Below are 110,948 nucleotides of genomic sequence, written 5' to 3'. Positions count from 1 at the left end.
CCCACCCGGGATCTAGTCTACAAGGCCAAGCTCTTGGGGGTTGAGCAAGACTGAGCATGGATGCACTTTCCTCTTTCCTGTGGTGTCAAGAGACTGAGCTCTTTGGTTTTGTCTTGTTTTTAATTCTCAAGTGTACCAAAGGCTTGATTTGGAACCACTGGACTCGGCCTCAGCTGCTCAGTGGAATCACTTGTGGAGCGGATCCGGCCTGAGGTCTTTAAGAGGGCTTGTGCAGCACGGCCATGTTGAGCAGGCCGCCCTGGGCTTCCCTGAGCCTGGTGTGGCTGTGGAGGAAATGGGAGGCCAAATGCCCCTTCCCTTCCCATCCCCAGGAGGGCAGACTCTGCTGTTCACACCTCAGTGAAGACATCCCATGACAAAGATACTCTCAGCCTCAGTTTTTCCAGCCTGTCCCCCCAAAAATTAGCCCCACTTCTTGCTGGAGCATGGGTAGCTTCCAGCCCCCAGCCAGGCCCCATAAGGAAACCCAGGCTGCCCACAGGCCTCAGATGTATTTGCTTAGCAAATTCCAGACGACTGAGTGGAAAACAGCTTTGAACTTGGTTGGAACCCCTGGAGGAAGCATGCAAATGTTAGCCATGGAGGGTGGAGGGCTGTGGCAAGGGGGCCTGGTGGAGCCTAGTCTAATGGGGCCATGTCCTGGAGCAGGAGTCCACACAGGCAGCCTTAAGAAAGTTCTTCCAGGAAGAACCTAACTGATGTGGGAAACAAAGGAAAAAGAAAAAATTAAATGTCCTTGCTGCCTACAGCCCATTGACAAGGCCTTGAAACAGGCAGAGTGACTTTCCTCTGGGAGCTCAGCTGCCTCCGTGTTGACACTCTCCTAAGGGCAATGTTACTCCGACCCCCCAGGATTTCCTTTAAACCTACTTTTACATATAATACTCCCTTTGGAAACTTCCTCTATCTCTAACCCCCCCTCATGATACATGTTAGCAACCATCCTCCAGGCACATGGTCCACTGATCTACATCTGAAGGGGCTCTTGATGGAGTTTTTACTAAACGATAATAAATGACCTTTTCCTAACAATAGCCAGTGCCCTCTTGCTCCCTCAGGATCCTGAAAAGCTTGTTTTCAAAATCGCTTGGAGGCTTGCACCGTCCCTAACCCCCTCCCCACTTGAAAGTATATAGACAGTCACAGCTCCCCAGGGCTGTTCTTTCTGCCCACAGGTCCTGTCCCCCTGCTTTTAATCAAACCACCCTTTTGCACCAAAAATGCCTTAAGAATTCTTTCGTGGCTGTCAGCTTCGAACCCCAACATTTCCTACATCACTAACTGTACCTTTGAGAGGCTCGAAAGGGTCAAATCTCAGGTGTTCTTGCACCTTCTGCCTACCTGATACTGATACCCTGATGCTGTGGCTCAGACGGGTCAAGGGGAGCACCCGGGGACTGTGTAGCGGGGAGGAGAGAGGCCCCTGCAGTGGCCCACCTGGCTGTGTCTCCTGCTCTTGTGGTTTGCAGGTGGCTGCGTGCAGGGGGGCCGGGAGACACGTGAACCGGGGGAGGGAGGGTTTCATTCCCACGCAACTCTATTCCCTGGCGTGCAAGGGGGACTTGAACATAACAATAAATTGTTCCAACCGAAAGCCTGTATTTAGAGCCCAAATGCCCTGATGTTAGCGTTATGTTACTGTCAGAGGTTATCGATAAAACCCCCTGGATACTTTCCTTCATTTTGCTTATTTCCCTTTTCCCCTTTACAAGGTAATTAGGAGAATTGTTCTTGCATTAGCCCCAGGCTTGCCAGATAAAATACAGGGCAACTTGTTCGATTTGAATTTCAGAGGAATCATTACTCAGTAAGAGTATGGCCCCAGCATGGCTATTATTTGTTGTCTATCTGACATTCACAGTTAACTAGGCCACCCATATTTTTATTTGCTAAATTTAGCAACTCTAATTATCTCCTTTCTCCTTATAATGCTTTTTTTTTAAAGCCAATACTAGTAGATCGTTTTTTGATGTGCCAGTCACTGTACTCTGAAATTGGATGTCTCAGGCTGCGGAGGCCAAGGGCAGACCGCTCTGGTCTTCCAAACAAGCATATCTGAATGACCTCTCCAGCCCAACCCTCCCTGATAACTCAGCTAACACCCCGGAACTCAACCAGGTCTTGGCTGACCCCATTATCTCTGACTCACTCACTTAGCCTCCTGACTTCTCAGGGTCAGAAATGAGGTTAATTTTGTCCTGAGGTTACTTACCCACCTTTTCTTTTTTTTTTTTTTTTTTTTTAAATTTTTATTTATTTATGATAGTCACAGAGAGAGAGAGAGAGGCAGAGACACAGGCAGAAGGAGAAGCAGGCTCCATGCACCGGGAGCCCGATGTGGGATTCGATCCTGGGTCTCCAGGATCGCACCTGGGCCAAAGGCAGGCGCCAAACCGCTGCGCCACCCAGGGATCCCACTTACCCACCTTTTCAAAGCCTTTCAGAGCAGCAGGGTCTCCCATGCATCTCAGCGCTCTTGAAAGCCTCAGTGGGGTGAGTTAAGGGAACCCCGCCCTCACACAGTAGTGTCCCTGCCACCCTATATTCTTACTGGCACTGAAGTCCCGTAATGAGTAAGGTCTGTGAACAACCTGAGGGCAGAGGTTGTGCCTTTTGCATTTGTGTATTCCACAGAGCTGGGTCAGATCTGGCACGTAGTAAATGCTCAATAAATATTGGTTGAGTAAATGAACTACTGAATGAGACAGTACCCGGAGGCACTAAAACAGGGGTTCTGGGAGCTGGATCCTGTCCTGGTTCTGTCTGTAGGGGGCCGCGGGACCTTGAACAAGGCGTCTGCCCATTCTGAGCCCCTGCTTCCTCGTCTATGAAGTGATGTGCTGCCCTCTTCTGCCCTCCTCAGATCATTACAGGGAGCCTTCAAGGTTGGGGAGTGGAAAGGTGGTTGGGAAAGAATCTGTACACCAGAGGGCCGCCTTCCCCAGGAAGCCACTGGAAGAATTCATGCATTCCTTGAGCAAGGGGAGAGGAGGTCTTCGATGCCTTTCAGCAGAGACCATATTCTCTGGACCAAAACCCAGACACTGTATCCTGTCCATTTTTACCCTGGTTCTGAGTGAGAGTTTGGGCACCAAAATTAGGGACTTACTAAAACAGATGATGTAGAATCAAGACTGGCCCAGATATTCTTGGACTGTCATCTTGGCAGGCACAGAGTTGTAGAATGTCAGGTCCAGAGGCAAGTCTCATGTCCCTGAGGTCCTCAGCCTGCGGGGAGTTAGACTAAAACCCAGGTCTCTTGATGCTCAGGGCACTCCACGACTGTCTTACCAAGTTGGAGCCCAAGGATGGGACCCCTGGGTAGCAGCTGGAGAGGGACCCCCAGCTGGGGACAGGGAGGCTGACCCTCACAGCCTTGCAGGCACCAGACTGGCCTAGATGTGGCAGGTGCCCTCACACCCTGCCACCATTGTGAATAATCCAGATTAGACCTTTGTGCAAGGCAATGTCTTTATTTGCTTAAATAACACAGTACAAAAATGAGACTCAGATGCCAGCATCAGGAACTCATACCAAATACTCCTACAACTGAAAGGACATCATCCCAAATAAGAAATTATGTACAGAAGGTTCCTGACCTTCATTACAGAACTGATTCTGCCCCTTTACATTTAGGGGTTGTGTTCTTGACACTAAAATAAATCCATAAATAGCTCATCTCTCCCCAACTTCTTAGGATCGGCAATAAAACAAGATGACTTCAGAATATGCTTTGTTGAACTTCCTAAAACTTTGCCTCCGGTTTGAGGCCAGTCCTGTCTAAGTGCCCAAGGCCTCACCGCCCTTGGTTTTACTCCCTCTCCAGTCCTACCCTACAGTGATCACCATGGGTTCAACACGACAATGCAGTGTCCACTATAAGGGTAATAAGAATGAGTCTATATTTTAACACTATCTCCCCCATGGTCATGTGTTCCGGGCAATGTCCAATGGCTATGTTTATAGCCCTGTTGGGCATGCAGGGACGTGTGCAAATTGCCCATCTGAGCCAAGCTGTTCAAACTATTCAGCTTTGTAGAAGGCAGAGCCTCTAACAGCCTACACCTCACCTTTGTGCAAAAACAAAAGGGAGTCCCTTTCTCAAGACTTTTCTGCCATGAGGCAGAAAACTATTATCATAAATCTATAAATCTACAATGTCTAGGAAGTGAATAGCATTTCCTGGGGTATGGTACTCTTGAGCAGTGCACACCCATGCAACCATCCCTGGCAATCCATCTTAAAGCCCTTCCCTATTTCCTGAAAACTACCCAGTTGTATCTGTAATAAGAATAACAACAGGGATCCCTGGGTGGCGCAGCGGTTTGGCGCCTGCCTTTGGCCCAGGGCGCGATCCTGGAGACCCGGGATCGAGTCCCACATCGGGCTCCTGGTGCATGGAGCCTGCTTCTCCCTCTGCCTGTGTCTCTGCCTCTCTCTCTCTCACTGTGTGCCTATCATAAATAAATAAAAAAAATTAAAAAAAAAAAAGAATAACAACATACATGAACATAGCACCATGTAATTTTCAGAACTCTCCATATTCATTTTCTCACTGACTCTTGACAAACCCTCATGAGATGGGAGAAGTGCAAGACATCTGCTTCACTTCTCTGGACATAGAATTATAGTATTGCAGCACTGGAAGGATTCTGAGAGACCGAGGATCCCCAATTCACAGGTGTTCTCTATCTGAGGCCTGTAGACTTCCTGAGAGGTGTCTGCACATCCATGTGGATCTTGGTAATCACTGTTGGTCAACTGAATAAATTGCTTGTTGCACATGGATGCACATCTAGCTAAATGCATGTGGGTATTCTGGTGGGAGATTAAACAAAAATTTATATAGAAAACTAAGGCTCACTTGAAATTGACATCTAGAAAATGCCAGCCAGCTTTTCACATGATAGTAGGTATTGTTTTAGCCCCTAAGGGTCAAGAAAATACATGATAGTAAAAAATAAGGGTACCTAAGTCCATACTAGGGTTGGCCCCAGAATGTGAAGGCCTTGACCCCAGCCCCCAATTTGGAGATAGAACTACCGGTTGCACAATCCCAGTTGAGGACCACGGCCTTCCAAGGAATGCCTGGTAGAAGCATCTGGATCTCAGGAGCTCTCATACTCATTTGTCTGATCATTCATTCATTCAGTGAAGACTTAAGGACTGCCTCCAACTCAGTGGGGTGTATTTAGCCACTGAGTGAAAGCCTGACTCCCCCACCCCCACCCCATTTAGGGAGACTTCAGCATGATAGAGTCCAAAGAGGTCTGATGGGTCACATAGTTTTTGCCCAGAATCCAAGGTGTGGAGAAGGTGACAAGTCCAGGATCTTGCAGCAAGTTTGGGGCAGGTCAGGAGGTGGAGCTCTGGTCTCCTAACTCCCAGCACAATGCTTTTCTTTCCCCGACATGGCCTCTGCCTCCTGCTAAGTGGAAGAGGGCTTTGTGTATCTCAGTCTCAGTAAGCCCACAAGGGCACATGGACACAGATGGCCATCCATACTTGTCTTCGTTCATGCCTGTGAAGCACTGGATTGGGATATTATGAAGCATCTTCAGAGGGACCGGCTAAAGCTTACAGTTGCTCAGGTAGTTCAAGGAAACTTGAGTTAAAAGTATAGCTTTTAATCTGGACTTTCGGTTTCAGGACTTGTGATATTCTGAGAGGAGAAAAAAGAACATAGGTTTTAGCCATAGCTCAGTTACTCATGTGTCCCACTCTAATAGCAACAGACAATAGACTTCTAATTAACATATTAACACACCACACTAGCTGTCACCTCTGGGTCTTTACTCAGACAGCAGCTCTTGCCTTATAGTGCCCTCCTGGCCTTTTCTCCCCATCAACAGCCTCCCCACCCTCAAAGGCCAAAACCTATGCTTGCCACCTCCTGGAAGGCCTCCCAGATCAATGGTTTCACTGGCCTCAGTTACCACTAATTTGGCATTTTACTGAAACTTAATTTTGTCATCAGGAAACATTCTGTCTTTCCATATAACAGAACCATACAGAGGCCCTCCAGCATCTCACACAGCTGGGCCCAGTGGAGGCTCTCAATACTTATTGGTTGAATGAATGAAAGAGTGAGTGAATGAATGGTTAGTAAAACCAAAAGCTGGAGCTAGGGCTACTGAGGAAGTCAGAGCTGTTGTTTCTATAATATCTTTCACAAAGAACTCAGATGACTCCATAAGTTTTTATCTAACCCATCCTAGAGGGCAAATTATCCATAATATCCCCCATATCTGGGCAAAGATAATGAGGCTGAGGAAAGAGACATCGAAGGTCATAAGGAGTTCCCACCAGGAAAACAAGTCAACATAAAGCAGACCATTTGAATGACAAGAAACGAGTATTATGAGATCAGAGCTTTCTTGAGAAACTTATCATATGACTTTGAAAGGTAATTCCAGGAAAGACTGGGTGTTTCCATAATGGTGACATCATTGTACTAAAGATCTAAGGACCGTTTGGATGTAGAAGTCCTGTTTGGCCAATGCCAACAGCCAGAATCCTTCCTCCCTTTATTTCTTTTTAAGATTTATTTATTTATTTGTTCATGAGAGACACACACACACACAGAGAGGCAGAGACAGAGGCAGAGGGAGAAGCAGGCTCCATGCAGGGAGCCCGGCGTCAGACTGGATCCCGGGTCTCCAGGATCAGGCCCTGGGCTGCAGGGGGCGCTAAACCGCTGCGCTACCAGGGCTGCCCTCTTTTTTTTTTTTTTTTTTTAAGATTTTATTTATTTATTTATTTATTTATTTATTTATTTATTTATGAGAGAGAGAGAGAGCATGAGCAGGAGGAGGGATAAGCAGACTCCCTGTTGAGCGGGGAGCCTGACAGGGGGCTCAATCCCAGGACCCTAGGATTTTGGCCTGAGCCAAAGGCAGACGCTTAACCAACTGAGCCACCGAGGCACCCTGGGGAACACTTCCTTCCTGTAATGTCACCCCTTCATTCAGTAGATTTTGCACTAAAGATCTAGGTCAAAAGGCCTATAGGCAGGTTATCTTAAGTGATTTTGAAAAAAGTGGGGAACACTGTTTATCAGAGTCCACCAGACAACATGAAAACTCAGACTTTAAAAAAATCAGTGAGGAGTATTATTTCTAAAGGAACCGCCTCAGAGCCTTAGGGGCAGGGGCGAGGTTATTAGGAAAAACACGAAACCAATCAGAAGAGTGAGCTCGATGATAGGGAGAAGCTACTTTTAATCAATCAACCAAGACAAGGTCAGTGAAGGATCACTGCCCCCTAGAAGCCTTCCAAATCCAACAGCCATGGATCCTCCTCATCTACCTCAACCACTTACTTCACTTGATATGGAATCTTACTCTGCTTTGTCATTCGAATTTTATGACAGTCTTGAATTTGGGAAGCCAAACAGCACAACCCATAAAATAATAAGAAGGGCAAGCTAAGGTAGCACCGGGTCCAATATTGCACATCCAAATCAAAAAGTATGGAAATGCACATACAATTAGGGGCTGGAGCCAAATAAAGAAGATTCTAATGATCAAATAAAGTAAAGCCAGTGAGGGTTTGGGGGAAAAATATAGATCACGTGGGTTAGAATCATCTCACAAGGCCTTAGCAAGAAGGTGGCATTTGAGCTAGACCCCAAAAGTCAAGAACTCAGCAGAGGAGGGGAGAGGACAGTATACCAATCCTGTTGGGATCTTGAGCTGGGTGTCGCTTGTTCTTACCTGCTGGGCCTCTCGACAGGGGAAATGGGAGTAGCTGTGTTGGCTGTAGCGCAGGCCCATGAGGCTGAGGACGGCGTGGCTGTTGTTGCCAGCAAATTTGTTAGGCAAGCCAAAGGCAAAGTGGTAGGGTCCCTTAATTAGCTTCCTGTCCGACTCCGTAGAGTGGGCCTGCTGACTGTGTAGGGTGGCTGCCAGCTTCCTGAGGGAGGAGTCTGAGAGCCTGTATAAAAACCTCTTAAAGCTGGGGTGTCGCTTGATCTGGAAGCAGAGATGAAGACAGGCCATCAGTGCCGCTGGCGAGTAGCCCCCTCCCACCAGCTGCCCCTGGCCCCAACTGCGTGCACCCAGGCTGGACACCTTCCTGCCCCTTGGATGAGCTCCCGTGTTAAATGCTTCCACCACCCCCAGCCTCTCAGAATCTGTTCCGCAAGATTCAACTCCAAGCAGCAGAACAACATGGGGGGGGGGGGGGGGGACGTGCAGGTCTTTGTATAACAGATGCTTAAGTAGCATTTACTAGCTGTGTGACTTCTCTGAGCCTCAGTTCAGTTGTGGGTAAAATGGCAGTAATAATACCCCCACCCACACTCAGCGTTGTTCGGGGAAGGGAATTAAGTGAGATGGTTTATGTAAAATGTTTCATGCAGAGTAGATGTTGGATGGATTTAAGTTCCCACTCTAAGTCGCTTCCTCTTAATACCTAAATGTCCTAGGTTGGGTTCCCCCAGAGACAAGGGCTTAAGTGCAGTTGGTTTATGTGGTCAGTGATGCTGCAAAACACCAACAGAGGATGAGGATCCAGGACAAAGATGGGAAGGAGGTCCACAGAGGTTAGCTACTGAGCCTGGTCCTCGCTGGCCACTCCAGGAGTCAACATAGAGCACATTCCTCAGAGTTATCCCCTCAAGGGGCAAGGGAGCTAAAGTATGTATACACCAGCTCCCAGAAGCCATGGGCTGCTCCTCAGAAGGTGGGGGGTGATCATTCTGGCTTACTGTGTGGATGGTAAAATGATTCTAGGGGCCAGTCCTCAGGCAAAAGGATGCAGGTGCTGGCAGTGGGGAGCTGGGCCAGTGAGCACTGTGATGGTAAGGTGAGGCACTCACAGTGTCCCTATGCTCATGACTCATCTGTGACCTGGGCTCATATCTATTGTTTCATATGTGATCTGTGTTTGTTTCTCCAAGTAGACTGTGAGATTTTCAACAAGAGAACTTTCTGTTATTGGCTCTTTGGCAGGAGAGGCAAAATCTAAAAGCTTGAGACAACTGCTGATCATAAAGATGCTGAAATGTGTGCCAACAGAGAGTGAAAAGAAAGCTAGTAGAGGACAAGATCAATGGGACTGGCAGGCCCAAGGAAAGAGGCTTCAAGGGAGGTGTGAACATGAGTTGAACTTCAAGGGGGATTTGGATCGGGGAGGTCCCGGAGGGCGGGGTGAGCTGCATAGACATTATATTAAGCTAACATTTATCTCATCTGCTATGTGACTGGCATTTTCTATATATGCACTAAACTTTGTCAAGTAGGTATATACCCCCCATTTTGCAAAAGAGAAAACCAAGACTCAGAGAGTTTAAGGGACATGCCCAAGGTCACCTGGATGTAGAGATGGGGATTGAATTCAGGCCTGAGTTGTGGGTTGATGAGGCCTCCGGGGCCAGCCTTGGGGGTACTGAGTAGTCCTTACCTGCTCCCCTAACTGGCCATCCACTTCCTGGAGAAGGTCCGCCAGCCTCTGAATGATCATCTCCTCTACAGAAAATAAAGAACGATTCAGAGGCCATTGACAAGTTCTGCAACAACACACCCTCCCACTACAGACGGTATTTTGTCTCTAAAACACAGTACACAGATGAGTTTTGAAGGGCAAAGAAAAATCTTCTCCAAAACTAGGGCTGGAGCATGAGAGCTTTATTTGAGTTTGTTTATAGGAATTGAAAAGACTTTGGCCAGTCGAGCCTCACCTCAGCTCCATTTTTACAAATGTGGAAACTGAGATCACCCAATGTCTCCTATCCAGGCTATAGAGTAGCATGGTCACGAATGGGAGTTGAGACCAGGAGCAGCTAATTAGAAAGCAGGGAGGGGGAGACGCCACAGCCATGGATGTAACAAGATCGCGTCCACCAGGCGGGGCTGTAAATGGCCACATGCGTTTGTCTGATCCTACCAAGACCCAATGGCAAATATTCTGAATATTTGCAGACCTTTCATCATCAACAGTTGGCAGCTTGAAATCAGCCATGGTGGAGACACTTACACCACGGAAATCTGCAAAAGCTACATATCGGGGCTCCCCCACCACACCCACCCTCATTCTGTTTGCCAGAACACCACTGGTTATGAGACCCAGAGCAAGCCGGGAATTTTATATGAAACATTCGAGCAAACCAGTGGAGCAGGGTGGGTGAATTTACATCCCACAGAAAGACAGGTGTTCTCACCTGCAACTCGGCCCCAGGAGCCCCAGTTGAAAGGCCAAGGCTGCCTCCTCCCCAGCCTGCTAGAGTCTCCTGGGGTGTTTGTCAATAGCCCTCCCAGACCCTACTCGAAGTCACCCTCTGAGGCCCATGCAAACAGAAACCCCACAGCAGCCGCCCCGGGAGAGAGTAGGGTGGTACTAACTAGATTCGAACACTTCATCTGGCTGTGGTCCCTCCTCTGGCTTATGGCCTCTGGTCTGGGAGGGTGCATCTGAGGGCTTAACAGGTGCCCCTTCGGTGGGCAAGGACTCCCGGAACTCGACGCCGTCCAGATCTGAGGGCAGAAAGGAGATGGTGTGAGCATGTTTTGCACCTGTCTCAAATCCACAAGCATATCCAGGTCCAGGTTCTGACAAGAAGCTGTCCAAAGGCACTGGCCCCAGAGGGGTCCTGCTTCCCTGGGCTCCTCAGGGAGCCCCCAGACCTCCAGCGCCCACCTCAAAGGCATTCACAGAGCCTTCTCTACCCCCTCCAGAAATATTCTTATTTTCTGCCACCAGCCCCCTCTGCCTCCCTCCTCACAATGCAGGAGGAAACAGAGCAGGCCTGTCCACAGATCCCACCAGATGAGCCCACATCCCCTTTGCTCTGTGAGGCTTTGCCAAGTCACTTCCCCTGTGTGAACCTCACTTTCTCCATCTGTCAAATGGAAATACCAAGACTGACTTCACCGGTTATAAGTGGCTTAAGTGAGATAACATGTGGGACAGTAGCATGTAGTGGGCCCTCCATACATGTCAAGGGAATCACTGTACACCTCATGCTTCGGAGGAGTAAAAAAGCAGAGGCCCTGGCCATATCCTACTTCATCACACCCAGGTCTCTGTGGTTTTCTATTAGCTTTCGGGTGAGTCAGATGCACCCAGCTGATGAACCCATGCACTGCTCTCCGACTGCATTTGATTTTAAGTATTTGTGTGTTTGTGGGTGGGGGAAGGGAAGGCTGGCATCGTGGGTGGTGGGTCCAGCTGGCAATCAGCACCCCCTCTCTCGACAGCCCTCCCACACGTCCCCACCTCATTGGAGCAGAGAGCCAGAGAGTGGAATCAAGCTTGAAGCAGAGGTCACACAGCTGGCCTAGCCTGCTCTGAAGGAAGCCCGGGGCCAGAGGCAGCCTCTGTTGCCATGGTGATGCTGGGGCTGCTCACCAAGGCTGCTGGAGGTGGAGGGCTGATGGCCTCCCACACACAGGGGCAGAAAGCTGGGCCTCCTGTGCGGCCGGGACTCTGGGCTGGTGGCACCTGCAGCCCCAGCTCTCTTCTGGTCCTTGGAGCCATGTTTCTTATGTGAAAAGGCTTTTCTGAAGCTGCTCTTTTTCTCATGGGATTTCCTTCTGTAGGGTAGGGACAGGTTTTCTACAGCCACCTCTGGTTCCTGGACTTGAAGCTGCTGTGGGGGAGATGAGGGAAACTGAGTCAGGGCCCCCGACCTTGAGGAGAGACCAGCCCCCCCTGAAACACATGGAGACCCCGTGTAGACCAGAGGGTGCGGGTGCAGCCTGGCCAGCGCGAGTGTGGCCTGAAGCCATGGGGGTCGGGGAAGCTGGCTTCGGGAAGGCGGAAGGCTTGGAGGTGGGCTCTGGAAAGATGGAGAATTGGGGGAGGGGCAGCGAAGTTATTATGGCAGGCAGGGGTGGGGGTGTCCCCAGCAAGGGTTGGGAACGTCGGCCTCACCTTCACTCCCCACTGCTCCTCTGCATCCGGGAGTAGGGCAATGATCTCCTGGATGAATTCTTCTAAAAAAGAACAAAACGGTGGCTTGCACTCGAGGGTAGAGAAAAGCTTATCTATGGTCTGTCCTCACTTCCTAAGGCCCAAGTGGCTCCCTGGGTGAATCTGACCGGTGTCCAGGCTGCTCATGAGCTTGCCCTTGTCCGGTGTCCCAGGCCGGGCCCTGAGGACACCGGTAGATTCCTCAGAAGTGGCCTGAGCAGAGCTGGTGCCCTGGGAATATGTTCATTTCTTCGTTGGTCAGTGAGCGCCTATAGGTGCCACGTTACATGGTGAGCCCCTGCCTCCAGGAGAAGGTGCCTCGAGGCCATTTGGAAAGGCCTGGTCCCCTCGCCCAGCACCGCCCTCCTCTTCTACTTAGAACAGGGGCCTTCTCAATTCCCCTTCAAGGCACATTTTCTGTGAAGAGCAAACAAGCAGGAGGGGTGTGTGGGGGAAGGGGATCTTTAAACGGTCTCCAGACGCACAGAACTGACAGTGATCGTACGACCCCATCCTTGGCCCTGCCGATGGCAAGGAAACAGTAAGCATGCTGGCAGCCGGCCACCTGTTGAACTTCTCCCCCAGAGCCCCTGCCTCTGTCCTTCCCTCTGGACCTCTGCTGAGGCCCTGTCCTCAAGCTGGGCTCCATGGCCACACCAATAACAACAACAAAGGGCAGCTAACATTAATTAGCTCTCGGCAGCTTATTAACTATGCTGAGTGCCCCGGACGCCACACTGCCCCTGCCTGCTGTGCTCGGAGGAAGTCAAGGCCCCGTCACTGTCTCTCTCTGGGTCCGTTTCTCTTCTACATGTAGAAGGGTCGGATCAGATAATTTCCAACAGGCCTCTAAGAAGAGGAGAGGGTACTAACTGAATTCCAAGGCTGTGTTGGTCTGCACGTCCTCTTCTGGTTCCTGACCTCCTGCTTGGGAGGAAAGCTGGAAGGGACTTGGACCCCCACTGTCTGTGGATGCGGCCTCTTGTATGTTATGTTCCTCCAAGCCTGAGAAGCAAGAAGAAAGGGTGGGTGTGTTTCATCAATGTGAAGGTGTTGACTCACATGCAGAAGTTAGCAGAGGTTCCAAAGTTCACTCTGTGGCTAGAATGTGCAAAGGTCTTGATGCAGCAGAGGTGAGCGGTGGGTCAGGGTCAAGGCTCCCGTGCACGGGCCCAGACCTGCCTCCCTTATCCCGCTGTACTTCCTAACAACCAGTTTTCCTGGGCTCTGCCCTCCTCTCCTCCCTCCCCTGATAACCTCATCCCTCCTCCAGCATCTTGGCTTGGAGAAGAAAGGCCTGATTCCGTGGTGTGAATTATCCCAGCAGGGCCAGAAACCCCCTGCATGAGGCCACCTGCCCCTGTGACCTGAAATTCTGCCAGTGGGGCTCATATTTGGTGTGAAGCATTGCCCCTCCTTTTTAAAATCTAAATTCCCCCAGCCAGGCCAAGCGGCTGGGCTAGGCTCTTCTTCCCCGCCACCCAGGATGATCCTTTCTCTCTGGCTCAGTTTCCAACACTGGTGGGCCATGTGACCCTGAAACACATTGTTTTACCTCCTCAGGCCTCAGTTCCCTCATCTATAAAATGGGGATAACAATATGGCTATGAACACTGATCGAGTATAGACACGCAGTACGGAAGTATCTTATTTTATAGGTGAGGAGCCTGAGGCAGGCACAGGGATGGCGAATGATGTAGAAAGCGTAGCTCAGAGTTCAGGTGCCCTGCTTCCCAGGCCGTGGTTCCTTCCTGCACATGCTACCCCCTGCCAGGGTAGAGAAGCTGGATGATGGAGAGATGTGAATGGCTAAGGGATCCCTCAACAGTGTCTGCTGTGGGCTTAGCTCGATTGCCTGGGCAGTGAGGTCTCGCGTGTGGAGGTGATCTTTCTCCTCCCACTGCCCTCCCCACACTGCTTGGAGCAGAACAAAAGTCAGAACTGGGATGGCAGCCCTTCAAACGGCCAATTCCAGCCCTGGAGAAGGTTCCAGAACTGGAAGCAGCTGCAGTGTTGCTATGGTGACTCTGAGTCTGCTCACCAGGGCTGCTAGAGGTGGAGGGCTGATGGCCCCCCACACACAGGGGCAGAAAGCTGGGCCTCTTGAGTGGCCGGGACTCTGGGCTGGAAACCTCTCCAGGCCCCGCTCTCTTAGGCTCCTCCGAGCTATGTTTCTTGTGAGAAAAGGCTCTCTTGAAGTTAGACTTTTTCTCTTGGGATTTCTTCCTGACAGCTGGCGCTGGGTTCTGCGACACCAACACCAGCTGAGGAGCTTGAAGCTGCTGTGGGAGAGATGAGGGAAACTGAGTCAGGCCCTGACCTTGAGGAGAGGGAAAGCTCCTCGAGAAGCAACCAAAGAGCAGCCAGGTGCTTCGGGGTGGCCCCAGGTAAGGGAGGTGAGAGAGCCCAGAGCCGGGGAGCACTGAAGCCTGGAAGGGCAGACAGGGTTTGAGCATGGAGGAGGAGGAGGAGAGGGGAGTAGGGACAGGAGGAGGGGGGGAGGGGGAGTAGGGACAGGAGGAGGAGGGTTGAGGTCAAGCCGATGGGGGTTTACACAGGCCCTTTGCTCCTTACCTCTTCCTCCCACTGGTCTCCCACTCTTTGGAGAAATTCCACTATCATCTTGATGATTGTATCCTCTGGAAGAAAGTGAATGCACCCAGTTAGTCTTTCCATGTGCATAGAGACCCCTTTCTAATGACTGTCTTGGACTTCTGGGATCAACTTAGTCCTGTATTAAGAGACAGAGCTTTAAAAAAAACGAGAGAGAGAGACAGAGCTCTTAAAACAGGTCCATGGCCCACGGACATGGGGAAAAGCACCGTGTCCCAGGAGCTAATCCTTCTAGAGAGACTCTGGAGAGCCACAGGAAAGGGCAGTAGGCCAAAGCATGCAATTTTAGGCAGGCAATCTCAGGTCAAGCTTCAACCTATACCCCCTATTTCCTTTGGCCTTTACAGATTTGTAAGTACCTGCTTTGGGTTTGGCAAGCTGTATGACCTTGAGTAAATCTCTTAACCTCTCTGGGCCTTCATCTCTCTGTGAAGTGTGAATCGTAATCCCGGTCCCAATTCCCTCAGTTGGCTATCAGGCCATTAAGGAACTGTGCTTGGAAATAATTTAGGAGCCTAATACCAATCTTCCCACCTGCAAAGTTCCAGTGGGGAAAATTGTGGAGGCTCAGCCTAATTAAAGTAGAGAACGGAGAGACTCCAGCAGATGTAACACAGACAGCCTGACAGGTGGACACCTCTAGCACACCAAGTCTTTACGGAGAAACCACAAACAACATAAATGGTTTTCATTGATACCCTCATCAACCGACCCAAAGACAGTATGCTCAGAGTAGCTTCTGCTAGCTGTCACCTGACCGGTTTACATGAAAGAAGGTGTAAACAAGACTCCCCCAGCCCCGGGCTGTCTGCACATTTTGACTCAGTCAACCAGCCAATTTCTTCTCATGTGAAAAAGCCAATTCGAGGGGCACCTGGGTAGCTCAGTGGTTGAGCGTCTGCCTTTGGCTCAGGTCCTGGGATCGAGTGCCACATCAGGCTCCCCATGGGGAGCCTGCTTCTCCCTCTGCCTATGTCTCTGCCTCTCTCTGTGTCTCTCATGAATAGATAAATAAAATCTTAAAAAAACAAAAACAAAACAATTTACGTGTAAAATAAACAGCCTGCAGAATAGCCAACTAGATGCCTTTTAGTTATTGTTTGACAGATGCAGAGATGTTTTATATCTTTTAAAATGTGCCCATTCATTATAGGGAATTAGATTCATAGAGCATTCACTATTGATTTTATTAAGGGCAATAACAGTATTGTGGTTGTGCATGAGACTGTACTCATTTCTTGGAGAGACGTGCTTAAGTATTTAAGGATGAAGGATCATTTTACTGAAAATGGCTCAGCAACAAAATTAAACACACACACACATTTATGAAGCAAATGGTGGCCTACATCAACAATTGTGAATATATGAGTATCTGTAGAACTCTTCCACTCTTCCATATATTTAACAATGTATATACAATCTATACTCTTCTATTCCACACTCCTTCTCTAAATTGAAAAAGACTTTAAAAAGTCTCATGCTCATTAACACATAAGGCAGGAACATTTGCCAGTGGCCGTTCTAATTCCTGAGACTCCCTTCTGTGAAACTCTAAAATAAGTAAATGTGACCAGAAGCCCCAGAAGGAACAAGATCTGTACATGATCTTGAGAGGACCATCCAAGGTCCAAGCAGTCATCCAGAACAATGCATTATAATCATTTGGTATCGGCCACCCCCACTGCAGAGAAAGAGGACACTGTAGATTCTGACTCACTGTCAGTGTTTTTGAGGTCTTCTCCCCACCGGTGACCTGTGGCTTGAGGAGAAATTTCTGCTGCTCCAGGAACCCCATCCTCAATGCACAAGGACTGGGGAAGATCAGAACCTTCCCCACCTGGAAGAAAGATGGAAATAAGTGTATGGGTTGAGGGGAGATCAGGGGGTGTCAGGGACGTTCTTCTGACTTTGCTCACGAACACAATAAAATGACAGAATTTGCAGAGAGACAGACACTGATGTAGCCAGCTCCAGGCTTAACCAAAAACAAAAAATGAGAAACCTGCCAAGGTTTCCATTTCAACCCAGGCATTCCTTCTCCTTATGAAAAACATGGTGAGTTTGGGGTCATCTGGGTAGCTCAGTCAGTTGAGTGTCTGACTCTTGGTTTGGGCTCACGTCATGATTGGAATCAGGTCATGATCTCAGGGTCCTGGGATCATGGGATCGAGCCCTGTGTCAGGCTGCACGCTCAGTGGGAAGTCTGCTTGAGATTCTCTCTCTCTCTCTCTCTTCTTCTGCCCCTCCCTTCACTCATGTATGCTCTCTAAATAAACAAATAAATAAATAAAATCTCAAAAAAAACCCCAAAAACCCCATGGTGAGTTTTGAGTGCTCTACCTCCAGGTGCCTATAGTGTATTCAACTCCAGACATAAGAGTCAGAAAAGAAAGGCACCTTGGGGACCAGCTTCCTTGTTTTAGAAATGAGGAATCAAAGGTCCCAGAGAAGGGCCGTAACTTGCCCAAGGTCACAGAGCAAGTTTATTCCTGACACAGCCAAGTGTGGGACTGGCACTAGGCAGCTGGCTCTTTCCACGTCTCTGGCCGCACCCATGGTCCACACAGATGGATCGATGTCTGGGGCAGGGCTCCCCTCCTCACCTCTCTCCCTGCCTTCCCGTTTCTCCCTAGTCTTTGCTCCTTCAACTAGAGTACTTAACAACAACAGCCACCATGTGCGGACCATGGGCCAGCTCCAGGCCACAGCTATCCCAGCGGAGAGCAACTATTACCCCCATTTTATGGATGAAAAGAAAACAGTGGTGGAAATGGGCCTTGACCGCAGGCTTTCTGCCATGGTGCTGTTCTGCCTTGAAGACATTTCACAGTGGAGCTGTGCCTGATGGTCGCCCCACCTTCCACGTCCCTTCTGTTGAGAGGTTTGAAGAGCCCGCTTAGAGGACCATAGCCCTTGAGGGTGGGGCAGGGGGTTACCAGGCACGGTCTGCTCACCCTTGGGTGCTGGGCCCCGGTCAGCCTCCTTGGAGCATGGGGTAGCAGCCAGGTTGGGCAGCCCTGTCTCTTGGCCTTCGGCCTCATGATCTTGGGCCCCCTTGGTTTCTTCAGCAGCATGTTTCTTGTGACTGTGTTTCTTGCGGCTGGCCTTCTTGTCGTGGGCTTTCTTCCTGGGAGCTGTGTCCCCTGGTGCTTCCGGGGTTTCTGCAGACTTGGGGAGGCCTTCTTTCCCCTTTGCCTTCCGGCTGGCCTTGTCTTTGGGCTCCTCAGGGCCTGTCCTCAGAAAGAAGTTTATGATGGTCTTCAGCCACCCCTGCTGGCCCCGCTTCTGGGTCTTGTCCTTCTTGGTGTCCTGCGGAGGCCTCTGGTCACTGGAGAGAAACTTCTTGGTCTCCTCCAGGCTCAGGGCACCATGGCCATGAGCTGGGCTCTGGGGACATCTGGTCCCATCACTGGCCGTCTGGTGAAGCACCCTCTTGGAGGGGGGAGTGGACATGGGCAGGGAATGGCCCTTGCAGTTCCATGACTCTGAGTCCTTCTTGGGGCTGTGTGACCTCTCCAGAGACCTGGCTCTCCTCCCCGACGGAGGCTTCTTGGGTCCCCGTGGATGATCCATTGCACTACAAACAAAACAAACAGCTCCCTTACAGGATACCTCCCAGAGATGTACAGGTGGGCTAACATGCCGACCCATGCTCCGACCCACCCTGCCCATTCGTGTGAGTGACCATCAACCCCCAATGCTATTGTCTCATTTAAATTCCTCAACCATCTGGGAGGAAGGGCTATCTTTGTCCTCATGTTCCAGAGGAGGGAACTAAACCATAGGAGGTCATGCCCCAGATGTCACAGCCGGTCTGCAACTACCCCAGGGCCTCCAGAAGGACACGGCCTTGCCAGCAACTTGCTTTTAGCCCTTGAGACTGCTTGTGGACTTCTCACTGCCAGAACTGGAGGATGATTAATTCACATTTCCCCCAAACCTCCGAGTTTGTGGTATTTTGTTATAGCAGCAATAGGAATCTAATATAACGAGCCAGGGGCCACGTCCTGCCCCTTGGGACTTTGGGCAGCTCATGTACCACTGTCCTCATCTGAAATATGCCTGAGACCTGCCTGTCTGTCTCACAAGACAGCTCGGTAAATGGCAACTCTGCTCCTCCAATTGCTTGGGCCAAAAGTTTGAAGTCATCCTGACTCCTGGCTTCCTCTTGCTCCCCACATCTAATCTGATGTGGTTTAATCCCACATCAGCAAAGACTGTTGGTTCCATAAAGCACATCTGGACCCCCACCCGTCTCCTCTCCTCCTCCACCACCCCATGGGTAAGCTAGGCCCAGCTCTGCTCACTGGGGCTATTGCAATCGCCTCCCAACTGGTCTCCCTGCTTCTTCCCTCAGCAGCCACGTGTTTCATTGTTATTGTCTGAATCTCTCTTCCTTCCCTCTGTTTTGCCAGGTCCTGTATCCTGACTGCCTAGCATTCGGTAAGCACTCATTCAACAAATGAATAAATGTACAACACAAACATTTAGGAGACTGTGCAATACATAGGTATCTTTGGCTGCGTAGTTAACATACAGGATACATATTTGGACCAGTCCCATCTTAGAGCAGCTGGAGCCCTTCCTTTCTCCATCCAGAAGGAAGTAGCTGCCCACAGAAAAGATGATAGAAAGAATCATCTCCTCCTGGGCACCATTTTAATCAGGCCAGACTATGAACAGTGCACCTAATTTGTGTGTCTTTAATCCGAAAATCCTGTAGCTTCCCAATTCTTCCAAAGCTGTTCAGAAACCCTTTGCCCTTTGGGGGAAGCTAAAATAAAATATGGTCTTGAATCCCAAATCTGAGCCCCTGGAGATTCCTATGTAGTTTAGATACACAGACTGCCTATGCTACTTTGTAATTACAGCTTTATCATGCATTTACTAAGTATTATTTAGCATATTCCTTATTCAAGAATTACCTGTTTACATCATGTCTCCTGCATTTACCAACTAATTCATTAAAGTGTGCCCCATCACATGTCCAGCTTAGAGGCACAAATAACAACCTATAATTGCAATTTCAGATGTGTGGGGATCCATGTGAATATGAGGAAAATACATAAAGAGAGAGAAGACAGGCATGGGGAAATACAGAGAGATTTGGAGGTGACCGTAGCATTCAGGATATCTTCCCTGCTTCATGCACAGGTCTGGGGAGGAGGGACTTCTAAGGGTGGCCAGAGGCCAGCGGGAACCAGCAGCATTGCTGGGGATCCACATGGACAACCTTGCAGGAAATGATAAAACGGGCTGGGGAGGAAGCTGGCAATTTGGAAGTCTTTATTTGGTGTTTAATGTTCCTTAAACGGAACTTCTGAGTTATATGAAAACTTTAGCTCTCCGTGCCTGTACCTTATGTGGAAATTAAGTAATGTTCTCAAAAGCCTCAGAGGTCGCCTTCTGGTCATGCTTTTGAAATGTGGTATGGGGTAGGATGAGCAGAGGAAATCATAGAAGAAAATATTTTCTTTCTTTTCATTTATGCCTTTCAATTAAGCATCCACTAAATACCAGGAATTATGCTTGGTGCTAGGGATATATTGTACAAGATGCAGGTGGTACCCTCGGAGGGAATGCTCTGGTCTTCTTCAAATGGGCACCACATAAGTGGTGGTGACAGTAATGCTCTATTCCCCTGAGAGCCGCTCTCTCTTTAGTAGCACATGGTCTTAGGAGAAGATAAATTTAGGTTGAAGGTTTATTTAACTTAAGATCCAAGCAAGCTGAGCCAGAGATATTTACTGAATGGTGTCAGGGTTCTCTCTGCTTCTTCCATATATTCCTGTGGTCAGGGCACATTGGATGGGGCTGGCCGAGAAGCAGTTCGCTAATAAAACCACCGAACCACCGAACCAGCGAACCACCGTAACACAACAGAACACCCTTGTTCAGGAGCGGCGAGGGGGCTTAACACAGAGAGAGGGTGGGAGCATCCTTCCCAGCTAATGGGGAAAGAGGCGCAGTAATCCGTTTAAAAGCTGTCATTGCCATGGGAACGGTTTCCACCATCGGGGATGGTCGGATGGTCGCAGTGTCCTCCTCCTGCATTCAGGGGACACGCCGAGATTCCTAATCACAGCATCGGTACAATTCCACTGGGCGATGGTTTCCTTCTTGATGTTTTCTCAAGAAAACTGCCTCGATTTGGCCACCCTCTCTCCAAAGCAGCAATGCCCTGGGCCCAGAGGGAGGCGATGGAGCAGCTTAGAGCAGCACCTGAGGCTGGGAGAGGCCTTTCTGAGTGTTTACCCAGAGAAGAGTGACTCCAGTATCTCCTGAGGCCTCCCAATTCCAAATCCAGGGACCTCATCCTTCCCTAAGGTGCTACAGCATTTGATACGCTCTTCCCTCTCTAGGCGGCCGTGACCCAGCTCAGTCCACCCTCCTCCTACCTCTCAGACCTCTCCTCCTCTTTCACACTCTAAAGATCGGCCAATGCCAGCCCCAGGAGTTGAGACGGTGTGGCTGGTCAAGGAGGCCAAGTCCACCCATCCCCCAGGGAGACACCCCAGAAGAGCCCCCCTTTGGCCAAAGTGTCCTCAGACTTTTAAAATCTCTCAGCCCTAAGAGGACTGTGTTTTCACACACACTCCACATTCTACATGTGCTGGAATTAAATCTTTCCAGACATTCTGATTGTAAAATTCTGCCTATCTAGAATTCATCAAAGCAAGATGTTCTCTTTCCTTCCTCTTTTTTCCACGTTTCATGCCCCTGCTCTGCCTGGGGGTCCACCCACGTTCAGCCTCCGGGGGAATTCCACTCTGTCCCGGAGGTGTGTCCAGACCAGTAACCCCAACACTGCAGCCAACCCCTACTGTACAGAAACCCAGCTATTCTTGTAAACCGGTTTATGACCTTGGCAGAAAAGGGACTTCGGAACAAAGTCCGAGCCTACTCAGAAACTCCCAAGCGATGTGCAAATCACAGGACTTCTGATAAGACGTGATACAGGCCAGTGACGTGTTACAAACAACCGCCACCCACCAGAGAAAGCCCACAGAGCTGACCTTGACTTACCAGGGAGCAGGAAGTTTGCCAAGTTCTGAGCGTGCTGCTCTTCTTGTTGCGCTGTCTAAATGCTGCGCTGACCTCATCTCTATACCATTCTCTAATGTAGTCCTCTGGCTCCATTTCTCTGTAACCGCTCTGGCCCAGTTCACAGAGATACTCTGGGGCTGCCTTTATCCACCCCTGTGCTTTGCACAATAGATATTCTTTTTTTTAAGATTTTATTTCTTTATTCATGAGAGACAACAGAGAGAGAGAAAGAGAGAGGCAGAGACACAGGCAGAGGGAGAAGCAGGCTCCATGCAGAGAGCCCGATGTGGGACTCGATCCCGGGACTCCAGGATCACGCCCTGGGCCGCAGGGGCGCCAAACCGCCGAGCCACCTGGGCTGCCCTGCACAATAGATATTCAACAAACAGCTGGCTACTCCGAGGGAGTGTGTACGGCACCCACATCGGGGCCCAGCGTCAACACCCACAGACGCTCATTGCCATGGTCTGAATGTTAGTGTCCCTCTGCTGCAAGTTCATATATTAAATCCTCACACCCAATGAGATGGCATTAGGAGGTGATTAGGTCATGACAGCAAAGCCCTCCTGAAAGAAACAGGCTTCCTGGCCCCTCCTACCATGTAAGGGAACCACGAAGCCCCCACAAGACACCAAATCTGGGGCACCTTGTTCTTGGACCTCCAGCATATCAGAACCGTAAGAAGTAAAGGTTTGTGGTTGAAGCCACCAAGTCCATGGGCCAGAATGGGCTAACACGTTCATGTGTCACAGAAACACACTCTAATGCACATAAATCTATGTGGATTTATGACACCGTGTTATTTTTCTTAAAGCAAAGGCAAGGGAATAATGAATTAAGTGTATTCGCCGCCACACTACCACCACCACCACCCCCAAGTTAGGAGAGAGGACCTGAACCTGCCTGGTTCCCAACTGTATCCACACTGCCTGGGCGGGGCTCTCAGGTTTGCAGAACAAATAAGCAATACACAGATATGCACAAATTCAACCAGTCACCTGTACGCAGCCACAGAGTGTCCAGAATGCCCTTTGAAACTGGCCCAGCTTCAAAGCCACAGCCTTATGAATCCTACAGGCTGGTGGTGGGAAATTGAGTCTCTGAACAGTTGAGAGACTCACCTGGGCTCCCACAGCCAGGAAGCATAGAGTTGGGGCTTGAGTCCACCTCCTCGAATTCTAAATCCTTTGTTCTCTCTCTGACACCAGGTGGCCTTCCATAAACATAAACACACACCAGGACTTAGTGGTGAGCAAAGCTGCTATTCCACACTCATGCACATAACCACATCTATACACATGCACACTGTGACCTGTACACATGGAGTCACAGATGCACAGGTGCTTGGTATAGATGCCCATGCCCCAGAGGCAAGACTGTCAACACCAGGCAGGGCTCACAGACCCACAGACTAGAAACCACTCAATAGGCTGGAGGGTCAAGGGCCTCACTTTGAGGTCACACTTGCTTCTCACTGGCAGAGGCAGCCCCTTGGACACTCCAAACTCCTGGAGTGAGAGCCATGCCTGTCCCCAGGTTCAAAGCCTTCTACCTGGGCTCCCACAATGATGTGGGTCCCATTTGAAGCTCACATGCCACCCCCCACAACTTGCAGTATAGTGAGGAGTTTCTTTGGGGAAGGCCCTCCACCTCCACTGACCAGACTCAAGGGGATGGCGAAGCTGTCATTTTCTCTTTCAACACTAGACCCATCCTCTTCCCACGCACACCTCTCAGGTGTTAGATGGTAAAAATCCAAGGTATTACTTCTCCTTTCTGGAATTCCTAATAGGTTCTAGGAGCCAGAAGTCACCTGAAAAGGATCTAGCCCTACCTCTTGGATAGGACTCCTTTATGCCACATTCCTGGCAGGTAGGCTTGCTAACCATGTTGAAACACGTCCTGCAGTGGGAACTCACCACCCTTCCACTGTCAGCCAGTCCGTAGTTTAAGAAAGTCCTCCTTAGACTGAGCTGAAGTCACCAGCAACAGCCCAGCCCAGTCCATCACTCTCTGTCCAGTCCATCACTCCAATCATTCCAGCCTCAAATCGCATGGTTTCTAGACCTGTCACCCTCCTGGGCATCCTTCCCTCGGTATTCACCTACTGGTCCTTGTCCACTTCAAAATGGACAGAAGCTCCAGCCAGGGCCCAAGCCCAACCACAGCAGAGCCTGATCAGATCTTTGCGTGAAGCCTCAGGTCACAGGGGCATTTGAGCAGCCACATGGCACCATTCGGGGTGCCAGCTCAGTGTAAAGGGGTGGAGGAGTGGACTTTGACCATCTGCCTATTCTTTATTGCCACCACCAAACACACTTATACCTGGTGCCTATTTTCCAAAAGGCTGTGTGCTTGCATCTCTTGAGGATCCTTTAAAACTCAAAGGAAAGAGCTACCTAATGGCGGAACTTCAGGCACTAGGATAGAGCAGTGGGGCAGACTTGGGGCAGGGGAAGTGCAATCATCATTCCCAAAGCTGAAAAACTCCTAAGATAACCACCACTCCCCTCCATCCAACACTAGACTGTGCTCTGCTGATGCCCCATTCCATCCTCACCCCATCATGTCCTCTATCAAAGACCACAGGCAATGCAATGTTATAATCTGCCATCAAATCCCTGTCAGAGCAGCAGGCCACCAGAACTCTACATCTCTTCCTAGCCTTGGACTAACTTCCAAGAACTTTAAAAGGATAGACATTGAATCAAGCCATATCATAATAACAATACCTCCTGTATGTGAGGTCTCTTTACTATATACCTTCACATAAAGTCCATGACTTGACCTCTACTATGTTCAATGGGGAAATGAGCAGGAGAGGTAGGTAATGCTGCTCCCATTCTATAGATGAGGAAACAGAGGCCCAAAATAAGGAACTTGCTCCCCCAGGCTTGCTGGGCTAGTAAGAGGCAAGACTAGGACTTGAATTCAGAGCTTGTAAGCCCGAGTTAATTCAGAGCTCTTTGAGCGGCACTGCCCAAGATTACTTCACTGACATCTGCCCTTTCTAGAGGTGAGGAAACTGAGGCCTAGGGAGAGCCCAACAATCCAGAAGCAGAATTGGGGTTCAACTCAGAGTCTGAGTCCTGGGTCTGCACCTACTTTCAGGACCCCAAGATACCCAACTGCTACTCCAGCCCCCAAGAAGAGAGTATCGTTCAACTAACCTCAGACCACAGAAGTTACTGCTGCCACAAGACACCCTTGGCCAGGACCTCCAGACCACAGACCAGGAGCTCTGTGTCGGGTACCCCTGCAGTATCTGGGTACAACTCGCTGTCGGCTGGAAGTTGCACCGAGGGGTAGTCCCCCTAGCTCGCCCAGGGAGAAGATGCTACTATTGTTGCTGCCAATTTCCAGTGTCTCAGAAGATGCTTTGGTCATGGTCATTTATATCCTAACTCCCAGGAGCTGAGCTCATGGGCAGCCAATCCAGAGAGCCAAGTGTCAACCTTTGCGGGTTATGGCCTCACCCTGTCCTATCACAGCACTGCTTCCTGCTCCTCCAGCGATAGGAGGCTTACCTCAGCTACCTGGGGGAAAAAAACAAACCAGTTTCATTCAACAACTTCCCTATTACATCCAAACATCAGCAAGAAACCAACGCCAGAAAACAACCTGAGACCTGGCTGGAGGAAAGCTGGTCCGTGAAAGAGAAAACCAGCCAAGAGGGAAAGATCTAAAAAGAAAGGTCACTGAATGCAACATATATACTGGTTGAGTTGGGGGGCAAACTCAGAAGGAGGAGTGATAAGGCGCCTGTTTTCCAAATCCCGCTACCCCTGGATTAGGGTCTCCGTGAATTTCGACAACATTCTAAAAGGTCTTAAAAATTCACATTTTCACTTTCTGTAATGCCTGGATGTTTTTAGAGAGTTTATACATGTTTATAATCCAAAAGAGAAGAACTATTTTTATTTAAACACAAGCAAAAATTGTCAGAAATCCAGTGTTGGTTAACTTGACATGGGAGGTATTGCAAAGTAAATATTGAAAGCATCACGCTTTGGAGGCACCCAGACCTGGAACCATATGCCAGCAGGGGACACAATGTGTCTGAGTTTGTTTTTCATTCAAAAACTAAGTAGTCTCCAAAGAGGATGAGCATAGGGCCAGGTGTGATAATGTTCCTAACGAAAAGAGGAAAATCTACTGAGTGCCAAGCCCTTTTCTCAGTACTTTGTTTTCTTTTTTATTTTATTTTATTTTATTTTATTTTATTTTATTTTATTTTATTTTATTTTAATTAATTAATTTATTTGAATGAGTGGAGGGAGAAGGCTACAGACAGTGCACATGAGCTGGGTGCGAGGGGGTGAGAGAGGGGCAGAAAGAGAGGGAGAAGCAGACTCCCCGCTGAGCAGGGAGCCCACAACGCAGGATTCGATCCCAGGACCCCAGGATCATGAGCTGAGCTGAAGGCAGTTGCTTACGTGACTGAGCCACCTAGATGCCCCTCCATCCTTCCTGTGTATTGAGAGTGCTTCGCACCTAGTAAGTGTTCAATAAAGGGCCAGTGTTTTGCTGTGTTTTCTTAGCCATGTAATCTGGGCCCCCTGTGCATCTATGTGCTCTTTCTTATTCGGAGGTAAATAAGCCCCACCCAGCCCTCACGGCTTCACAGTGTAGCTGGAAGAGAGGAGAATCATACAAACAGGTGGTAGGGTATGGGGAGTATTGTTTTACGGGTACAGGGTATCAGCTTGGAGACATGAAAGAGATCTAGAGATGGATGGTAGGCTGGTTGTCCAGCAAAGTGGATGTACTTAGTGCCACTGGACTGTAGATTTTTAAAATGGTTAAAACGGTAAATTTTGTGTTACATACATTTTACCACAATTGAAAAAGAAAAAGCAGATGGAAGAGCAGGGGCAGAGCCAAGGGGGAGTGGTGTCCAAGCCCACCCTGTGACGCAGTAAGTCCACTCGCAGGTACATCCAATCCCAGGTTCTCATAGGAGGGAGAGCCATCCTGGGGCCATTATGGCATTTGACAACTTCTGTAGTCAGCCAGAGGGGACCCTCGCCCTGGCTCTGGTGCCCGGGGCCAGCTGCAGGATGTGTGAGGCTTAGGCCAAATGAGAACCAAGGGCCCCTTGTTCAAAAAGTGCTAAGTAGGGGCACCTGGGTGGCTCAGTCGATTAAAGGCTGACTCTTGGTTTTGGCTCAGGTCATGATCTCAGTCAGGGTCATGGGATCGAGCTCCACCCACATCAAGCCCCGCATTCCACTTGCTGGTTGGTGGGGAGTCTGCTTGTCCTTCTCCCTCTTCCCCTCCCCTCTACTTGTGCTCACCCTGTCTCTCTCCAAAGTAAATAAATAGAATCTTAAAAAAAAAAAAAAAAAAAAAGGATGGTAATTATTTCAAGACAGAGACAGCAGAGCATGAAACCGTCTCAGGCCTTTCTGAGTGTAAGCCCTGTGCAACTGTACAGGTCACAGGGCCATAGGGGACTCTGATGTCAGGATGGTTCCCAATCAGTGCTGTGATGAAAGTTGACAGAGGAAGGGAGAGGGGGAAAGTAAGAGAGACTGCTTTTTGAAACTTTCGTTTAAGTATCACGTATAGAAAGGAGCACCAATCATAACCATACAGAATTTTTGCCAAGAGAATAAACTTCTAGAACCAGCACCCAGATCAAGAAACAGAATCCCAGCATCCCGGAAGCCTTTCTCATGCTTCTCTCACAGGTACCCCAATCGAGACTTCTAACAGCTTAGATTATTTTTGCCTGTTTGGGGGGGCTTTATGTAAATGGGAACCAGAGTGCATGTTTTCTTTCGCAGCTGGTTTTTTTCTATTCCATGTCTCAGCCATACAGCAGCCTGTAGTGGGGTTGTAAATTCTCTGACTGATGTATCAAGTGTCTGAGAGGATGTGGGGGGGACCAGAACTCTCCTAAGCTGCCAGGTGCAGCCACTTAAGAAAACTGAGTGTCGATGTCTACTAAAGTTGAACAGACACCAACCCTCTGACCCAGGACTGCATTCCCAGATAGAAACACAACAGAAACGCATGCACATCCCCCCAAAAGCAACATTTATAAGAGGGCTTCTATTCTGGCAGCCACTGGAGGGACAGGAAAAGTCACCGAGGCAAGGGAGCATAGAGGGGGATTGAGATTCGCTGAGCACTGAAGGCATGAAATGTAACTCCAGTCATTTTTTTGGGCAAAAACCAAAAGAAATTCTGAGACTGCCTTCTGGCCAGGAGTAATAGCCCCAAACTCAAAAACTTATAATAGCCCCTTGCACAGGGGCACCTAGGTGGCTCAGTCAGTTATGCATCTGCCTTCAACTCAGGTCATGATCCTGGGGTCCTGGGATCGAGGCCCCAAGTTGGGAGCCTACTTCTTCTTCCTCTCCCTCTCCCCCTACCTCTTACACCAGCTTGTGCTCTCTCTCTTTCAAATAAATAGATAAAATATTTTTTAAAAAGTGGTAATTCAAAATGGAGATTTTTATTCCCCTGAGAGTCTGTGTATTTGTTTGTTTAGAAAGACCATTTACCCTCTTCTGTGGCCTATGTAGGCAATAATATGGACACTCCAGACCAGAAGATAAACTTGGTCTCGAGGGAAAATGAAGGTATCGAATGAGGAGGGGTGGGTAGGAGAGAATGCTCCAGTTTCAGGAGCCAGAGGAGGGGCAGTTCTACGTGATATGTTTAACAGAAGAATTTTCCCAACAGAGATTCAAATCTGTCTGAGTTTGAAACCCCAATTCCCAGAAATCTACCTGCCATCCCAGCGAGAGAATTGACGTTATGGAAACGATGGGTCCCAAGAGCAAAGAGCAAGCGCCTGGACATGCCCTCCTTTCCAGGGCCACACCCTCTGCCTGGAATCCACCAATCCAAAGTCCAGCCCCAACCTTTTTTGGGCTTTCCACTTACCCAGCTTCCTGGAGACATGTCATCTTCACTCTCCTCAGTGAGAGGTGCCCGAACCCTGTGACCTCACACTTTGCCAAGTCAGGTTAGAACCAAGGACCAAAATCCCCTAGCCAGAAGGCAGTCTCAGAATTTCTTTTGGTTTCTGCCCACAAAAATGACTGGATTTAGATCTCATGCCTTCAGTGCTCAGTGAATCTCAATCCCCGTCCATGCTCCCCTGCCTCAGTGACTTTTCCTGTCCCTCCAGCAGCTGCCAGAATGTCCCCTCCCTCAGTCATTTCTGGGTCCCTGCTGCAAGTGGATGACTCAGGTGACCATCATGATGGCATGGCTTTGGCTTTGGACAGAGCTGCACTGTAATCCAGGTCCTCGCTTGCAGTGGGCACACTGGAATAGTAATGCCAGCAACAGCCAAGAGCTTTTATGTGTGGTATTTATTTTCATCCCCATACTAATGGCTATAAAGTCAATATTGTTCTTTTACAAATCTGGAAACTGACACTCGAAAAAATAAAATGCTGGGTGCCTGGGTGGCTCCGTCAGTTAAGTGTCTGCCTTCCACTCAGGTCATGATCCCGGGGTCCTGGGATGGAGCCTGCGTCAGGCTCCCTGCTCAGCGGGGAGTCTGCTTCCCCCTCTCTCTCTGCCTGCCACTCCCTGATTGTGCTCTCTCTCTCTGTCAAAAAAATAAAAATCTTTATTTTAAAAAAAAGATTAGGGCAGCCCCGGTGGCACAGCGGTTTAGTGCCACCTTCAGCCCAGGGCGTGACCCTGGAGACCCTGGATGGAGTCCCATGTCGGGTTCCCTGCATGGAGCCTGCTTCTCCTCTCTCTCTCTCTCTCTCTCTGCCACGAATAAATAAATAAAATCTTTTTTAAAAAAAGATTAAATGCTTAAGTGACACTGCTAAATGACAGAAGAAAACCTGTCAGTAAGTCTCCAAACATGTCATTAACGATGGCCCGCCACTGCTCTTCTGAACCTCAGTTTGCACGGCTGTGCAATGGGAATAGATGATGCTAACCTGGCTTAATTGTCAGGAAAGTTCAAGGAAGCGATTCCCATGAGCATTACCTGGGGCACATAGTAAGGGGCTTGGGCAGTGGCAGTGCTGGATGTAGAGGATATCTCAGCCAAGGGCCTGGGGACCACAGCTCTCTCACGGAACTTGCGACAAGCCTAACAGAGCTGTGGGAGTGAAGCCAGCTGGAATAATTACCTACATGTCTCTTTCCCATGTCCCATGTCCTAGACATTGGTCCGTTCACCCTCCTGTGGCTCTGGCCAGCCTTTCATATTCTCTGTCTCAGTAATGAACATACTTGGTCAATAATGGCTTATACCAGTCTCTCACCCTGGCTCTATTGACATTTTGGACCAGATAATTATTATGTGGCCTCTCCTGTGTATTGTAGAATATTTAGCAACAATCTTGGCCTCTACCCACTAGATGCCAGGAGTACCCCCTTCCAGTAGCAAAAACCAAAAATTCCAAATATCTCCCAGAGGGCAAAACCACCCCAGGTAAGAACCGCTGGCTTAAGCAACAATGACATGTAATGAACTCATCCGACAGGGAGTCCCTGAAAGTTGGCAGTTCCAGGTTTGGTGCAGCAACTTGATGATGCTAACAAGGACCATCACCTCATGATCACAAGATGGCTGCCACAAATCCCATTGTACCACCATCACATTCAAATTCAAAAGTAGGCAAGAGGCACAAAGGGATAGTGTCATGTGTGGCTTCACCCTCAATCTTAAGTTTTCCCAGACACTCCTCAATAGATCTTTTCTATGTCTCGTTGACCAAAACTGGTTGTATGTCCATCTCTAGCTGCAAGGGAGGCTGGGGAAGAGACTAGGTGGCCAGGGAGGATGAGGTAGGAAATGGTGTGGATCTCCCCTGACATGGCAGTATGGGCACTCCCCTTACCTGTGGAAATTATTTTTCTATCTGCTTTCCTTACCAGACAAGAGCACCTTGACAACAGGGGACCTCCTGGGGTTTTCCTCTGTGTCCTCAGAATTTAGCCAGGTGCTCAGCACTGAGAAGGTGCTCGACAATGCTCATGAATGAATAAGTGAGTGAACCAATCAATCGATGATTTCTCTTCCTTCTTCTTTGCTCTTATCACTACAAGCCCTACATAGGCAGTTGTATATTCATATGCAAACTAAACATGGTTTAAATACAAATAAGCCCATAATGCAAATGATGATGCAAACATCTCCCAGTTCCTTATACAAAGCATGATCCCTCTGGTCATCAGACATGCTGTTCTCTTTGCCCAGAACATTCTTCCTGCCACCTCCAACCGCCTCTCACCCATCTTCACACGGCCAGCTCCTTCTCACTCTCTAGGCCTCTGCTTACATGTGACCCCCTCAGAGAAGCTTTCCCTCATCTCCCCAGGGTGGCTTAGCACCTCTGCTCTATTCCCCTCAAGCCCTCCATGTTGTCTCATTCTAGCTGTTGTCACCCTGTGACTTCCATCAACTGTTCTGGAGACTAGAATAGCACCTTCTTCACTAGTGGGTTCTCCATAAACTTTTGTTGATTAAATAACTTATATTAGTGTTTGGCAAAGTTTTTATGTAAAGAGACAGATGGTGAATATTTTCAGCTTTGTGGGCCACATGACCTCTGTTGCAACTATTCAACTCTCAACAGAATGAGTGAGAAAGCAGCCATAGATAACATGTAAACAAATGAGCGGGGCTCTGTTCCAATAAAACTTTATTTATGGCCGCTGAATTTGAATTTCATATAAGTTTTACATGCCATGAAATATTATTCTTCTAAAAAATCTCTTTTCAACCATCCTAGACTGTAAAAATCATTCTCAAAGGCTCTTTGGCCATACAAAAACAGGTGACAAGCCCTAGTTTATTAACTCTGATTGATACTAAGAGTCACATGCTTTGGGATTTCCAGGTCACTCTCAGGAATACACCAGAACCACTTAAAGCAGTAATATAGCAATATTTCTTTTTTCCCTCTTTTTTAAAAATTTATTTATTTTTTTTAAATTTAAATTCAATTTGCCAACATATAGTATAATACCCAGTGCTCATCCCATCAAGTGCCCTCCTTAGTGCCCATCACTCAGTCACCTCTTCCCCCTACCCTCCTCCCTTCCCTCAACTCTTTTTTTGTATAACAGTATTTCTTAATTCCAAGCAACAAATTAAACTTGAAAGTACATTAAATGACTTTCCCATAACATTCAGTAGGCTGTATTTTAAGAAATCAAAGATGATTTGAGATTAAGAAACAGTTACTGTCAGGAAGCCATGTCAACAGGTTTTAATAAAATTGTTTGACAATTTCTTCTTTTTTTTTTTTAATATTTTACTTATTTGAGAGAGAGCACAGAGGGAGAGTAAGAGGGAAAAGCAGACTACCCACTGAGCAAAGAACCCAATATGGGGGCTCAATCCCAGGACCCCAAGATCATGACCTGAGCCAAAGGCAGACACTTAACCGACTGAGCCACCCAGCACCCCTGTTCGACAATTTCTACACGCAGAACTTGAATTTTTTTGAACTAGACCTAGGAAGGTATTTCTTTCTCTTGATAAAAATTATTTATCTTAAATAATATCCAAAATATGACTTATCAATGGAAGTAACCAGTGAAAAAAAACAGGGGCTTTTTAAAACTGAGTTTCATGTATTAGAGGACTATGAAGTGCTGAATGGTAGTGAAGCTGTGGGGGACACAGGAGCTTCCACACTCTGCTGGGGGGAGGGGGGCATATGCGCTGGTGTCTGTATTTCCAGTATGTAACAATTCCACCCCTAGGAATTTTCCCTCGACTTCTTAAGGGGACGTGAACAAGGCATTCACCACAGCACTATTCATGATAATGGAGATCCTGGGAGATGGACAAATAAAATATAGAGGAGGTACAGCCTGAAGAGTTATTTACACATTAGAGGCATCTGGTTGGATGAACACGTGGCAATGTGGAAGTATCCTAAAAATACAGTGTTTGGTGAAAAAAAAGTGGGAAACAGAATGAGATATACCAAATAGCATTATGAAAATTAACAAGATAAACAGGCAGGGGCGCCTGAGTTGCTTAGTCAGTTAAGCATCAGACTCTTGATACCAGCTCAGGTCATGATCTCAGGGTCATGAGATCAAGCCCCTGTTGGGCTCTGTGCTGGGCATGGAGGCTGGTTAAGATTCTCTTTCTTACTCTCCCTCTGCTCACCTCCCCCACTCCTGCACATGTATGCATTCACTCTCTCTCTCAAAAAAAAAAAAAAAAAAGATAAACAGGCAAAGTGACAAATCTGGATTTATAAGAATATATAGAAAAAGATACACATCCAACATATTGGCAGGGTCAGTTTGGGAGACAAAGGCACACCTGGGATAAATACATACATAACACGTGCTAGAGGAGACCTTCTACCAGCAAATGATGTACCATGAGCTGTACCTGAGGTCTAGTAAAAAACAAAATAAACGAAAAAAAAATAAATAAATAAACGAAGAAAACAAAAATAAACAAGAAGAATATAAATCTCTCTTTTTTTTTAAGAAGAATATAAATCTCTTAAATCTGCACACATCATTACACAATAGTGAAATATCAGGTCTTCCAGTTTATCCTCTACAGGAATAAAAGGTAAAGTAGTTAATTATCTCATAATTGGTGAACATTGTTCCAGGTATTTCAGACCAACCCATTAAAACTCAAGTTCGAAATAAAGGTTGTACATTAAAGGTGAATAGGTAGGGAGATGGATAGACAGATATACAGATACAGATATACACATACACACAGATATAGATTTTTTTTTTTTTTTTTTTTTAGGAGAGAGCAGCAGAGACATGGGCAGAGGGAGAAGCAGGCTCCCTGTGGGAAGCCCGATGCAGGACTCGATCCCAGGACTACAGGATCATGACCTGAGCCGAAGGCAGACACTCAACCACTGAGCCTCCCAGTTGCCCCCATAGATGCACAGCTTCCACTTTAGCCAACTTCTGACCACAGAGCTTCCTAAAAAAAAAAATCCTTTCAAGTATCTTGTCAGGTTTCAGCTGGGACAAACAGTAAATATCCCTAGCAGTATTAAACAATGCCATGGAGGGATCCCTCGGTGGCTCAGTGGTTTGGCACCTGCCTTTGGCCCAGGGCACAATCCTGGAGTCCCAGGATCAAGTCCCATGTCGAGCTCCCGGCATGGAGCCTGCTTCTCCCTCCTCCTGTGTCTCTGCCTCTCTCTCTCTCTATGTCTATCACAAATAAATAAATCTTTTTTAAAAAATAAATAAACAATGCCATGGATCTGAGAGGCATCCCCCTAAAGACTGCAAAAGATGATACCTGCCAAAGATCCAAAGCCACTCCCAAAGATACCTAAATGAGAGAAAGACTTAGACAAGTTCCCCAGGAGCTCTGCCTGCAAATGGGCTGCAACCCACATTTGTGTTCAGCCTGAGGCCTGAGGCCTCTAACCTAATGGTTGCCACACCAAGTTCTTAGGGCACAACACAAGACAAACAAGATAGTAACAGCTACCCAGGGGTAGGAAAGGATCCATAACCAATGGATTTGGATTTGGATTTGAAAAGGAAGAGACAATGTGAGATTTTACCTTCCTCTCTCACTTGAGCCCTACAGACAGAGATTCAGGGGAGCTGGCCCTGGTGAGAATTCTTGTCCTTTGCTGGCGGCTGCTAGCTTTCCTAGGATCCCATCTGCAGGATCCAAAGCAAGTAGAGTTTAAAGTACTGAGTGTAGCTCTGGTATCTACAAGAAATTGGCAAGATTTTCCATGCATTTTCAATTTCCCTTGACTGTTTAAGGTCACAGTTTATCAGAAAACCCCTCAGATCCAGTCAACCCTGGAAGGGACCCATGGGGGTGGGGATGGTCTCCTTCAAGGATAGACATGGGGCCACCTGTAAGACCACCAATAGCTGACTTTTGTTTACAGTCAGGTAGTCTCTTTAGAGTAGAAAGATCCATCAGATAAAGGACTAGCAGAATGAGTACCTAAGCAAAGGAGGGTAGGTAGACGGGGCCATAGGAGTGACATCAGTCTCATGGTCTTTTGTTTTACGTACATTTATGCCTTTAAATTATCATTAGCCTTTGCAGTGAATATTTAAATGAAACTATTTTGGAAATTTGAAGCCTTTGGGAGGCTTCTGCATTGCCAATTGAAAGGTGCCCTGCCCCCCAAAAAAAAGATGTCCCATTTTGTTTGATTTGAGAACCCTTGCTTTCAAGTGCATCTTTTTTTTTTTAATATTTTATTTATTTATTCATGAAAGACATGAGAGAGAGAGGCAGAGACACAGGCCAAGGGAGAAGCAGGCTCCATGCAGGGTGCCCAACATGGGACTGGATCCCAGGTCTCCAGGATCACGCCCTGGGCTGAAGGTGGCACTAAACCGCTGAGCCACCTGAGCTGCCCAAGTGCATCTTTTAAATGAATGAGCTTGTCTGATTGGAACGTTCCTCATAACGGTCATTGTTTTAGGCTGTCTTCAGTAAGATTTGTCCATGCACATGAAGAAAGATCATAATTTTTTTAAAGATTTTATTTATTTATTTGAGAGAGAGAGAGTACAAGCTGAGGAGAGGATCAGAGGGAGAGAGAGAAGCAAATACCCTGCTGAACAGGGAGCCCCATGTGGGGTTCGATCCCAAGACCCCAGGTTCATGACCCAAGCTGAAGGTAGACCAACTGGGCCACCCAAGCATCCTGAGACCATAACTTTTTTTTAAACATAAAACCAGTCATTATTGCTAAGGAGGGGGCCATTCTTAAAGCATTTAGATGACTAGGATCCCATTTTTGGAGTTTTCCTGAGAACAAAGAAAAAAAAAATCTTAGGTAGCCTAGAGGCATGCTTGGGGTTGAGATGTCAGTTTTGTTTGACAGTATACCTCTCACAGGATACTTCTTTCTCCTGGCAGACAACTTCTGCCCTATTTATCTGACCTGTGACCAGGTGTCCCTCATTACACCAAATTTTCTTGCTGGTAGCAAGTACCCTAACATGAAACTTCCTCATCTGTGATCACCTTATCCTTACACAGTAGTCTTGCGCTTCAGAGATGGTTGTCTCTCATAGAAAGGTGGCAAGTGCCGTGTCCATTGGTTTTGGTTTTAGTCTTGCTCTCAGGAAAATTCACAAGTTTAAATCTAAACCAAACACATTCTAATTCATAAACCAAGTACATTCTAAATTCAGAAACCAAGTGCATTCTAAATTCAGAAACCAAGAGAGTACTAACCAGAAGGACAATCTGTCCTTATCCAAATCCCAAAAAAAGTCAGAGCTCAACCAAAAGGAGGAAGCTTGAAATCCGAGAGGAGACTCCCAAAACCAGAAGCAGAAGGCCACTTGTGAAAGCAGTCAAGGAGCGCATAGAGGGGAAGTCCAGCCAGAGTCCTGTGTGCAATATAAATACCACAAAAAGATCAAGTTTTTCTATTTACTGTTATTTTCAATATTTTCTATTTACTATTTTTTTTATATAGCCAGGAAGGTGTGATGGCAGGAATTATGGCAGACACAATAGCAATTTGAGAATACTCTGTTCCAAAGAAGAAATGTAAGATCTATAAGCTGTATAAAAGATTTGAGAAAATACAGAAACATCCACATTCTTGAAAGGAAAGCATATGCAAAAAAATTACAGTTCTCTGCTGGTAATTCATAGTTCATTATAGTTAAGATTAAAATTCAAAAGAATTTGACAGAATCTGAATTTACAAACTGGCAAATTTTCCCTGGCTATATGTCCCTGGAAAATTAACAGGTAAGGCCACTATAAAATTTTTGGAAGATAAAAATAATTGAGATAAAAAAGGGATGTTGTCTCTGCCGGATAATATAATATAATATAATATAATATAATATAACAAATGTACTATAAAGCTAAAGAGGTAAAGCAAGGCTGTATCAGCAAGAATCAATGAACAAATCTCCCAGAAAAAAATAGCTCTGAAACCATTGCCAATAATATATGAATTTTCTGTATGAAAAAGAAAGCTCACAAACCAACAAGAAGAGGTGGGTTGTACAGCAAATGATATTGGAGAAGGAGGTGGGGAGTACCTGTTTAGATCCACATTTTATACTGTAATATAAAATAATTTGCAGATGCATCAAAATATTACATGTAAAAATAACACCGCTTTAAAAACTTAAAAAAAATAGCTACATAACTAAGTTTGGGTGAAGGACTTTGTAATAATAGAAACCATAATGAGGGGCACCTAGCTGGCTCAGACAGTAGAGTACCCAACCCTTGATCTCAAGGGTCATGAGTTCAAAATCCACGTTGGCCCTAGGGCTTACTTTAAAAAAAAAGGAAAAAAGAAAAACAAAACACAACATAATGAGAATGTCACATAAGAAAAAAATTACAGATCTGACAGTCAAAATCATAAACTTCTACAAATCAAAAACACTACCAAAGGTTAAAAGGCAAACAACCAAAGTAGAAAGAATTATTTGCAACAAATAATACAGGCAAAGGGTTACTCTCTTTATTTTATAAAGGATGCAAAAATAAATACAAATTTAAAAGTAATTGATAGGGGCACCTGGGGGGCTCAGTCGGTTAAGTGTCTGCCTTTGGCTCAGGTTATGATCCCAGGATCCTTGGATCAAGCCCTACATCGGGCTCCCTGCTCAGCAGGAAGTCTGCCTCTCTGCCTCTGTGCACTCTCTCAATCTCTCTCTCTCTCTCTAATAAATAAATAAATAAATAAAATCTTAAAAAAAAAAAAAAAAGACATGGCTACTCCCTTTGGTAAAGAAGGTGTGTGTGGGGGATTCCTGGAGTATCTTGCTCAGTGACAGCATCCAAGTTGCTGTGCCCCACGGAAGCTCCTTCTTGTCCACATGGAGTCTCAGATACGTCACCCTGGGTCTCTCCGTTTCACCAAAAGACTCAAGCTACAGGCCAAACTTTCTCTATCATGATCCTGCTCCCAAGGAAGATGCCATGCAGTGGCTCCAGCTCTCCATACACTGAATAAATTCAAATCAAGCCTTCCTATCTGGGAGGGTTGTTGCGGGGAGGTCCCCACCAACACAAGGCCAGGGAGTGACAACAAGCAGAGGGGAAGAGGAGTTTCCAGAAGGCCCTGGCTCCTCAGGAGCTGATCACCTGCCCTAAAGTGCTCATGTATTTCCTCTTCTATTGAGCACCCAGGGTCTTCTGCAAAAGGGCCCCATTATGCCCATCTTCCAGCCAGGTCTGAACTGGCTGAAAGGCTGTAATTTAGGCTCCAGGAGCTGGAAGCTGCTTTGCAAATATGAGATCATGCAAATTATTAGGCAGAGAGAGATTTGCATCTGCCATGACCAACTGCAGTATCCCAAAGGGCAGTGAAAGCAGCAGTGTCTTCACTCTCATTGGGCCCTTCTCTGTAGTGGGTTGAATAATGACCCCCAAGAGGCTATGACCAAGTCCTAACCCTTTGAAACAGGGGAATGTGACCTTATTTGGAAAGACTTTTTTTGCAGTTGTAATTAAGTTAAAGACCTCAAGATGAAGGGTGCTTGGGTGGTTCAGTGGGTTAAGTGTCTGCCTTTGGCTCAGGGTCCTGGGATGGAGCCCCACATCCAGCTCCCTGCTCAGCAGAGAGTCTACTCCTCCCTCTCCCTCTGCCTCTCCCCAAGCTTATGCGCGCGCTCTCTCTCTCTCTCCCATTCTCTCTCTGTCAAATAAATAAATAAAATCTTAAAAAAAAAAAAGAAAAGACCTCAAAATGAGATCCTCCTGGATTTAGAGCAGGCCCTAAATCCAATGGCAGATGTCCTTAGAAAGACGGAGATTTGAGACTCACAGAGGCACACACAGGAAGAGATGGGAGTGACGCATCTCTTGACTGATGAATGCCAACGGTTGCTAGTGACCACCAGAATCTAGGAGAAAAGCATGGAACTGATTGTCCCTCAGAGCCCTCAGAGGGAACCAAACCTGCTGAAACCTTGATTCTCAATCTCTGGTCTTTTAGAAAAGAATAAATTTCTGCTGAGTCAAGCCCCCAAGTTTGTAGTCATTTGTTACAGCAGCTACAGGAGACTAATACACTCTCTTTCACACCCAGCTGTTCAGCAGTCTGGGTCTCCAGGTTCTGGCACCCCCACCCAGCTAACTCTCACCCAGACTCATGGTTCAGCTGCCCACCAATCTCCTCCAAGTCAGGAACCTGCTGCAATACTCCCTTTCCTGCTAGAACAAGAAGCATTCAGAAGCACCCCAAGTCATCCAGCAGAAGGGTGCATACCAGGCAGATGACAGTGTCATCCTGCCACTTCCAAAGTGTCCCTTCACAGCCCTAAAAATAAAGCAAAGAAAATGAATTATAAGAGAAAATAATGAATGTTGAAATCTTAAAAACTGTGAAACCGGTATCATAGATACTGAAGCCAAGGCAAAGCATTGCTCACAGGTCTTTCTGTCCTGAGGGACAGAAGGTTCTTAGTCATCTCTGACTTTCCCATTAAATTCAAGGTAACACTAGGTTTTCACTTGCAGATATCATCCAAAGGTGACACCTGAGGGTCAGGCCTTTCTGATCACTCTGGAATTCCCTGGGGAATGTGATCAGCTATCAGAATCCTGGGTACTAGGCTCCAGCTGGAAAGAGCCATGTTTCAGGGAAGAGGCAGGCCTTTGAACTAGCAGGTGACTGACTGTCTTGTAGTTGATAAGTAAGATCTCTCCACTCCCACCAGGGCACCAGAAAACAAGCAGTCCAGGATAGACTTTGAAGGTCTTATCTTATCAAAACAAGAGCCTACTGACAGGCAGGCAAGCCTGTGGGCCAACTTGGGTGGGAACAGAGCAGCTTCCTTCAAGAATAATACATGTCTGTGGAATCCCTGGGTGGCGCAGCGGTTTGGCGCCTGCCTTTGGCCCAGGGTGCGATCCTGGAGACCCGGGATCGAGTCCCACATCGGGCTCCCAGCATGGAGCCTGCTTCTCCCTCTGCCTGTCTCTCTTTCTCTCCCTCTCTCTGTGACTATCATTAATAAATAAAAAATTTAAAAAAAAAAAGAATAATACATGTCTGTGTGTGACTTAAAACACCAGAGGCCACCCAACGCCCCCACACTTGGAGATAGCCATTGCTTTGAATAAGCCTTTCTGGGATTTTTTTTCTTTTAATAGAAAATAGCATAGCATTACATATTATTATTATGTTCCCATTTGGGGAACTTTTAGTATATACTGTTGCATAACACACCCTTTCTTGTTTAGGGTCCTCTGGTCGTGGGATTCCACAATTAACAGTGTGTTTTAAGGAAGTTTGGCACCAAAGAGTGGAGGAAATTCCCTTCTTCCTTCCAAGCCCCAAATAATTTTTTTTCTCTTTTTTTTAACTGAGTGAGTGAAAGGGTTTGCAACTCCAAGAGACAGTCAATATTCAGGAAGTGAATTCAACAACATCCCCCATACTTCCCATGGATTTTAGACTTTTTAGAAGAATCTTGCATTTTTCCCACACTGGCTTCTCAGCCTTCTGCTGATGACTTTTTCTCCTTGGAACATACAAAAGCTTCGGGTGCCTGGGTGGCTCAGTCATTGGTTAAGCATCTGCCTTTGGCTCAGGTCTTGATCTCAGGGTCCTGGGATTGAGTCCCATGTGGGGCTCCCTGCTCAGTGGGGGAGTTTGCTTCTCCCTCTCTGTCTGCCTCTGCCTTCGGCTCAGATCATGATTGATCAGGTCAGGTTCTGGAATCGAGTCCCACATAAGGCTCCCCACAGGGAGCCTGCTTCTCCCTCTGCCTGTGTCTCTTATGAATAAATAAATAAAATCTTTTTAAAAATTAAATTAAATTAAATTTATAAAAAGACAGGAAAAAATTTTGGAAAGCTGGAGTAGAAGTCACTTGCCCCCTTCCCACCCAACCCAGATAGGCAGGGATGTGGAAAGGTGACAAGGAAACGGACCAAAATCAGCCTTGGGCAGCTAGGTCACTGGGCTTTTGGGCTTTTCCCAAATTCCTGTAACTACAGCCCCATGTTTCAACGACTGTTTCTATAAATATATTTTTGTTTGTTATGTGAGGACATTTCTGAAAGCCATTTTCTCAGAAACAGAATGGCTGGATCATAAGGGAGATACTCAATTTTTTGGTAGGCCCTGTTGAATTTCATTTCCAATCTTTGCATCTCTTTACCCCACCAGCTAGGGTCACTGAGAGTGGCTGCATCTCCGCACCCACACTCATAGTGGACATGGGTCTAGGGAGCTTCAACCATCAACATCTTTGCCATAGACCTCTCTACTGCAACTGTTTTCACTGATTAACTAATTGACTGAAGGCAATTTTGCCATAAGAGCTGAAATAATGCAATATAAGAGAGACATTAAAAAAAAAAAAAAAAAACACGGGGCACCTGGGTGGCTCAGTCAGTTGAGCATCTGCCTTTGGCTCGGGTCATACTCCTGGGGTACTGGGGTCAAGCCGTGCATCAGGCTCTCTGCTCTCCTTCTCCCTCTCCTTCTGCCTGCCAATCTGCCTAGTTGTGCTCTCTCTCTCTGTCAAATCAATCAATCAATCAAGCCTTTAAAAAAAATAATGAAGGGCAGCCCCGCTGGCCCAGCGATTTAGCACCACTTTCGGCCTGGGGTGTGATCCTGGAAACCCCGGATCAAGTCCCACATCGGGCTCCCTGCATGGAGCCTGCTTCTCCCTCTGCCTGTGTCTCTGCCTCTCTCTCTCTCTCTCTGTGTCTTTCATGAATAAATAAATAAAATCTTTAAAAATAAATAAATAAATAAAAATGTAGAAATAATGAAATATGGAAAAATTATTAGAATCACCATAAGGCAATTTGTCATAAAAAATAAAATCACAAAAAAATAAAAGAGGAACATTCATTAAAAAGCACATAATGAAATATGAAAATTGAACAACGGAATTAAAAATATTGGGAAATGCAAAATATTTGAACACATTCAAGATGCATAGTGTAGATTCATTGGAAAATATTTGAATACATTCAAGATGTGTAGTGTAGATTCATACAATGTGTAGTATAACAACACTGCACAAATAATTGATTTTATTTTGTGGATTGTCCCTAAGCATGTGTCTTCAAAGTCTTTCATTCATAGCAATACAGTGATCTCCCCTTACCCATAAAGGGTATGTTCTAAGACCCCCAGCGGATGCCTGAAACCACACCGACCCCTATATATGCTGTGTTTTTTCCCATATGCACATGACTGTGACAAAATTTGATTTATAAATTAGATGCAGAAAGAGATTCATAGCGACAGCTAATAATAAAACATAATATATTGTAATAAAAGTTATGTAAACACAATTCCTTTCTTTCAAAATATCTTATTGTGCTATTATCACCTTTCCTTTTGTCATGACCATGATGATGTAAGAGGAGGATCATCTGCTTTTGCCAGTGTTGATGGACTAGGGTAAATGAAACTGGTGGGGGCAGCACCAAAACTCCAGATAAGGGGGAACTACTGTATGCTTTTTAAAAAATTTTTTGCTTGTTGAATCATCTCCTCCTTCTGTATTACACTTTTTTTTTTTTTTGCATGAAAATTTATTTTCAGGGACACCTGGGTGGCTCAGTAAGTTAAGCATCTGACTCTTTGTTGGCTTCAGTCATGATCTCAGGGTGGGGCTGCAATGCTCAGTGCAGAGTCCGCCTGTCCCTCTCCCTTCCCTTCTGCTCCTCCCCTTGCTGGCTCTCCTTCTCTCAAATAAATAAATAAATAAAATTAAAATTAATTCAAAAATAACAAAATAAAATTTCTTCTCACTAAAAGAGGTATCAGTTTCCAAAGAGTGGGATGTATATTTGTAACTGAGATTTGTGTTGCCTTGTGAAAGCCTTCCATTCCACATTGTTGTTTGTTCTTGGCATATTGGCACCTGTGGAAGAAATGCCAGTGTGATTACTGTACCTGATAAGATATCATCTTCTGGCACAGTGTGGCGTGCGGTCTGCACTACACACTATGTCACGCTGCTGATAAACTTGGCCACCGAACTTTCTATCAAGTAAGATAAACATAGCTGTTATCATCCACTGTTTTAAGACCACCACCCCTACTCAACACTGTCTAGACCATTATGAGGGCTAGCGAAGATTTATACAACATAGAAACAGGAACTTTGTCAGAGGAGAAATGAAACCCAACATCAACCAGTTATTTTAGCTTGTATGGCAAAATCGCCTTATGGCCAATTAGTCATGTGACAAAAACGTTTGCAGCAAAGGTGTGTACAGCAAAGATGCTTAGAGCAAAAATATCAGAGGCGAATAGACACTCCTGAGCCTGTTCATTGCTGTTGATGTGACAAGCCACTCTCATTTTTTTATTTGCTTTTAATTATTCATGAAGCGAAGCATCTTCTCAAATGCTTCTTACCTCTGAGTTTGTTCTTAAGTAGTTGGTTCTTTATTGGAAAAAAATTCAATTTATTACATTATATTGTTTCCTCCAGGAAGGGCTCATTATTCTCAAGAGAATACGTGGAAGCTCTTACTTCCTATAACACACAGGAGTTTCGCACTTCCTGTAGGAAAAGTGGCTATTCATTTCAGCAGCAGCCAAATACAGAGCACTTGAAGTCAGATACAAGGAGTCATCGCAGGAAACCACTTCTCCTGGTTTCAAGGGCTTCGGAGGTAAATTTATAGACTCCTCACACAGGAAGAAGTCATTTCACACTGCAAATATAAATTTTCCACAGCCAAAAGGATACAGAGAGAGAGAGAGAGAGAGAGAGAAATCATTAGTTGTTTAACCAAGTAAGTTTGAGTCAAAAGAAATGTCAAAATCTTGATATAAGGAGGCTGGTCTTGATGGATGGACGCCATTCATGTCCATCCCAGCCTCCTGCCAGAGTCCTTTCCTTTACTGCATAGGCTGAAAAACAGAAAAGTATACTTCCCACCCTCCTTTGCCACTAGAGTTTTAGAAGTGAATTGGGATCTGACAATTAGATGCTGTGGCCCAAGATTGGAGAGGAGCAGGTGAGACAGGGTGTCTTCCTGTGAGGACAAGCAAGGCCAAAAGAAACTGTACTTTCCAGGAGCATTCCAGCCTCGTGGGCACCTCTTCATGTAAAAAGAGTCCTCGATGTCCGGATCAGAGGTAACATGGTGGTGTTGCAGATCATTCCTGGAGGCCGCACCTCAGAACCCTCACTTCCAACCCTTCCAACCACTCTGTAAACCCCTGATTACATTCCTTCTACAATCAGTGGGCATAGTTTCTCATTCCCCCAGCTGAACCCTGACTGATACAGTTCAAAAATACTAATCCTGTTGGAGCCAGGCAAGATACAAGAAGGAAAAGCATGGACAAAAGCAGTGCTGTCATGAGTCAGGCTTATTATGGGTTTCCTAACATTTTAGTCAGAAAACCTCATCCCTGTAGAAAATTTGAGAAGTACGGAAAAGGCCAAAGAACAAAATAAAAATTATCTGTTATTGCACAAGAATCAACTATTGATGAGAAGAAAAGATTTAACTCCACGAAGATATAGTCCTAATGGGCCAGCTGTTGCTGTTCATTTGTACGCAGAATCACTGGCTCAGCCAAGGGGAGCCTGGGCTGATTTTGGTGCTCATGTTTAATACCTACAGTGAGACTGCAGAGCAGCTCCCAGCCCCTTCCCAAGAGTAAGGGAGAAAAGTTGAAGCACTAGAATGTGCCAAAATACCCAATCTGCCTCCTAGTTCTAACCTACTTGGCCATAGTACTGGGAGGCTGAGTATCTGTACTCTTTCCCTCTCCAATCACCCCCCTGGAGAGGGTTCTCCATATCCCTCTAGCCCTGGCTGCAACCTAAAATCTATTTGTCTAATTATTTCATCTGGGCCTCTTCTTCCCACCTTTTATCCAAGACCAGTTTCCTTCCAGAGACCCCTTCCCTCTCTGTCCAAGAAAATAATAATAGTAATAATAATAATAATAATAATAATAATAATAAGCAGCTATCATTTATTGACCACTCTAAGCTACCAAGCAGGTAATCCTCCTAAGAACCCTACAAAGTAAGAATTATTTTCATGTTACAGATGAGAGGCTCAGAAAAACCATTTCCCAACACTCTACAACTCATGAGAGGTGGAAGCAGTGTTCAAGTACACAACCATCAGGACTCAAAACCTGAGTTTTGATCCTTACTCTCTCTCCCGCTCTTAGAGCCCTGGGAAAGTGCCTCTGACCTGCTGTTGTCTTTGGGGAAGCTGCCACTCCACATGGAGGCCTGTTTGCACATAAACACTTTTTTTCTTCAATCACGTCTTTATTGCGATCTAATTCACATGCCATAAAATTCACATGCCATAGTTTGTAGAAAACCGGAGTTATGCATCAGTCACCACTATCAGATTCCAGAACATTTTCAACATTGTGAGAAGAAATCCCATTCCCATTAGCAGTCATTCCCACTCCCCCATCCTTCTAGTCCCCAGAAATCACTCATCTGTTTATCTCTATTGTTTTGCCTATCCAGACATTGCATGTAAATGGGATCATACAATCTGAACTTTATTCCTTTTTATGAATAATATTACACTGTATATCTACACAGATATACTACTATTATTTATACATTCATGTCAGTTGATGGACATTTGGGTTGTTTCTACTTTTTGGCTATTATGAATCATGCTACAATGAACATTTATGTATGAATTTTTGTGTGGATCTATATTTTCAATTCTCTTGGGTATGTACCTAGGAATTGAATCGCTGGATCATACAGTAAATCTATTTTATCTTTTTGAGAAACTGCTAAACTGTTCTCCATACCAGTCACACCATATCACATTCCCACCAGAAATGTATGAGGGTTCCAATTTTTCCCCATGCTTGTTACTGTCCATCTTTTCCAAGATGGCCATTCTAATAGGCATGAGATAGTATTTCACTGTGGTTTGGTCTGTATTCCCCTAATGATTGATGATGTTGAGCATCTTCTCATGTGCTTATTGGTTGTTCACATACCTTTTTTGTTCATTGTCTCTTCAAGTCTTTTCCCTATTTTCAGTTTGGTTACTTGTCTTTTTATTATTGGTTTTAAGAGTTCATCATATTTCCTGGGTATAAGCCCCTTGTCAGATACATGATTTGAAAATATCTTCTCCCACTTTATTTTTTTAATCTTTTTAAAAAAGATTTTATTTATTTATTCATGAGAGACAGAGAGAGAGAGTCAGAGACAAAGGCCAAGGGAGAAGCAGGCTCCATGCAGGGAGCCCAACGTGGGACTCGATCCCAGATCTCCAGGATCACGCCCTGGGCTGAAGGTGGCGCTAAACCACTGAGCCACCCGGGCTGCCCTCTTCTCCCATTTTCTGTGCTGTCTTTTCAACTTCTTATTTTGATGAACTCTAGTTTATTTATTTTTTTCTTTTGTTGTTGTGTTTTTGGGGTCTCATTTAAGAAACTGTTGCCTAATCCAAGTCATGAAGATTTAATTCTGTTTTCTTCTAAAGGTTTTTTAGTTTTAGCTCTTATATGTATGTTTTTGATTCATTTTGAGTTAATTTTTGTATTAAGCTGAATTTTCTATTGAGCTAAATTTTGTATATTGGTGTGAGGTTAGGGTACAGTCTCACTTTTTTGAATGTGGATACCCAGTTGTCTCAACACCATTTGTTGAGGATATTATTATTTACCCATTGAATAGTCTTGGTACCTTTATCAAAAATCAATTGCCATTGATGTGTGGATTTATTTTGGGATTCTCAATCTTATTTCACTGATCTACATGTCTATCCTATGCACGTACCACACTATTCTGGTTACTGTAGCTTTGCAGTGTGTTTTGAAATTGGGAAACATGGGTCTTCCAACATTGTTTTCCTTTTCACGATTACTTTGGCTATTGTTTTTGGCTATTCATGGTCACTTACAGTTCCATATAAGTATTAGTATTAGCTTACCTATTTCTGTAAAAAAAAAAAAAAAAGTTGGAATTTTGATAGGGATTGCACGGGATCTGTAGGTCAATTTGTGGAGTACCACCATCTTAACAATAGTAAGTCTTCCGACCCATGAACATGGGATGTCTGCTTATGTATTTAGGTCCTCTTTAATTTCTTTCAATAATGATTTGTAGTTTTGAGAATATATTTCTTATTCTTTATTTTTTATTCCTAAGTATTTTATTCTTTCTGATACTATTGTAAATGGGATTGTTTTTACATTTCATTTTCAGACTGTTCATTGTTAGTGTATAGAAATACAACTGACTTTTATAGATTGATCTTGTATCCTGCAACTTTGTTCTAATAGATTTTTTCCTTTGGCATTTTTATATACAATATCATATTATATATGAACAGACATAGTTTTACTTCTCCGTTTCCAATATGAATGCCTTTTTTTTTTCTTGCTTAATTTCTTTGGCTATAATCTCCTGACATTAGGGGGAAAGCATCTCATCTTTTACCACTAAGTGTGATGTAGCTGTAAGGTTTTCATAGACGACCTTTACCAGGTTGGGAGAGGTTCAATTCTGTTCCCAGATATGAGTATGTTTATCATGAATGAATGTTGGATTTTGTCAAATGATTCTTCTGTGTCTGTTGGGATGATGACATAGGTTTCATCTTTCATTTTATTAATAAAGTGTATTATATTGATGTTCATAAACTCTCCAAGTATGGGTTCAAGAGAAAAGTAGAGCTGTGTTCAAATAGTAGGCCTACCTAATCTCTGGCAGGAAGAGTCTGTACACAATGGAATCGGTGACAATTACTGAGAATATTTGATGCCACACAGTTAAATATCCTGAGCTCCAAAGCAGCAATTCTCTCTGATTCATCCCAAAGGACACCCCCTCTCTGCTCAAAAACCTCTGGTGATAAGGAACTCACCTTCTAGGATGGAGAGAAGTGGCAGGCCTGGAAACAAACTTGAAGAGTGCCAAACAATTTATGGCAAGAACTGTATCTCCTCTAAATAGAGTCCAAGCATTCTTAATTATATAAGACAGAAACCCCAGCTCAAACCAACTTAAGTGAAAGGAGATTTATTAGAAAGCTAGCAGGGTTGTCAAAGAATTGAAGGAAGATCTTCAGGGATCAGAACAGCTCAGAGCTCCCAAGGATTGGCACTGGACAGCCGACCCTGTCAGGACTTCCCTCACCTTCCTGCTTCTCTGTCACACTGTCATGGCTGAGGGTTCACCACCACCAGCTTGGGGGTAACCTCCCTGCCAGCTCCAGTTAGAAAAATGCCTGGGAAGGATTTTCATTGGCCTGCCTGGGTCACATGCCTTCTCTGGGACAATCACTGTGGTCAGGGGAATGAGCGTCTCTCAATGGCCCCGCTTGAGTTGTACGGACTTTTCCCAATTGCCAAAGGGCAGGAGACTGTGATGGAGCAGGAGAGAAGCTGCTCCCAGAGGCAAAATCAATTATTACCGGGAGGATGACAAGAGGGGTGCTGGGATGACACCAGCATTATCTCATTGCCAATCTCTTTGGGGCATAGTCTTAAGAAGATTCATGCTTCAACTAGAGACATGTTATTGAGGGGAATTTGAAGGACTCTCTTACCTCCACTGAAACATCGTCACAGGTTATCAGAGTACTGAGCAGTAACCCAGAGAAGCCTTCAAGGGCTAAACTCAAGATGGGACATGTATCAGTTTTCTAGAGCTGCCATCACCAAGTACCACAGAGTGGATGGCTTAAACAACACAGATTTACTTTCTTAAACTTCCGGAGGCTGGAAGTCTAAGATGAAAGTGGCAGCGGGGCTTGGTTTCTTCTGGGCCTCTTTCCATGGCTTGCAGATGGCTGCCTTCTCACTGTGTCCTCAGAGGGTCTCCTCCCTTGTGCACACATATTCCGGGTGTCTCTGTATGTGTCCTAATCTCCTCTTCTTGTAAAGACACCAGTCAGATTGAATTAGAGCCCACCATAATAGCCTCGTTTTATTTTAATTACCTCTCTAAAAGCTCTATCTCCCCAATGTAGTCACATTCTGAGGTACTGGGGTTAGGCCTTCAAGAGATGAATTTGGCACAATTTAATCTATAAGAGGAAGTTAAGAGAAGATATGTACCAGGTGATATATTATGAGAGTACTTTTATTTTGGAACCAGAGAGAAAACCTGCATTGAGTTCACAGGTAAGGCACCACGTAGCTCGGGACAACCAAGATACAATTTGCATTTGGAGGGACTAACCAAATGTCAGTTGAATAGATCCCCTGCTCAGTCCATTCATTTTACAGGTGAAGAAGCTGGGGTGCAGGAAAGAGGCATTACCCTCTACTAGCCTACACAGAAAAGCCAAAAAGCATAGAGGTCAGAGCGGATGGGGCAAAGACAGCTGTCCATCAAAGAGTCCCTTCCAGATGGTGAAATGAGGCACTCAGGTTGGGCCACCATTCCCCAGACCCTCTGCATCTATGCGTGTCCACATGAAGCAGTTGGGATCACAGCAGGAAAGGCACACTCTACCAGACAATTGTGGAAAGTTTAATAACAAGACCATGTACAAGGTTGAGCGCAGGGTGTAGGGAAAGCAGCAAATGATGGTGCGGTTTCCTGGGGCTGCCAACAGTGGGCAGTGGTTACCACCCTTCAGTCTAAAACGGCAAGTGAAAAGAACAGGAACAGAACTTGGAAGGAGTGACTGTATGGAGAGGGCAGAGACAGAAACATGGCCTTTAGTAGAAGAACACAGCCAAACTATGCACCTGGCTGGCACCGGGTGGAAAGTCTCCCAGTCAAGGAGGGAACTAGGAGAAATGCATACCTTGGCCACATTCTCCAGTTTTCCTGCCAGTGGCTTCCTTGACCAAACTCCAAGCAGAGGACTAAGGAACCCCTTGGCGCAATCCATACAGGTCAGCCTCCTGGCCATGAAGCAGGAGAAAGAAGGCTGGAGAGTGGAAGAAAGAAGGGTGGAAAGTCATTCAGAAGGAGCAAGAAACATATATATCTGTATGCCATCGGCCTGAGTTCTGGCAATGGAATGTGGGCAGAAATGATGGGTGCCTCCCTCACCCCAATCGAACCCATAAAAACCACCCTCACAGTCCTCTGGGCCTCTCCCTTCCCCACCAGCTGCCTGGAGGTCAAGCCCCCACGGAAACCATATGAAGAAGATAACAGTAGCGCCTCCAGCAGCCTGAGTCCCCAAATGACTTCGTGGAGAGAGCCCCACAATCAAACTTTACATGACTGAGAAACAAATGTCTACCATACTAAGCCACTGAGACTCTAGTTCATATGATACAGCTAACATGACCTTAACTAATACAGTAGGAGCAGATTAAACAGGACTGGCTTCCTTAGAACAAGAACTGGATTTTGATCTGGGCACGTCCAACTCACCATAGTCAAATGAGTGAACTTGCATTATCAGAAAGGCACTTCATCTGGGTGAAAATACAGATGAGGTTGACCCACTAAGTTTGTTTCTGCTATTTCTCTGGGGACCTTCTGCTGTTGGCTCCAGTTCAGATCTTCTGCTTGTCAAAGGTCTTTTTTTCTTTTTGTGGCTGATTGAGACCCAAGTTGTTAAATTATTCACCCTTCAGCCAGGAAAACATAACATTCTTTATTGCAAATCACATTAGAGTTTGTAAGAGGCTGGAGTTGGGATGATCTGTTCCAAAGCTTGGGAAGGAGCCTGGATGAAAGCCAGGATCCCAGACCCTTGGGCTCCCCTTGACATCTCTGATCTTCCATTGTCCCATCCCTAAAACGGGACCAGATCGTGATCCTCATACAAGATGGTAAGAAGAAAAGTGCTTTGTCAGATGCTTCAGAATCTCTCTGGGGGGCACCCTGGGTGGCTCAGCGGTTTGGTGCTGCCATCAGCCTGGGGCGTGATTCTGGAGACCCGGGATTGAGTCCCACATCAGGCTCCCTGCATGGAGCCTGCTTCTCCCTCTGCCTGTGTCTCTGCCTTTCTCTCTGTGTTTCTCTGTGTCTCTCATGAATAAATAAATAAAATCTTAAAAAAAAAATCTCTCTGGAGATTTACTCACCAGGTCTAGCCACCCCCAGGCATCTGCTCCCTGATAATCTGATATGCACCCTCCATCCCAGATCACAGGTTGAAAACCTGAGCATGTCACTAGCTGGAGTGCATGACTGAAGGGAAATCCCTTCCTGATAAGAATTTCTGGGATTTCAAGGGTCATATTTAGAAGTCTGGGCTTTCTAGTCAGAGTGCTTCCAACAATGCACAGCGCTTTCTTGAGTTGTGGAAATGGGCCTGGCCTGGAGAGTTCAAGCCTGTTCAGAAGAATTTATTATCTCATTGGCCTTAGTTTGTGGTTCCCCCACGGGGAAAAGAGGGGACTGGAGAGGATTAGCTCTGTGTCAGTTTGGTCTTCTCCTCCCAGCCTTTCCATCTGCATTGTTCATATCCATGAGGATTGCGTCTGATTGCACATAACAGGAACTAACGACAGTGTCTATCTCAAAAACGCTCAGAAACAGTACCCGTCTCACTTTCACGGCGTGAATCACAGGCCAAAGAGAAGGGGGATGGACACACTATGGGGAATCATTCCTGCTTTCACATGCTTGTCACCTCTCTGATAGCTCAATTTAGATCTCCCTCCTCACTTGACCCCATTGCATCTTCCTTCCTGGCACTTACCACACCACTCAATATCAGATGCACTCTTTCTTGTTTACTTATGTCTTCTCTAGTTTCTAGAATTGTGCCTACCTTATAGTAGGTGCTCAAGAAATACTCGTTAAGGGACACCTGGGTGGCTCAGTGGTTGAGCGTCTGCCTTCTGCTCAGGTTGTGATCCTGGGGTCCTGGGATCAAGTCCTGCATTGGGCTCCCTGCAGGGAGCCTGCTTCTCTCTGCCTGTGTCTCTGCCTCTCTCTCTCTCTCTCTCTGTCTCTCATGAATAAATAAATAAAATTTAAAAAAAGAAATACTCATTAAATAATTAAATGCATCATTGCATTGGCAATTTCTTAACAACTGAATGCGGCAAGCAGGGTAAAGGATGCTGTTAATCCCTTTACAGATAGGGAAACTGAGGCCCAGAAGGTTGACTTCAGTAAAGCCACCAGGGAACTCAGGTAGCCTCAGTCCTTTGATTCCTAATCAAGGCCCAGGGGGTAGGAGGTTAGGAGATAGAGAGGCTTTCCGACATGCCCCTGGCCTATGTCCCAGATCTGTGAAAGATCTCTTTGGGGCTGCTGTTCAGAAACTTGACAAATTACTCAGGGATAAGGTAATTTAAAAGAAAAGGAGATAATAAATTATTTCCAACAAAGAACCTGGTACTAGGGATTTTAGAAACCAGTTGCCTGGGACGCCTGGGTACCTTAGCGGTTGAGCGTCTGCCTTTGGCTCAGGTGGTGATCCTGGGATGGAGTCCCACATTGGGCTCCCTGCATGGAGCCTGCTTCTCCCTCTGCCTGTGTCTCTGCCTCTCTCTGTGTGTCTCTCATGAATAAATAAATAAAATCTTAAAAAAGGAAAGAAGAAGAAAGAAAGAAAGAAAGAAAGAAAGAAAGAAAGAAAGAAAGAAAGAAAGAAAGAAAGAAAGAAGAAAAAGAAAGAAAGAAAGAAAGAAAAAGAAGAAAGAAAGAAAGAAAGAAGAAAGAAAGAAAGAAAGAAGAAAGAAAGAAAGAAAGAAAGAAAGAAAGAAAGAAAGAAAGAAAGAAAGAAAGAAAGAAAGAAACCAGTGGCCTGAGTGTTGGACAAGGAAGGGTGACATTATCACCCAACAGGTGGCTTTTGGATGGCCTCAATTTCACCCCTACCCCTACCTCCACTACTTACCCTGCCCCCATAGGTGGTGAGCTCCCCGTCCCCGGAGGTGTTTAAGCAGAGGCTGGATGTCTGCTTACGGGGTATGCCAGAATTGGGGTTTTGTATTCCCGTCCTGGTAGGAGAGGGCAGGCCGTCCCAGACACAGAACAGGTGGTGTAGGCAGTGGGTCCAGCACCCGCAAGGAAAGGAGGCTTTGCGCCACCTGGTGGACCTATCTTTGAACTGCAGGCCTTTCCAGGGGGAGAAGCCCAGCTCCTGAGTGTCCCCAGAGTCCTGGGCAGTGAAGACAGATTAGGCCTCTGACGGCCTCAAAGGGACCCGAGTTAGTGTGTGAGAGCTCGGCGGAGCCTCAGCGTAGATCCAGGCACCAGTAGGCTCCCGAGGGGCCACTGTTACAGGGAGGATTTATTAACAGAACTCAAGGCTTGCTAAGGCATGTGCCTGGGATTGGAGGGGACACAGCCCCCCTAAACTCAATCCAGATTCCTGGGAGGACAAACCGAGAAGTCACCTGGCAGGAGGAGGCTCATTTCTTCATTCTGCTTGCCTCTGTATCTGGGAGTGACCCTGGACTCTCTTTGCCCAGAAGTAAAACTTCCCAGTTCAGCTCCACATGAGCCTCCGTAAAACCACCCATAAAAAAGCAACACCTCGGGATGCCCGGGTGGCTCAGTGGTTCAGGGCCTGCCTTTGGCTCAGGGTGTAATCCCGGGGTCCCAGGATCGGGTCGGCATCAGGCTCCCTGCCTGGAGCCTGCTTCTCCCTCTGCCTGTGTCTCTGCCTCTCTCTGTGTGTCTCTCATGAATGAATAAATAAAATCTTTTTTTTTTTTTTTTTTAAATTTTTTTTTTTTAATTTTTATTTATTTATGATAGTCACAGAGAGAGAGAGAGAGAGAGAGAGGCAGAGACACAGGCAGAGGGAGAAGCAGGCTCCATGCACCGGGAGCCCGACGTGGGACTCGATCCCGGGTCTCCAGGATCGCGCCCTGGGCCAAAGGCAGGCGCCAAACCGCTGCGCCACCCAGGGATCCCGAATAAATAAAATCTTAAAAAAAAAAAAAACCTCTAAAAGTGTTTTGCCTGGTGGATGTCACGTCCAAAGAGTGTGTACCAAAGTGCATATTTTCATTATGTTTGTTATTGGATTGCATCATTCATTATCATCAAAGGCCCTTTACAACTGCTAGTAGAAGCCACGACAGGCCTTGCCCATCACCAGGACCACATGGCATGCCTTTAATTGAGCAAAAGCGTAGACGTTTGAAAGATCAGTGAGTCCATGCAGCCCCCTGTGAGGTAAGTGTTGGATTATGCTCAGCCCCCCTAAAACACTGAAATGGGCTCCAGCTCCCAGCCCAGCCTTCCTTCTGCTCTGGGCAGTGAAGCTCAGGGCTCAGTTACTCCCTAAGAGACATGTACTCCCTGCCCAGCGCTGGGCCCTGGCCAGCTGCCCTTCTCACCACTTCTCCTTTCATTTTCACTTCAGTTCTGAGAAGAGGGCATAGTTTTAACCAACAGTTCATCCCAAGCCTGGTCCTGGGTGACAGAGGCCCATCAGGATCCTGCAAAGTGGGGCAGGGAACCCCGGTCCAGGACCTGGGGTTTTCTCCTGAGTGAACACTTGAAGGCCCCCTGTGTGAACTGGCTCTAAATCATGTCTTTCCCCAGCATCAGCTGGCCCATTAAGTGGGGTATGTGCAGTTGGTGCTGTTGGGGTTGACACAGGACAGCCCCTGCCTGTTCCCAAAGGCTCTCTCCTCCCCCTTGTGATGATCTCAGCCCCAGTCCTGGTCTATTTTCCCGCCTTGTGAACAAGGCTGACCCAAGGATGTAACTCGGGGACCCCTTTGCCCTGGCCCAGGAACGGGCCTCTGTGGTCAGCCCCTGACCTACCCTCACTCACAGTGATCAAGAAGCCCACAGCCCCACCACACCTCCAGGCTCTCCAAAAAAAGGGAAAAACAGAGCAGAAGCCTATAGGATCCTCCTAAGGGGCACTCTCTCTGGCACCTCCCAAGCAGAATTCACCAGTGTTTTGTCCTCACTGTCTCCAGTGGGCATGGACTGTGACAAGGTCTAATGTGTGAACTTCCCCAAAGGCAGGGCCACATCATCCTTCCTATGCCACCCCTATATCAGCAATGAACTTACAAGGATTTGGGAATTTTAAAAAATTAAGTTCATGATTAAAATATTTTTAAAATATGCACATTCTGATTTTCAGAACAGCATACTCAAAACTCCCTGCCCAAATCTTGGAGCCATCCCAGGGCAGCTTAGTTCAATAGTCCCTCTGGGTAGCCAAGTCAGCACACAGGAAGGGACCTGGCATTCCACAGACTCCTTCTGAGCCAGGATCACCTTCGTATTTACCGCCAGAAGCTGGATAGTTTGGAGGTATTAAGACCTCGCTCTATAAATGGATGTGTCTTCTGAGCATCTCTATAAAACTTCGGAAAAGAACGCTTGAGTAGAAAATGTGGATTTACACCATAATGAGGGACCAGAGGAAGAAGCCAAGGAGAGTTGTCACTACTAGGCTTCTCCAGGAGAGAGACAATAGGTCACCAGCATCAGCCCAGGCTTCCCATAGGAGCTCGAGAGGTGGCAGGGCCACCAGGATTGAAGGAAGTGCTAGATGTTGTCACCTCAAGTTTACACCATGTTATACGTCAATCATATCTTGGGGAAAGCCAGGGAGAAGTGGAACTTCCTTGCAAGAGAAAAAGACTGTTGGCAAGAATCCATGTAGCAGAGATAGAGAATCACGGAGCCCATGCTTTGGGTTCATGCTGTAAGTGGCTTGACAAGATGGTGACAGTGACTTGTGTCATTTATTTCATTAATGAACTTCTTTACACACTCAGTTTTTAAATAAATTATTTATTTACTGTTGACTTTAATATTATCTGTGAAAAAAAAAAAAAGAAAAACCGACATGGCTGGCTCTTCTTTCAAACTATGAGAATGTATCTCTTGCTTTTGAAAATTATGTGAGGAAATCCGTTTTGACATGTTTTCAGTGACCCATCACTTTTCGGGAATCTGTGCCAAAAATGGTTGTAAACCCAGAGCTTCACCTAGTTCCAGGTACACAGCAAGTGCTCAGTTAATGTTGGTGGAGGGAAGGGCTGAATGGATCTTTTTATTCCTGGCACCCAAGTATACATCCCAGACCCAGGCCTAACATGCATGGGGAGGTGGGGAAAAGGTGGACTTTCCCCTGGGGCTGAGTGGGGAGGCTAAGGATCTGGGCTCTGGGGTGGAAGAGTCTGTCCTAGCCCAGGCCCCTGTGGCCCCAGCACTGGGTGAGATTCATCGCCTTGGGTAGAGACATATTCCCTGGGACACACAGCTGTTGACAACCATTAACGAACGCCAGGCAAATGCCAACATCGTACCTGGAAGAAGTGACTTATGGGGCAACGTTAGGAGTCAGTCAGGCTGAGCTGTTTGTCCTTGAGCAAGTTACCCACCCTGCCACCACCATCTCTGGCCTCAGTTGCCTTATCAATAAAAGGAGGGGCTGGACAAGGGAGGTTTCAACAGTCTTTCCCCATCCAATTGTGGAGTTCTGGGTTAGAGATGCTGAGAAACGCTATGGAGCACAGGTTCATCCTGGTCCAAAGCGGAGGAGATGGAACCGTCTCAAGGAAGAGGAAAGAGGCCAAGGATTTTCATACTGAGCCTTTATGCCAAGGCCACCTTGCTGTGGCCCGGCCACTTCTGGTGTGGAACAGTCGAGGCCCGGGACGGGACTAACCCAGGACAGAAGCCCTGCTCCTGAGTGATCAAGCTCTGAGTGCCAAAGTCCAGGAATCCTTCTCAGCTTCTGTGTGGTGACTCAAAGCCAGCTCAGGCTGGGGATTTCCTGACCTGCCCAGGGGGTGAGAGGCAGAGGTTTCCTCCTACCAAGAAAGAAGATGTGAATCCAAGAAGTTCTGTTTTCGGTGAAGTGAAAACATCCCTTCCCTTTCTCCCCCAAATCTTACTGGAGGAGGTCACAGGGCAGAGGTTCTGACCCCCTCCCAAGCCTCCAGCCACTCCTAGGGGCGTTGGGGAGAAGAGAAGAAAAGCTGAACCCATAGCGCAGAGGCATTTTCAAGCTTCAGAGTGGTTTGGGATTTGTGGAGTCACCAATGTTGTCACCAATGTTGTCGTATGGAGATTTCTGGCAATCCTGTGAGGTCAGCTCAGAATAGCACCTGCATTTTATGGGTGAGAAGCCTGAGGTTCCAGGGAGGGGAAACCACCTGCCCAAGGTCACATGGCAGGTGCAGGTCCAGGAGCAGGAGCACAGGAAACCACAGATACTAGGGGGCAGTGGCAATCTCCACTGGGCCATAGTCATAGTGTCACCAGAGGACTGAAACCTCAGGAAAGAAGGTTGGGCCAAGTGAGATGAACCACTCAACAGAGACCCTGAGGGCAGAGAGGCAGGGCCATGGCTTCTGCTTAAGTAAAGTGCCCCATACACGCAGAGTCACTAAAACAAATGCACAAGCCAAGTAACAGTACTGCCTTCTGGAGAGACTTCCCAGCTCTGTAAGCCTCTGCCTCTGTTTCCCCATTTTTAAGCCTTGGAGGTTTGGAGGGTGAATTGAATGAGATAAAATGTGGGTAGGAACCATAGCACAAGGCCTGGCATGTAGTGAGCGCTTACATGTCAGTTAGCATTATTATGTTGCTATTACTAAGACTGATGAAGCCGTGTCCCTTTCTCCCAGGCCAGCATCAGCCCCCTGAGGGCAGGTCTTCAAGAGCATGTCCCTTTTACAAACTAAGGCTCAGTGAGGGGCCTCTGCTTCCTTCTTCTGTAAGTTGATGGAGCTGGGCCGGATGCCCTCTCAGTGCCCCGCTACCTCTCCCAAGCTGGGCAGGTAACAAGGGGTAGGGCAGAGAGGGTTCACACCCGGTGCCCCACTGAGCTCCAGGGCTGCCTACCCAAGGACGATGCCCACCATGATGCCCTGAATGTAAGGCTCCCCCTCCCCCCCCAGTTCTCAGCCTCCCGGGTGGGCAGGCAGCTTTGAGGTCTGGGACAATAGCTGGGATCTCATGAGTGCAAAACCCCGTCAGGGATCCCTGCTGCTCCGGGAGGAAGGCGGAGACCACCATACAGCTAGCTGCCTTCAAGGGAGACTCAGTTTCTGGCCTGTCACTGCTTGGTGCCCAGAATCCACCTGCCCCTCACGGAGAGACTTCCAGCATCTCCTCCTTGAAATCCATCCTGTCCTGCTCCTGGCTCTCCGGCTGTTCCAGGTGGCTGCCCTTGTCCTGGCTGACCTTCCTGGGTGTCTTCAGAAATCTGGAATATTCAGGCTCCAGCTGCAAGTCAGCCCCTGCCCCATCCACTGGGGGTTTCCAGCCCACCCAACCACTGCTTCCCCTTTCCTCCTCAGCCCCTAGGCTACTCACCTGAATAGCAGTTTTTGCCCAGGTTCTTTCTTAATGATGTTCAGCTTATAGTAGTGGCGCAAGGCACGTGACATCTTCTCATAGGTCATGTTCACCCGGTTCTAGAAGGCAAAGCAGTCCCACATCATCCTCCGCTCCCCACCCCATTCCCTCCGGGCCTCAGTTTCCACACCTGGAATGGAGCAGGTTGGGGGCACCTGGGTGGCTCAGTAGGTTAAGCATCCGACTTTTGATTTTGGCTCAGGTCATGCTTTCAGGGCAGTGAGATTGGCCTCAGGCTCCATGCTCAGCGGAAAGTCTGCTTGAGATTCTTCCTCCCTCCCTGTATCCCTCCCCCTGCTCACATTCTCTCTCTCAAAAAAAAAAAAAATGTCTGTCTCTGTCTCCTTGCCTCCATCCTCCACCTCCCACTCTACCCCATTTCCTTTTTTTTTTTTTTAAAAAAAGGAAGAAAGAAAGAAACAGGTTGAACCAGATGGTTTCTTAACCCTCCGGAACCAGAGTTTTGTGAGGGCTTATGAGAGCTCTCTTGAGTTTGGAAGGAGACAGGCAGGGGAAGGTTGGAGGAGAAATAATGAGTACCACCTACAGGGCTCAGGACCACAGGGCAAGAATGAATCACATGTTGCTTTTATTTATTTATGTTTTAAGATTTTATTTATTTATTTATTTATTTATTTATTTATTTGAGAGAGAAAGAGAGCACAAGCAGCAGACAGGGAGAGGGAGAAGCAGGCTCACCACTGGGCAGGGAACCCAATGCAGGGCTCAATCTCAGGACCCTAAGATCATGACCTGAGCCGAAGGCAAACATTTAACCGACTGAGCTGTCCAGGCGCCCTTCATATGTTGCTTCCAAATAGCAAATGTCACAAGTAGTATATATATATATCTCCTTGCTACCTGCCCCCCAAGTGAAGGGTGTTGGCTCTCTCTCTCTCTCTCTCTCTCTCTATATATATATATATATATATATATATATATATATATTTTTTTTTTTTTTTAGTTGGAAATGCAGTCAGAGAGACAGAATGGAAAGGGAAGCACAATGGTAGGGGTAGCTCGCCATGAGCTGCATGACTTTAGCCAAGTCATTTTATTTTTCTCTGAGGTGTGGGCACTGCAGAGTAAGGCAACGAGGCTGGGCTTTAGTGTCAACGTAAGCCCCAGCTCCACCATGTGGCAGGTTCGTGGCCTTGGATAAATCTCTTCACCTCTCTGCATCTGTTTCCCCAGCTATAAAATGAAGATGAGAGCACCCGTCTCACAGGTTTATTGTGAGGATTAAATTAGCTAATCCATGGGAGCACTTAGCACAGCACTTGGCATGGGGTATATATGCTCATTAAATGGAATCGCTGCTCCCTGGGCCGCAGTTCCCCTCCCTATACTAGAAGGGGATTGGACGAGGTGAACACACCCAGGCTTGAGTCATCTGCATCCGTTCCAACCACCAGCACCACAGAGAGGCAACAGAAGCAGATCATTTTGAGTGCCTGGGTGGCGCGGTTGGTTGAGTGCCTGACTCGTGGTTTCTGCTCAGGTCGTGATCTCAGAGTTCTGAGACTGAGGCCCACATGGGGCTCCTTGCTCAGCAGAGAGTTTGTTTCTCTTCTCCCTCTCCCTCTGCCCCTCCCCTCACCATAAATAAATATATAAATCTTTAAAATAGAGTGGAGGCAGAGGCACACACTCTGTGTTCAAGTCCATGCTCCGCCACCTACTGGCTGCAAACTCTTGGACAAACTACTTTGTGTGCTTCTGTTTCCCCTCTGGTGTCTACTTCACGAGGTGTCCTGAGGATTAAACGAGTTAATGCAGGGAAAGCCCTCAGAGCAGTGCCTGGTGATCAAATGCTATACCATTTTAGGAAACGCTATCTATTATAGATTACCATGATTGATTGCTAATAGTTTTTTTAAGACTCTTTTTATAGCTAACTGAATTTATTTATAGACAAGGACACTTGCTTTACATCATCACTGTAAAGCAAGAGATTGACGTCATAGTTAAAAACTTTTAATCCCAATTCTTACTAAAATAAATAATTAGTAGAATTTGGGGTAAACCACCTAAAATCTTCTGGCAGATGCCCTTTTAGGTTATGGGCATTCCTCACATTGGGAATGCAGACCTCAGTGCTTAACAGGCTTTCCCAGCCCTGATACCCAATGCTCCCACACAGCCTGAGACCTGAATCTCTACCCCAGCTCCCCCACCCCACCCCGGGAAACCGGTTTCCTCACCTGGCCTAATTACCCCACAGCATATGCAGTGTAATTCATGTAAAAACGCTTTGAGAGTCTCAAGAACTAAGCAAAGGTGGGTTTAAGTGAGTAGAAGGGCAAGATTCCTGAGTTTCGGGGACAGTCCCCATCCTCAAGAAGTAACTTCTTGTCCCTTAGGATCTCCCAGAATAAAATGATCCCAATACTTCTGGAGCTGTTGGTGAAGCCCCTCACCCCCACCTCTGTCAGTTGAGAACCGTCCCCTAGTGCTGAGGGGTCCACTCTGAACTCCTGCTCTGTCTCCTTCTGGAAATGTGGAGGCCAGCCCACATGCTAGCTGAGGTTTACCTTATGGTTTCCCCAGAGTCTGGCAAGCCCATTTGGATCCACAACTCTGAAGATCTTGGCGTTCTTATCTTCCCATCTGATGTAGGGCTCATACCTGGTGTCACAGAGCAGCTGGTACACATAATCCCACAGCAGCCGGCAGTCTACGATGGAGCACAGCCATTTGCGGGGGCTCATTGTCTCATTTATTCACCCTAACTCTAGGAAGTGCCCCCCCTTAAATAAATATATAAATCTTTATCCACAGCGAGATATGACGAAACAAGCCCAGAGAGGTATGGACATATCCCAGTCACCAATCTCCTGAGTGACACACAGACTGAAAAGACTAACTCAGCTCTGCAAACATGAGAGCCAACACCCTTCACTTGGGGGGCAGGTAGCAAGGGCAGGCAGTGGGGATGCTGGATGGCGGCCAGTGACCTGCACCTGCTTCCAGATCCCTCTCTGCCCTTTGCCCTATTCTCTGTTAAATCAGGATTGTTAAATCCATCCTGTCAAGTCCTTTAGTGAGAAGCTTGAGAAAATCAAATCATCATGGAGGGCAAGTGGCCAAGGGAGCCTGGGAGCAAGAGCTTAAGGCCTCCTACCTGGGCCACCTGGCTGGGTCATTTCAGGCAGATTACCTAACCTCTTCTGAGCCACAGTATCTTTGTAAGGGATGATATGAGGATTGAGTAACATAATAAACCCAAAAGCCCTTAGCACTGTGCCTGGTACAGAGTAAGTGCTCAGAGAATATTAAGCATTATTATTAAAAAGATCAAATGCTTGTGCTTCAGTGATTCCCAGGCATTTCCAACCCAGAAGCCAGGCTTAGTGGTGTCTTAGGACAAATGTTATTGCCCTAGCGTGGCTCAAAATTATGCTTTGGAAAGGCAGGCAGGGGGTACCTGGGTGGCTCAGCGGTTGAGCTTCTGCCTTTGGCTCAGATCATGATCCCGGGGTCCGGGGATCAAGTCCTACATCAGGCTCCCTGCATGGAGCCTGCTTCTCCCTCTGCCTGTGTCTCTGCCTCTCTCTCTCTCTCTGTCTCTCAAGAATAAATAAATAAAATCTTGTAAAAAAAAGAAAGAGAGAGAGAGGAAAAAAAGGCAGTTTATCTGTCAGTTTTTCTGGTGGCCTGTTAGTCAACACTTTAACAATGAATGTAGAGTGGAAGTGTGTTGCCTGCTTAGAGCTCAGGCTCTGGAGCCAGACTGCCTGGGTTCATGCCCCAGCTCTGGCACTTACTGCTGTGTGATTGATCCTGGGGGAGTCACTTAAGTTCTCTGTGCCTCATTTTCCTTCCTATAAAATGGAGCTAATACTAACCTCAAAAAGTTGGTGTGGGATTAAGTAAAGTTCTCAGAACCATGCCTGATACACAGTAAGCACCCAATTGTTGAAAAATAAATAAATAAAAATTTAAAGAGAGGAATACTCCATGCCAATCTCACTATCTGACTGTGACTAGTTTAACTGTCCCTGCCCTATTGTGGCCAGATTATGGCAAGCACATGGGACAGTCACCCTAAACTCTTCTAAAAGCTCAGCACAGACTCCATTCCTCAGCTCAAAACAAACCTCTGCCCTGCCACCACCCACCCTCTAGACTTGGCCTCAGCCTACCTCCCAGGGGCACACAGCCTCCTACTCACCAGAGATCCTGCCATCGATGGGGGCCTGTGGCATCGTGGGGGAGGAGCAGTCTCCCTCAGTCTTGCAGCCCAGCTCCTCACAGTGAAATACATCGAGGGACTCCTCCCTGCCAAGGGGCCACTTAGACAGGGGGCTCAAGAAGCTGGCAGGCCCCAGATGTGATGGCTGCTGCAGGAGATCCCTTTGGGGGGCCAACTGAGGGGGCCCGTTCCCCTCTGCAAGCAGATAAGCACCAATTGATTCTGTGGGGAGAATCCTGAGCCTCCCCCAGCTCAGACCCCTCAATGCCATGCCTGGGAGCCCCGTGAGGCAGCACTCCCAATGCTCTTCTTCCATCTGGTCCCCAGGTGGAAGGTCAAGGAGACATAGGGTCCCCGAGCTCTGGCACAGGTGAGGGCCAGACAGCACAGGGGCCAACCTCAGCTCTGAGACAAGTAACTTAATCTCTCAAACCCACCCCTTGCAAAGCCAAGAGGTGACAGAACCAGGTCCAGAATCCAGATGCTTGTATCTTAGTCCTGTATCCTCTCCATCCACCCAACAAATATTTATTAAGAACTTTCTGTGAGCCAGGCATTGTTCTAAAGCATGTGGGGGACATATCACTGAACCCAAAAAAGGCCCCTTCCCTCATGGAGCTTATATTATAGTGGGAGGGTAAGGGGGTTGCAAACGGAGAGAATGTGTAAAATAAAAAAGGAAATAGTATACAATATGAGGGGGGTGAGAATAAAGCACTGTAAGGCAGATAGGGAATCCTGGGAAAGACAGGTACATGATGGTAAGGGAAGGTCTCACTGAAGTGTTAACATCTAGTAGACATCTAAAGGAAAGAGAGGAGTGAGCTATGTGAGAATCTAGAAGAGGGAATGCCAGGCAGAGGGAGCAGCAAGAGCAAAGGCCCTGAGGCAGGAGTGTGTCTGGCTTATTCAATGACCATGGAGGCTGTTGTAGCTAGAGCAGCATGAGCAAGGGGGAGAGGGTTGGGAGAGGACAGCAGAAGGCAGGAGTCATTTATAAGGACTATGGCTGGGCAGCCCGGGTGGCTCAGCGGTTTAGCGCCACCTTCAGCCCAGGGTGTGATCCTGGAGACCTGGGTTCGAGTCCCATGTCAGGCTCCCTGCATGGAGCCTGCTTCTCCCTCTGCCTGTGTCTCTGCCTCTCTCTCTCTCTGTGTGTCTCTCATGAATAAAGAAATAAGATCTTTAAAAAAAATAAGGACTGTGGCTTTGACTCTGAGTTTGATGGGAGCCATTGGAAGATTTTGAGCAGAGAAGTGACATGATCTGATTTATGAATCTCTCTGGCTACTCTATTGTGAATAGATCATAGGAGATCAAGAGTGAAAACAAGGACATCAGTGAGGAGATTCTCTAGAAGTGATGAGGGCTGGGCCATGGGCAGCAATAGAGGTGTGTGAAGTGATTGAGTTCTGGATAGATTATGAGGGTAGAGTCCACTGGTCGTGTTGATGGTTGGGATTTAAGTGGGAAAAAAAAGAAAACAAGCAGAGGTGACATCCAACATTTTGGCCAGAGCAGTCAGGAAGATGATGTTGGAGTCTGCTGAGATGAGGAATCCCAGAAGAGGAGTAGAGTTGTGAGGAGAGAGGTGGGACAGGTGTTTGCTTTAGGAGCTCTTAAGGTTGAAATGCCCATTAGACATCCCAGGGGAGGTATAGGGTAGGCAATGTGGGGTGTGAAAGTCTAGAATTTGCAGGGGTCTGTAGGGGTATATGTAGGGGTCATCGGTACTAGATGGTATTTAACACTCTAGGTCTGAGTGCAGATAGAGAAGAGGCCCCTTGAGCCATGGGGTACTCCAACATTTAGAAGAAGGAGAGAAAAAGAAAAGCCAGGAAACTGAGGAGTGACCATGGGGTGTTCTGGAAGTCAAGGGAAGAGTTTGAGGGGAGGGGGTATGACCATTGAAGGCCATGAGAGGTGACAGTGAATAAGTATTGACAGTGGACAGAGACATCCCCACATTCAGGTTTCTAGAAAAGAGTTTCCACAAAGAGATCAGGAGGAGAGGGAATAGGGACACCAGACAACAATGCTTTGCTAGAGAGGAGTGCAGAGAAATGGGGAGATGGGTGGTCTCAGGAGACCCACAGGGGCCAGGGGTGATGGCTTAGGAGGCAGGGCAGAGGGGAGCTGGGAGCCCAGCCCACACAGCTGCCTCTTCCTTTGCCTGGAGGAATCCCTGTTCTTCCAATGAAGCCAACTTGGGGTAGGGTCCCAGAGCTCTGAGAGGAGCCTCCTCACCTTTCAGGAGGCAAGGGTAGCGCTGAGTGGGCATCTTCTGCCTGAAGGCCCCTCCAAAAAAGGGCCCACACACCAGGGCTTGCCTCTGGGTCTTGATGTACTGGAGCAGCTCATACAGGACGTCCCCTAGGGGTGAAGGCAAGAAGCAGGTCGGTCACCTGCCTCTTGGGTGAGGTCTGGGATCAGTTACAAGCTTCATGCTGATGAGATGAGAGGCAGCAGAGTGGAAAGGGTTAGGGGAGACAAGAGCTGTGGGGAAGGCGAGGGGAAGTGACAGTAGGACAGAGCTCTGGGGCTCTGCAAACAACACCCAGATTCCTTTGCTGCAGCCTGCTTTTGTGAGGAACCACTAGGCAAACATTTATGGAAAAGGGGATGTCTGCCATGCTGGAAGCTGAGAATGCTCCTCCAACCAACACGTCCATCTCCCTCCAGCTTCCTCCCTGGGCCTACCTGGTTTTCATCGGAATGTTTTAGAGGGAATTCAGTGAGTTTCTCTGACCTGAACCAGGTGCACGAAGCCGGAAGTCATCCTTGGTGAGGATGCAGAGGGCTCGGCCATTCATCTCAAATCCATGCTCCCCAGTGCGCTCCAGAGAGTACTCCTGCTCTGCCCAACGCAGCCAGTGCAGTACGTCCTCCCTGCTCCAGAGTGCCGGCTGGATGCCTGCAACCAGAGGGACAGGGACTGAGAGAGAGCACAGGGTGGGGACAGGAGCTCTCCCCTCAACAATCACTCATCCTTCCATTTCAGGCCCTCTCTGGAATATCACCTCCTCCAAGAAGCCCACTCAGAACGCTACATCTGAGCAGATGCTCTGCTGTTCTGTCTCCTCCTTTGTCACCAGGTCCTGTTCTTTTACTTCCTGGTACCTTACTTTTCCTCGTCATTGCACTTGATATGGTCATATGTTTAAGTTAATCATTATCTATGCATTTTGTATATGTTCACTTATTTTACTTTGGGTACCCCCTCCCCCTGGCCTGTTTTCCAACTATTAAGTCAACAAATATTTACTGAGGAACTATTATATGCCAGGCACCAGGCTGGATGTGCTAGGGCACCTTGTTCTATGTATTCAGCACCCAGGACAGCGACCGGACCACAGGAGGCGCTCCACAGACATGTGTTGAGTGATGGCATGTATGATTAGACGTGAAGAAAGGGTGTTACTGTGACTGTTTCCCCAATAAGGAAGCTGAGGCTCCCAGAGGCTAAATGACTAGCCCCCGGTTACACAGGTAACACGAGGTACAGCCAGGCCCAGAATCCAGGTCTGTCTGGCTGCCCCACTCTTCCGCTCTCTTGTACCAGCTCAGGTCTGGGTTTGCTCAGAGAGCAGCCCAAGGGACCAGGAAGTCTCCTGCACCCATTTTAAGTTTGTGTGTTCTTGCCTCTGGCAATACCCAGACAATGAGTTGCTTTCTTTTATTCCTTCTCTCTACATGTCTACACTGCCTGGACCTATTATGCTTCTAATGCCAATTATTTGCCTCACTCATCTGGGTTGCATTTAAGAGGGCCACGTGACAACTTTCACGGTCCTTGGTACTCTTGCTCATAGGCCCTTTCCTTCCCTAAAAAATATTTTTAATTTTATTTTATGACTACACTGGTATAAAGACGAGTATATTGTTATGTATTAAAACATTTTCTTCTGCCTAAAAGTTTTTTTTCTCCTAATTTTAAAATAAATCAGAACATTTCTGTTGGCCCCTAAAAATATTGGGGCCCCCAGAACTGTGCCCACTGTGTTGACAACCTGGGGCTTTGCTTTGTGTGGTGCTTCTCCTCTCAAGAGCATTTCAACCCTGCCAGGATCCTGGCCACGTAACAGTGGAAGGAGCTCAGGGTTCATCAGGGCTGGTATGACAGGTAGAAAGCTGAGGCAGGGGAGATACCTGTCCATGGCCATATCTTGGCAGTGACAAAGATGGAGCCAACCTGTGACTACTTTGGTCCCAAATCAGCACAAGAGATAAAACTCATTTTCAAGTTTACGAAAGAAAGAAAGAGAAAAAAGAAAAAGTGCAGTATCCACTTATTCATCAATTCAGCCAATATCCCAGGCAAAGTGAGGCTGGCAGGAGGGAGGTAACCAATGACTACCCAATGAAATCCTGCTCAGCCATGCAGAGGGAAAGAGCCCTGAGCTACAAACACAGAAAGCAGGGCAACACAGCCCAGCATGGGAGGAAGGAGGGGCTCCTTACTTTATTTTGGGACTGAAGAATGAATAATAAAGAAGAAATTTCTGAAACTGACTGAAAAATTATTTAAGGGGGAAAAAAAAGAACAGACGTGGCAACTGGCCTTCATGGTACTACATACCACAAAGCCACGTAATCAAGATCTGACGCTATTACCTGAGACTCACAAGTATCATTGGAAAAGAAGGAGCCCGAAAGTGTGAGGTGGGGTTTTAATTCAGTGGGAAAGGATAGTGAATTTAAGCTATGGTAAAAACCACATTGGTTGTCCACCTGGAAAAAAATATATCTGGACCTTTACCTGTCACCATTTACAAAAATCAGTTCCAAATGGGATTAAGCCTTAATATATAGAATAATAGAAACTCAATAGAAAAAAAATTAATTAATTTAAAAAAAAAGAAACTCAATAGAAGTGGGGGCACCTGGGTGACTCAATCAGTTAAGCATCTGCCTTCAGCTCAGGTCATAATCTCAGCGTCCTGGGATCGAGCCCCAAGTCGGGCTCCCTGCTCAGTGAGGAGACTGCTTCTCCCTCCCCCTCTGCCTGCCACTCTCCTCTGCTTATACTAGTCCACCCTCTCTCTGTCAAACAAATAAATGAAATCTTAAAAAAAGAAAAAAAGTGGAAATAGGGGGAGTACTTGACGTCTTACTTGGAGGAGCATGCAACTTTTTATTTCAGGGTTGTGAGTTCGAGCCCCATGCTGAGCATAGAGATTACTTAAAAATAAAATATTTAAAAAGCAGGAATAGGAAACCCACATGCATTCAATAAGGATGGGGGAACCTCAAACCTCAACCATGACAGTAAACTCAGAGGCTATAACATTATGTGGAGGATGCACTTGACTACATTAGGTTTTGTATGTGTGTGTATACCATAAATGAAACTAAAAGAGAGCAGAATAAAGGAAAATAATTTGCAATGTAGATGACAAATAAAGGATGAATGTCTATCATAAGTGAAGAGCACCTTTAAATTGATTTTTTTTTTTTAAAGACCAAACATCTTACCAGCAATTCAGGTGGAGCAATCAGCCTCGGCACTTCTGACACTTTGCACCTGATAATTCCTTGCTGTGGGGGCTATCCCGAGCTTTGTGGAATGTTCAGCAGGATCCCTGGCCCCTGCCCACTAGATGTCAGCAGCAAACACACACACACACACACACACACACACACACACACACACACACACTGAGATGTGACAACCAAAAATGTCTGCAGACACTGGGCAGCCCTGGTGGCTCAACGGTTTAGCACCACCTTCGGCATGGGGTGTGATCCTGGAGACTCGGGATTGAGTCCCACATCAGGCTCCCTGCATGGAGCCTGCTTCTCTCTCTGCCTGTCTCTGCCTCTCTCTCTCTCTCTGTCATGAATAAATAAATAAAATCTTTAAAAAAAAAAAGTCTGAAAAAAAATGTCTGCAGACATTGCCTCGTGTCCCCAAGGGAGAGGAGAAAAATTGCTTCCACTTGAGAACCTCTACAGTAGAACAATCCACTAATAAAGATGCGCCAAGACATGACACTTCACAGTCAGGGACAGGCATAATCAGAGAAGAATGAGATATCATTTTAATGATAACACCTACACCTGACAGGAATGCAGGGGAAAGGATGCCTTGCTGGTGGAAATAGGAATTTAGAGCCTCCATGAGAGATCAGTCCAGTAATCACAGAAGTGACTGAGACACAAAAGCTGAGTGGTATGAAAGCTGGAAGCCACCTGACAGTAAGATTCAGGAGTATCAGGGGCAGGCCCATCAGCTAGCCAGGGCTTCTGGGGCTCTGGGAGCCCACTGGCCATTGCGTTTTTGCGGGATTGCCTATTTCATGATATTTGAGGCTGTCATCCTGAAAATTCAAAACTATGTTCCAGAGTCAGAGGAAAACATGGTCCTGTGTTTGGCCAGAGTGAGGGGATGGAATCTACCCCCTCCAGCTGTCCTGCTTCCAGAGAAACACTAAAACTACAGAAAGAGGAGGAAACCATGAACTTGGCAGATAGTATCAACCACAGATGTGGTCCTGCTACCAGGTCTGGAGACAGGGGCATAGGACTTCCCAAGCCATCTGTGACTGACTCTAAGGTCACACAATAGTACCTGAAAGTGAAGCCAGTCGTCACTCCGGAGTGAAATTTGGTTTTTCTTTCATTACCTCTTCTTCTCTCCTACCCTCACTTTTCATCCCTCTGCTGTCAAAACCTCCAGTCCAATAAATACAGAAAAAGGACCTTCCGGTTCCTTGTGTCCTCAAAGAATACTAGGGTCACAAAAGGCTTTCCAATAGGATTTGAGCCCCCAGGGAAGGACCAAGTTCCAAGCAGTGGCTCAGCCATCTAGTTCTGGGCCAAACCTCCAACCCCAGGGTCTGGGTCCCAGCTCAACCCCTTACTAGCCAAATCACCTACAAGGTGTTCTTAGCCTCAATCCCCCCACCCCTGTAAAATGGGATAAAATTTCACTGCCTGAGTGGGCTGCTGGGCTGTATGAGGGGCAGGATGGTGGAGGGGTTAGGGACCCAGGCTACATACTATATCATTCAGCATCTCACCCCTACGTAAAGACCCAAGAGACATGGTGGGAATGCATCCACCAGAAGACATATATGCGAATGTCCGCAGTGTCAGTTCATAATAGACAAGTATGGAAACATTCCAAATATCCATCAGCCAGAGGAGGGACAATCAAATTGTGATGTGTCCACGCAATGGAATGCTGCCTGGCCATTAAACAGAGAGTATAAGGCACTGCTAATCCATGACACATGGATTAAAGTTTACTGATATATTGAAGGAAAGAAGCCAGACATAAACATGTAATCAAGAACAGATGCTAATCTAGGGGGAGAAATCAGAGCAGTGGTTGCCCTTTGTAGGGGAAGGGACCGGGGAGAGGAGCAGGGGAACTTCCTGGGACACTGGAAAAGGTCTAGTTCCCGATCTCACTATGGCTCACAGGTGTATCCAAACATAAACATAGGGATCCCTGGGTGGCGCAGCGGTTTGGCGCCTGCCTTTGGCCCAGGGCGCGATCCTGGAGACCCGGGATCGAATCCCACGTCGGGCTCCCTGCATGGAGCCTGCTTCTCCCTCTGCCTGTGTCTCTGCCTCGCTCTCTCTCTGTGTGACTATCATAAATAAATAAAATCTTTAAAAAATAACAAAAAAAAAACAAACATAAACATTTGTAGACTCAAGATCTGTACACATAATCTTATGTAAATTATACCTAAAAGAAAAGGAGAATCATACAACAAAAAGGATCAATGATGTTGCCAGACCAGCTGAAAACTGGCAAAACAACTATGCTTCAGTGTCCTCACCAGCACATCGAGGGTGGTGACGAATACAGTACTAGCAACATGGGACTGTCATGAGGGTTCTACAAGATCACCAATTTAAAGACCAGGGTCTGGCACGTGGTATGTGCTTTCCAAGACAAGTGGAGCTCCTGACACTAGCTGAGGTGACACAAGTAAAATGGTTGGCACAGGACTCAGCACAGCCTAAGAGCTTAGCAATTGCTGACGAGCATTATCTAAGGTGTCCACTACCCACCCACCCTCACACACACAATGTCTTCCTGACCTCATTACTGGGATGACCCTAAGAGTCTCCCCTTACCAGTCTAACCACCTTTCAAGGGCTTTACCTGCAAACCAACCCATGCTTTTCCCTCTCTTGGATGTGATCCACTGTATTTTCAGTTCCTCACATTAACCATCTTTGTGTCTCAAGACTCCAGCTGATACCACCTTACTCTCCCTGCCCCAACTACATGCTTACTGGGGATTTCCAGCTTGGCTGGTTCCTGACTCCTGGGACAGATCTGGACAGAGCCCCCAGCTGGGAAAGATGGAGGGTTCATGTATCTTCCTGAAGAGTCAGCACTGCCTCCCACCCACTCCCAGAGCAGGGCAGGACTCAAGGGCTACCCTCCCCATCCTGGGCCACATTATCCTCTGCTGTGCTTATTACTGGGCATCCTGCTTCCTTATGCAGTCACGGCATCCCTCGCTAGAATGTCAGCTCCATGACCACAGACCTTGCCAGTCTCGGTCACTGCTGTCTCTCCAGCACCTACAGCAATGCCCAGCACACAGGAGATGCTCAATAAATATAAATTGCTTAAATGAGTGAGCTGAAGGACTTCTAGGCATCCTGACCAACTCCCAGTCCTACCCCAACCAGGTCTCTTTTCTCATAGCATCCCTTTCACTCTCTTGCTCAAGAAACTGACATGGCTCCCAACAATCAACCCCAGCAAGTCAAAAACCCTCTGTCTTGATTTCCAGACTCCCTCCAGGCCAAATCATGTGACCCTCTCCATGTGACCAAAGCTATTTCCCAGCTATTCCTTACCATACTCCTGCAGTTTGCTGGATAGAGTGACCTCCAGAACAACAGAGCTGGACCAATCATTAGCAACCAAATCAGAACTAACATCTGGTTTCTACCTTCCTGGCAGGGTTCTCAGGAGGAATGCAGGAAACTATGAAGTACTTGGCTAGTCCTTTAAAAATGAAAGCTGTCATCATCCCACAGTGGAGGCTGATGCTCAGAGTAAATGACAGCTTCAGAGTCTGACGTACCTGAGTTTGAATCCCAGCCCCCCATCTTTTTACTGATGGGTGACTATGGACAAGATAATTCTTTTTTTTAAGATCGTATTTGTTTATTCATAAGAGATACAGAGAGAGAGGCAGAAACATAGGCGGAGCGAGAAGCAGGCTCCCCGCAGGGAGCCTGGGATTACGCCCTGAGCTGAAGGCAGATGCTCAATCGCTGAGCCACCCAGGTGCCCCAAGGACAAGATAATTCTCCCCACTCTAAGACCAATGTTCACATCTATAAGATGGGGATAATAAAAGAATCTATTTTCCAGGCCTGTTCAAGTGTATTTAATCAGACAGTATATACAACACACCCAGCACAATGCCTGGTCAAGAGTAACAATTCAACAAATGGTATTTATTATGATTATCAGCATCCTCATTGGTGGAGCTTGCCTGAAAATAGAGGGACTAGCTTGTTTCTCTGCTCTGATGACCATAGTTTAGCAATTACCATTGTCCTTGGTTTACTGAGAGTCACTGTCCAGCAGCCTCAAATCCATCACCCCATTGTTTGCCCTGTTAACTTAGCTAATATTGCTTTTCTTGGCAATCATACTCAGCTTTATATTCACCAGACAGTGGGGCAGGGCCAGCACACACAGTTGTGTTGTGTCTTGCACAAAGCCACCATTAAAAGGAAGGAATGGGAGGGTAGAGATAAAACCAAGGGCTTTGGCTTAGCTTCTTCCAAAAGTGAGGTTCTTTTCAATCGGCACAAAGATGCACACAGTCTAGTCCAGGCCCTGACTTGAGGGAGGAGGAAGCTCTTGGTTTCCAAATTGTTGGGTTTGGGAATCTCCCATCTGTTTGTTGTTTGCCATATTCCCTTTCATTGGCAGGTGACAAACATCATTGTCAATATTCAAAGCTTCCAGGACATGCGCTTCTAGTCTCCAGACTCCCCATTCCACCCCATTCTACCTTTGTCTTGGCACCTGCGTCCATCTAACTTACTGCTTGTCATATGCCACCATCTAGGGCAAAGTTTCTCAGACCATTCTGACCTCAACTGGAAGTAAAAAAAAAAAAAATGCATTTTATATCATGACCCATACTTATAAAGAGCCCAAAGTATTTGTAAAATGTTCTATTTCATTTTTTAAAGATACTTATTTTGATCCATTAAATTGATTCCACTCCTTAGTGAATCCTGACCAAACACTTTGAAAAGCACCATTAGGACATAGCTATATAAAATGAGGTCCTCAAATGTATTTCTAGCAGCAGCAGTGTCACCCAGGAGTCTACTAGAGATATAGCTCTCTAGAAGCTATGTCCCACCCTAAAGCTACTGAATCAAAATCTGTGTATCTAGCAAGGCTCACAGGAGTCTCATTTGCATGTGAAAAATTGAGCCACCCTGGTCCAGGAGAGGAGGAAGCTACACTCTGTTAGAATTGTATATATGAAAATGAGTGCCCAGAGATTCTGTATAGGTGAAAGATATGAACTTGAACAGCAACACGAACACCTGTTAGAGTTCCCCCAAGGGCCTCTTCCCTTGTTTTATACTACCAGGGAGTTGCAGGGATGTGTCATCCCTCTGCCTTTGACATTTGAAAATTGGACAGGGTGTGCTTTGTGGTCTCTTCCCATGGCTTACTCACAACTAGGAGCTTTGAAAGTCAATTTCAAAATGCAGAAATCACAGTTCTTCTCCATCCAGCAGTGGGAAGTTGACAGAGTTTTTTCCCCAGGGAATAAGCTCCAGCAAAATGCAAAGACATGGGACCAAGGACTAAGAGTCCAAGGTGTGAGGCCCTATCTGGCCATTAGCTGCACAGATGACTTTCTCACATGGCGTCTCAGTGTCTCTGTCATCAAATGTGGCTGTGCCAGTGACCATCTCTAAACTGCCTCTTCTCAAAATCCCCTGAGCAGTCCCCTTGAGGTTGCATCATTTCCTCTCAGACTTACTCCCCAGGGACCTCTGCCCAGCCCCTGCCAGTGGTCCCTGGGCCTGTACTGTCTTCACAGCTCCTGACTCACCCTGGCCTTGAGAAAATCCTTGTGGATGCAGACTGGGGGATGGGGAAATGAATTCTCTTTCACTCTCCACTTCCAAAGAGGGAGGAATCATTGTGAATCTCCTTTTGTGAGTGCAGGACACAGTGCTGGAGCCTCGTGGATCCAGCCCCTCAGTCCCAGCCTACTTCCCGTCACTAGACAGGACAGTCATCTTTGGAGTGAACTCTGCACTGCTCTAATGAACATCTTTGTTTGTCAGGCAAATAGGCACGGAAATGTAAGCTCTACAGGGAAGTTGTGTGTGCTCCACTTATCACCAACTCACAAAGCTAAGCAAGATTTGTTTTGTTTATTCACCTTCCTGAGGAGGCAAATCACCCTGATGATTAGAATAGAAGCCAGAGATGGAGGAGGGAATGGGGTGGGCAATTGGGGATAAATGTCAGAGAGATGCCAGGCAATGGAAACCCAATTTCAGGAAACAGGGATGACATCACTCCAGCCATTTGAAAGGTCAATCTCTCATTAGGTGTCAGGAGTTTGCTTCTTTGGGATGTTGTTGGCAGGAAAATGAGTCATTTAGTGTGCCCTATCTTTTAAGATTGTTAGATATTTACTAAAGGCCAGAACCGTGTTGCCTGAATATTTTCAGAAGTAAATATGAGTCATGAAATCTAAGATGAGAAGTATAGAAGATGCTGCTGGGGTCCTGCTCAAGGCCCTTAGCTCTCACCTCTACTCCCTGAAGGCCACTGAATGCTGAATGTCAGCACCTGACTCTGCATCTGACTTAGCCAATGCAGAGGACAACTTGGAAAGCTGAAGAGGAATGAGAAAGTAGGGATGAAGCCAAGCCAATCCCTGGCTGGGTTTGGCTCCACTTCTCCGCAAAGGAGGGGTCTTTTCAATTTGCTGTAGAATCAAGGAAGCAGCCTCACCCCATCATGGATGGGAAGTGGGATGATGAAGAACCTGCCTCTTTATCCCTGGGCTAGCATGACTCAGGGGGTGCTCTCACTGTACCCCAGAAGTCCCCTCTGGGAGTGAGCTCCAACTGCCCACAGTGCTACAATTTAAATTTCTTTTTTTTTTCTTTTTAAGATTTTATTTATTTACTTATTTATTTAGAGAGAGCACAAGTGGTGGGGGAGGAACAGAGGGAGAGGGGGAAAGAATCCCAAGCAGACTCTGGGCTGAACATGGAGCCCAACATGGGTGGGATCCCACAACCCTTAGATCACGATCTGAGCCAAAACAAAGAGTCAGACACAACCAACTGAGCCACCCAGCCACTCCTACAATTTAAATTTAAATGGAATTTCCTTCTCTCTCTCCTCCATGGGGAAGTTTTTCCAGGTCTGTTTCTGGAGAAATCTAACCAAAGGCTATAGCACTAGTACCTCAGGAGCTCTAAATAGATCAAATGACCTGCACCCTGAGTTGAGTAACAGGGAATAAGGCTGGCTGAAGAGGGGAGGACGTTCTTGTCACTAGAAATGTGCAGAAAGACCTGGGGACCATCTCAGAAGGGACCCACCAAAGGTGACCTCAAAAAATTAAAAGCCCTGCATAACTGCATTTACCAAGATGATGACTAAATTTTCTAAGTCCCTACTCCCTCTCCTGTACCCTCTTACCCAATAACCTTGAGCTAGACACCCAGAAGAAGGGAGGTGACCAAAGATTACTTGACCTTGGGCAGAACACAATCTTCTGGCCCTCAATTTCTGGAATATAAGTGAGTTACCTGAGGCAACATCTAGGGTCTCTATCAGTGTTGACATTCTAGAACTTGGTGTGCAAGTTATGGGGGCGGTCTTTGAATATGGGGGAGGAAATGGGGGGTAATCTAGAGGGCCTTGTGGAACCTGCAAAGTAGCCCGTCCCTCTCTGAGAATCGGGGTCCTCAGCTGCCATGAGATGACATCAAAGCTTCTTCTCAACAGCAACACTCAGGGTCTTCAGGTCTGTCCCCAAAGTTCCATTTTTCCTCATTGCCATGGCTTGGGTTGGGTCAGAGTCCAAATTCTATCCTCTATGTAACCGTTGCCAAATATCTCCTTGGAACAGCCCTGAGCCCCGAGCTACCAGTCAGGGCAGGCATTTGGACAAAATGAAACAACAGAGATTCTTTATAGAGCTCCATGCCCGCCTCCCTAAATCACACTGCCACTTCCTCCACCACTGCTCTGAGGCATGAGGGCATCCTTCACACTCTGTGGTTCTCTCATATCCATGAGTCCCCCTCTTATCCTCATTAAAAGAATACCAGGCTGTGGACAGCAGGGGTATTTGGGGGGTATCCAGGTCTTCCCAAGGCCTGTAAAGTCATACCCAACATTCTGCTCAATCCTGTTGGTGACTCAAAAATCAGGTCGTGGCCAGGAAATCAGAAGGGTATGAAATCGGTGTTTCAGACACTGAGTGAGCTGAGCAAGAAGTGGCCTGGAGGTTTCACAACTCACGTCAGATGTAGCTACCCACAGCTGCCCCAAGAAGATTAAGACCTTCCACTGGCAGTCGGCTTGCTGCCTATCCCATGATTTCCATGGCTTAGGAAGTACATTTAAAAATCTCTTGGAAGATTATCAACAGGACCAAGGTTTGGCCTTAGCATGGAGAGCCCATGTGCTCTTGAGCATGTCACTTAGCTTTTCCACCTCTCAGCTCTGGTCATTGAAATACAGACATAAATACATGAATCTACAGCCTGTTCTATGGTTATGAGTTTACTCAGACAAGAGCATTACTTAGGAAAGTGAAATAAAAGGATATGGCCAGTATACTTCCCGTGGCTCTCTTTGGGCAGATTTGATTATTCTACGTATTCTTCTTATGCTTCCCTGCCATTTCCCATTTTTTTATGATAAGCACATGCTACTTTTGTAACAATAAAAATTAAACATAATTATTTAAAAGAGAGTTCTACATACATATAGCTGTTGCTCACTGATTAACCCTATCTGGCTTCCTCATTAGCAATATCCTCAACTCTTTGTCTTTAGACTGGAAGAGAACCCATAGCTCATTTGATCCCAGCCTTCATCTTACTAATGAGGAGACTGCCGGCCCTAACCTTTGGCCACGGCAGCTGCGCTCTCTGCAGTGAGAATTCACATTTACATCCTCTGACTTTCTCACCAAGGAAAAGTTAAATAAAACCCAGCAAAGAAATAGTAAATGGAGGGAAGGCAGTTCCTTAGGTAAGAAGTTTATGTGTCACATTTATGTCCTTTAAAAACATCAGCCTGGGGCACCTGGGTGGCTCAGTCGATTAAGTGTACAACTCTTGATTTATGCTCAGGTCATGATCTCAGGGTGGTGAGATGAAGTCCCATGTTGTAGGGCACCACACTCAGTGGGGAGTCTATTTGAGAGTCTCTCTCTCCCTCTATCCCTTCCCACCATATTCTCTCTCTCTCTCTCTCTCTCTCAAATAAATAAACAAATCTTAAAAAAAAAAAAAAAGTCAGCCTTTTCCTCCTCTCTACTCACGGAGTCTTCCTGGCAACTTGCAGATTTCCCCTTCACCCAGCAAGTTCATTCTAGCTTCACATCTGGCCTGGGCTCCTGGGGGTGGTGTGGCTGCCTCGGGGCTCACAGAAGAGCTGGCCAATGCTCCCTCCTAGAAAGAGGAAAAACCAGGGCAGTCAAAGACAAACCTTCTTGGTGAAGTCTCAGTCATCCTTAAACGTATTAAGAACTTTTCTCAAAGGGAAAGAGCATCCATCTCTGCATCTACCTTAAAGGTAGGAACCATGTGGGGTGCCTGGGTAGTTCAGTTGCCTGGGAGTCTGCTTCTCCCTCTCCCTCTGCTCCTCCCCCCTGCTTACTCTCTCTCTCTCTCAAATAAATAAGTGAGAAATTAAAAAAAAATTTAAGGTAGGAACCATGCGCGTCTTCAGCTTGATATCTTCAACATTTTGTACAGAGTAGACACTTGATAAATTTCATCTTTCTGATTCAAGTTTTTCATGCATATGCGTAACCCCACCAGAAGGCTCCCCTGCCAAAATTTGACTTGTAAGATAGAAATCTGAGAGTCTAGAAATATCTACTGGGACCTTGGTGAGAGGACACAGGGGACATGAGGGGCCAGGATAAAAAGACCTTAAGTTGTAAATAAATAAACAAGTAAATGCTTATTTTAAGGGAGAAAAAGGAAGGATAAATTTCTGAATCCCAAAATCCCTCCAAGGGAAGCCTGTATCTTTACAATTTTATAACAAGCTCAGCCCCAGAGGTGATTTGGTTCATCTCTCAGGATGAGGGGATGAAAAAGTGACAAGATTTTGTAGAAACAGAAGTGGCCTTGGGGCTTATGCCCAGCTATATAGGTGCCACTCCGTGAAAAGTAAAAGTGAAACTAGTCCCAGCAAGTCATTTTCTCAAACTAGGATCTTCAAGAGCATTACATTCATCTCTTGATGTCTGAGAAGGGCAACCGGCAGTGAAAGACTGTGGATCTGGAGCTGCAAAGCAGAGGAGGTTTTAACACCTTTTGGGGTAGTTCTCACTGCATTTCTGGCTGGTATCCCCAACCCCACCCTCAACCCCCTCCAAGGCTGGTGCTATTTCCCAGGTAACCCAGCCTCTTGAGGCTGCCACCTAGGAGCATTGGCTTGCCAAGCTGGAGAAGGGTCTAGGGTCTCATGCTTGCAGGAAAGCCCCCTGTGGACTCCTCTAGCCTCTTCCAAGCATTAGGATCAGCCAATTCTGGAGTTTCAGCTGCCTGGAAAATACCAGCCAGGGAGCTACTGAGAGAACTCTGGGCTTCTGCATGAAGGCCAGGGGGAGGTCTGATAAACTGTGGATATGGATCTGAATCTTCTTAGAGAGAGGAGGTGGAAAAGGGCCTTGGAGGTGGGAAGGGAACCAGCTCTGGGGCAGTTCTGAAGCTGCTGGTGAAATATGGCAAATGGAGAGGGACTGCTTGAGTGGGGGCCCCTCTGCAGTGGCGCTTTTGTCAGCTATTAGGGTCGCAGGAACTTCCAGGGACGTCACAACTGGATGATCCAAGGGTGAGGAGGATGTAAGGAGGAGCAGAATAGAACACAGAGAGGTTCCGAGGAGAGACAGTGAGGCTGGAGGTGAGTGAGGAGGGAGGCCGGTGAGGGATGAATGGTGAGGTTTGGGGAAATGTTGGAGAGTGAGATTCCAGGCAGGAAAAAGGTCTGATAACTTGGGTATGGAATTTGAGGTGGCGGAGAAGGGATGGGGGTGCGGAGACTCGGCGCGCTGAGGGGTTCAGCCGCCAGGCTCTTACCTGCATTACAGGTGGAGGTGGGAGAGCCGCCGCGGCCGCTGGGCGCTCTCGGGCCCTCCTTCCCACCCACCCCGCAACGGGCCCCGGCACTGGAAGGCGAGGAGGAGGAAACCTCTTTGGAGAAGTGCCGGGCAGCGTGCCCTCGGGTTCCCCGGACCAGCAGGCTCACAGGGCGCTCGGGTAATCGCTGTCCTTCCGGGAAACGAAAACGAAAGAGCGGGATCTGGCTTCCACTCCCGCCCCGGCGGCTCCGCGGAGGGCAGGCGCGGCGGGCGCTGTCGGGTCGCCGCCGCGAGGCGTGGGTCCGGCTCGCGTCCTCCCAGGACGGCCTGGCGCTGGCTCCCGGGGGCACGGGCGTGAGATTCTGCGGGACCTGGGGGGCCGAGAGAACCAACAGCCACAGACCAACTGCGTGTCACCCCTGTGTGTCTCCGCATTTGGATGGAGGGGACCTTCCATGCTGCCCCCTGGCCGGGGCCTCTCCCCTTAGGGATGAGCGACCCCCCTGGTCCTGCCCCCACCCCGGCCTGCCGTTTGGCCCGCCGTGCCCCACCACCCAGGCAGAGCCCCATCATCAGAGCGGCTGTGCTACTCCCCCCGATAGACCCTAGTGACTGTGGATCCCGGCTAGCGCCTTTCCCCAGGCCTCGGCTCCTCCAGGCACACCCGCACACCCGCACACCCGCACACACGCACACACGCACGAGAAAAGGAGGGAAGTCTGAACCTTCTGCGGAAACTTCAAGGTATACATGGGGTTACAAAGAAGGCTTAGCGCTGATACAGCGTGAGCTCCCAGGAACTAGTAAGAACAAGGCCAAAAACCCAATAGAAAAAATGAGCAAAGGATATGAATAGACAGTGCACATAAAACAAAATATTGAGGCAGCCCGGGTGGCTCAGCGGTTTAGCGCCGCCTGCAGCCCAGGGCGTGACCCTGGAGACCTGGGATCGAGTCCCACGTCGGGCTCCCTGCGGGGAGCCTGCTTCTCCCTCTGCCTGTGTCTCTGTCTCTCTCTCTCCTCTGTTTCCCATGAACAAATAAATAAATAAATCTAAAAGAAAAAAAAAACTTTAAAACAAAATATCGAATGGCCCTGGGAACATAAAAGAAGATGCTCAGACTCACCCGTTATAAAAGATACGCACATTAAAGTTTTTGAGATACCATTTTTTTACCTGTTAAGTTGGCAAAAATTCAAAAGTTTAATAACATAGTCTGCTGGAGAGGCTGAGGGGAACAGAGAACACCGGGCAACCCATGGAAGGTAGTAAGGCAAGATCTGGCAAAGTTACAAATACATGTACCCTTCCCCCAGCAATCCCACTACTGGAAATGTATTCAATAAATCTACCTGCACATATCCAGAATGCACCTGCTATTTATTTCAGCATGGCTGTTGATAATGATTAGAAACAATCCAGGTATCCATTAAAAGAGGCTGCTGAGGGGCACCTGGGTGGCTCAGTGGTTGAGTGTCTGCCTTTAGTTCAGGGCGTGATCCCCAGGTCCTGGGATGGAGTCCCACATCGGGCTCCCTGCATGGAGCCTGCTTCTCCCTCTGCCTGTCTCTCTGCCTCTCTCTGTGTGTGTCTCATGAATAAACAAATAAAAATTTTTTTAAAAAGAGGGGAGCTAATGAAATAAATTATGGTAGATCCCTTTAACAGAACACCATGCATCGTCTGAAAGAGCTCTCTGTGTCAGATGGCAAGCTCTCCAAGAGGTAGTATAGTATAGCAGTTAAGAATCTAGATTCTAGGGACACTTGGGTGGCTCAGCAGTTGAGCTCTGCTTTCATCTCAGGGCGTGATCCTGGAGTTCAGGGATTGAGTCCCACATCGGGCTCCTTGAGGGGAGCCTGCTTCTCCCTCTGTCTATGTCTCTGCCTCTCTCTCTGTGTGTGTCTCTAATGAATAAGTAAATAAAACCTTAAAAAAAAAAAAGAATCTAGATTCTGGGGGCCCATGGATGACTCAGTTGGTTAACCCACCAACTCTTGATTCCCATTCAGGGTTGTGAGATTGAGGTTCCACTTTGGGCTCCATGCTCAACACAGAGTTTGCTTGAGACTCTCTTTCCCTCTGCTCCTCCTCCCCCTAATAAATAAATAAATCTTTTGAAAAAGAGGGATCCCTGGGTGGCGCAGCGGTTTAGCGCCTGCCTTTGGCCCAGGGCGTGATCCTGGAGACCCAGGATCGAATCCCACGTCGGGCTCCCGGTGCATGGAGCCTGCTTCTCCCTCTGCCTGTGTCTCTGCCTCTCTCTCTCTCTCTGTGACTATCATAAATAAATAAAAATTAAAAAAAAATATTTTAAAAAAGAGAAAAAGAACCTAGCCTGGAATTCCAGCTATGTCACTTACTGGCTATGTGCCCTTATGGAAACTAGTTAACTGCTCTACTTCCTCTCTCTATTAACTGCCTTAGTTTCCTTAACAGTAAGAGCTAATAAAAATAATACCTGTCTCTTAAGGTTGCTATTAGAAGTAAATAAGTTAACATTCGTAAGACTACTGATCACCATGCTAAGCAAAAAAAAAAAATCAAGGTACATAACAGTGTGTACTACATACTTCCTTTTAGGGTAAATATACGTATGTGTGTTTATGTTATGTATTTGTACATAGAAACTCTAAAGGGATATGTAACAAACTATTAGACATAACTGGGATTCAGGATAGAAAATAAGAGCAAGAGTTTTCATTGGAAACCTTTTTATATTGTTTTGATTTTTAACCATAGGAATAAATACCTATCAAAAGAGTAAATATAAATAAGAAAGATGTTCCAGCATTCATCCATCCATGTCAGCAAACCAAAACCTAAATAATGATGGGACTGTATAGGCATTACCTGCGACAAACTGGAAAATTGGGGACATTTCCCTTTTGGAAGGACAAAGGTGATGCTACATATGATCAAAGTCTACAAAATTTTGAACCCAAATGAGCAGGAATAAGTGGAATCCCTCCTTCACAAAAGAAATATGCACAGTTGGAGCACTTGGGTGGTACGTCAGGTAGGCATCCAGCTCTTGATTTCAGCTCAGGTCATGAACTCAGGGCATCATGACATCACACTCACATCCACTCCATGCTCAGCACAGAGTCTTCTTGTCCCTCTTCCTCCCCCTCTGCCCCTCCCCCAGCTCTCACTTGCTCTCAAATAAATAAATAAACAAAATCTTTTTTTAAAAAAAGAAATATGCACAGGTGTTTCATGTTGAAAAAATAACAATATTTATTTCATTTTTAAATTATTTATTTTTAAATAATACTTATCCTACAAAGAACTCAAAAGGTATATATAGAACTTATAATTTATAACCACAAACTTTCTTAATACTTGTGATACTTCAAAAAGGGGGAAGAGAGGGAAGATGAGGTAGACAGGTGGAAGAACAGGGCACTGGAGACCTGGGCACAGGCAACAAGGGGGGACCAACAGATCACTGGAGGGCCTGGTACCCCAGGAAGGGGCAGGAGAAAGCACCCATTTCTGTGACCTCTGCTTTGAGGATGAGGTTCAATTTTACTCATGGAAGAAAATGTTTAAGATTTCCTTACAAGGAACACAGGGACCATCCACAGCGCTGGTGTTCTCTAAGTGTCATGGCCATCTTGGGCTTTTCCAGGAGGCAATCACAAACATCTCATAGCTGGTTGCTCTGCACAAACAAGTGGCCGATGAGTCTGCATTTCTCCAACAAACCAGGTGTGAACCAACAGTGATGGGTAAAAAAGAAGGAGATGGAGAAGGGTTTTCTTTCATCTGTTCTAGTAGGATTCAGGTTTTCTCAGAAGACAGGAGCAAAGCAGGAGTTGGCATTTACATTCCTTTTACAGCAAATGGTTATTCCAGAGAAAGCGCAGCAACACATGAACTCCTCCAAAGAAAAGCAAGACAAAATGAGCCAGTGCCTCTCTGACTTCCTGTTGGAGATCCTGTTTAACACAAGAATGAGAGGGGAGGGGGTTAAAAAAAAAAAAAAGCAATAGAACAATCAGTAGATAGAAACTCCATATTAAGATTAATTCAATCAATGTCACAAACAAGCTTCTTGGGCTGCTTTATGAACTGTATGAGCCGGACAATATCATGGTCTGTTGTGTAATGTCCACATCCTCTGCATGCCCTGGGAAGTCTTCCTCTGGGCGGGTTTTCCCATCTTAACCATCAGCAATCGGGGCACTCTTTTCAGGGCTGATGACCTCTTCCTCTGGCTTTGCAGAGCCTTTGCTTTGTTCTCTCAAAGAAGCAAGATGTTTGCTTTGGGGTTGAAAGAAAGGATAGGACATAGATGAGTGTGTGGGGGTGAATATGAGCCAAGTTGGAGGTAACAGAGCACAGCAGGTCTGTGGAGCAGTAAGCACACACCACTGTTTATTTGTGAACATCAAGAGAACAAGGCTGAGGGTCAAATACAAATGGGTCTCCCTGTCCCTGTCCCTCGTCCGGCAGTCCCTTCTCAACACAGCAGACTTGGTGGGCCATGAACTGTGCTCCTCTGCTCAATGCTCTCCAGCGGCTCTGCCTCAGTCCTCAGGGGGACCTCAGCGCCCTCCCTCATCTGCCTCTACCAACCACTCTGACATAGATTTTACTACTTTTTCTCCTACTCAGCCTCAGCCTCATTGCTTCCTTGCTCAAACATGCCATATCTGCTCCTGCCTCTGAGTCTCTGCTTTCGGCTTGCCTCCACTGTTACCCCACCCCACCCCACTCAGGACCCAGAATCTTGGGGTCCTGAGATCATCCAGGGCTCCCTCCACACCTCTGTCAAGGTTTTGCTCAGAAATTACCCTCCCAGTAAGGCCTTCCCTCCTCAACTTAAAACTGTAAATCCTCCAACACTCTTCATTTCTTTCCTTGCTTTATTTTTCTCCACAATATTTATCAGTGTCTGATAAGCTATATACTTTATTTGTTCACTTATAGTTTGTCTCCCTTTTAGATTATCAACTCCATGAGATTAGGGAGTTGTCTCATTTTTTAAAAGATTTTATTTATTTACTTGAGAGAAAGAGAGAACATACACACGGGGGCTAAGGAGAAAGGGAGAGGGAGAAGCAGACTCCCCACTAAAGCAGAGAGCCTGACAAGGGGCTCAATCCCAGAACCCAAGATCATGATCTAAGCCAAAGGCATCCACTTAAACAACTGAGCCATCCAGGTTCCCCAGTTTTGTCTCTTTTAATCTCTGCCATAACTCCAGTACTTAAACAGATCCTGACACACAGTAGATACTCAATAAGTGTTAGTTGAATAAATGAATGAATGAATGATAAACCAATAGTAGCAAGCTAAAGAATTTAGACTGTGTCCTGTCAGCAACTGGGAATCATTAGAGGATTTTCCCCCCTTTTTAGTTGATATCAGTTAGGAAAATTGAACGAGTTTCCTTCCAGCAATGTAGATGAGAAAATGTATACAGCACCAAGTCAGATGCTCATATATTTAAATTCTAGTTTTGTCACTTAATTGCCAAGTGACCTTAGGTTACCTAATCTCTCTGAGCCTCAACCGATTTCTCCTGAAATGCTAATCCACTAACCCATAAAATTATTGGGAGAATTAAATGAAATGTTTAAGAGTCTTTCAAAGAGCACCTGCAAGAAATTGTTTAATAAACATTGGCTTCTCTCCCCTCTTTCTAACAAGCTAAGATATTCCATATGCATTATTGTACCAATGAGGGTCCCAGAGGGAACAGATGGCACACTGCAGAGTAGGATAATTCAGAAAGAGGGGTACTTGGGTGGTTCAGTTCACTTGGGTCATGATCTTGGGGTCAAGCCCTACATCAGGGTCCCTGCTCCATGGGAGGCTTCTCACTCTCTCTTTGTCCCCAATCTCGTGCTCACTCTCTCTCAATCATGCAGTCTCTCTCTCTCTCATAAATAAATAAAATCTTTTTTTAAAAAAAGGATAATTCAGGGAGAGTTAAATAAAGAGACTATCTACAAAGGTGGGGGACAAACAAGGTGATGCAGTTCCCCAGGCTAGTAATGTCTCAATTATTGCCTCTCCTAGGCCTGTAAGGATGGCAGGGGAGGCAAGGGCACAATTTCTAGAATCCAAAAGGAAAGAGTCCTCTAGAGAAAAATTCCAAAGACATATTTAAATCCTAAAAGTGATAGGAAGACTATTTTAAAACATACTTTAGGGGGGATCCCTGGGTGGTGCAGCGGTTTAGCGCCTGCCTTTGGCCCAGGGCGCGATCCTGGAGACCCGGGATCGAATCCCACGTCAGGCTCCTGGTGCATGGAATCTGCTTCTCCCTCTGCCTGTGTCTCTGCCTCTCTCTCTCTCTCTGTGTGACTATCATAAATAAATAAAAATTAAAAAAAAAAAAAACATACTTTAGGGATACCTGGGTGGCAGAGTCAGTTAAGCATTCAATTCTTGGTTTTGGCTCAGGTTATGATCTCGGAGTTGTGGAATCAAGCTCCACATTGGGCTCTGCACTCAGTGTGGAATCTGCTTGGGATTCTCTCTCCCTCTCACCAACCCCCTTCAAAATAAATAAATAAATTTTTTCTTAAAATAATAAAAATAAAACATACTTTCTGCCTAGGAAAATTACATGCCCTGGATGGGGGGGGGGGGGGGGGAAGACCAGGTCCTTGAACCAAAATCCCGCAAAACCCCTAAATAGCAAAATAGAAGATGTTTTTTTTTTAATTTTTATTTATTTATGATAGTCACAGAGAGAGAAAGAGAGGCAGAGACACAGGCAGAGAGAAGCAGGCTCCATGTACCGGGAGCCCGACGTGGGAATCGATCCCCGGTCTCCAGGATCGCGCCCTAGGCCAAAGGCAGGCGCCAAACCGCTGTGCCACCCAGGGATCCCAGAAGATGTCATTTTTGAGAATCAAGGCCTATTTGAAAATAAAGAACACTTGCTTAAGTGAAAACCGCAAGAAATCAAATTACATGGCAGCTCAAGGACAATCCATTTAGCAGACAAAAGCTGCTCCTTGTTAGGGAGTTTCAAGAGCAAGAATAAAAGTTTCTTTAAATACACCAAAAGCAAGAAGACATCTGGAGAATCACTGTGGCCACTTGATTAAACAGAGTACAAAAGGTAAATAAATGATGACTATATATGAAATATACCATTCCAGGTTTGAAATTCTGTTAAAGTTGCTTGATTTAAGTCTTGAACCAGCAGAGTAAAGCCTTGAGCATTTTAGAGCCAAACTTCAGAGGTATTTTTTAAATTATTTTTTAAATGTACTGTGGTCTATTTATAAGTGGTCTAAAATGTAATTTTGTGGTCCAGGACAAGATATCTTTAACAGTCTAGGGCAAAGCCAGCTTTGAAAAATGCTGCAGGGAAAGCTAGGGCAGGCGTATAGATAGACACACAGATCAATGGAATAGAATGGAGAGTCTAGAAATAAACCCTCACATTTACAGCCAAATGATTTTTGACAAGGATGACAAGGCAATTTAATAGGGAGAGAATAGTCTTTTCTTTTCAACAAATAGTGCTGGGACAGCTGGATACCCATATGCAAAGGAACGAAGATGATCTTTTAACTCATACCATATGTAAAAACGAACTCCAAATGGATCAAAGACCTAAATATAAGGGCTAAAACTAAATCTCTCAGAAGAACAAATAGGTGTAAATCTTCATGGCTTTGGATTAGGCAATGGCTTCTTAGATATAACCCCAAAAGTAGCAGAAATAAAAGAAAAAAATACATAAATTGAACTCCATCAAAATTAAAAACTGTGCTTAAAGAACACCATCAAAAAAGTGAAAATGGGAGAAAATATAAGGAACCTCCACCTAGAATGTACAAAGAACTCCTACAACTCAATAATGAAAAAGAAGAATAATCCAATTTTAAAATGGACAAAGAATGTGAATAGACATTTTTCCAAGGAGATATACAAATGAGCAGTAAGCACATAGGAAGATACACAACATCAGGGAATCCCATCAGGGAATTGTAGATCACTTGGGACTCCACACCCACCAGGCTGGCTATAATAAAAAAGACAGTTAACAACAAATGTTGTCAAGGATGTGGAGAAACTGGAATCCTCACATCCTGCTACTGTGCCACAATGTAAAATGGTGCAGCCACTTTAGAAAACCACCTGGAAGTTCCTCCAAAAGTTAAACATAAAGTTGCCCCATGACTCAGCAATTCCATTCCTAGATATACTCCACAAAGAATTGAAAACATATTTCTACACAAAAACTTCTACACAAATGTTCATGGCATTGTTATTCATAACAGTCAAAGTTTAAACCACCAAAATGTCCATCAACTGCTGAATGGATAAACAAAATGTGATACATACATACAATGGGATAATGTTCAGCAATAAAAAGAAATAGAATAGGGCGCCTGGGTGGCTCAGTTGGTTAAGTGTCTGCCTTCAGCTCAGGTCATGATCTTAGGGTCTTGGAATCAAGCCCCACATAGGGCTCCCTCTGCCTGCTGCTCCCCATGCTTGTGCTTTCTTCCTTTCTCCCTCTCAAATAAAGAAAACAAAAAGAAATAGAATACTGATAGGTGTTACAATATGGAAGAACCTTGAAAAAAAACATGTGAAGTGAAAGAAACCATACACGAAAGGCTGCATATTAGTCCACTTACATGAAATGTTCAGAATAGGCAAATCCATGGAGATAGAAGGAATTGGGTGGGGCTGGGAAGAAAAGTGGGAGGAAACAGAAGTGACTATTAACTATTGGGTCTGAGGTGTCTTTCTGAGGTGATGAAAATGTTCTAAAGTTGATTCTGATGATGGCTGTACAGCTCTGTGAATATTCGAAAACCATTTGTCGTACAATCTCAATAAGTGAATTGTATAGTATGTGAATTTTATTTTTCCATAAAGTTATTTATTTTTTTAAAAAGCCAGGAGAGTTCAATGTCAACTTATTAAGCTGTAGCCGTAAATTTAAGACATAAGTTAATTATACCTTCAAAGGGAAGGGAAAGAAAGAAGGAGGAAAATTGAATAGGAAGTTAGGTAGAGCAGTGCCCTCTTGACTGGGTTGAGGCAAATACAGAAAACAGGTCGCTGTGCTTTGTCCTCCTCTGTTCTCTCCTCTTGAAAGAAAAAAATTATAAGGAACCATGAGTATTCAGAGTTTGCAGATAAAGAAGCAGGAACATTGAGCTAAGGATCTTAATTCATAAAGTACAGTCATCTGGGAAAACTTTCCTACAGAAGAGACTGCGGCCTGGAAGGGAAATGGTGAATAACAGGAATATGCGGTGATAAATGATCCATAGCAGAGGTGGTCAACTCCAACTGGGAAAGGGCGAAGGCAGAAAATTAGTTCATTCTTGGCTGAGATAACATTTAGTCATCATTTTCTGTGGCTCAGGCTCTGTTCTAAGTGATTTACATGAATTATCTCATTTAATTTTCACGACAGTGCTCGCTTCGGCAGCACATATACTAAAATAATTTTCACGACAGCCTACTCTCTGCCTGGCAGCCAGTCCTTATCCTAAATGTAGATCAATCAGCTCATGGCACTCTCCTGCTCTCTCTTCCCTGAAGCTTCCTTTATCTCTAGGGTAAAACCCAGACACCTTACCACTGCCTCTAACACTGAGACCAACTTCTGGACTTCAACTCTCTCCACTCCAGCCTCCTTGCTGTGCCTTAAGCCTGCTCCTATCACAGAGGCTTTGCACTCCCTGTTCCCCAGCCCAGAACACTTTTCCCCACAGGTATTCCCATGGCTCATTCCCTGATTTCCACTCTCCGCTCAAATATTGCCTCCCCAAGAAAGGCCTTCCCCAAAGTCACTGTGCATCACTCAGCATCCCCCATCCTTCTTTGAGCCTGCACCCCTATCTGACGAGTCATCTGCTTTACTGTCCCCCTCCTACATTACAAGTTCAACGAGTGCAGGCTCATCTGCTACCCTGCTCTCTGCTCTGGCTACCAATGCCTGGAACTGAGTCTAGCATACGGTAAGCACTAAATAAAATGTGTTTGAATGAAAGTTGTCCATCAAATATTTTATTTGACGCTCTGTGTTTATTTCCTCTTTCCTTCTCACTTTTAGTAGTTGGGATGTTTAGTCTCAGGGAATGTGTTCTCTGAGGGAAGGGCTGAGTATTGTTCACCTTTGGACCCGACCATAAAAGAGGGCATGGCACTCCCTGAAGCCAACATGATGGCAACAGTAGTGATGAACAAGAAATCATCACAGGACAGGTCCATTTGAGGGAAAGAAGTTGAGCTCTGAAGGCAGCCCCTCCCCCACCCAGCCCCACCCCCTTATGGAGCAATTATAGGTTGTTCTGGTGGACTTGAACACCTCTTAAGACATCAAACGGTAATCATTCTTCTTTCCCGTTTCCCCTTATTATCTCTTATAATAATCAAGAGAAACAAAGAAACCAGAGGGGTAGGGTTATCGTTATCACCTCTGGGTTGGTTCAAGGAGGAAAACCATGACAAAGCAAAGGCTTTCTTCCCTGAATGAGTATTAGATTCACCTGGGGAGCCTTTTTTTTTTTTTTTTTAAGATTTTACTTATTTGACAGAGAGCGAACACCAGCGGGCATGAGGCTCCCCAGTGAGGCGGGGAGCCTGAGGTGGGCTCAACCCCAGGACCATAGGAATCAGGACCTGAATCGAAGGCAGGCACTTAACCGACTGAGCCACCCAGGTGCCCCACCACCTGGAGAGCTTTTAAAGTACCTGATGTCGGGCAGCCTGGGTGGCTCAGCGGTTTAGCGCCGCCTTCAGCTCAGGGCCTGATCCTGGAGACCTAGGATCGAGTCCCACGTCGGGCTCCCTGCATAGAGCCTGCTTCTCCCTCTGCCTGTGTCTCTGCCCCTCTGTGTCTCTCATGAATAAATAAATAAAATTTAAAAAAAAAAAGTGCCCAGACCACACATCTCATGCCAATTAAATCAGAATCTCTCAAGGTAGGGCCCAGGCGGCTGTTCTTCAAACTCCACAGGTGAATCTAATATGCACTCTAGTTTGAGGGTGTGGAGCAACGTTTCTCACACCTTAATGTGCACACACATCTCTGGGGTATGTGTAAAAAAGTAGATTCTGATTCCAGCACTGAGGCTGGGGACTGAGATTTTGCACATTGACCAGTTGCCAAAAGCTGCTGCTGCTATACAGCTGTCCATGTACCACAGTTTGAATAGCAAGTGTGAGATCAAATACTGGCTTTGACTCACGTTCACAATTTTCAGATCTAATGTTCATACTCTAGACATTACTAATCCATGTGTTCTGTTAATTCCTGGGCATCCCAGCCACTTGACAGCCATTGTTCTGTTTGCTTTTCCTCGCTACCTGACTGACCGTGGCTGGGGAAAACGAAGACCCACCTCTTGAACCATCCTACGATCAATGCTGTCTCCAGTGTTTCTCAACTGCATGGCCAACTTGTGGATTATTTCCTCCTGGTGATGGTTCTGGCCAATGCTACTCTCCTTAGGCTGAGAAGGCAGACTGTGATCTACATTGACAGGAAAGAGTTCAAGAGAGATGATTAACTATCTGTAAATCACTCCCCACTTGTCACTAAAAACTGTCTCAGGCAATGAGAGGGATGAAATCTCATCATCAATGATTATAGAAATGCAAAGTCTTGCCTTGGAATAGATTAATCTAGATTTCAAATCTTTTAGAAGTAACATCAGAAAAAATAATTTTAGTAGTATATTTTACTTAAGACAATACAGCCAAAGTATTAGTATTAAACATATAATCAATAGAAAATTATTACCAATATGTTTTGCATTCTTATTTATTATACTTAAGTCTTTCAAATCCAGTGTTTATTTTATACCTACAGCAATCTCAATCCAGGTGCTATCTTTTCATTGGAAAACCTTAATCTGTATTTTGATTTCATGAAATCTACAGTTTAAAGGTAGATATATACAACCCAGTTGTTCCAAACATACTTAAGAGTTTTCCAACAATGAAATCAAGTGTCAGGTTTTTTGTTTGTTTTTACTGAAATTTGATTTGCCAGCATATAGTGTAACACCCAGTTACAAGTGCTCTCCTCAGTGCCCGTCACCCAAGTGTCAGTTTTTACATTTAAATAAATTAAAAATAAAAAATAAAATAAAAAATAAATAAATAAATTAAAAATAACGAAAACTTAAAACTCAGTTCCTCAATGGGCCACATTTCAAGCACTCAGGAGGCAAACATGGTTAATAGTTACTCTGCTGCACAACTCAGGTCTCTATCTTTATAGTTTTGTAAAATAGATTTTTCCATTTCATGCTTATATCCATGGTCCTTGAATGAGTTCCTCCTTCAAGTGCTCCTCCTCTCCTTGAATGAGTTCCTCCTTGAATGAGTTCCTCCTTCAAGTGCTCTCTTCAGTGCCCGTCACCCAAGTGTCAGTTTTTACATTTAAATAAATTAAAAATAACGAAAACTTAAAACTCAGTTCCTCAATGGGCCACATTTCAAGCACTCAGGAGGCAAACATGGTTAATAGTTACTCTACTGCACAACTCAGGTCTCTATCTTTATAGTTTTGTAAAATAGATTTTTCCATTTCATGCTTATATCCATGGTCCTTGAATGAGTTCCTCCAAACCTTATTTGCTTTTAACAACCAATGAGTGTTTTTAAGCAATACTATGAGTAAACTACTGTGCTGGATGCTTTGGGGAACTTACAAAGATTAAGACAAGGTTTCTGTCCTTAAGTTGTGTACAACCGGGATCCCTGGGTGGCGCAGCGGTTTGGCGCCTGCCTTTGGCCCAGGGCGCGATCCTGGAGACCCAGGATCGAGTCCCACGTCGGGCTCCCGGTGCATGGAGCCTGCTTCTCCCTCTGCCTGTGTCTCTGCCTCTCTCTCTCTCTGTGACTATCATAAATAAATAAAATTTAAAAAAAAAAATTAAAAAAAAAAAGTTGTGTACAACCCTCTGGTTGGGATGAAACAATTACCAAGTGCTTCAGGCATACAGAGGAGGAGGAAATAAATTTGGACTAAAGTAGATATAAGTATGGCTTCATAGACACAGCAAATTTTGCATTGAACCTATTTTGTTTCAATACAATTTGAGGACTTTGATTTTCCAGGCTTTGAACTGAGAGAGTAAGTCCTGTCCTCAAAAAATCTAGCAGGAGAGAGACACAAACTACAATTCAACATGTTATATATAAGAGCAAGGTCTACACAGAGGAGTCAGGACAGATGACCCTAAAAAAGTGATAACTGAATTCAGTCTTGAAGAATGAAGAATGAAAAATTAGCCAGGAGAAGGGAGAGATGGGGGTGGGCCCAGCTGGGAAGGAATGGCAAATGAGATCTTTCAGGCAGAAGTGTCAACTGAGCAAAAGCACAGGGATGACAGTGAGGTTTTGTACATAAAGTCTAAGTAGGGCTATTGTTGAAAGGCAGGCGATGATGAGAGACAGAGGTAAGAGAGTAGGCAAAAGTAAAATCATAAAGGCACAGAAAGAGGCTTGGACTTCATCTAGGAGAGCAGGGGACCCACCGAAGGATTTTAAGCTGGAAATTACAGGATCAGATTTCTTCTAGCTCTTTCCTTCTGGGATTGAAGTGGAGATGGGTAAAATTTAAGACAGGGAATGCAGTAAGAGGCTACTGCAAAGTACTGCAGAGAGATGATAAGGAGTTGCCTTATAATAACTAGCTTGCCTACCCCACGCCAGCATTGTCTTACTAACTACTTCCTCACAATGACCCCCATGTGGTCATAACCGCAGGGTACAGATGAGAGAACTGTGGATTAGGGCAGTCCTTTTCAAACTTGGCTCTGGCTTGGAATCCCTTGGGAAGTCTTTAAAAATTCACACAGTTCAGGCCTCACTTCATTCCAGTGAAATCAGTTGAACCAAGCAAGCAGCAGTATTTTATTTAAAGCTCCTTAGGTAGTTGCCATGGACCGGTGATTTAGATGGGTTGAGTAATTTGCCCAGGGTTTGAAAGCTAGTAAGTGTGAGAGCCAGGATTTAAACCTAGGTCTGCCTGGCTGCAGAGCCCATATTCTTAAACCTCACCATACAGAGCTTGAACTAGTGCATACACACCTGAAGCAGTACTAATAGGGGTGAGTGGTGAGAACAAATCCTATAAATACTTGGGAAACAGAATAGGCCAGAATTTGGCAATAGATTAGCTGAGAAATGTGAGGGAAAAGGAAATTCTTACTTTTCCAGCTCAGGACACTGGAAAGGTGATGGCATCATCAGCTGTACAGAGAATGAGGGTCAAGGGCGGACAGGTATAGAAGGTAGAGGAGGCAGGTAGAAAGAAGAAGAAGCTAATTTTGAGTTCTTTTATACATTTAAGGTACCTGGTAGGACATCTTAGCAGGCATCTGGAATATTTCTGAAGCAAAAAAACAAAAAAAAAGCAATATATCCAAAGCTCAAGGGATGTCAGAACTCAAAGATTTATGAGTTTCATTTATTTATTCAATAAAAATGTAGGAGAGAGTAAGATCTTTCTGAGCTTATATAGCTGATGGATAAGATTGATGATTAACAAGGTAAGCAAAGGAACAAAAGACCATAAAAATGACTGAGAAGGAATAATGAGAGAAGTAAATGGGAAAGCAGAAGAAACAGTGTTTTCCTAACCATTTTTAAATGCCTTTTGAAAATTTCCTTCTCAGGGAACCTGGATGGTTCAGTGGGTCAAGCATCTGCCTTTGGCTTAGGTCATGATCCTAGGGTCCTGGGATTGGGCTCTGCACTCAGTGGGGAATCAGCTTCTCCCTCCCCCTCTCCTTTTGCCCTTCCCTCTGCTCATGCTCTCTCTTTCAAATAAAATATTTTTTAAAAAAAGAAAATTTCCTTCTGAAATATATTATTGGGCATCGTTACTTGTAACTATAGTATATTGACTATGACTCTGTGTGTGCATGTGTTGATGAGGATGATAATGATTCTGAATCCTGAAACACACCTTACAGTCCTTTCATTAAAGATGCCCATCTTTAATGTGATGTCCACATCCCCTTCCAAAAGAATCTGCCATGTTGCCTAAGCAATCAAGCTCCTTCCATGTCCCCACCCCAACCCTAGGCCACAGCTGTTTGGATCAGAGATGAATACCTGACCTAAGCACATACACTGGCTGGCCAGGTAGTCAGAACCTAGCCTCTCAAGAGAACACGGTCCCTTCACCTCTGTTCAATGTTCAAGAGACTAAGGGAAAAGTTGTCAGTAGGACAAGGAATGCCACAGGATTATGTCAGGCCTAGGATAAGTCAAAGCATTTGCAAATGAAAATTATGAAGGGGAAGGAAACATTTAAAGGAGAGATAGAGGAAGCTCCCAACAGAGAAGAAGTAAGCAGAACAAACATTCATTAGAAAGCAAGACTCAAAAAAGACTGGGCCCAGAACTGCCTCAGAACCTGAACCCTCCAAGTTCAGTTCTGTTTCATAAGCGTTCTCACCAGCAAACACAGCTTTTTGGAGGTGACTGGAGTAAGTTTCTTCCCTGCAACCAAACAAATAGTCATCAATATCCATATCAATTTCCAAAGCTGTCAAATATAGGAAAAACTGTGTAGGAAATTGTGTTGGCAATAAATCTGCTTCAGGGCAGACTCCAAAAGTGAAATTTAAAAATTAGTTTCCGGGCAGCCCCGGTGGTGCAGCGGTTTAGCGCCGCCTGCAGCCCGGGGTGTGATCCTGGAGATCCAGGATCAAGTCCCACGTCGGGTTCCCTGCATGGAGCCTGTTTCTCTCTCTGCCTGTGTCTCTGCCTCTCTCGCTCTCTCTCTGAATAAATAAATAAGTAAATCTTAAATAAATAAATAAATAAATAAATAAATAAATAAATAAATAATAATAAAAATAAAAATTAGTTTCCTGGGGTGCCCAGCTGGCTCAGTCAATGGGATATTGACTCTTGATCCCGGGGTTGTGAGTCCGAGCCCCACACTGGATGTAGAGATTACTTCAAAATAAAATCTTTAAAAAATAATAAAATAAAATAAAAATTAGGTTCCTGGCAGCTTGTGTTTTGGTTCTGATCATTTAGTCATTCCTCATAAAAGTTGAATGCAAGGGCGCCTGGGTGGCTCAGTCCGTTAAACATCTTCCTTCAGCTCAGGTCATGATCCCAGGGTCCTGGATAAGACTGAACCCCTTGTCTGGCTCCCTGCTCAGTGCTGAGTTTGCTTCTCCCTCTCCCTCTGCCCCTCTCTCCCCCGCTCCTTGTGCTCATGAATGCACACACACACTCTCTCTCTCTCAAATAAATAAATAAAATATATTTTTTAAAGTTGAATACAAAATGGCTTCAGGGCTCTGCTGTACTAACCTGTTTAGTCAGCATTATTTGCTGACTCTTAAAGAGAGACTGATATCCCTGTCCTGCAGACATTTACGCAGCAAAATAACTATGTCACCATATTATAATAAATATTATAAAATTACAGGTAAGAAATTGTTAAATCAAATTTCTAAAACAGTTATATGTTGAAGAAGTGCAAAGTCCTGTGACAAGATAACCAAAACAAATTAAACAAAAAAGTAAATAAAACTGTATTTTCCAAGTATTGAATTTTTTATATCCAGAGGGGAAAAGTATCTTGCTCTATGCTGAAAAGTTGTATGGAGAAATATATATATATTTATTTATATAAATATATATTTTGTATTATGTAAATATAATATATTTATTTATATTTATAAAATAGTGTATAATCATATATATACTATATAACATAGTTACTATATATACATATAATAGTATATATAGTATTATACTATATAACATATATACTATATATATGTGTGTACTATATATATACACACATATCTCCACACAGAGTTCTGAAAATAAAATCACAGTCTAAATGGGCTACTGGGAAATCTGGGACAATCATGTGATTAATCTTTTTGCAAGAATAATTCCTTCATAAAGCAAATAATAAGCCTCAATGTATTGTAATTTTAAAAAACACTGCTGTAAAAAAATAAAATAAAAAACACTGCTGTGTGTTAAGAATCCTACATAAGAAACTTTGACCACCTCTCCCTTCAGTTGCACTCAGGAAATCTTCTAAGCAAATATGGTTTTATAAGTGTTTCTCTGCTGCTAGCTATAATGTGAATATTTTAATTTCTCATATAGTGATCATGCTTTCATAAGCTTGATTTTGTTCACTAAAAGTAGAGGTCTAGGGACTTCTGGCTCAAGGCTGAACACAAGCATTGGCCTCCCATTGCCCCTAATCCCTCCCAAGACATCACCAAAATGAATGTATGAAAAAAAATAAATAAAGCCACAAAAGTGAAAAGAATGGAAGACTGGGTCAACAGCAGATGGGAGATCTGTACATGTTTCTGGAAGGCAGAAAGCAGATGAGACAAGATATGGACCAATAAGCCAGGCAGAGAAAGCACCAAGACTTCACCACAAGAGTTCCTGAGGCTTGCAAGGTCATTTACTCTACTAAATGGAGCCCTTCCAGGGCTGGGAGAAGGAGATGTGACATTGGCTGGAAATCTGATGGGAATCACCTGTATCACTTGGTGGCCTCGACACCCCCAGGCCACTCACTATACCCACACACTTCAGGCAAAAAAAAAAAAAAAAAAAAAAACCCAGACCACTCTTCTCTAATGGAAGAAAACAAATCTTGTGAAGAAAGCTAAGGTTTCTTTAGGAATGTTGGTGCCTCAAATTAAAGATCTCCTTGTTCTAGTATTTGGGGGACCTGGGACCAGAAAGTGAGCTCCCTAACTCATCTCCCTAAAGCACCCCCAACTCAGAGCTCTCCTATGCCTCCATATGAGTCTCCACTCAGCAGGGAGCCAGTTAGGCAGAGTGGTAAAATTTTGAAACCAGATCACTTGGGTCCAAATACAAAACCCACTACAGATAACACTGTGAAACCCGGGACAAGTTATTTAATCTCTCTGTGCCTCAGTTTCTCCAACTGTAAGATGGGAATAGTAATGTAATAGTAATGTATTAGTAAAACCCTAAGATTTTTTTCCAAAGATTTTATTTATTTATTTATTTATTTATTTATTTATTTATTTGAGAGAGAGAGAGAGAGAGCATAAGCAGAGGCAGAAGCAGAGGGAGAAGCAAACTTTCCACTGAGCAGGGAGCCCAATGTGGAGCTTGATCCTAGGACCCTGGGATCATGACCTGAGCAGAAGGCAGGTGCTTAACAGACTGAGCCCCCCAGGTGCCCCAACCCTAAGATTTTTTAATGCCTCTAAAATCAAAATATATTTTATAACCTATGGCATGTCATATTTCAACAACATTTATCTTCTTAGTAGTAAACAACAATGATGGTATATTTATCTTCTTAGTAGTAAACAAAATGATGGTATATTTTACAATTGATGGAATGTAATGAAACTTAAAATATCATAGTAACTACCTCATAGAGTGGTATTTGAGATGATTAAATGAATTAATATATTTAGCTTGCACAAGGCAGTGCCTGGAACATGGGTAGACACTACATAAATGTTAGCTACTGCTACCATCTAAGAAAACAGTCCTACTCACACAAAGCAGAGAAAAAAAAACACACCAGCTACCCAGTCCATATTTCTTTAAAATAACACAGGATCACTAGGCAATTGAGAAGGACCAAAGAATGCAAGAAATACCAGAAAAACAAACTAAGCTAATCCTAAAGAAAATATATAATTCAGGGAATGGAAGAGAATGTTTGCAATTTCTAATGTATATATTTTGAGAGATTTAAGAAAATATTACATTCAAGAACAAAAAGAGAATGCTATGAAAAAAGAATAATCCTAGAGCAAAATCTTTCTGATTTAAAAAATATGATTGCCAAAATTAAAAGCATAACAGTTTGTCTGAAAAAATAAAGTCAAGGAAATCACTCAGAAAAAAAATCAGAAGGTGAAAAATATGAAAGAAAAGATGACCTAGAGGGCCAATATGGAAAGATGAGTATTTGATTTATGGGAATGCCAGAAAGAGAGAAATGGGAGGGGGGGCAGATTTCAAAGCAAAGAACGTAAGAGAGCTCCCCAAAGCTGAAAGACACCAAACTTCAGATTAGAAAGTAACCCCCACACATACACACGCACATACACACAAAAGCCCCACAAAGTTCTCAGGACAACAAATGGGGAAGTAAAAACCTCACTTCTAGAACATATTAAAATTTCAAAATAAAATAAAATAAAATAAATAAATAAATAAAATAAAATTTCAAAACACTAAGCATAGGAGATGCTAAAAATCTCCAGAGAAACATTGATTTGTTTGGCAACAGACTTCCCATGAATGCATGAGTGAATGAATGAATGAATATAAAGGAACTATTTTTGCCCTGAAGAATCTTATAAAAGATTATTTTCAACCTAGAATTCCATGTCTAGCAGAACTCTCAATTATATGTGAGAGGTGAATAAAGATATTTGCAGATATATGAAGGTTTGGGAAGATTTTCTTCCATCCAAAATTCCTGAGGAGGTCTCCAAAAGAAGTCTTCCAGTAACACAGACTATGACTAAACCAAGAAAGAAAAAAATTTGGCAGAAGGTGAATCCAACCCACGTGATCTGGGAAAGTCCCCGGATGACAGAGGTGCAATACGCCTAGAAAGAGACTAGATGGGAGTTAGAGAACAGTTCTAGAAGGGAAGTCTCCCGGGCAAGGAAGACTTATAGAAGAGCCAGTACAGCTGAAAATTGGGGGAAATTCAAAGAAATGGAAACTATAAATCATGTGGCAGAAGAGAAGGTGGGGCATCTGGGGGGCTCAATTGGTTAGGTATCTGCCTTTGGCTCAGGTCATGATCCCAGGATCCTGGGATCCAGTCCCCAAACAGGCTCCCTGTTTAGCACAGAGTCTGCTTCTCCCTCTCTTCCCTGCCCCTGCTCATTCTCTCCCTCTCTCCCTCCTTCTCTCTCTCTTTCATAAATAAATAAATAAATAAATAAATAAATAAATAAATAAATAAATAAATAAATTCCTTAAAAGAAGAAAAAAAGGAAAGGCAATAAGAAAGTCCAGAAAACAATAAAAGGTCATACAGGAAGTTTATGGTCTGAATGTGAAGCAAATTATAATGTGGCTTAAGTTGAAGATGAAGGAATTGCTTTATAGTTCCTTCTAACAGGGCATTCGTCTGTGTTAAACTTCATGGTACTTACCTGTATGACACGGCAATTTTGTCCCTGTTTCAATCACCGGGAAGTGATTATACTTAGAGAAAAAAATCCTTCCCGTACATATGGATTTTATTGCTGGTGGCCACCACCCCTAAACTTCAGGGTCTTGAACAACCGTTTACCTTTGGATGCTGACACAACAAGTGGACAGAACTGAGTGTGAAGCGTCTGAAGTCTTGGCCTCTCCACATGTGGGACCATCTGCTTCCAGATTGGAAAAATACATACGTCTCCTTTGCAGAAACAAACTACCTTAGTGAAAAGTAAGGCCTCATCTCAAACTCAGTGAAACCTTTCCTTTTAATTGAGGAAAGTGGCATCTTTTAAGAGCACTTTAAGCCATTAAGTAGTGCTGTAAGTTCAACTACTTTGAACATTTAAATCTGCCAAGTGCAAAATCAGTGGTCACTGCCTCATCTCAAAGGTCATCTTTTCAGGGGTGCCTGGCTGGCTCAGTTGGTTGAGTGTCTGCCTGTGGCTTGGGTCATGATCCTAAAGTCTCGGGACTGGGCCCCACATTGGGCTCCCTGCTTGGTGGGCATCTGCCTCTTTCTCTGCCCCTCACCCTGCTCTCATGCTGTATTTCACTCTCTCTAAATAAATAAAACTTTTTTAAAAAGGACATCTTTTCAAAACCAATTAAACATATATAGTTGAATGTTCAATAGCTAACAATACCCAAGCTGAATAACAATTTCAAAACAGTTTGCTTAAATTTAGCGAGACCACTATAATCAATCTCAGGAAAGCTCAAATCTCTCACCAAGGACAAACTGCTCTTTTCAAAAAGGACTGCTGGTATCACCCAGGACTGAAGTAGAGCAAAAGAGAATTGTTCATACAGTAAGGATGAAAAGAAGTTTGCATGACAGCGAAGTGTGAATTTGAGCCACTAGACTGGATTTAGCGCCAAGAGGTATAGACTACTCTTCCAAAGGGTGCCCTGATGAAGGAAGGAGAGAGAATAGGCAGTAGCAAAAAGAAGAGATATGTCGAAGGAATTTCCTAGGTTGAGAGTCCTGAGCAGGTTTTGTAGGTTGAGGAGAGGAATTAGAGCAGAAATAATGGCAATGAAAGATAGAGTAGAGCAAATTGTCGAGGGAACATCCCAGAGGTTTAGGAGCAATGAGAATAAAAGTACATGGAAAGTTTATTAATTAAACTTCGATTAATTTTGAATCGAAGGTGGGGGGTGGGGAGGAGTAGGGGGTGTGCCCTTCCTCTGAGATAGAATAGAAGGAGGTAAGTTGTGATGTTGGTGTAAAGAAGTCTGGAGCAAGGGAGAAGGAGATTCGGGTGTGTACCCCAATGACATCAATTTTGTACATGAAGCAGAAAACTACGCCATCAGCTGAGAAAGAAGGGGATCCTAAAGTGGCTGAAATTAGTTACTAACAGAAATGGAAAAAAGAAAACTGATCAGAGTTGTATAACAGGAGCTGAAGACAAGCATCACCTCCCCCACCCCCAAAAAAAGAGAAAGAAAAAAATGTGTATATATCCTTCATGAGCATTCTCTTTCCAGCCAGTAGGTGTCCTAACCTTGAATCTAAACAAAAGAAATTTCTATCCCATCCTCCATAGGGGAAGCTTCAAGGTTTGGCCCAGTTACTTTCTAATTTCCTGTTCTTAAGCAAGATACTTAGATTCTCTGGGCCTCAGTTTCCTCATTTGTTAAAAAGGACTTTAAAATTATTATGAATATTAGGGGCACCTGGGTGGCTCAGTTGGTTAAGCAGCTGCCTTCGGCTCAGGGCATGATCTCACAGTCCTGGGATTGAGCCCTGAGAGGCTCCCTGCTCAGTGGGGAGCGTGATTCTCCCTCTCCCTCTGCCCCTCCTCCACACTTGTGCTCATTCTCTCTCTTTCAAACAAATAAATAAATAAAATATTTCAAAAAAGATTATTATGATATTAAAAACTGATGTTCATAGGTGCCAGGTATACAATAAGGCTTATATATCTTATTGACTACCACTAGACTTGGTATTTGGCAGTATTTACATAGGTACAAAAATGTAAACCAAGGTTATTGGTTTCTAACTTTTGGACTCAGCTGATGGACAAAGCATGGAAGAGTTGCTTGTGGCTGGAGGCCAGAATGTAAATGCTAACAACTCTGGCTATATAAAAATAAAAAAGTGTAAGGGACAAAGAGCAGGGTGAGCAGAGGACTGGAAAGTTAGTATCTGCCTCTTATAAAATGGGGAGTCATGTGATCATGCTGAAAATATATGAAATAAGGAGTTTAAATTGCTTAAGTTTACAAAGACAACGAAGAGAAGTGTTACAATAATAATTTAACTATTAAACATGAGAAGAGAGGGTATGATCTGTCATGTTAAAGAATCAATAGGAAAAAAAGAATCAATGGATGGCATCAATTCGATAAACCAAGAGATAGATGAACAAACACATTATTTAGAACAGTACTTCTCAACTCTGGCTATACATGATTATTGACTTGGAGACAAAAAAAAAAAAAAAAAAACAATTTGGGGGACGCCTGGGTGGCTCAGCGGTTGAGCAGACATCTGCCTTTGCTCAGGGCGTGATCCTGGAGCCCCGGGATCAAGTCCCACATCAGGATCCCTGCATGGAGCCTGCTTGTCCCTCTGCCTGTGTCTCTGCCTCTCTCTCTGTGTGTCTCTCATGAATAAGCAAATAAAAACTTAAAAAAAAAAATTGGGGGGATGCCTGGGTGGCTCAGGCGGTTAAGTAGTCGGCCTTCAGTTCAGATCATAATCCCAGGGTCCTGGGACTAAGCCCTGAGCCCTGTATCGGGCTCCCTGCTCAGCAGGGAATCTGCTTCTCCCTCTCCCTTTAACCCTCCCCTCTCCTCCTGTGCACCTGCACATTCATGCATGCTCTTGCACACGCATGCTCTCTCTCAAATGAATAAATAAAAAAACTTAAAAAAAAAAAACACTTGGTTGTTCTTGGAATAAACCTACACATAGGTTGTTTTTGTTTTGTTTTTTTAAAAAAGCTTCCCAGGTGATCCTAACATACAGAGTTGAGACTCATTAATCTACACAACTGAAAAACAGCCAGTTAAAGAGTTTCTCTTCTGGAAATGGGACAGTGGGATAGGGTAGAGGTGAAAGGAGAGGCTGGATACTAATTTAGCCTTCATTCATTCATTCATTCATTCAACAAATACAGTAGAAGGCCTTCAGGCCCTTTTTACCAAACAACCTCTCTAATCCATGATTTGTTCTCATGGGCATGAGTGCCTGGAGAAAAAAAAAATGTAATGCAATGAAATACATCATCATTACCTGATTCCATACATTTATTATTTTTTTATCTTATTTATTTATTCATAAGAGACAGAGAGAGTGTGAGGCAGAGATACAGGCAGGGGGCGCCCAATGTGGGACTTGATCCCGGGACTCCAGGATCACACCCTGGGCTGAAGGCAGACGCTTAACCACTGAGCCACCCAAATGTCCCTGATTCCATACATTTAAATACATTGGGCAGCCAGTGAGAACCACTTCTGCCTGAGTACAAAGTGTATCACCTATGCAGGGTAATACAGTTGGAAAAAAACAATCTTTCACAAGAGATCAGCCAGGCTGTGAGCAGCCTGGGAAAAGATGAAGGGGAAGAGTGTCTAAGGGCACTGGAGAGCACCCACTCCACTTCACAGGCCCCCTTTCCTTCTGCCAGATGCCACTGAGCCAGGGCTGCCTGACTGGGTTCAAAAGTAAAGAACTCTGAAAGGTGCCGGAGTAGTTCCTTTGGTTGAGCCTCTGACTCTTGATTTCGACGAAGGTCATGTTCTCAGGGTCCCATGATGGGTTCCATGCTCAATAAGGAGTCTGCTTCTCTCCTTCTCCCTCTCCCCATTCGCTCTATCTCTAAGATAAATAAAATAAAATATTTTTTTAAAAAAAGCTGTGAGGGCAATGGCCCTCAGAGTTCCTGAACCCTACAACAGAGTAAAGAGGGAGAGGGCGAAGAGAGGGGGCAGGGAGGGCTAGGGTCTCAGTACAATAATTTGCCTCAGCCAAGAGTAAGCCCCTACGTAGGTGGCTTACATAGTAGCTGAAATATATGGCCCTTTGATAAAAATTGCAACCATACTGTCATTTCAGTTTCTATTGCTGTTTTCAAGAGTATCATGAAACCTACACATATTAATGACATTCATATCTCAGGCCATCTTGAAATAACACCCTAATGATTAGTTGACACCCAAACGAAGGGTTGAGGGTATTAGTGAGGACTGAGAGCCTCCCCAGGAGAGAAGGTTCCCAGAAAGGAGAAATACTATCCTCTCTGGGCACAATCAAGTAGAGAGATCCTCCAAAGGGAGGTCACCTACTTCGAAGTGGTAAGGGCCAGCCCTGCCTATGCCAATCAAAAGCATAATGACTTGCATCTCTTAGTTTAACTCATCAATTAACTGTCATCTGGGAAATACAAAATCTAGTATCTGCATTAGGAAGATGGAATACAAGTTGGATATGTTTCAGTAATGGACAATAAGAGAAATGAGGAGCTATATGAAAGGCAACAAGGCTTGGGTAGCTCAACTGGGTAGGCAAAGGGGCAGAAAAGGAAGGACATGGAGGTAGGATGCAACAGAGGATTGAGTGTGCCAAAGCCAGAGATGTGTTTTGCATTCTGGAACTCAACATAATAACTATTCATATTTTGTGCATGTCTGATCAACTGAACAGTGAATTCCTTGAGGATTCTATTTCATAACTCTGGAATCTTGCTCAATGCCCTACACATAGAAGGTATCCAACAGATATTATCGATTATGATTCTAAAGATGCGGTTGCATAAAGGGAGTGGAGAGAATGGGACAGAACATAGGGTTAGACGAAAAAACATTGGCTATTCTATAAGTTTATCTAAGAACAGCCCTACCTTTTAGTTTCTCTTGAAGACAAATATTTCATTTAAACTTGTACAACATCAACAATAATTCACATTCACATATTATTGCCTCTTGGCATACAACTTTATCAAAAGCCTGAAGATACTCCCACAGTTGATGGGAATGAAACTGGAACAACTTCTGTAGGGGGCAATGTATCTGTCAAATTTTACAAATGCAAATATGTTCAAGATTATTTGTTGTAGGGATCCCTGGGTGGCGCAGTGGTTTGGCACCTGCCTTTGGCCCGGGGCGCGATCCTGGAGACCCGGGATCGAATCCCACATCAGGCTCCCGGTGCATGGAGCCTGCTTCTCTCTGCCTATGTCTCTGCCTCTCTCTCTCTCTCTGTGACTATCATAAATAAATAAAATTTAAAAAAAAAAAAAAAGGAAACCAAGTTGGATTCCTTAAAAAAAAAAAAAAGATTATTTATTGTAGCATTCGTGTCAATAGTAAATGATTGGAAACAACCGAAATGTATATCAAGAGTAAACTATTTAAATAAATTATGTTATATTCACACAATGGAATATTATGCCTTGTAAATAACACTGTATTAATGCAGAAAGATCTCCAAATCATATTGTTAAGTGAGAAAACAAAGACAATGTGCTTTGTATGCTACCTTTTCTCTAAAAAGGGAGTATAAAAATCTATACTCACAATTATTCATATTTACATAAAGAACCTCTAGAAGAATGTCCCAAAATCAAGAACAATGGTTGCCTATAATAAGAAGTGCTGAGAGTGGCAACTGAACAGACAGGGAACAAGAATGTAAGACTTTTCACCATATGCCAAAATTTTCATATTCTTTGGTTTTCCACTCATGAAAATGTGTTTTTATAAGCAAACACTTGTATAGCACTTAATGTCTCAGTCATTGTTGCATGCTATTTAAAATTAGTAACTCATTTATTATTGATATGTTAATGTGAATACTCAAATTTTAATTTAAAAAATATCTCAGGGATGCCTGCGTGGCTCAGCAGTTAAGTGTCTGCCTTCAGCTCAGGGCATGATCCTGGAGTCCCGGGATCAAGTTCTGCATCAGGCTCCCTGTGAGGAGCCTGTTTCTTCCTCTGCCTGTGTCTCTGCCTATCTCTCCCTATCTCTCTCTCTCTCTCTTTCTCTCTGCGTCTCTCATGAATACATTTTTAAAAATCTTTAAAAAATAAAAAAATAAAAAATACCTCATGAATGTCATAATTGTACTGCGGTTATGCAGAAAAATCTTTGTTCTTGGGAGATAAATTTAGAGATAGAATTATTTAGAGATGAAGTTAGTATATCTACTTTATCTAACTCTCTTTGTAGCAAAGAAAAACATCTGTACATCCATTCACGAGTATGTGTGAATGTAGAGAGAGATAAAAAGATAAAGTAAATGTGCCACCTCCCCCCCAAAAATGGTAAATCCATGTAAAAGGTATATGACTAACCATAGACTTATTTATGCAACTCTTTTGTAGATTTTAAATTTTCCAAGGTAAACACTGGAAAGGAAAAAATATCTCAGGAAAGTCCTTAAAAGTGAAATAAAACATTTCTATTTAGTTTCTATAAACTCTTTGGACTGGTTTTCAAGGCGCTTAGATCACATCTCAATTCATCCATCCAGCCTTCTTATCCTGTTTGACCAAATCTTACCTTTGAATCACATCTCAGAAATTACTTTCTCAAGATGTATTTTTTGAATCTTCCAAAAGACTGTGTTCTCTTACCACTTTGAATTCCTGTAGTGCTTTTAGTTCTGTTGAGATATAGCATATTCTAAATGGTTATAATCATTGCATGTTTTTATTATATAAAACAAGAGATGATAATGTATATTAGACGCATATATTGATTTTTAAGATTTTATTTATTCATGAGAGATACAGAGAGAGAGGCAGAGACACAGGCAGAGAGAGAAGCAGGGTCCCTGAGGGGAACCTGTTGTGGGTGGGATTCTATCAGGGAACTCTAGTATCAGGCCCTAAACTGAAGGCAGATGCTGAACCACTGAGCCACCTAGGCATCCCTAGATGTGTATAGTGTATACTTACCTACTGTACATACATTGTCTATAACAATAATTATAGGTTATGAGTCACTCCCTAAGAACTTAACAATTGAATGATAAAAGTGTCTTTGATAACTTGGAAGCAAGATTAATTTATATGTGGTGGAAAGGAGTGAGAGGGGCAGTCACTGGAAGGGGAGAGGCTATCAGCTCTCCCTTGACCAAGCTGCTCCCTCCGCCTGCAACTCCCACTGTCCTTAACTCCTTCAGGTTCTCAGTCCTGGGTTACATCTTGAGCGAAGCCTTCTCTAATCTCTCTGCTAGGTCAAAGACCCATTATAGCACCTGGACCTCTTCTTAGCACTAATCCCATCATATTGAACATTACTATGTTTAATTGACTACTATCTGCCTCCTTTACCACACAGTACGCTCCGGGGTGGAAGGCACTGTTAATGTTTTTGTTCATCACTGTCATCCCAGTATGTAGCATGGCATCTGGAATTCAGTAGGCCCTAGCAATTTTTTTTTTTTTTTGAATGAATAAAATAAGAAAATGCGTCCACCTAGAGGAAGAGGGAGTTGATGAGACTTAGGAGAAGCAAAAATGAGCACCCAAGCACTCTCAAAGGGAGAAAGAGGCTGAATAACTGGACTAGACGTATACAATCCACTTATCTCATTTATACCTAGACACACACTTACGTCATGCTGCCCTCCCCTACCAGTAATTATTGCACTTTTTATAAGTGGAAAAGCCCTATTTTGTTTTTACTAATTGTTTCCCCAAGAGTTTCTCATTTCCCTTAAATGACTTATCAGGACCTCCCAAGGGGAGGGGATGCCCAGAGGGAATGCCCTGGACTTCCCAAGATCCTCCGCATCCCCTCAACTTTTCCAAGAAAAAGTGGTTAAGTTCCCCTCACAAAAATTGCTTCCTTGGGGACCCCTGGGTGGCTCAGCGGCTTGGCGCTGGCCTTCGGCCCAGGGTGTGATCCTGGGGACTCGGGATCGAGCCCCATGTTGGGATCCCTGCAGGGAGCCTGCCTCTCTCTGTGTCTCTCATAAATAAAATCTTTTTTAAATAATTGTTTTCTTTCTCCGAGGAGTTCAACGTTCAAACGTGTCTATTTCCCAAAAGTAACAAGAGAAACAGATGTGGGCTTCACACTGCATAACGACTGGTGATTTCCACTTCCAGTCTGTGTCCAAAAGCCAAAAGAGGGGGAAAGGAGACCTTTCCAGAATCAGCTTCCTCATAGGGGTTTTACGTTGAGCAGTACTTAAGGCGTTTTTTGGTTCTTTTGTTCTCGTTCTTGTTAAGGTTCCCAGCGAGACAGCTTCCGCAGGCCCTCGGAGCGACCTCCCGCGACCCCACCAGCCCCTGCAAATGGCGGTGGCCCAGCCGCGCTCTCCCGCGGCGCTGCGAGCCAGGTCACGTGGACCCGCTGTGGCCAATGAGGGGCGCGCACCGCGCTCCCGGCGGCCCGCGCGCTCTCCGGGCCCCTGGCGGCGAGCGGGAGACATGGGCTGCGTGTCCGCAGGGCTCGGCCGGCGCCTCCCCTCACCCTGCGGCTCGGCGCTCCTGACGCCGTCCGGACACCTCCGCGGCCCTCTCACAGCGCCGCCCTCAGTCTGCGCGCACCTACATGCCCCCCAAAGGCAAAGGGAGAAGCGCGCGGCAGCCTCCTGGGCCGGGAAGCGGGTGGGAAAGAAGCGGGAGGCTCGTGCCGGATCCCAGCCCCTGGACGCTCGCCGCTGGCCCGCCCGGGGGGCCCAGCGGGTCAGCGCCGCCCTCGGCCCGGGGCGCGATCCTGGAGACGCGGATCGAGTCCCGCGTCGGGCTCCCTGCGAGGAGCCTGCTTCTCCCTCTGCCTGTGTCTCTGCCTCCCTCTCTCTCTCTCTCTCTCTCTCTCTCTCATGAATTAGTAAATAAAATCTTAAAAAAAAAAAAAAGACCAGTCCCGAGTAAGGCTTTACATACAGAGCGAAAACAAACACGTCGACTGGTTGTTGGCGGTCACCCCGTACATCAAGCGGAGGGGCTTTGGTTTTCACCCTGCTTCTGCGTTTGAGGCGAGACTAATTAGGAAAGCATTTGGACCAGCCTCCCATGGGGCACCTCGGAAGGGGCCCGAGGAGGAATCTGTGAGGATCCAATGGTTTCGCTGAGTGTGAAAACGTACCAGGAAAGGTTTACAACATTAGTTCCAGAACAGTGATTGCGATTGCGCAGCCTTATGAATATGCTGAAAACCACTGGATTCTGCCCTTTAAGAGGTTAAACTTTATGGTGTACGGGGTTACATCTCAAACATGTTCTAGAAGGTATTCACAGGTGACAGTCTCAGGCTTTAAGCAATCATTGTTGACACCTGCACATACCAAAATTCAGTATTTCAGTCAATTCAGGTCTTTCTAGAAGATAGCTACCCTATTTGATATGGTGGCAAGAGACTATCAGGATGCCTGAAATTGCCACTTTCTCAGTGGCTTGTACTTCTTTTTAAAATGGAGAATAGTCTGAAATTAGCTTTGATTATTCCTCTCAGGTGTCTAGCATATTCTTAATCTAAAAGTCTAAGAAAAAAAAAAACATAAATTTAACACCTGATCCTAATATCCTTCACAACATAAGGCTTTAATTTTCCAACATTCAGGGACATTTAGTAAGCGTGCAAATTTTTGTAAAACAATAATTCAAGCTTATCTTTCCTTCATGTTCTTTCCTATATTGGCAAAATCAAAGAGGAACCTAAAGTGTATTTTCCCTACTTAACAACATGGACATTGTCAGGTCAAGTTAAAGACGAATTTGTATTAAAAGAAATATGATCTATTTTAGTTAATTTGGGGTCATCTGAATGAGTTGTCACATCAACAATTCAGAGCTAATAGACACTAAGAGATTTAGTATCATGAGGCAAAGTCAGCTTTAGATTTTTACCACCGAAGAACATTGATGAATAGATTTACCACTATCTTCTTACAGTTAATGTTTAAATAATCTATTTAAGGCCCAATTTTATGTCCTCAATACCAAGCAAAATATGTGCTAGATAGAATATTTATCTTAGCTTAACACAAATAATATCTTACCTGGGTTCCTTGACATGGCTGAAACTGGCTGGGAGCTGACAAGTCGGGTCATGTACTCCTTCTGAAAACTGTATTTCACCCACAGGGATTTGCAACAATTTGTTACTTTGGGAGAGGGATTCAGAAGTTCTTTAGGTTCACAAACAATGGTATCATGTTTTTTCTTCATGTTTTTTCCCTGTTGAAAAATATATCTTCAGAGAATTTCCCCCATCAGTATATATTCACTATGTTTGATGAATATTGGTGTTCTCACAATACAAGCAGCCTTTATTCTACATATCTAAGGGTTATGGTTTAGAGTGGAAAATGGAACAGGGTAATTAAGGTCTTTTTTCAACTTAGATAAACATCTTTAAGACCTATGCTGTTGGTCTTTAGATCTGCAACACCACCCCACATCCTCATCTCCAAGCAGTTTTTCTTCAATAGCCACGTTCTACCAACAGAGCAGTCTAAATAAGTATGCATAGAAAAAGGCAGACGTATTAACATCACCAAAAAGAAAATAGATTAAAATCATAGAGATGGGGAGGGTTGGAGATGAAATACATTTTTGTCCTACTTCCTTGTGTATGTATGATTTTGTATTATCTCTTTATGTCTCCACATACACAAAGTCCATCTCTACAAACACTAATGAAGACTATTCTCCTGTCCCACCTTTTTCTAATACTGTAGCACCAACCCAATACATTGAAGAATTGAACTGAGACTTTTCATTGTTTACCAGTGCCTTTAATTCTCTTGACTTAAAGGTTGGCCACAGAGTTTCACTTTCTAGTTTACCTTCTAAATCTAAGCAGTTACTGAAAGGGAAGGAATGGTTAAGAGCAGTCAGACAATAAAGAACAACAAAAAAAAGTAACAGGAGAAAACTTCAGGAGTCTTAGATCAGTGCTACCCAATACAAATTTGTGACTCAGATATGTAATTTTAAGGTTTCTAGCAGCTACACTAAGCAAGTAAAAAGAATCATGTAAAAGTAATTTTAATGATATATTTTATTTACCCAAATATATCCCAAAATAAATCCAGATATTATCATTCCAATAAGTAATCAGTATAAAAAATTATTAATGAAATATCTTACATTCTTGTTAATGTACGTCTTCAAAATCCAGTATGTCTTTTACACTTACAATACATCTCAATTTGGACTCAGCCACATTTCCGGTACTCAGTAGCTACACGTGGCTAGTGGCTGCATTGCAGCTTTAGACAAAGAAACAAGAACTAAAAAGAAATGACTGAGAGAAAAGTAATAAGCAGTTATCTTGCAAACCAAGAGGGGGTGGGAATCAGCAAGTAGAATTCTGACTCATTATTTTTCAAATATACTACATTTTCCAATGCAGAATGCTACATGAATATTTTGATTTTTATAATTTGAGCCAGATTAGGGAAAGGGGAGCTGTGGGTTGAAGGGTTGTGAGTGCCTGGGCATTTTTGATTTTTGGTACCTTGGGCAGCTTGATAGTTGTTTTGTTTTCTTTTTTAAATCCCTGTGACTTCTTTATTTTATCACTGAAAATTTGTGCTTCTTAATCCCCTTCACCTATTTTAACAGCTTGACATTTTAACTATATGCATCAGGCAACCTTCTGATCCTAATTTGATTTCTCAAGGAAACTTTACATTGCAAAAAAGGACATGCTCTCTAGGTAATGCATCACAGCCAAATTAGCCCTGAATAGAATTATTAAATATTAAATATTAGTTTACTAATATTAAGTATTAGTAAATAGTCAAAGTTGACAGTCAAGATACAGTTACAGAGTGAGGTTCTTCTCTTTTTTTAAGATTTTATTTATTTATTTGAGAGAGAGAGAGAGCATGAGAGGGGAGAGGCAACCGGAGAAGGAGAAGCAGGCTCCCCACTGAGAAGAGAGCCTTATGCCAGGCTCAGCTTGATCCCAGAACCCACCAGGATCACAACCTGAGCCAAAGGCAGACGCTCAACTGCTTAACCGACTGAGCCACTCAGGCACCCCCAGAATGAGGTTCCTATCTGAAAGAGCCAACTGATAGCCTCCCATAAGCCCATTGTCATCTTATACTATGTACTCATATGACATTGCTAGATAACAGAATAAAATATCTAACCATGGTCTTTTATTTTTTTAATTTTTTTTATTGGAGTTCAATTTGCCAACATATAGCATAACACCCAGTGCTCATCCCGCCAAGTGCCCCCCTCAGTGCCCATCACCCAGTCACCCCAACCCCCCGCCCACCTCCCCTTCCACTACCCCTTGTTCATTTCCCAGAGTTAGGTGTCTCTCATGTTTTGTCACCCTCACTGATATTTTCACTCATTTTCTCTCCTTTCCCTTTATTCCCTTTCACTAATTTTTATATTCCCCAAATGAATGAGACCATATAATGTTTAAAATAAACAATTGAGAATGTTAGAATTGGTTTTTCCCAAATAGGTTGTTTTATAATTTTTCCCAAACTTTTTGGGAAACTTTTTGGGAATTTTGCAGGATATTAAGAGGTATTTATTGAAAAAAAATCATTGCTAATTATATTTTTCATCTAAAATTTATT

General features: G+C 45.2%; 3 protein-coding genes and 1 long non-coding RNA gene across 9 annotated transcripts; all 4 read right to left on the bottom strand.

Moving 5' to 3' along the window:
• Positions 1–4,513: 4,513 nt before the first annotated feature.
• BNIP5 (BCL2 interacting protein 5) lies at positions 4,514–24,949 on the bottom strand. 4 transcript variants are annotated; one of them, XM_077904253.1, is made up of 12 exons: positions 24,765–24,949; positions 17,502–18,124; positions 16,265–16,384; positions 14,509–14,573; positions 13,976–14,216; positions 12,808–12,939; positions 11,896–11,957; positions 11,371–11,611; positions 10,365–10,496; positions 9,427–9,491; positions 7,737–7,994; positions 4,514–5,683 (listed from the first exon to the last, which is right to left on the bottom strand). In XM_077904253.1, the coding sequence occupies exons 2-12, from the start codon at positions 18,118–18,120 to the stop codon at positions 5,648–5,650; spliced, it is 1,971 nt and encodes a 656-aa protein (XP_077760379.1). In that variant the 5' UTR covers positions 18,121–18,124; positions 24,765–24,949; the 3' UTR covers positions 4,514–5,647. The 4 variants fall into 4 exon arrangements, with proteins under 4 accessions (XP_077760379.1, XP_077760380.1, XP_077760381.1 ...); XM_077904254.1 differs by having other exon boundaries at positions 11,371–11,608; XM_077904255.1 differs by having other exon boundaries at positions 11,896–11,954.
• Positions 24,950–42,907: 17,958 nt separating this feature from the next.
• Positions 42,908–52,430, bottom strand: LOC144316901 (uncharacterized). Its single transcript, XR_013382731.1, has 3 exons — positions 52,271–52,430; positions 49,262–49,387; positions 42,908–43,201 (listed from the first exon to the last, which is right to left on the bottom strand). It is a non-coding gene; the product is annotated as an uncharacterized LOC144316901 (long non-coding RNA).
• A 2,696-nt stretch (positions 52,431–55,126) lies between these two features.
• Positions 55,127–78,491, bottom strand: ETV7 (ETS variant transcription factor 7). Of its 3 annotated transcripts, none has more exons than XM_077904249.1 (8): positions 78,239–78,491; positions 76,468–76,597; positions 64,668–64,832; positions 64,166–64,291; positions 61,898–62,113; positions 60,258–60,400; positions 57,682–57,782; positions 55,127–57,571 (listed from the first exon to the last, which is right to left on the bottom strand). In XM_077904249.1, exons 1-8 carry the CDS (start codon positions 78,242–78,244, stop codon positions 57,454–57,456), a joined length of 1,005 nt encoding a protein of 334 aa, XP_077760375.1. In that variant the 5' UTR covers positions 78,245–78,491; the 3' UTR covers positions 55,127–57,453. The 3 variants fall into 3 exon arrangements, with proteins under 3 accessions (XP_077760375.1, XP_077760376.1, XP_077760377.1); XM_077904250.1 differs by lacking the exon at positions 78,239–78,491 and adding an exon at positions 77,388–77,927; XM_077904251.1 differs by lacking the exons at positions 76,468–76,597; positions 78,239–78,491 and adding an exon at positions 74,610–74,683.
• A 2,989-nt stretch (positions 78,492–81,480) lies between these two features.
• PXT1 (peroxisomal testis enriched protein 1) lies at positions 81,481–109,624 on the bottom strand. Its single transcript, XM_077904248.1, has 4 exons — positions 109,489–109,624; positions 108,396–108,573; positions 89,587–89,717; positions 81,481–82,185 (listed from the first exon to the last, which is right to left on the bottom strand). The coding sequence occupies exons 2-4, from the start codon at positions 108,562–108,564 to the stop codon at positions 82,081–82,083; spliced, it is 405 nt and encodes a 134-aa protein (XP_077760374.1). The 5' UTR covers positions 108,565–108,573; positions 109,489–109,624; the 3' UTR covers positions 81,481–82,080.
• Between the last annotated feature and the right edge of the window lie 1,324 nt (positions 109,625–110,948).

This window comes from Canis aureus, chromosome 7 (assembly GCF_053574225.1).
Source record: "Canis aureus isolate CA01 chromosome 7, VMU_Caureus_v.1.0, whole genome shotgun sequence".
Classification (NCBI taxonomy): Eukaryota; Metazoa; Chordata; class Mammalia; order Carnivora; family Canidae; genus Canis; species Canis aureus.
The sequence above is the reverse complement of the archived record's forward strand: the minus strand, read 5'-3'. Positions and strand labels throughout refer to the sequence as shown.

What these genes read in the sequence shown, in the direction of transcription:
- BNIP5 (XM_077904253.1), bottom strand. Translation starts at nt 18,120, where the DNA reads ATGGATCATCCACGGGGACCCAAGAAGCCTCCGTCGGGGAGGAGAGCC. An exon ending in CTCCACCTCTAGCAGCCCTG is followed by an intron (nt 12,940 to 13,975) that starts GTGAGCAGACTC and finishes CTTGCTTCTCAG; the next exon opens with GCTTGGAGGAACATAACATA. An exon ending in AGGAGCAGTGGGGAGTGAAG is followed by an intron (nt 11,612 to 11,895) that starts GTGAGGCCGACG and finishes TCTCCCCCACAG; the next exon opens with CAGCTTCAAGTCCAGGAACC.
- ETV7 (XM_077904249.1), bottom strand. An exon ending in CAAGTTGCCAGGAAGACTCC is followed by an intron (nt 64,833 to 76,467) that starts GTGAGTAGAGAG and finishes CTCTGGTTGCAG; the next exon opens with GCATCCAGCCGGCACTCTGG. An exon ending in GCTTCGTGCACCTGGTTCAG is followed by an intron (nt 64,292 to 64,667) that starts GTCAGAGAAACT and finishes CTTCACCCCTAG; the next exon opens with GGGACGTCCTGTATGAGCTG.
- PXT1 (XM_077904248.1), bottom strand. Translation starts at nt 108,564, where the DNA reads ATGAAGAAAAAACATGATACCATTGTTTGTGAACCTAAAGAACTTCTG. An exon ending in AGCCATGTCAAGGAACCCAG is followed by an intron (nt 89,718 to 108,395) that starts GTAAGATATTAT and finishes CTGTCAATGTAG; the next exon opens with ATCACAGTCTGCCTTCTCAG. An exon ending in ATCGTAGGATGGTTCAAGAG is followed by an intron (nt 82,186 to 89,586) that starts GTGGGTCTTCGT and finishes TGTGTTAAACAG; the next exon opens with GATCTCCAACAGGAAGTCAG.